Genomic DNA, 144,179 nt, shown 5'->3' with positions numbered 1-144,179 from the left:
AAGGATAACAGGAAAATGAAGAGAGAAAAAATGCTCCTACAAAAATGCTCCCGCACTGCTGAGTGTGCCTGGAGGAAATCCCGCTCTGAACATGATTTCATGCACTATAAGTTAATTTTCTACTCTTAAACCTCTGCCCTTCGCTTAGCTAAGCAAACCTACTTCTCCTCTCTTATATCCACTCACTCCTCAAACCCTAAAAGACTCTTCTCTATTTTCAACTCTCTCCTCTACCCACCTGCACCACCCCCCTCATCTGCATTCAGTGCTCAAGACCTCGCTGACTATTTTCTCAATAAAACACTTGCAATCCGAGGAAACATCCCAACACAAACCTACAATCTCCCAACTCCGCTCCCAGTCACCCCCTCTGCCACTCTCTGCACCCTCCTCCCAACCACTGAGAGTGAAGTGGCTTCCCGTTTGTCTTCCTCACACCTCACTACCTGCCCACTTGACCCTATTCCTTCACATCTAATCCCTCCTCTGTCTACCACACTCACTCCGGCTCTTACTCACATATTTAACCTATCCCTTTCTACCGGCTCATTCCCTGCCTCCTTCAAACATGCGAAGGTCACCCCCATCCTCAAAAAAACCTCCCTCGAGCCTAACTCCCCTGCAAACTACCGCCCCATATCACTGCTCCCACTAGCTTCAAAACTCCTTGAAAAACTAGTTTTCAATCGCCTAACCCACTTCCTGTCCTCTAACTCATTGCTTGACCCCCTGCAATCTGGCTTCCGTCCCCAACACTCAACTGAAACTGCCCTCACCAAGGTTACTAACAATCTCCTTTCTGCTAAAAACAAAGGCTACTACTCTATACTCATCTTACTTGACCTATATGCTGCCTTTGACACTGTTGACCATCCCCTTCTCCTACAGTCTCTCAGTTCTCTTGGTCTCTGTGACACTGCCCTCTCCTGGATTCACTCTTATCTCTCTAACAGATCCTTCTCAGTCTCTTTTGCTGGTGACTCCTCCTCTCTATTGCCCCTGTCTGTTGGAGTACCTCAAGGCTCTGTCCTGGGTCCTCTACTCTTCTCTATTTACACTTCTTCACTGGGTAAACTTGTCAACAGCTATGACTTCAGCTATCACCTCTATGCTGATGATACCCAGATCTACCTTTCCACCCCTGCACTCTCTCCTTCTGTCAACTCTAACATCAGCGACTGCTTATCTGGCATTTCCTCCTGGATGGCCTCTCACCACCTAAAAATAAATATGTCCAAGACCGAAACTGCTTCTAATTCCCCCCTCTAGCTCCACTCCAGTCTCTAATTTTTCTATCACTGTTGGCGGCACCACTATCTCCCCATCACCCCAAGTCCGCTGCCTCGGAGTCACGCTTGACTCAAATCTGTCCTTCATTCCCCACATCCAACTGCTCTCTTCATCCTGCCGCAACCACCTACGCAATATCTCCAAAATTCGCCCGTTTCTGAGTGCTGAAACTACCAAACAGCTCATCCACTCCCTGGTAATTTCCCGACTTGACTACTGTAACAACTTACTAACTGGCCTCCCTCTCTCCCGCCTCTCTCCCCTCCAATCCGTCCTAAATGCATCTGCCAGACTAATCCACCTCTCTCGACGCTCTGTTTCTACTGCGCCTCTCTGTGAGTCCCTTCACTGGCTCCCCATTCACAACAGAGTTAAATTCAAAATTCTCACCCTGACCTACAAAGCCCTCACCAATGCTGCCCCACCCTACCTGTCCTCACTCATCAACAAATATACTCCTGCCCGTCCCCTAAGATCCAACAACGACCTGCTTCTTGCATCCTCTACCATCACCTCCTCTCATTCTAGACTACAGGACTTCTCTCGTGCGGCACCAACCCTCTGGAACGCACTTCCTCGAGATGTCAGACTTGCCCCTAACCTCTCCTTTAAACGTTCCCTAAAGACCTTTCTGTTCAGGGAAGCTTATCAACCGACTTATTAACAAACTAACCAATTAACTAACAGTTGCCCTCTATCTCCTCACTAATATCATTCTCACCTCTGCAGTCCCCACCTCCTGTTTCCAATCCTCCTACCCATCTAGATTGTAAGTTCCCACGGGAACAGGGCCCTCAATTCCCCCTGTATTTGTCTGTAAAATTTTGTGTCTTATCGTATTGTTTCTCCACTGTACTGTTATCCTTGTACCCATGGGCAGCGCTGCGGAATCTGTTGGCGCTTTATAAATAAAGAATAATAATAATAATAATAGATAACAGAAGTATATTGGAAAGTTGTTTAAAATTGTTTGTTTTATCTGAACCATGCAATAATTGTTTTGGGATTTATGTCCCTTGAATGATTGCACAAAACCATTGTCCAGCAAATGATTACACTCCAGTACTGTAGTCTGTCCCTTTCCCAGTACTGCAGTCTGTCCCTTTCCCAGTAAAGCTTTGCAGTTATAATATGAGAAAATCAGCTGCTCTGTGTTTCATATTAGAAGCGTGTTCTGTTGAAAGCAGCAGCTGTTGCAGCATTAAATTAACAGATGTTTAGTTATTAGGTTCTAAGCACTGCAAGGTTATTAATATGCCGTATGGGCTCCACTGCTGTACATAGTTTGCCTTACTATAGCCTCTTTGGGGCAGATTAGCTTCCCGCCCTGGGATCACAATAAATTAATTTGAATGTCTGAGTTACTGATCCACTGATTGCAGTTACAGGGGATTTCTAACACTTAGGCTTCCTCTAGAATAGATTGAGATAGAGAGAGCTTATTGGTCGCTTCCTGATGGCCGTGTCAGCACTTAACAGAGGTTATTAACCCTTTTATTTCTAGATACAAACACATGCAAACCTTTGTGTGTACTAGTACTGTGTTTAATAAAAAAACCCTGTAATAATAGATTACAAAAACAAATAAAATAGATACATTTGTATCATTGCATTAAGTACTGGCAACAATATTCGAAACTAACTTGCATGATTCAGATAGAGCATGTAATTTTAAGACACTTTTAAATTCACTTCTATTTTCAAATGTGTTTTGTTCTCTGGGTATCCCTTGTTGAAAAATAAAACTCACATATCCTACAATAGTGGGAGCTAGCTGCTGATTGGTGCATTCATTTGTCTCTTGTGATTGGCTTACTAGATGTGTTCAGCTAGCGGTCAGTAGTGCAAAGCTGCTCCTTCAGCAAAGGATAACAAGTTAATGAAGCAAATCTGATAATAGAAGTAAATTGGAAAGTTTTTTAAAATTGTTTGTTCTATACAAGTCTTGAAAGAAAATGTTAGGGTTTTCTGTAATTTTAAAGGGAAAGTAAAATCAGCATTAAACTTTCACATTTCAGATAGAGCATGCAATTTACTTCTATGATCTAATTTGCTTTATTCTCTTGGTGTCCTTTTTTTGAAAAACAGACGGTAGGCTCAGCCGCCACACTGCTACTAGGAGCCAGCTACTGATTGGTGGCTGCATATACTGTATATGCCTTTTGTTTGCATTCTCAGAGAACCAGGTATTGCAAAAAATAGGAGCAGACACAGGGTACAGATGCATATGCACATAGCCTATGGCATGCAGATATTCTAACTGTGATCACTGTTTAGCAGAAACATTTTACAAATAAGCAATGCTGTGTATTTTAAATGACTTCTGTGTCCCTTTAATTGCTTTATTAGAATTAGCATGTATTCACTATATCCCTGCAATAATGTAATCAATGATCTTTAAGGTTTTATTAGAGATATATCTTATTTTCCATCACTACTTAAAGGGACAGTAAACACATTGTAATTACAAAAGATTTCTGATGTGTTGCTATAGAATAACAGATCAGCCAAGTCGTAATGTTTTCAAAACAAACTAACACAATTTTGTCTGCAATTATTCTTCGGTAGCCCACCATTTGCCTTATTTGTAGGAACCAATCTGGGCTTTAGTCTGCAGACAACAAGGTTAGTCACTGTCATAAAGTTATTATAAAGTGCCTTTATTTAGGCACCAATATATAACAGTGTTTGCCTTGAGAAGTCAGCAGGGAGATGTTCATTAGAAATTGCTTGATTTTCAGAGCTAAATTACATGAAACGGGGGCAAAACAAACAGTAAAAATATATTGCAAAGTTTTTTCGTTACTCAACTAAACATTTTATATAAAAATCTCAAGGTGTTTACTGTCCCTTTAAGTATTATGTAGATTTCTACACATTTAAAAATGTTGCCCTCAAATATCACAGGGAATATACGTATAAAATCTGACTGATCAGTCTATTTCCAGCTTGATATTCTGTTTGCTAGAGAAGTAAATTATATTTACTTAAAGGGACTTTGTACTGTAAAATGTTTTTTTCTTTTAATGTTTCCAAGCAATCTGTTTTACCTGTTAGAGTGTAATTGCTTACAAATATTACCTTTACCTTTATTTTCTTATTTAAAACAGCTGAGTATGCCTGGAAATAATAGAAAGGCTATGTAAACAGGATGCAGCAAAGACATAGAGAGACCAGTTCATTTGAAAGGGTGGTCCTGCATCAACTTTGAGTACAAATAACTCTTATCATCTTGCCTGAGTACAATAACCCTTTAAATCACACCATGGTAAAATTAGTTCAGAAACTATGGGCTAGATCAGGGTTCTTCAAACCACGGGTCAGGACCCATTACTTGGTCGCATTCGCAACACCATGTTTACTGGGTCACGACTTGTGTGTGTGTGTTGTAGGAGAGTGTGTGTTGTGCGTGTGTGTTATATGAGAGAGTGTGTGTGTGTTATATGAGAGTGTGTTGTGTGTGTGTGTCTTATATGAGAGTGTGTGTGTGTTGTAGGAGAGTGTGTGTGGTATGTGTGTTATATGAGAGTGTGTTGTAGGAGAGTGTGTGTTGTGTGTGTGTTATATGAGAGTGTGTTGTGTGTGTTATATAAGAGTGTGTTTTGTGTGTTGTAGGAGAGTGTGTTTGTATGTGTGTGTGTAGTAGGAGAGTGTGTTTTATATGAGTGTGTGTGTGGTGTGTGTTATATGAGAGTGTGTGTGGTGTGTGTTATATGAGAGTGTGTGGTGTGTGTGTGTTATATGAGAGTGTGTGTGGTGTGCATGTTGCATTGTATGTGAGTAAGTGTTGTGTGTTGTATGAGAGTGTGTGTGTTATATGAGAGTGTGTGTGGTGTGCGTGTTGCATTGTATGTGAGTAAGTGTTGTGTGTTGTATGAGAGTCGTGTGTTGTATGAGAGTGTATGTGGTGTGTGTTGTATGAAAATGTGTGTGTAGTGTGTGTGGTGTGTGTTGTATGAGAGTTTGTGTGGTGTGTGTGTGGTGTGTGTTGTATGAGAGTTTGTGTGGTGTGTGTGTGTGTTGTATGAGAGTGTGTGTGGTGTGTGTGTTGTATGAGAGTGTGTGGTGTGTGTGGCATGTGTGTGTGTTGTATGAGAGAGTGTGGTGTGTGTGTTTTATGAAAGTGTGTGTGGCATGTGTGTGTGTGGTGTGTGTTGTATGTGTAATGCTCTTGGGATATCTCTCTATCAAACCAAACTTGGCTAGTAGTCTTCTTATCCCGGCATCAAGTGGAATGATAGGAAATATCCCAGAGCAGAGTTAGTTAGTGAAATGAGGTAAGCAGTACTCACGATAGACAGGGTAGTCATTCAGGGCAATAAGAAGAAGACAGAGAATGGTCAAAACAGGCTGAGCCCGGCAACAGGAAGGCAATCCAGCAGTAAAGCAGTTCAGAGGGGAACCAATAGAAAGTGCAGGAACAGGCGGGTATCAGCATCAAAGGAAATCAAGCAGTGTAACAGTTCAGGGATAAACCAATAGAATAGTCAGACAGGCAGAGTTCGGCAACAATATAGCAATCCAGTAAATCAGGGGTTAAGCAAGCAGAGTGGTCTGACAGGCAGAGTTCAATATCAGTATGGCAATCCAGCAGTTTAGGAGTTAAGCAAGCAGAGTGGTCAGACAGGCAGAGTTAAATATCAGTATGGCAATCCAGCAATTCAGGGGTTAAGCAAGCAGAGTGGTCAGACAGGCAGAGTTCAATAACAGAATAGCAATCCAGCATACAGTAACACAGCACCCAGGAGCACATGAAGCAACACTTATACTTGGGCAGTGTATGTAAACACTGCAGGTACTTACATAGGCACGGCATCCCTGGCAACAGCCAGAGTAGCAACCGCCGCATCCCTGGCAACAGCCAGGGCGGCGAAGGAAGCAGCGTGACATACAGTAGCCCCTCCAGCTCAAGGGTTCCCTCTGGGGACCAGAGTCGGCTTCAAAGGATGAGCAGCATGTAATCTGGAGACCAAAGATGGAGCATGCACGTCACGGGCAGGAACCCAGGAATGATCTGCCACAGAGTAACCCTTCCAATGCACGAGGTATTGTAGTTGCCTGTGCCTATATCTGGAGTCCAGGATCTTAGCAACCTCATACTCAGGGTCACCATGAATCAATAGCGGAGGAGGAGGTAATCGGAGCTGAGTATATATCTGTTCTTGATGCAGGGCTTGAGTAGTGAGATGTGGAAGACTGGGTGTATGGGCAGGGTACTGGGCAAGGCCACTTTGTAGCAACAGGAGACAGTCTTTTAAGGACCTTGTAAGGGCCGATAAACCTAGGCCCTAATTTGTGACTGGGTTGACATAGATAAATATGTTGAGTATAGATCCAAACACGTTCACCTACTGAAAAGGCACGAACAGAAGCTCTATGATGATCAGCAATCCTCTTGTATCTGGAGACAGCTGATCGTAACTGAGGTTGAATACGTTGCCAATGAGTAGTGAGGTTAGTAACGTGTCGGTCTGCAGCAGGAACCCCTGTGTACTGAGCGGAAAGAGGAAAGACACGAGGTTGGTAGCCTGCTGCAGCTTGAAATGGAGAACATCGTAGAGAAGAGTGCCAATTAGTGTTCTTTGCCAGCTCAACTAGGGGCAACAATTCAGACCAATTGGAATGAAGAGAATTAACAAAAGCTCTGAGATAGGCTTTGAGATCTTGATTCCCTCTCTCTGTCAGCCCATTAGTCTGGGGATGGTAGTCAGAAGACAAGGAAACAGTGGTTCCAATCAATTTGCAAAAGGCTTTCCAAAAGGTAGAGATGAATTGAGGACCTCTGTCGGAAACAATATTCATGGGAATGCCATGAAGTCATACCACATGTAACAGAAAAAGAGATGATAATTCTTGGGCATATGGTAGTTTCTTTAAGGGTATAAAAGGATCAAGTCTGGAGAATCGATCCATCACAACCCAGATGGCTGTATGATTGTATAAAGGAGGGAGGTCTACAATTAAATCCATTGTTATGTGTGTCAAAGGTTGTTTGGGAATGGACAATGGTTGGAGTAAACCAGGAGGCAAGGATCAGGGAGTCTTACTGGCAGCACAAGTCATGCAGGCTTTTACATAATCCTGAGCATCAGACTTCATGGTAGACCACCATACATGTTGGGAAAGAAGCTTAAAAGTTCTTGTCTAACCAGGATGTCCAGGATAGCACAGGGGTGCATAGGTTCAGAGGTAGAAAGAAGATATCAGGAGCCGTGGGGGCTTCAGGAGGCTTTCTAGACTGGGCACATTGCAGTCTTTGAAGTAGAGAGGTTTTAAGTTGAGCAACCACAAAGGAAGGGGGTATGATGTGTTTAGTAGGAGCTTCAGAAGAGTCAGTAGACTGAGGGCGTCAGCCTTTTTATTTTTGGTCCCAGGAAGATAAGAGACCACAAAGTTAAAACAGGAAAAAAATAAGGCCCATCTGGCCTCTCGAGGATTGAGTCGATGAGCAGACTCTAGGTACTTCAGATTCTTGTGGTCAGTGAGAATCTTAATAGGATTGGCGGTACCCTCTAGTCAATGACGCCATTCAGTCAGGGCCATCTTAATTTCTAAGAGTTCACGATTACCCACATTGTAATTCCTCTCAGCAGGAGTAAAGCGTTTGGAGAAAAAGGCTACAGGGTGCAACTTGGAGGTTAAAGAATCTCTTTGGGTAAAGACTGCTCCAGCTCCTATCTCGGATGCGTTAACCTCTAAAGTGATGGCGAAGCACAGGAGCAGAACAAAAGGCTTCTTTCAGATGAGAGAAGGTGTCCAACGGCTTCAGGAGGCCAATTTTTGCAGTCTCTGTTCCTTTTATTCAACTCAGTGAGTGAAGCAACTATTTGGGAAGGATCCATAGCATGGGGGGCCTCCCTTTTTTTTTTGTACATATATATATATTCAATCAATAATTTGAAATGACTAAGTTAAAGATTATTTCCTGGAATGTAGGAGGGATTACGAGTCCGATGAAAAGGAAGCAGATTTTAGAACAGCTAAAAAAAGTAAGGCAGATATAGCTCTTTTACAGGAGATTTATCTGACAGAAGATGAACATTGAAAGCTTAAAACAAACTGGGTAGGGGAAGTTATTTATACCCCTTGTTCTTCGCGCAAATGGGGAGTAGCAGTCCTCTTTAAACGAGGATTAGAATATCAAATTACATTTCAGGAGTTAGACTCGAAGGAACGTTTTATAATTATAAAAATAAATTTTGGAAAATGTCTAATCACTTTATGTAATATATATGGACCGAATAATATTGATGAGAATTTTTGGGACAATTGAAGAAAAAAATGTTCGAACACGCTAACTAAAACCTAATTGTCGTAGGTTACTTCAATATGGTGTTCAATAACATTGATAGATTGCAAACAACAAATAATCATGGGGTAAGAATCTGTAAAAAATAAAGCTGTTAGACTTCTTAAAACTTTTTGTAGTACACTTAAGATTAAAGACGTATGGCGATTTTATAACCCTAATAACCGTGCCTTTACTTACGAATCTAAACAATTTAAATCTTTCTCCCATATTGACTTTTTTCTAGCCTCAGACAAAGTGTTTGGCCTTAATATAAAAGCACAGATTGGGGATTTCACTATATCAGATCATGCACCTATTTCATTGGATTTGATGTGGGGAGATTCGAGCTTTGAGCCTTCCAGAAGTTATAACTTTCCTTGCTTCCTATTTAATAATGTTGATTTTAAAAAAGGCTTGTAGCTATATAGCACGAATATGCCTTACAAAATATCTCTTTTTTTATGGCAGTAAGAGATATTTTGGGAAATGGCCAAAGCTGTTATTAGAGGGGAAATAAGAAAATATACTATTTGACTGAGGAAAAATATATGCCAAGTAAGTTGAATTTTTCAAACTATCTCAAAAATAAATATAATGCGTACCTAACCTCGCCTAATCAGGCAAACTGGAATTGCTATATTAAGGCTAAGCAGGAATGGGAAATCATTAACATGCAGAAAATATCAATTCAGGAGCTTAGATCCAGAGCTAAATTCTATAGGTACAATAATAAGATAGGGAAACTTCTAGCTAACTGTGTTATAACTCAGGAGCCCTATAAATATATAAAGGCAATCAATAAAGAAGGAATTAGGTTAACTAATATTGAATCAATTAACTTGGAATTCTTTAAATATTTCAAACATCTGTATTCTGCCCCAGAAATAAATGATCATAATAAAAGTAAGTTTTGGCAGAAAATTCCGCTGCCTAAATTGTCCATGGAAGCGATAGATATTCTAAATGCACCCATTAAGGAGCGAGAAATCCATCAGGCAATAGATAGACTTAAATTAGACAAAGCACCGGGCCCAGATCTTCTGCCTGGAGAGCTATATCAAATTCTGAAAATCAAAGTAACTCCTACCCTGCTGAACCTTTTTAACGACTATTTTTGTAATGGTAAGATCCCATATTCTTACTTTTCTGCCTCTAAAATTATGTTAACACCCAAAATGGGCAAAGATTTGAAGCATATGTTCTCATACTGTCCAATTTACTTGTTAAACTCGGATTATAAATTAATGACAGCTATTTTAGAGCATAGACTTAAATCAACTCTTGGCTCTCTGATACATATGGACCAGGTCGGCTTCATGACGCATAGAAATTCCTCTGCTAATATTTGTAAAATGTTTCTTTTATTGGATTTCTTTGCAACTCCTAATACTAAATCTACCCATAATATTGCTATACTCTCTGTTGATGCTCAAAAAGCGTTTGATTCAATTACGTGTGACCATTTATTCTTTTTCTATGAGGCAATTTGGGTTCAAAGATCAATTTCTAAATTGTATTAGGTCTATATGCAAAAGCTTCTTCAACTTTATTCATAAATGGCTCCGTTACAGACTCTTTCCCTATGGCTAAGGGAACGTGCCAAGGCTGCCCAATCTCTCTACTTCTTTTCAACTTAGCCATTGAACCTTTCGCCATAATTCTTAGGAAAGTATTAAAGGGGATCTCCCTTGGAAATAAGCGTCTTAAGCTATTATTATATGCAGATGATTTGCTGTTATTCCTCAACAATACACAAATAGAGATACCTATGATTTTAGAGTTAGTTTCAAAATTTGGATCTTTCTCTGAGTATATTAATGTCTCTAAATCGGAAATACTTTGGATTAAGAGACTAATACGGGACAGTTATTCTTTCCCCTTTAAAATTGCTAAAGAATATATTACATATCTTGGAATAAAAATTGGTACAAATCCTCTGAGTTGGTACAAGTTAAATTATTCCCCTCTGTTTGCGAAAATTAAACTAGATCTGATGAAGTGGGCTAATTTACCTCTCTCAATTACTGCAAAAGTCAATTTAATTAAGATGATTGTATTACCCAAGCTCTTGTATTTAATGCAAAATATTCCCACGCTTATAACTAAAAAAGATGCTAAGCTTTTTGATAACTGTATTAGGTTATTTATTTGGGGGCCCGGTAGAAGCTGTATAGCTCTGAGAAAAATAGCCCAACTAATGCAATTTGGGGGACTGGCACTCCCCATAATATCTATCTATAATAATATCTGTTTAGCTAAAGTAGCTATGGACTGGCTTACTGGAGGGGACTATGTTGCATATCTGGAAGCAGATCAAAATTGGTTTACCCTTTTTCTTTGAGTGCTTTACTATACTGCCCCATTAAGTTTATTCCTAATAAAATTAAGAAAGACATACCATATATTATATTATTAAAGCATGACAGACTATTAGAACCACTCTAAATTGTAATCCCTATATTTCGGATCTAGTACCTATTGTGGGGAATCCGCGATTTATTGGTGGTCTGAATAATAAGCTATTTAATAAATGGGCTAATATCGGGTTGATATATTTATGGCAATTTAATGAAAGTGATACACCCAAACTATATACCTTTGAGACTCTTAAAGACCGCTACAGTCTTAGGAACACAGATTTCTATGCATATCTTCAAGTACGTCACTGTTTTTTTGAAATAACCAAAGATTTTAATATGGTATGATCACATCCAGGTATAAAAATGGGCCTATCTCTTTTTAAAATGGGCAAGCACTCTATTAGCTATTGGTATAAAATAATATTAACCAATATTGGTGAGCTCAATGCTATTGATATCTGCATAAAATGGCATCCTGTTTTCCCGGCAATAGACGTAGACAAGGTAAAGTGCAGTATTGTGAGCGTGGAGAATGCTACGCTATCTGCAATATGGCGAGAATCTCACTTTAAATTAATAAATAGGGCATATATAGCCCCTTCTCGATTAAATAAATGGTACCCTCTTTCACAAAATGTTTGTCCCCGTTGTAGTTCATCTGAGGCTGACCTGGTCCATATGTTTTGGAGTCACCCGAAAATACAACAATTTGGGCAACGTATTCAATTTGGGTTGAGGAAAGTGACAAGAACTAATATCCCTCTGGAGATAAAGTATATATTTTTTCTGCTAGCTAAAAGGGATGAGTTAGATAATATTGATTTTATTAATACAACTATTTTAGGAGGAAGATACCTTATCCTTAGGAATTGGAAGAATAAAAGGTAATGGATAAGAAGGCTAGGGCCCCAGATGGTCCCTAAAATTCCCTCATGTTGGTTTAAGGAAGGGTCCTCCCCTGTTTTCTCCCCCCCCTTTTTCCCCCTTCTTTGCCCCCCTCCTTTTCTTCACTCACCAGGATTCAACTTTACTCTACTTTATAGTAGAAGGTAGAGCCACTACGTATTTTTTGTATAAAGATGTTATTTTGCTTTTTTTTTTTTTTTTTTGTCTGTTCTTTTCTATAAAAAGGTTGTAACATTTCTTAGTCCTTACATGTGCTCTTACAAATAGAACAAAGTATTTTGTGTGGGTATAAGACTAATGATTTATGTCAAATGGTACAGGTGTATGTAATGATATTACCTATATGTCTGTTTTAGGGGAAAAAAACAGTATATATATATATTTAGTTTTTGTGTCAGGGCATAATCTTGTATGTTTATTTAAATTTATGCACAGGAATGTGATAATTTCAATTATAATATTGTTCTAATGAAAAGACGATGTTATATGAATATGTATTATTGTACCTTATTTTTGTATTTATGTTTATAATCAATGACCTTAATAAAAATTTATATTTAAAAAAGAAGGATCCATGGCAAGTTCCAGCTGCCCCTAAATCAATGAAGGCTTGAGTGTGGACAGAATTCTGAAGGAAGGTAAGGGTAACAGGTACCAGGATCCGAGAGGAGTGAGGGGATTTAGTAGAGACCCCAGATTTATCCTCTAAACATTGGCTTTTCCTGGCAGAATATTACAGTTCTTAGTGTAGTTAGTGTAAGTTAGAACCACAGTAGAAACACAGTCTCAATCTCTTTCTTCTCTGTCTCTGTCAGTGGGCTTGAGGGAGGAGAGATCCATGGGTTCCCCTACAGAGGTAACTGTAGGTGCTAAATGGGAAGAGGATAATCTAGAGACCAGAAGAGTAGGATGATGAGAGGGAAGGGTTCTACAAGTTCCGTCTTTCTCAGCTTGTCTTTCCTGAAAGTGGGAATCTAGACTGATACAAAGTGTTATGAATTCATCCAGGGAAGAAGGAACATCACGTTAAGTAAGCTCATCCTTGATGCGCTCATTCAAACCTCTCCTAAAGGTCACCTTGAGAGCACTGCCATCCCAACTGGTCTCAAGTGCCAAGGTGCGAAACTCGATGGCGTATTGTGCCACAGATCTATTGCTCTGGCGGAGATCCAAGAGAGAGTACTCTGCAGCAGAAGCGTGGCCGGAGGTCCCAAACACAGAAGATAAAGCAAAAATGAAGGCATCAACATTCTTCAGGAGTTAAGCGCTCTGTTCCAAAAGGGGAGAGACCCAGGCTAGGGTCTTGTCTTTCAATAAAAAAATTATAAAAGTGACCTTTGACTGATGAGACTGGAAGGTGTGAGTATCATTGCAAAAGTGCAGCCTGCACTGGTTGAGAAAACCACTACAGACAATAGTACCATCATACTTGTCATGTAATGATATCCGGGATATACTTTCAGAAGCAGGGGAAGAAGCTGGAGCACTAGCAGCAGGGACTGGCTGTGTAACAACAGGAGCAGCGTTATTCTCTGCAACCAGTGAGGAGAGCATAGCGGTTATAGACTCTAGTTTAGAATCCACATTCTGCAAGTGTATGGTATAAGTTCCCAGCATCTGTCCTTGAAGAGCGACTGCTCTTGCTACCTAATTTGGGTCCATGGCCCAAGTATAATGTAATGCTCGTGGGATATCTCTCTATCAGACCAAACTTGGTCAGTAGTCTTCTTATCCCGGTGTCAAGTGGAATGATAGGAAATATTCCAGAGCAGAGTAAGTTAGTGAAATGAGGTAAGCAGTACTCATGGTAGACAGGGTAGTCCTTCTGGGCAATAAGAAGAAGACAGAGAATGGTCAAGACAGGCTGAGTCCGGCAACAGGAAGGCAATCCAGCAGTAAAGCAGTTCAGGGGTAAACCAATGGAAAGAGCAGGAACAGGCGGGTATCAGTTTCAAAGGAAATCCAGCAGTGTAACAGTTCAGGGGTAAACCAATAGAATGGTCAGACAGGCAGAGTTCTGCAACAATATGGCAATCCAGTAGTTCAGGGGTTAAGCAAGCAGAGTGGTCAGACAGGCAGAGTTTAATATCAGTATAGTAATCCAGCAATTCAGGGGTTAAGCAAGCAGATTGGTTAGACAGGCAAAGTTCAATAACATAATAGCAATCCAGCATACAGTAACACAGAACCCAGGAGCACACAAAGCAACACCTATACTTTTGCAGTGTATGTAAACACTGCAGGAACTTACATATGCGCTGATTCGAGCCAAGCAGCTCAAAGGATCCGGCTTCAGAGGAAGAGACGTGCGGCGATGACGTCATCGCCGCTGCTCACAGGAACTGCTGCATCCCTGGCAACAGCCAGCGTAGCAATCACTGCATCCCTGGCAACAGCCTGGGCAGTGCAGGAAGCGGTGTGACAGTATGAGAGTGTGTGTGGTGTGTGTGTGTAGTGTGTGTTGTATGAGAGTGTGTGTGGTATGTGTGTGTTGTATGAGGGTGTGTGGTGTGAGATTTGTATGTGTGTGGTGTGGGTGTGTTGTTTAAGAGTGTGTGTTGTATGAGAGTGTGCATTGTGTAAGTTGTTTGAATGTGTGTGTGTTATTACCTTTTACAATATTTTCAAGTTTGACTACAATCAGGAATAAAGTATTCACACATATCAGTCACTTTGCAAAAAATTGCAGCTATCTTGTTGTATATTACTTCAGAAATTTTCAGACTAAGCATAAAAATAGGGTCGTGAAGGTATGTGGTATCATGGCACTGGGTCTTGGGAAAAAACATTTAATGAGCCCTGGGCTAGATAACAAGTTGTTAGCGCAAGTCATCCTGTGTCCGGAAACCATCCACTCCTAACCAGCTCTTACTGTTTTGATGGAGGGTTCCATCTATCTACGGTCCTGCCGAGGTAGTCATCAGTTACTGCTGACAGAGGGTTCAACCTATACACGTTTTGTTTATATAACGAGTAAACTTTCTCAAGATAATATCCGTTTTTCCATACACCTGTCCCTTATATACACACCATGATCAACTTTAAACCCACGCATGTAGCGGCCAGAATGTCTAAATCCCACCTTCTAATGTAATGTCAACAAATAGTAAGAAGCACCTATTTAAGTTACACCTTTCCTGACGTGCATCGCTTCAGAAATGAAACGCGTAGAGTTTGAACCCTCTGTCAACAGTAACCGGTGACATCCTCGGCAGGACTATAGGGAAACGGAACGCTCCACCAAAAACAGTGAGAGCTGGTTAGGAGTGGATGGATTCCGGACACACAGGTTTCATAGCTGATCCTGAGGGGTTTATATGCCTTTCATATTATTTTAGCTAGTGAGAAGTTACTTATTGTGCGCTCACATTTTTTAACTAAATAAATTTCACTTGAGTCGAAGCTCCGGTTCTCCCTTAATGGTTTTTCTGCAGTTAAGTTTGGCTGCATTGGACTCAAGAGACGGTTCATATTGAATTTTACTAAAATCTAATATTAAAAAAATAAAAAATCTAAAATTACAGAAAAAAATAAACGAAATTATCCAAAATAAAAAATAAAAATACCCCTATAAAAACAAAAAAGCCACCCCAAAAATAAAAACACCCCCTAATCTAAACACTAAACTACCAATAGCCCTTAAAAGGGCATTTTGTAGGGCATTGCCCTGAAGCAATCAGCTCTTTATCCTAAAAAAAACCAGTAAAAACGCCCACCCACCCAAACCCCCAAAATTAAAAAAAAAACTTATTCTAAAAAAAATTTAATCTACCCATTGCCCCTAAAGGGGCATTTGTATGGACATTGCCCTTAAAAGGGCAATCAGCTCTTTTGCAGCCCATTAAAAAATAAAAAAGCTCTAATCTAAAAAAAAAACATCCAACCCCCCCAAAAAAAAGCTAACACTAACCCAAAAAAATTTACTCACCGTTCCTGAAGTCCGGACATCCATTTTCTTCCAGGTGCTGAAAACTCTTAATCTAGGCGACTCCATCTTCATCCATCGCGGGACCATCTTCTTTCTTCTTGCCGGTGGTGCGGAGCGGTCTTCACCAATGTGCGGATCCGGAGTGCTGGTCCTCCTCAGCGGCGGCAGTCTTCAGCGATGTGGAGGTAATCCTTTTATTATTGGGGTAACTTGCATTCCTATTGGCTAAATTTTTCAAATCAGCCAATAGGATGAGAGCTACTGAGATCATAAACTGCCGTAAGTCACTGGTGACTCCAGGAATGTCTATTTCCGCACATTTCTGAACATCGCCAGTTTATCCGACCGACGGCAGTATATGATCTACCGCTGCTGTATATGTGATTCACTCGATGTGCGAGGTGAACTGAACTTATGGGCGGCATGGGTTTCAGCAGTTGCGCTGAAACCTCTGCCGTATATATGTAATCTCACCAAATAATGGTATATACTGTACATATAATAATGATATATACATACAATAACAACAAATATATTCACCCATAGGAGTCAATGGAGCAAAAAAAGTGGGAAAAGCTAACAACCTACTTGCTCAAAAACCCAATTACACATTCTCAAGTGCGCTAACCTGACATAAAAATAATATTTTACATTCCAATGTTCTTTACATAGCAGAATATGTTCTATTTACTCATATAGACCAGGGCCAGCAATCACTCGGGGGGTCGAGAGACGCCATTTAGCGGCACTCTGTGACTGGGATTCCTCTCTCAGTGGACACCTCTGGGGCATACGCTAGTGCTATGTTTTTACAGGCCTGTTTTTAACAACATTATAGTTAGTGTGTTTTATTGCGCATTTGAATGTTGTTAATAAACTTCACTTGATTCGCTCTTGCGCTCTGTTTTATCTTTTTGTCTCTATATGTCTGTATATCGCTGATAGGAGGAACTCAGTGTAAATGAGAGCAGCATGCCTGCAAATAAAGACTTAATTGGAAGAAATATATCTCACTTCAGGGAGGCTATACTGCCCTGCTGACGATTAGACCAAGGTGCACTTTTTGCTGTTACTCAGAGGTACTCTGTTCCGTGTTCACTGTGATTTTCCCAGGTATTCCTTTTACTTTTTGGAGTTTTTTACTGTTGTTGGAACTGTCACATCAGGACAAAATCTAAGTCTTTTGCTATAATTGCAAATTTCAATATACAAGTGGTAATATATATTTATAAACCTTGTGATTTCTATTGCTCATAAGTGCAATTCTAACTTCTGTGATTCAAACAAATTTTAGCGCAAAATATTTTTTTTGTTTTGTTTTGTTGCTATTTAGTCATAAATACATATTTCTACATAAATCTGATAGTATTTTGGTACAATATATATCTATACCTATACATATATATAGATGATTATATATAGTTATAGATATATATGGATACATATAGGAATATCTAATTATAAATACATATAACATATTTTGCTATGTGCAGAACATTGGAATGTGAAATTTTTACAGCAAATACATTGTATTACACTTTATTAAATATCAATATAGCATAAATATGTTTTTAAATGTTGTCATCTACTTGACTACAATGGACTCAAATGCACTTATATATACAGTATATATGTCTATATATGTATACATTTTTATTGATGTGTTTATATGTGTATACATGTCTGTAAATACATATATACACATTTAAATACTTATATACATTTGTACACACACACACACACACACATATATATATATAACAGACTATTCAGACCAAGTGTGATATTAAATTAAAACAGTTACACTACAATTAGAATTAGTCCAAAAAGCCAAGGTGTGAATATAGTTATATGATAAGATATCATTTAGGGTGCTTGAAACAGCATATATAGGTACAAGAAAGAGGCTTCTACTCATAAATAAAAAGCTACCCCACTATATATCGCCACTCATAATCTGGCCCTGTATATACATATAATACGCCTCTACACTATTAACCCCTTACGCACCCTCACCCCAGCGCAACCTATCTCCGCTACACTATTAACTCATAATCTGTCATAATACCCATCACTATTAACCCCTATACACTATTAACCCTCTAACCAACACTCCCCCATCGCAAACTACCCCACTATGCTATTAACCCCTAATATGCCAAATCCCCCATCACAAACTATCCCCTAACCTGCTAACTGCCACAACACCCCATCGCAAACTAGCCCTGCACTACTTAACCCCGTAACAGCTAACCCCCAAGACCCCTAACCTAAGACCCACTACGCTACAAAAATAAAAAAAACACTACCATTAAAAAAAAAACATTACCAAAAATAAAAAAAACATAATTTATGTAAGAACTTACCTGATAAATTCATTTCTTTCATATTAGCAAGAGTCCATGAGCTAGTGACGTATGGGATATACATTCCTACCAGGAGGGGCAAAGTTTCCCAAACCTTAAAATGCCTATAAATACACCCCTCAACACACCCACAAATCAGTTTAACGAATAGCCAAGAAGTGGGGTGATAAGAAAAAAGTGCGAAAGCATATAAAATAAGGAATTGGAATAATTGTGCTTTATACAAAAAAATCATAACCACCACAAAAAGGGTGGGCCTCATGGACTCTTGCTAATATGAAAGAAATTAATTTATCAGGTAAGTTCTTACATAAATTATGTTTTCTTTCATGTAATTAGCAAGAGTCCATGAGCTAGTGACGTATGGGATAATGACTACCCAAGATGTGGATCTTTCCACGCAAGAGTCACTAGAGAGGGAGGGATAAAATAAAGACAGCCAATTCCTGCTGAAAATAATCCACACCCAAAATAAAGTTTAATGAAAACATAAGCAGAAGATTCAAACTGAAACCGCTGCCTGAAGTACTTTTCTACCAAAAACTGCTTCAGAAGAAGAAAACACATCAAAATGGTAGAATTTAGTAAAAGTATGCAAAGAGGACCAAGTTGCTGCTTTGCAAATCTGATCAACCGAAGCTTCATTCCTAAACGCCCAGGAAGTAGAAACTGACCTAGTAGAATGAGCTGTAATCCTTTGAGGCGGAGTTTTACCCGACTCGACATAGGCATGATGAATTAAAGATTTCAACCAAGATGCCAAAGAAATGGCAGTAGCTTTCTGGCTTTTCCTAGAACCAGAAAAGATGACAAATAGACTAGAAGTCTTTCGGAAAGACTTAGTAGCTTCAACATAATATTACAAAGCTCTAACAACATCCAAAGAATGCAATGATTTCTCCTAGAATTCTTAGGATTAGGACATAATGAAGGAACCACAATTTCTCTACTAATGTTGTTAGAATACACAACCTTAGGAAAAAAATCAAAAGAAGTTCACAACACCGCTGTATCCTGATGAAAAATCAGAAAAGGAGACTCACAAGAAGGAGCAGATAATTCAGAGACTCTTCTGGCAGAAGAGATGGCCAAAAGAAACAAAACTTTCCAAGAAAGAAGTTTAATGTCCAAATGAATGCATGGGTTCAAAAGGAGGAGCTAGAAGAGCCCCCAGAACCAAATTCAAACTCCAAGGAGGACAAATTGACTGAATGACAGGTTTTATACGAACCAAGTCTTGTACAAAACAATGAATATCAGGAAGATTCGCAATCTTTCTGTGAAAAAGAACAGAAAGGGCAGAGATTTGTCCTGTCAAGGAACTTGCGGACAAACCTTTATCTAAACCATCCTGAAGAAACTGTAAAAAATTCTCGGAATTCTAAAAGAATGCCAGGAAAAATGATGAGAAGACACTAAGAAATATAAGTCTTCCAGACTCTATAATATATCTCTCTAGATACAGATTTACGAGCCTGTAACATAGTATTAATCACAGAGTCAGAGAAACCTCTTTGACCAAGAATCAAGTGTTCAATCTCCATACCCTTAAATTTAAAGATTTGAGATCCTGATGGAAAAAAGGACCTTGCGACAGAAGGTCTGGTCTTAACGGAAGAGCCCACGGTTAGCAAGAGGCCATCCGAAAAAGAATCCGTCCATGCTGGAGCTACCAGCAGAACAAACGAGCATTCCTTCAGAATCTTGGAAATTACTCTTGGAAGAAGAACTAGAGGCGGAGAGATATAGGCAGGATGATACTTCCAAGGAAGTGATAATGCATTCACTGCCTCCGCCTGAGGATCCCGGGATCTGAACAGATACCTGGGAAGTTTCTTGTTTAGATGAGAAACCATCAGATCTATTTCTGGAAGTTCCCACATTTGAACAATGTGAAGAAATACCTCTGGGTGAAGAGACCATTCGCCCGGATACAACGTTTGATGACTGAGATAATCCGCTTCCCAATTGTCTATACCTGGGAAATGAACCGCAGAGATTAGACAGGAGCTGGATTCCGCCCAAACCAGAATTTGAGATACTTCTTTCATAGCCAGAGGACTGTGAGTCCCTCCTTGATGATTGATGTATGCCACAGTTGTGACATTGTCTGTCTGAAAACAAATGAACGACTCTCTCTTCAGAAGAGGCCAAGACTGAAGAGCTCTGAAAATTGCACGGAGTTCCAAAATATTGATCGGTAATCTCACCTCCTGAGATTCCCAAACCCCTTGTGCCGTCAGAGACCCCCACACAGCTCCCCAACCTGTAAGACTTGTATCTGTTGAAATTACAGTCCAGGTCGGAAGAACAAAAGAAGCCCCCTGAACTAAACGATGGTGATCTGTCCACCACGTCAGAGAGTGTCGTACAATCGGTTTTAAAGATATTAATTGCGATATCTTTGTGTAATCCCTGCACCATTGGTTCAGCATACAGAGCTGAAGAGGTCGCATGTGAAAATGAGCAAAGGAGATCGCGTCCGATGCAGCAGACATAAGACCTAAAATTTCCATGCATAAGGCTACCAAAGGGAATGATTGTGACTGAAGGTTTTGACAAGCTGATATCAATGTTAGACTTCTCTTGTCTGACAAAGACAGAGTCATAGACACTGATTCTACCTGGAAACCTAAAAAGGTTACCCTTGTCTGAGGAATCAATGAACTATTTGGTAAATTGATCCTCCAACCATGATCTTGAAGAAACAACACAAGTCGATTCGTATGAGATTCTGTTAAATGTGAAGACTGAGCAAGTACCAAGATATCGTCCAAATAAGGAAATACCAATACCCTGTTCTCTGAATACAGACAGAAGGGCACCGAGAACCTTTGTAAAAATTCTTGGAGCTGATGCTAAGCCAAACGGTAGAGCCACAAAACTGGTAATGCTTGTCTAAAAAAGAGAATCTCAGAAACTAAAAGTGATCTGGATGAATCAGAATATGCAGATATGCATCCTGTAAATCTATTGTAGACATATAATGCCCTTGCTGAACAAAAGGCAGGATAGTCCTTACAGCTACCATCTTGAATGTTGGTATCCTTACATAACAATTCAATATTGATAGATCCGGAACTGGTCTGAAGGAATTGACCTTCTTTGGTACAATGAAGAGATAGAATAAAACCCCAGCCCCTGTTCCAGAACTGGAACTGGCATAATTACTCCAGCCAACTCTAGATCTGAAACACATTTCAGAAATGCTTGAGCCTTTGCTGGGTTTACTGGGACATGGGAAAGAAAAAAATCTCTTTGCAGGAGGCCTTAACTTGAAGCCAATTCTGTACCCTTCTGAAACAATGTTCTGAAACCAGAGATTGTGAACGGAATTGATCCAAATTTCTTTGAAATGAGGGCCGCACCTTCATGGGGACTTAGGAGCTGGCTTTGGGTTTCTATAAGGCTTGGATATATTCCAAAGTGAAGAAGGTTTCCAAACTGATACCGCTCCTGAGGATGAAGGATCAGGCTTTTGTTCCTTGTTGTGATGAAAGGAACGAAAACAATTATTAGACCTAAATTTACCTCAGATTTTTTATCCTGTGGTAAAAAAGTTCCCTTCCTTCCAGTAACAGTTCAGATAAAAGAATCCAACTGAGAACCGAATAATTTATTACCCTGGAAAGAAAGGGATAGCAAAGTTGACTTATAAGACATATCAGCATTCCAAGTTTTAAGCCATAAAGCTCTTCTAGCTAAAATAGTTAGAGACATATACCTGACATCAATTCTAATGATATCAAAGATGGCATCACAAATAAAATAATTAGCATGTTATAGAATAATAATGCTATGAGAATTATGATCTGTTACTTGTTGCGCTAAAGCTTCTAACCAAAAAGTTGAAGCTGCAGCAACATCCGCTAAAAATATAGCAGGAGTAGAGACAGCCCCATTAACTTTAGGGATTTTGTCCCAAACTCTAATCTGTCAGATGGCACAGGATATAATTGCTTAAAACGTTTAGAAGGAGTAAATGAATTACCCAAATTATTCCATTCCCTGGAAATTACTTCAGAAATAGCATCAGGGACAGGAAACACTTCTGGAATAACTACAGGAGATTTAAAAACCTTATTTAAACGTTTAGTTTTAGTATCAAGAGGACCAGAATTCTCTATTTCTAATGCAATTAATACTTCTTTAAATAAAGAACGAATAAATTCCATCTTGAACAAATACAAAGATTTATCAGCATCAACCTCTGAGACAGAAACCTCTGAACCAGAAGAACCATTATCAGTATCAGAATGATGATGTTCATTTAAAAATTAATCTGAAAAAAGAGAAGTTTTAAAAGACTTTTATGTATACTAGAAGGAGAAATAACAGACATAGCCTTCTTAATGGATTTAGAAACAAACAGTACCAGTACTAAAGGAAATTTTATCTGCATTAACAAGTTTGTCATAACATTTAATACAAACAACAGCTGAAGGAACAGATACCAAAAGTGATACACTTAGCTTTGGTAGCTCCAGCACCGGCCACTGAAGTATCTTCTTACTCAGTTGCAACGTGGAACATCTTGCGATATGTAATAGAAAAAACAACATATAAAGCAAAATTGATCAAATTCCTTAAATGACAGTTTCAGGAATGGGAAAAAAATGCCAGTGAACAAGCTTCTAGCAACCAGAAGCAATAAATAATGAGACTTAAATAATGTGGAGACAAAAGTGACGCCCATATTTTTTTTTTTTTTTTTAATTTTTATTCAAGGTTCATTAAAAGGCATACAACATCGTAAAAGTAAATTCACATGAGTCAAGATATCAATTGTACAAACAGTGTGAACAGTAAGACTAAGGGATAAAGAGCACAAAGCTAATAGGATGTGCACCATGTGTACATTATATACATAAAAATGCCTGTTACATAGGAACCTTCTAGGTGACGCAATAGGCCACTCATGGGCCACCAACAGATAAAAAGAAGTATATAAGTAAAAGAAGGGTATTTCACACTAAGGAGACCTCTTGTGGATCTCAAATGACAAACCTCATTTTTGTAATGTTTTATACTAGGCATAACAAACTCTTAGGGATTATAACAGGAGAAAAACATGCAAACATGACTAGAGTTAATCCCTTGTAACTGTTATTAAAGACAATTTAACTCAATTTGTAAGTAGTAGTGATAGTTGTAGAAGCGGCATAGGCGAGAGAAGCCGCACATTTAACCCTCCTAAGCTAGAAGGTATATTATGAAAGGAGGGGAGGAGGTTGTAAGTAACTATGGAAGATAGCATCTACAGGAAAAGTGAAGGCCAAACCTGCATCGGGTATATATCACAGAGCGGGGCGTACACACCAATAAGTTGCAGGTATAACAACAGATTGAGAGATGCAATTCAACTACAGTACGATAACAATATCAATGAACAAGGTATATCAGAGGGTCGGACATTTCTATAAAATGTAAAATAAGCTGCTACATCTTGGCTCAAGGTAAACAATCTATAATAAAACAGAATGTAAGCTGAGACTGCTTAGTATAGGAAACTCAAAGGCTTTAAGGCGATACAAAGGATAGGGGTCTATACACCTCCATTTTGATGGTATAGGCAGAGGGACTGTATATTGAAGTGCCAAAGCAGGTCCAGCCTGCATTAAGCTAGTAGTGCCGCTTAAGTTGTTGGTCACGTAAAAGCGCAAAGATAATCTCTGGGTGCGCACATCTATAATGGACTGCTCTGCTTCTAGCAATGGCCACATGGAGGTCTCTAGGGGACTCTGGTTGTAATCAGACAAGTAGGGTTGGATATAAAGCTAGTAGTGGAGGGAATACATATAGTAAAGCCTCAGAGTATAGATATATCACAACTGGGTATAAACTAGTCGGCATTTAGCCCTGGGCATGTAGTCTGCAAGACGGAGCAATGTTATGTAGGTATTGAAACAAATGCTAAATTGCCACAGAAGCATGGGCCCTATGCCCCGTAGCAAAAGTTTAGAATCTGATGTGACCAACATATGTATAGAGTGTTAATCAAATGGGCTCAAAGCAGTGTCTTAATCTATCTGAATATCACAAAAGGCTACCGCTTTAATACTACCACCCCTGAGTATAGTAGTTGACTTATTAACCAATACTTTAGTAACAACAATTGGGGAACCTATAGTAATGTACAGAGCAGAATCTAATAGAGCCCCCACTATGCATCTATTGAACTTGCAGATATATTCCAACCGAACAGCTCAGTGTAGGCCCTCTATAAAATATATTCCTTTCCAATGTGCATTAAATAAACCTGGAGATATGTTCTTCCCATGCAGCTCGGCTAAATACATTTATAAAATACAATATTAATACTAGCATGTACCTTAGAAGCTGTGTGATTATACTATTTGAGCAAACTAAAAAACTAAACTTTAAGTAAAAAAAAGAAAAGAGGAGACATTTCACCCAATTCAAGAAATATAATTTTAAGGTTAGAGTTCTCCCATTATAAGCTCCTTAATCTATGAAGATGTGATGGCAAGCACTTAATTGAACCCACTCATGTCCTGTTAAAAGAGCTAGTGTCCGCACAGGGTCTTTCCTGAGTGGGCATAAAGGGTATTGCTGCATTATCCGATTCCTCTCCAGAGGTCATTGGAAACATATTGAGCTTGTTTTATAGGTCCCCAAAAAAAAAACTGCCCTGTTACTGCAGTAGTTAAGTTCTGGCGGACACAGCACAGTTGTACCTCATAGGTTGTAGGTTTATCTATCCTGAGGTTATCGTCCAGGGGCAGCCTACGAGACTCAGAGGAGCTCCGGTAAGAGAGCTGGCAGTCAGGAGTCGAGCGCGGTCTCCGCGTCCCTACCTCCTCTTCAGTGCGTTGAAGTGTGTCGGTCTGTCTTGTTGCTCCCGCGTCGTGATAATCGGCTCCTATCATCAGGCTCCAACCGGTGCCCAGGATATTAATCCTCACAGTCTCCGCTGTGTCGCACTGCAACAGAGTATGTCCCAATCTCGTCGGCAAAGATGGCGGCAAAGATGGCGGCTGCTGGAGATCCGTTGTGCCGTCTGTGATGTCACACTCCTTCTCGTAGGCATGTGGGGCAAATGGAGAGGCAGCATAACTAGTGAGAGAGGTAAAAGTCTCATCGACAGCATCTAAAAGAACATCGTTATGATGTTTTAGTAAGTCCATCATCTGCTTCAATAAAACCGCAGCCATATTTTTCATACCAGCACCTTAAGTTTGTGAAAGCTGGAAAGCACGGGTTACCAAAAAAAAAAAAAGGAAAGCATCGAGCATTACAAAGTTCCCTGTAGGGAATACAAAGCCAGATCTCTTCGTAGGTCCCCAAAATAAGGTTCACGCCCATATTTTTTTAGCGCCAAATAAGACGCCCACATTATTTGGCGCCTAAATGCTTTTTGGCGCCAAAAATGACGCCACATCCGGAACGCCGACACTTTTGACGCAAAAGAACGTCAAAAAATGACGCAACTTCCGGCGACACGTATGATGCCGGAAACAGAAAAAAATTTTGCGCCAAAAAAAGTCTGCGCCAAGAATGACGCAATAAAATGAAGCATTTTCAGCCCCCGCGAGCCTAACAGCCCACAGGGAAAAAGTCAAATTTTTTAAGGTAAGAAAAAATGATTGAATCAAATGCATTATCCCAAATATGAAACTGACTGTCTGAAATAAAGGAATGTTGAACATCCTGAGTCAAGGCAAATAAATGTTTGAATACATATATTTAGAACTTTATAAAAAAGTGCCCAACCATAGCTTAGAGCAGAGCTTTCCAAACTTTTCATGTTGGCGACACACTTTTTAGACCTACATAATTTCGCGACACAGTAATTTAGTTGTACTGGCAAACAGGATTTTAAACTAACTTGTTTTAAGAGATAAGGACACATACATAAATGGTATAATAATGAAATGTATTTACAAGTAACAGTATGTAAGTATGTGCAAGAATTAAAAAAAAATTCTACTTACTATTTTAATGGGATGTATGAGGTTGATTGGATGAACACAATTTCTGAATATTTGGTGGAATATTAGATAAAGACACTCGCATTTCATCATCAAGCACTTTTAAGCTTCCCTTTCCTATCCATATATGAAGAGCAGGAGCAGCAATGCACTACTGGGAGCTAGTTGCAAAAAAAAAAACCCACTGACTTCAGCTCAGCATTTAAGTTGCCGCCCTCAGATCTCGGTGAGTCCGATTGACTACTGCCCACGCTGCAAACACACTGTTGTCCCACTCACTGACAACACATGCAGTCACAAACCAATTAAGGAGACTACACATGCAGTCACGAGTTGATTGAGGAGACTACATGTGCAGTCAGTAGCCAATGTGCCGCCAAAGCCGCCAATGGGAATAGTTTCAGTTCCCACTGAGCTGCGCCAATAGGTTAAGATGATCTGTGACCCACTAGGTATCAATCACATCAACCATGTGATATGCATAGCAGGCAGGCGGAAAGTCAGAAACCAAAAAAAAAATAAAAAAAATTTGTGCTGAAGCAGGGACACACCTACACACTGCTGCCGCCACACCAGTGTGTCCCGACACACAGTTTGGAAAGCACTGGCTTAGAGTGTCACAGAAAATAAGACTTACTTACCCCAGGACACTCATCTACATGTTTGTAGAAAGCCAAACCAGTACTGAAACGAAAATCAGCAGAGGTAATGGTATATATAAGAGTATATCATCGATCTGAAAAGGGAGGTAAGAGATGAATCTCTACGACCGATAACAGAGAACCTATGAAATAGACCCCGTAGAAGGAGATCATTGCATTCAAATAGGCAATACTCTCCTCACATCCCTCTGACATTCACTGCACGCTGAGAGGAAAACCGGGCTCCAACCTGCTGCGGAGCGCATATCAACGTAGAATCTAGCACAAACTTACTTCACCACCTCCATAGGAGGCAAAGTTTGTAAAACTGATTTGTGGGTGTGGTGAGGGGTGTATTTATAGGCATTTTAAGGTTTGGGAAACTTTGCCCCTCCTGGTAGGAATGTATATCCCATACGTCACTAGCTCATGGACTCTTGCTAATTACATGAAAGAAAAACTACCAGTGTATATGTTTATATCAAATCAGTGTTTATTGCTGTACACTTGATACTTATCAATGTAAATTAAAACAGATAAAATTGAGTTGTATATTTAGACAATGTAAAAAAGAATTAGAAACAAAATTATATAAAATACATTGATAAGTATCAAGTGTACAGCAATAAACACTGATTTGATATAAACATATACACATTTGTGTTTTTAAGGTTTTAAATCATCATCATATATACTACCTGGTACCTATATATATGTTATATGAACACACCCTATTTGGATTACGTATTTATTTTTATTAGTTATACTTAGGAACAGCAGTTTTTTGCGCCACCTATCATGTATATATTATCTTAAACTTTTTGGGGGAAATTTGTTTTAAGGTGTGCTAGTTTCCTATTTCTGATTTTTGACAGTTATATAAATCCTTTACCCGATTAAAAAAAACTACCAGTAAAAGCCCTTCCACAAACAAAAGTACTCTTAAAAATAGCCCCACCTTAAAAAACTCTATACGAAAACACATTTTTACATTTAGTGCAATCACTACTTTCTGAGAGGAAAATGGGAAATCACAACAGTCTTGTGATCTACTGGATAGCAGTTAAGAGATCTACTGGTATATACTATATATATCTATACACGTTTAAAATTATTTTTAACTGCTCTATGGAAAGTCTAGTGTGCGGCGCATGCTAGCATCTGCATGTGGGAAAGTGCTAACCCGAGGGTGCGCTAAGCTGAAGGTGTGCTAAACTGAGGGTGCACTAAGCTGAGGGTGTATTAACACGAAGGTGTATGCTAAACAGAGGGTGTGCTAACACGAGCGTGTGTGCTAAACTGAGGGTGTGATAACACGAGCGTGTGTGCTAAACTGAGGGTGTGATAACACGAGCGTGTGTGCTAAACTGAGGGTGTGATAACACGAGCGTGTGTGCTAAACTGAGGGTGTGCTAACACGAGCGTGTGTGCTAAACTGAGGGTGTGATAACACGAGCGTGTGTGCTAAACTGAGGGTGTGATAACACGAGCGTGTGTGCTAAACTGAGGGTGTGCTAACACGAGCGTGTGTGCTAAACTGAGGGTGTGCTAACACGAGCGTGTGTGCTAAACTGAGGGTGTGATAACACGAGCGTGTGTGCTAAACTGAGGGTGTGCTAAACTGAGGGTGTGCTAAACTGAGGGTGTGCTAAACTGAGGGTGTATTAACACGAAGGTGTGTGCTAAACTGAGGGTGTGCTAACACGAGAGTGTGTGCTAAACTAAGGGTGTGCTAAACTGAGGGTGCACTAAACTGAGGGTATGCTCACACTAGGGGATGTGCTAAAGTGAGGGTGCTCTAAGATGAGGGTGTGCTAAACTGAGGGTGTGCTAAATTGAGGGTGTTCTAAACTAAGGGTGTGTTTATATGAGGGTGTGCTAAACTGAGGGTGTGCTAAATTAAGGGTGTTATAAACTAAGGGTGTGTTTATATGAGGGTGTGCTAAATTGAGGATATGCTAAAATGAGAGGGTGCTAAAAAGAGGGTGCGTTAAAATGAGGTGCACTAAAATGAGGTTGTGCTAAGATGAGGGTGCTCTAAGCTGAGGGTGTGCTAACCTGAGGCTGTGCTAAGCTGAGGCTGTGCTAAACTGAAGATGTACGCTAACTATATAACATTGGTATAAACATTGTTGCAAATACTATGGGGAGGGAGGAAGTAAGAGACAGCTATGGGGAGGGAGGGAGGGAGGGAGGGAGGAAGAAAGAGACAGCTATGGGGAAGGAGGGGGAAAGAGACAGCTATGGGGAGGGAGAGACAGTAATGGGGAGGGAGAGACAGTTATGGGGAGGGAGGAAGAAAGACAGCTATGGGGAGGGAGGAAGACACAGCTATGGGAAGGAAGGATGAAAGAGACAGCTATGGGGAGGGAGACACAGTTATGGGGAGGGAGGAAGAAAGACAGCTATGGGGAGGGAGAAAGAAAGAGACAGCTATGGGGAGGAAGAAAGACAGCTATGGGGAGGAGGGAGGAAGAAAGAGACAGCTATGGGGAGGGAGGAAGAAAGACATCTATGGGGAGGAGGGAGGAAGAAAGAGACAGCTATGGGGAGGGAGGAAGAAAGACAGCTATGGGGAGGAGGGAGGAAGAAAGAGACAGCTATGGGGAGGGAGGAAGAAAGACATCTATGGGGAGGAGGGGAAAGACATCTATGGGGAGGAGGGAGGAAGAAAGAGACAGCTATGGGGAGGGAGGAAGAAAGACAGCTATGGGGAGGGATGAAGAAAGACATCTATGGGGAGGAGGGGAAAGACATCTATGGGGAGGAGGGAGGAAGAAAGAGACAGCTATGGGGAGGGAGGAAGAAAGACAGCTATGGGGAGGGAGGAAGAAAGACAGCTATGGGGAGGGAGGAAGAAAAAGACAGCTATGGGGAGGGAGGAAGAAAGACATCTATGGGGAGGAGGGGAAAGACATCTATGGGGAGGAGGGAGGAAGAAAGAGACAGCTATGGGGAGGGAGGAAGAAAGACAGCTATGGGGAGGAAGAAAGACAGCTATGGGGAGGGAGGAAGAAAGACAGCTATGGGGTGGGAGGAAGAAAGACAGCTATGGGGAGGAGGGAGGAAGAAAGACAGCTATGGGGAGGAGGGAGGAAGAAAGACAGCTATGGGGAGGAGGGAGGAAGAAAGACAGCTATGGGGAGGAGGGAGGAAGAAAGACAGTTATGGAGAGGAGGGAGGAAGAAAGACAGCTATGGGGAGGAGGGAGGAAGAAAGACAGCTATGGGGAGGAGGGAGGAAGAAAGACAGTTATGGAGAGGAGGGAGGAAGAAATACAGCTATGGGGAGGAGGGAGGAAGAAAGACAGCTATGGGGAGGAGGGAGGAAGAAAGAAAGCTATGGGAAGGGAGGAAGAAAGACAGCTATGGGGAGGAGGGAGGAAGAAAGACAGCTATGGGGAGGAGGGAGGAATACACTGCTATGGGGAGAAAGGAGGAAAGACAGCTATGGGGAGGAGGGAGGAAGAAAGACAGCTATGGGGAGGGAGGAAGAAAGAGACAGCTATGGGGAGGAGGGAGGAAGACACTGCTATGAGGAAGGAGGAAGAAAGAGACAGCTATGAGGAGGGAGGAAGAAAGACATCTATGGGGAGGAGGGAGGAAGAAAGACAGCTATGGGGAGGAGGGAGGAAGAAAGACAGCTATGGGGAGGAGGGAGGAAGAAAGACAGCTATGGGGAGGAAGGAGGAAGAAAGACATCTATGGGGAGGAGGGAGGAAGAAAGACAGCTATGGGGAGGAGGGAGGAAGAAAGACAGCTATGGGGAGGGAGGAAGAAAGAGACAGCTATGGGGAGGAGGGAGGAAGACACTGCTATGAGGAGGGAGGAAGAAAGAGACAGCTATGAGGAGGGAGGAAGAAAGACAGCTATGGGGAGGAAGGAGGAAGAAAGACATCTATGGGGAGGAGGGAGGAAGAAAGATAGCTATGGGGAGGAGGGAGGAAGAAAGACAGCTATGGGGAGGAGGGAGGAAGAAAGACAGCTATGGAGAGGAGGGAGGAAGAAAGACAGCTATGGGGAGGGAGGAAGAAAGACAGCTATGGGGAGGAAGGAGGAAGAAAGACAGCTATGGGGAGGAGGGAGGAAGAAAGACATCTATGGGGAGGAAGGAGGAAGAAAGACAGCTATGGGGAGGAAGGAGGAAGAAAGACAGCTATGGGGAGGAGGGAGGAAGAAAGACAGCTATGGGGAGGAGGGAGGAAGAAAGACAGCTATAGGGAGGAGGGAGGAAGAAAGACAGCTATGGGGAGGAGGGAGGAAGAAAGACAGCTATGGGGAGGAAGGAAGAAAGACAGCTATGGGGAGGAAGGAGGAAGAAAGACAGCTATGGGGAGGAGGGAGGAAGAAAGACAGCTATGGGGAGGAAGGAGGAAGAAAGACATCTATGGGGAGGGAGGAAGAAAGACAGCTATGGGGAGGAGGGAGGAAGAAAGACAGCTATGGGGAGGAGGGAGGAAGAAAGACAGCTATGGGGAGGAAGGAGGAAGAAAGACAGCTATGGGGAGGAGGGAGGAAAAAAGACAGCTATGGGGAGGAAGGAAGAAAGACAGCTATGGGGAGGAAGGAGGAAGAAAGACAGCTATGGGGAGGAGGGAGGAAGAAAGACAGCTATGGGGAGGAAGGAGGAAGAAAGACATCTATGGGGAGGGAGGAGGAAGAAAGACAGCTATGGGGAGGAAGGAGGAAGAAAGACAGCTATGGGGAGGAGGGAGGAAGAAAGACAGCTATGGGGAGGAGGGAGGAAGAAAGACAGCTATAGGGAGGAGGGAGGAAGAAAGACAGCTATGGGGAGGGAGGAAGAAAGACAGCTATGGGGAGGAGGGAGGAAGAAAGACAGCTATGGTGAGGAAGGAGGAAGAAAGACAGCTATGGGGAGGAGGGAGGAAGAAAGACATCTATGGGGAGGGAGGAAGAAAGACAGCTATGGGGAGGAGGGAGAAAGAAAGACATCTATGGGGAGGGAGGAAGAAAGACAGCTATGGGGAGGAGGGAGGAAGAAAGACAGCTATGGGGAGGAGGGAGGAAGAAAGACATCTATGGGGAGGGAGGAAGAAAGACAGCTATGGGGAGGAGGGAGGAAGAAAGACAGCTATGGGGAGGAGGGAGGAAGAAAGACAGCTATGGGGAGTAAGGAGGAAGAAAGACAGCTATGTGGAGGAGGGAGGAAGAAAGACAGCTATGGGGAGGAGGGAGGAAGAAAGACAGCTATGGAGAGGAGGGAGGAAGAAAGACAGCTATGGGGAGGAGGGAGGAAGAAAGACAGCTATAGGGAGGAGGGAGGAAGAAAGACAGCTATGGAGAGGAGGGAGGAAGAAAGACAGCTATGGGGAGGAGGGAGGAAGAAAGACAGCTATGAAGAGGAGGGAGGAAGAAAGACAGCTATGGGGAGGAGGGAGGAAGAAAGACAGCTATGGAGAGGAGGGAGGAAGAAAGACAGCTATGGAGAGGAGGGAGGAAGAAAGACAGCTATGGGGAGGAAGGAGGAAGAAAGACAGCTATGGAGAGGAGGGAGGAAGAAAGACAGCTATGGGGAGGAAGGAGGAAGAAAGACAGCTATGGAGAGGAGGGAGGAAGAAAGACAGCTATGGGGAGGAGGGAGGAAGAAAGACAGCTATGGAGAGGAGGGAGGAAGAAAGACAGCTATGGGGAGGAGGGAGGAAGAAAGACAGCTATGGGGAGGAAGGAGGAAGAAAGACAGCTATGGGGAGGAGGGAGGAAGAAAGACATCTATGGGGAGGAAGGAGGAAGAAAGACAGCTATGGGGAGGAAGGAGGAAGAAAGACAGCTATGGGGAGGAGGGAGGAAGAAAGACAGCTATGGGGAGGAGGGAGGAAGAAAGACAGCTATAGGGAGGAGGGAGGAAGAAAGACAGCTATGGGGAGGAGGGAGGAAGAAAGACAGCTATGGGGAGGAAGGAAGAAAGACAGCTATGGGGAGGAAGGAGGAAGAAAGACAGCTATGGGGAGGAGGGAGGAAGAAAGACAGCTATGGGGAGGAAGGAGGAAGAAAGACATCTATGGGGAGGGAGGAAGAAAGACAGCTATGGGGAGGAGGGAGGAAGAAAGACAGCTATGGGGAGGAGGGAGGAAGAAAGACAGCTATGGGGAGGAAGGAGGAAGAAAGACAGCTATGGGGAGGAGGGAGGAAAAAAGACAGCTATGGGGAGGAAGGAAGAAAGACAGCTATGGGGAGGAAGGAGGAAGAAAGACAGCTATGGGGAGGAGGGAGGAAGAAAGACAGCTATGGGGAGGAGGGAGGAAGAAAGACATCTATGGGGAGGGAGGAAGAAAGACAGCTATGGGGAGGAAGGAGGAAGAAAGACAGCTATGGGGAGGAGGGAGGAAGAAAGACAGCTATGGGGAGGAGGGAGGAAGAAAGACAGCTATAGGGAGGAGGGAGGAAGAAAGACAGCTATGGGGAGGAGGGAGGAAGAAAGACAGCTATGGGGAGGAGGGAGGAAGAAAGACAGCTATGGGGAGGAAGGAGGAAGAAAGACAGCTATGGGGAGGAGGGAGGAAGAAAGACATCTATGGGGAGGGAGGAAGAAAGACAGCTATGGGGAGGAGGGAGAAAGAAAGACATCTATGGGGAGGGAGGAAGAAAGACAGCTATGGGGAGGAGGGAGGAAGAAAGACAGCTATGGGGAGGAGGGAGGAAGAAAGACATCTATGGGGAGGGAGGAAGAAAGACAGCTATGGGGAGGAGGGAGGAAGAAAGACAGCTATGGGGAGGAGGGAGGAAGAAAGACAGCTATGGGGAGTAAGGAGGAAGAAAGACAGCTATGTGGAGGAGGGAGGAAGAAAGACAGCTATGGGGAGGAGGGAGGAAGAAAGACAGCTATGGAGAGGAGGGAGGAAGAAAGACAGCTATGGGGAGGAGGGAGGAAGAAAGACAGCTATAGGGAGGAGGGAGGAAGAAAGACAGCTATGGAGAGGAGGGAGGAAGAAAGACAGCTATGGGGAGGAGGGAGGAAGAAAGACAGCTATGAAGAGGAGGGAGGAAGAAAGACAGCTATGGGGAGGAGGGAGGAAGAAAGACAGCTATGGAGAGGAGGGAGGAAGAAAGACAGCTATGGAGAGGAGGGAGGAAGAAAGACAGCTATGGGGAGGAAGGAGGAAGAAAGACAGCTATGGAGAGGAGGGAGGAAGAAAGACAGCTATGGGGAGGAAGGAGGAAGAAAGACAGCTATGGAGAGGAGGGAGGAAGAAAGACAGCTATGGGGAGGAGGGAGGAAGAAAGACAGCTATGGAGAGGAGGGAGGAAGAAAGACAGCTATGGAGAGGAGGGAGGAAGAAAGACAGTTATGGGGAGGAGGGAGGAAGAAAGACAGCTATGGGGAGGAAGGAGGAAGAAAGACAGCTATGGGGAGGAAGGAGGAAGAAAGACAGCTATGGGGAGGAAGGAGGAAGAAAGACAGCTATGGGGAGGAAGGAGGAAGAAAGACAGCTATGGGGAGGAAGGAGGAAGAAAGACAGCTATGGGGAGGAGGAGGAAGAAAGACAGCTATGGAGAGGAGGAAGGAAGAAAGACAGCTATGGGGAGGAAGGAGGAAGAAAGACAGCTATGGGGAGGAAGGAGGAAGAAAGACAGCTATGGGGAGGAAGGAGGAAGAAAGACAGCTATGGGGAGGAAGGAGGAAGAAAGACAGCTATGGGGAGGAAGGAGGAAGAAAGACAGCTATGGAGAGGAGGAAGGAAGAAAGACAGCTATGTGGAGGAGGGAGGAAGAAAGACAGCTATGGGGAGGAAGGAGGAAGAAAGACAGCTATGGAGAGGAGGGAGGAAGAAAGACAGCTATGGGGAGGAGGGAGGAAGAAAGACAGCTATGGGGAGGAAGGAGGAAGAAAGACAGCTATGGGGAGGAAGGAGGAAGAAAGACAGCTATGGAGAGGAGGGAGGAAGAAAGACAGCTATGGGGAGGAGGGAGGAAGAAAGACAGCTATGGGGAGGAAGGAGGAAGAAAGACAGCTATGGGGAGGAGGGAGGAAGAAAGACAGCTATGGGGAGGGAGGAAGAAGAAAGACAGCTATAGTGGGGAGGGAGGAAGAAAGACAGCTATGGGGAGGAGGGAGGAAGAAAGACAGCTATGGGGAGGGAGGAGGAAGAAAGACAGCTATGGGGAGGAGGGAGGAAGAAAGACAGCTATGGGGAGGGAGGAGGAAGAAAGACAGCTATGGGGAGGGAGGAAGAAAGACAGCTATGGGGAGGGAGGAGGAAGAAAGACAGCTATGGGGAGGGAGGAAGAAAGACAGCTATGGGGAGGGAGGAGGAAGAAAGACAGCTATGGGGAGGGAGGAGGAAGAAAGACAGCTATGGGGAGGAGGGAGGGAGAAAGACAGCTATGGGGAGGAGGGAGGGAGAAAGACAGCTATGGGGAGGGAGGAAGAAGAAAGACAGCTATAGTGGGGAGGGAGGAAGAAAGACAGCTATGGGGAGGAGGGAGGAAGAAAGACAGCTATGGGGAGGGAGGAGGAAGAAAGACAGCTATGGGGAGGAGGGAGGAAGAAAGACAGCTATGGGGAGGGAGGAGGAAGAAAGACAGCTATGGGGAGGGAGGAAGAAAGACAGCTATGGGGAGGGAGGAGGAAGAAAGACAGCTATGGGGAGGGAGGAAGAAAGACAGCTATGGGGAGGAGGGAGGAAGAAAGACAGCTATGGGGAGGGAGGAAGAAAGACAGCTATGGGGAGGGAGGAGGAAGAAAGACAGCTATGGGGAGGGAGGAGGAAGAAAGACAGCTATGGGGAGGGAGGAGGAAGAAAGACAGCTATGGGGAGGGAGGAGGAAGAAAGACAGCTATGGGGAGGGAGGAGGAAGAAAGACAGCTATGGGGAGGAGGGAGGGAGAAAGACAGCTATGGGGAGGAGGGAGGAAGAAAGACAGCTATGGGGAGGAGGGAGGGAGAAAGACAGCTATGGAGAGGAGGGAGGAAGAAGAAGGTATTGGTGCATCCCTACATTTAAAGGGTTATAAAAAAACATATTTTGTGATTCAGACAGAACAAACCAATTTAAAAAAAGTTTCCAATTTACTTCTATTATCAACTTTGCTTTATCCCCATGATATTCTGTGTTGATGAGATACCTAGGTAGACATCTGGAGCACTACATGGCAGGGAATAGAGCTGCCCTCTAGTGCTATTGCAAATAGATACAATTATTGCAAAACTGCTGCTATATAAATCTCCAGAAATGGGTCAGCTCCTAAGCTTACATCCCTGCTTTTCAACAAAAGATACCACGAGAATGAAGAAAAAATGATAATAGAAGTAAATTAGAAAAGGTGTTTAAAATCACATGCTCTATCTGAATCATGAAATAAAAATTTAGGGTTTCATATCCCTTTCATTTTAATATGGACTTTACTGTTACTCTATATCAGTGTACTTCTGCAATTAGTTAATGGGACACTGTACCCAATTTTTTTCTTTTGTAATTCAGAAAGAGCATGCAATTTTAAGCAACTTTTTAATTTACTCCTATTATCAATTTTTCTTCATTCTCTTGCTATCATTATTTGAAAAAGAAGGCATCTAAGCTTTTTTTTGGTTTCAGTACTCTGGACAGCACTTTTTTTATTGGTGGATGAATTTATCCACCAATCAGCAAGGACAACCCAGGTTGTTCACCAAAAATGGGCCGGTATCTAAACTTACATTCTTGCATTTCAAATAAAGATACCAAGAGAATGAAGAAAATTTGATAATAGGAGTAAACTAGAAAGTTGCTCAGTCTGAATCATGAAAGAAAAATTTTGGGTACAGTGTCCCTTTAATCACAGTACAGTGAAAAAAATAAAAAAAATGTTGTTTTCCCAGAACAGATTTGTCTGTTTAACTGGAAATATCAGAAGCTGCCAATTGTAATCACGGTCTCTAATCCAAAATTAATTCAGTGCAAATGAGCTGTCAAGAGAAGATTGATTTATTTGACTAATTTGCCTTGAAACCGGTTGCTATGTGACAGGAGGAAGGGGCAGGGGTAAGGGGCTGGGTAGGCATAAGTGAGCCTAAGGCTGGGTTCCAGGAGGAGTGAGGCCCAGCTATTCAGGGTCTCATCTGTCAAGCTCAGGGCTCAGTAAGGTACAGTCATTTCCCATGCAAAGCCTTTACGTCTGCAGCGGCAGCAGGTCTGTCAAGCTAGAAAGACAACCGTATTTCCAACAATTAGCGAGCAATTCATATGAATGTAAATTATTTGCACTATTGTTCTCCACTAAAGAGAAGATTGACATATTAGTGTAATCAATCAACATAAATCAATGTGAGCATCATTTCATAAAGTATGATCATTATACATTCACCATTCATTAAATATGTTTTAATAAAAATGCTAAATATTACAATTTGTTGCGCAGTGGGATGTTGCATGTAGCCATTGGATAGCGATAAGGGACTGACATGCTGGAGTAATGTAGAAGTGGTGTATATGTGTGTTTGAGAGCTGGAGAGATCTTTAGCTTACCTGGTTTCTAAAACCAGCTCAGTAATAAGGATTTAAATCAGCCATCTAACATGTACAATATGATTATTTTAATATATTTTAGCTTAAAGGGACAGGAAACCCTAAAATTGTATTTCATGATTTGGATAGAAAAATACAATGTTAAACAACTTTACAATTTACTTCTATTATCAAATTTGCTTCATTCTCTTGTTATCCTTTGCCGAGGGAGCAGCAGTGCACTACTGGCAGGTAGCTGAACACAACTAGTTAGCCAATCACAGGAGACAAATGTGTGCAGGCACCAATCAGAAGCTAGCTCCCACTAGTGTTGTATATGTTCGTATTCTTTTTCAACAAGGGATACCAAGAGATCGAAGCACATTTGAATATAGAAGTTAATTTATACGTGTCTTAAAATGACATGCTCTATCTGAATCATGCAAGTTAACTTTTGACTTTCTTATCCCTTTAAAGGGGTATTTCACTCAGAACCGAATCCCATAAAGGGCTAGATTACGAGTGGAGTGCAAAATTGCATTTTCGCAAGTGCAATATATGTGCGCTGTTATTACAAGTTAAATTGCCTTGAAGATTTGCGCCCACGATAGTGCGCTTCCATAGGCTCCAATGGGAGCCTCGTTTTTATGCCATGAGACACACCAAAGAACCTAGTGCAGCGTGAGGTTAAGTTGTGCAGCGTTGGGAAGCAAATTCAAAATATATATTATTTAAATATATACATATATATTTATGTGTTTATATGTGTAAATACAAATTATCTTAAAAGAGGAAGGGGTGCAGTCTCCGAAGGGATGGGATCATGCGTCATGAAACGTCCCATAAAAACGTGGGTGCTTTAAATCCTGAGAGTGCAAGTATTTTTGAAGATTGTTAAAATGTTTAGTTTTTGATTGCACCCTAGTCTCTTTACACTTGTGAGTAAGAGTGCGCTGTTCACAGACTGTTGCATATACACATATTAACACATAAATATATACAGAATCTCACAAAAGTAAGTACACCCCTCACATTTTTGTAAATATTTTATTATCTTTTCATGTGACTACACTTAAGAAATGACACTTTGCTACAATGTAAAGTAGTGAGTGTACAGCCTGTATAACAGTGTAAATTTGCTGTCCCCTTAAAATAACAGGTGTGAATGGGGAGCAGGTGTGTTAAATTTGGTGTTATCACTCTCACACTCTCTCATACTGGTCACTGGAAGTTCTACATGGCACCTCATGGCAAAGAACTCTGAGGATCTGAAAAAAAGAATTGTTGCTCTACATAAAGATGGCCTAGGCTATAAGAAGATTGCCAAGACCCTGAAACTGAGCTGCAGCATGGTGGGCAAGACCATACACCGGTTTCACAGGACAGGTTCCGCTCAGAACAGGCCTCACCATGGTCGACCAAAGAAGTTGAGTGCACATGCTCAGCGTCATATCCAGACGATGTCTTTGGGAAATAGACGTATGAGTGCTGCCAGCATTGCTGCAGAGGTTGAAGGGGTGGGGGGTCAGCCTGTCAGTGCTCAGACCATATGACGTACACTGCATCAAATTGGTCTGCATGGCTGTCGTCCCAGAAGGAAGACTCTTCTAAAGATGATGCACAAGAAAGCCCACCAACAGTTTGCTGAAGACAAGCAGACTAAGAACATGGATTACTGGAACCATGTCCTGTGGTCCGATGAGACTAAGATAAACTTATTTGGTTCAGATGGTGTCAAGCATGTGTGGTGGCAACCAGGTTAGGAGTACAAAGACAAGTGTGTCTTGCCTACAGTCAAGCATGGTGGTGGGAGTGTCATGGTCTGGGTCTGCATGAGTGCTGCCGGCACTGGGGAGCTACAGTTCATTGAGTCAACCATGAATGCCAACATGTACTGTGACATACTGAAGCAGAGCATGATCCGCTCCCTTCGGAGACTGGGCCGCAGGGCAATATTCCAATATGATAACGACCCCAAACACACCTCCAAGACGACCACTGTTTTGCTAAAGAAGCTGAGGGTAAAGGTGATGGACTGGCCAAGCATGTCTTTATACCTAAACCCTATTGAGCATCTGTGGGGCATCCTCAAATTGAAAGTGGGGGAGCGCAAGGTCTCTAACATCCACCAGCTCCGTGATGTCCTCATGGAGGAATGGAAGAGGACTCCAGTGGCAACCTGTGAAGCCCTGGTGAACTCTGTGCCCAAGAGGTTTAAGGCAGTGCTGGAAAATAATGGTGGCCACTTAAAATATTGACACTTTGAGCCCAATTTGGACATTTACAGGGGTGTACTCACTTTTGTTGCCAACGGTTTAGACATTAATGGCTGTGTGTTAAGTTATTTTGAGGGGACAGCAAAGTTACAGTTATACAGGCTGTACACTCACTAACCCCTATTCTGCCGCTCCCCAACATCGCCGCCACTATACTAAAGTTATTAATCCCTAATCCCCCACACCCCAACATCGCCCACACTATCATAAAGATATTAACCCCTATTCCGCTGCTCCCCAACACCGCCGCCACTATAATAAACCTATTAACCCCTAAAGTGCATGCCCCCCACAACAAAATATTCTAAATTAAACTATTAACCCCTAAATCGGAAGCCTTCCACAACAAAATATACTAAATTAAACTATTAAGCCCTAAACTGAAAACCCCCACATCGCAATAAACTAATTTAAACTAGTAACCCCAAAACCTAACCCCCCCCCCAACTTTATATTAAAATTACAATTTTCCTATCCTAAATTAAAACTTACCTGTCAAATTAAAAAACTAACGGCTAGATTTAGAGTTTGGCGTTAGCCGTCAAAACCAGCGTTAGAGGCTCCTAACTCTGGTTTTGGGCTACCGCTGGTATTTAGAGTCTTGTAGGTAAGGGTCTAACGTTCACTTTGCAGCCGCGACTTTTCCATACCGCAGATCCCCCTACGCCATTTGCGTATCCTATCTTTTCAATGGGATCTTTCTAACGCCGGTATTTAGAGTCTTGGCTGAACGACAAAACTCCAGCCGCAGAAAAAAGCCAGGAGTTAAGAGCTTTCTGGGCTAACGCCGGTTTATAAAGCTCTTAACTACTGTGCTCTAAAGTACACTATCACCCATAAACTACCTATGTACCCCTAAACCGAGGCCCCCCACATCGCCGCCACTCTATTAATTTTTTTAACCCCTAATCTGCCGACCGCACACCGCCGCAACCTACGTTATCCCTATGTACCCCTAATATGCTGCCCCTAACACCGCCGACACCTACATTATATTTATTACCCCCTAATCTGCTGCCCCCAACGTCGCCTCCACCTACCTACAATTATTAACCCCTAATCTGCCTACCGGGCCTCACCGCTACTATAATAAATGTATTAACCCCTAATCCGCCTCACTCCCACCTCAATAACCCTATAATAAATAGTATTAACCCCTAATCTGCCCTCCCTAGCATCGCCGACACCTAACTTCAAGTATTAACCCCTAATCTGCCGACCGGACCTCACCGCTACTATAATAAATGTATTAACCCCTAAAGCTAAGTCTAACTCTAACACTAACACCCCCCTAAGTTAAATATAATTATAAAAAGAGAGAACACAGAGGCGCCAAACATGGCCTAGTACAGCCAAAAAACAAATAATGTATCCACACAAGTAACAATTGAGTACTCACAAAGGAGACGCACCCATTGGTGCTATTGGGGCAGACTGGAGCCTCTCAGTGGTCCAGCTCACTGGTGCACATCAGGAGTCAATTGTAGTCCTTGGTAGTAGTAGTTAAAAGATTCCTGAGTGAACACAAAATATGCAAACCATAGCCCAGTAACGTTTTGACAAGTAATTGGTGAACTGAGCAATCTTACTTACAAGATCCAGAGCACCTGCAGGTGCCTAAACAGCAGACTGGAACCAAACAGTCGTCCAGTAGACTGATACCTCCAGGTGAGAGCAGGATAACTCTTAGGTGCCAATATAGGTGTTAGCAGCATTCAAAAGGTAATAAAGAACTCCATTGAGGACAGCAAGTGTACATCTTAAAAATCTTTATTTAAAATGCGAAGCGTTTCTCAGCTATACCTAGCTGTTTCATCAGGCTAAAAAATATTATAAAATTATCACCGCTACTATAATAAATGTATTAACCCCTAATCCGCCTCACTCCTGCCTCAATAACCCTATAATAAATAGTATTAACCCCTAATCTGCCCTCCCTAGCTTCGCCGACACCTAACTTCAAGTATTAACCCCTAATCTGCCGACCGGACCTCACCGCTACTATAATAAATGTATTAACCCCTAAAGCTAAGTCTAACTCTAACACTAACACCCCCCTAAGTTAAATATAATTTTTATCTAACAAAATAAATTATTTCTTATTAAATAAATTAATCCTATTTAAAGCTAAATACTTACCTGTAAAATAAACCCTAATATAGCTACAATATAAATTATAATTATATTATAGCTATTTTAGGATTTATATTTATTTTACAGGCAACTTTGTATTTATTTTAACCAGGTACAATAGTTATTAAATAGTTAAGAACTATTTAATAGCCACCTAGTTAAAATAATTACAAAATTACCTGTAAAATAAATCCTAACCTAAGTTACAATTAAACCTAACACTACACTATCAATAAATTAATTAAATAAAATACCTACAATTAAATCTAACACTACACTATCAATAAATTAATTAAATAAAATACCTACAATTATCTACAATTAAACCTAACACTACATTATCAATAAATTAATTACATAAAATACCTACAAATAAATACAATTAAATAAACTAACTAAAGTACAAAAAATAAAAAAGCTAAGTTACAAAAAATAAAAAAATTAATTACAAACATAATAAAAATATTATAACAATTTTAAGCTAATTACACCTACTCTAAGCCCCCTAATAAAATAACAAAGCCCCCCAAAATAAAAAAATGCCCTACCCTATTCTAAAATTAAAATAGAAAAGCTCTTTTACCTTACCAGCGGGGCATGCCCCAAATAATTCAGCTCTTTTGCCTGTAAAAATAAACACAATACCCCCCCAACATTACAACCCACCACCCACATAGCCCTAATCTAACCCAAACCCCCCTTAAATAAACCTAACACTAAGCCCCTGAAGATCTTCCTACCTTGTCTTCACCACACCGGGTATCAGCGATCCGTCCAGGCTCCGAAATCTTCATCCAAGCCCAAGCGGGGGCTGGAGATCCATCATCCGGCTGAAGTCTTCTATCAAGCGGCAAGAAGAAGTCCAGAAGAGGCTCCAAAGTCTTCATCCTATCCGGGCATAAGAGGAGATCCGGACCGGCAACCATCTTCATCCAAGCGGCATCTTCTATCTTCATCCGATGACGAGCGGCTCCATCTTGAAGACCTCCGGCGCGGATCCATCCTCTTCTTCCGAAGTCCTAAGTCCGAATGAAGGTTTCTTTAAATGACATCATCCAAGATGGCGTCCCTCGAATTCCGATTGGCTGATAGGATTCTATCAGCCAATCGGAATTAAGGTAGGGAAAATCTGATTGGCTGATTGAATCAGCCAATCAGATTGAGCTCGCATTCTATTGGCTGTTCCGATCAGCCAATAGAATGCGAGCGCAATCTGATTGGCTGATTGGATCAGCCAATCGGATTGAACTTGAATCTGATTGGCTGATTCCATCAGCCAATCAGATTTTTCCTACCTTAATTCCGATTGGCTGATAGAATCCTATCAGCCAATCGGAATTCGAGGGACGCCATCTTGCATGACGTCATTTAAAGGAACCTTCATTCGGACTTAGGACGTCGGATGAAGAGGATGGATCCGCGCCGGAGGTCTTCAAGATGGAGCCGCTCATCATCGGATGAAGATAGAAGATGCCGCTTGGATGAAGATGGTTGCCGGTCCGGATCTCCTCTTCTGCCCGGATAGGATGAAGACTTTGGAGCCTCTTCTGGACTTCTTCTTGCCGCTTGATAGAAGACTTCAGCCGGATGATGGATCTCCAGCCCCCACTTGGGCTTGGATGAAGATTTCGGAGCCTGGACGGATCGCTGTGGTGAAGACAAGGTAGAAAGATCTTCAGGGGCTTAGTGTTAGGTTTATTTAAGGGGGTTTGGGTTAGATTAGGGGTATGTGGGTGGTGGGTTGTAATGTGGGGGGGGGTATTGTGTTTATTTTTACAGGCAAAAGAGCTGAATTCTTTGGGGCATGCCCTGCAAAAGGCCCTTTTAAGGGCTGGTAAGGTAAAAGAGCTTTTCTATTTTAATTTTAGAATAGGGTAGGGCATTTTTTTATTTTGGGGGGCTTTGTTATTTTATTAGGAGGCTTAGAGTAGGTGTAATTAGCTTAAAATTGTAATATTTTTATTATGTTTGTAATTAATTTTTTTATTTTTTGTAACTTAGCTTTTTTATTTTTTGTACTTTAGTTAGTTTATTTATTTGTATTTATTTGTAGGTATTTTATGTAATTAATTTATTGATAGTGTAGTGTTAGATTAAATTGTAGGTATTTTATTTAATTAATTTATTGATAGTGTAGTGTTAGGTTTAATTGTAACTTAGGTTAGGATTTATTTTACAGGTAATTTTGTAATTATTTTAACTAGGTAGCTATTAAATAGTTATTAACTATTTAATAGCTATTGTACCTGTTTAAAATAATTACAAAGTTGCCTGTAAAATAAATATTCTTCCTAAAATAGCTACAATATAATTATAATTTATATTGTAGCTATATTAGGGTTTATTTTACAGGTAAGTATTTAGCTTTAAATAGGAATATTTTATTTAATAAGAGTTAATTTTTTTCGTTAGATTTAAATTATATTTAATTTAGGGGGTGTTAGTGCTAGGGTTAGACTTAGCTTTAGGGGTTAATACATTTATTAGAGTAGCGGTGAGGTCCGGTCGGCAGATTAGGGGTTAATACTTGAAGTTAGGTGTCAGCGATGTTAGGGAGGGCAGATTAGGGGTTAATACTATTTATTATAGGGTTAGTGAGGCGGATTAGGGGTTAATACATTTATTATAGTAGCGGTGAGGTCCGGTCGGCAGATTAGGGGTTAATTATTGTAGGTAGCTGGCGGCGACATTGTGGAGGGCAGATTAGGGGTTAATAAATATAATATAGGGGTCGGCGGTGTTAGGGGCAGCAGATTAGGGGTACATAGGGATAACGTAGTTGGCGGCGGTGTATGGAGCGGCAGATTAGGGGTTAAAAATAATATGCAGATTTGGAGAAGAATTTGCATCCCTAAAAGACACATGTGTCAAGGCTAAGGGAGAGAAGCAGCCTTCACTAGAGCTCCCCACCAAACCTCCTCCATACCCGATCCAAACACCTGCATCTAAGCCAGTAGAAGAGTTTCTCCTAACACCAGAAACTTACCCGAGCACAGTCATGATGGCTGCAACTGCGAGTGACCCATCGGGCAAACGGATGAAGCAGCCGGCTAGCCTGGAGCGGAGAGTCGCGCCGCCGGGTTGCGCAGAATGTAGTGAGGTGGATTCGATTGGACTTGGGCCAAATAGCAGCGCTCCGGTCATGGGCAAATTGAATTCAGCTAATCGCAGGAGGAGCCCTAAAGTGGAGGATCTGGCCATAGCAATGGGACTTGCAGCTGCACACCACCGTATTCCTCCGGTAAGAATGGGGCTGAGAGGCAGACCATCAGTGTGGGACATTTATCAGGACACTTGCTACCAGCCCGCGGTTTATGCGGACACACTACAGTACTGCAGGCCCTTTGACCCCGGAGGCTACTCTCCTGACCCTGGCGAACAGGGAAGTTTCCGCCATGGCAGACCGCTACCTCACTCCTGGTTCCACAAGATCTGCGCAATTAGCGCATATAACGATCCCCACTTTTTGGAAGCGGCCCTTTCTCAACTTGAGGACTCATGCCCATAGTGCTTCCCTAGATGTGAGACACGGAGTAGGGTAAATTATAATTATGCACCAAGAACTGCTTTTGGGATGCATGCTGAGACCGGGAGTTCAGTGGGGTATTATTATTGCAGATCAGGGTTTGTTTGTTTCTTATGTTTTGGTGTGCATGTGTGAGTCCTGTTTTGGGTTAATTAGCTAGTAGGTTTGGGAGGATTGTACCATTCAAGAATCTTGCTACTAGCTTTAATCCGTTATTTACTAGCCCTCATGCATGTATATCCCCTAAGTTGCCTAATAGTAATTGTGTTGAGAGCCCTGAGAAACCCCCATAAGCCCTGTCTAAACTGTCCCTTTTCAGACTAATGGTTCTCCTCCATGTTTAACCTCAGACTGAATGTATTATTTAACAACTGTTTTGATCCACTGTACAACTGTGCTATATTGATATGCTATCTTTAGGACCTCATCACATCGTTAACTGTCCTGGCTCAGTTGCTCCCTACAAGATCAGTATTCCCTAATCTTAACCTATAGTTAACCTATTGGTTAGGCTCATACTGTTTGTTTCTTTTATGTTGAAGTTATTGTGAATATCAGTTACCCTCTATCATCCTGACCCTTTACAATATATGCATTTTATATCTAATAGTCCCTATAGGTCCCTGGATAAAAATGTACCATAATCAATAATCCTGACTAACTTATTGAGCATTTATTGATAGTTCCCTTTTATATTTATTTTTATTATTACCTCTCATTTTCATTTTACTCATCAATGTTAGAAATTGGGTCCAAAAGTGGCCCTCCCAACCTTATACCTTAGTAGTCCCCTTTCCAACAGTACACTGTCATTAGCGGTCCAAGAGTGGCCACTCTTTTCCAACTGGGGGAAATCATTTTAATCCATAATGTAGGTACTTTTAAAAATGAGGTTCCTGTAAAGCAAAGTCAGCCCCTTGATACGGGTACACATGTAATATGATATGGTTAATGTTTCACACTGCATTGTACTATTTTTTTATTTTTATTTTTGCTTGCTTACTTCCTTGTACACTACTTTTAAAACCTCAATAAAATATTAAAAAAAAAAAATAATAATAATATGCAGGGGTCAGCGATAGTGGGGGTAGCAGATTAGGGGTTAATAAGTGTAAGGTTAGGGGTGTTTAGACTCGGGGTGCATGTTAGGGTGTTAGGTGCAGACTTAGAAACTGTTTCCCCATAGGAAACAATGGGGCTGCGTTAAGAGCTGAACGCTGCTTTTTTGCAGGTGTTAGGTTTTTTTTCAGCTCAAACTGCCCCATTGTTTCCTATAGGGGAATCGTGCACGAGCACGTTTTTGAGGCTGGCCGCGTCCGTAAGCACAGCTGGTATTGAGAGTTGCAGTGGCGGTAAATTATGCTATACACTCCCTTTTTGGAGCCTAACGCAGCCCTTCAGAGAACTCTCAATACCAGCTGTCTTTAAAAGGTGCGGGGGGAAAAAAGCCAGCGTTAGCTACGTGGGTCGTTACCGACAAAACTCTAAATCTAGCCGTAAGTTTCCGCTAACAATTAAACTAATATAACTATTAAACTAAAAATAAACTAACTATCAATTAAAGAAAACTAAAATACACATTAAAAATATCCTAAAACTACTATAAAAATTACAAAATCTCTAAATACAAAAAATAAAAAATACTAAATTACAAAAAATAACAAACACTAAATTACGAAAAATAACAAACGAAATTATCAAAAATAAAAAAGAATTACACCTAATCTAATAGCCGTATAAAAATAAAAAAGCCCACCCAAAATAAAAAGCCTAGCCTACAATAAACTACCAATAGCCCTTAAAAGGGCCTTTTGTAAGGCATTGCCCTAAGTTAAACAGCTCTTTTACCTGTAAAAAAAAAGACAAAGACCCCCACAGTAAAACTCACCACCCAACCAACCTCCCAAAATAAAAAAACCTAACTCTAACAAAAACCTAAGCTACCCATTGCCCTGAAAAGGGCATTTTATGGGCATTGTCCTTAAAAGGCCATTTAGCTCTTTTAAGAAAAGCCCAAACCCTAAACTAAAAAAAAACCCCACCCAGAACAGTTTAAAAAAAACACTAACCCCTGAAGATCCACTTACAGTTCCTGAAGTCTTGACATCCAGGCGGCGAGAGGTCTGCATCCAGGTGGCTCTATCTTCATCCATCGCAGGACCAGCATCTTCTCCATCCCTACTGAGAACTGGAAACTCTGTGACAGTGTGTCACAGATAACCTATAGGAGGCGCTTATTTAACAGATGGTGTGGGTGACCCTAGTGTAAATATTTATAAAAAAAACCCATAAAAAGTTATGGTGAGAGCAAAACTTAAATACAGAATTAATAAATAAATTATTAAAATAAAATGCAAACTTCATTAAAAGAGTTATTATGATTAATATTAAAAAATGTATATATGTGTATATACACACGTTGCACTGGATGGTGTCTAGTATAGGTGGTGCAAATGTACAGTCCCAAAATAAGTCCGTATGAGAAAGGAATAAATGAAGAAGGCAGCTCTCGGTCTTCACTTCACAAGTGATGTAATTTCTTAGATGGACAACTGTAAAAAACAGAAACAGAGGCGCCACATGTGTAGATCAATGGATACCACAAACACCAAACTGGACAAGATACAGGGTACTCACAAACATGAAGGCACTCTCGTGTGCCTATTAGAGGCAGGCTGGTATTCTAAACAGCAAACCAGCTGGCTGTGTGAACGAATCCCCGTCGTGGTGTCCTGAAGCAGTGGATATCCTGAAAGGCAGCCCTTGCCTAGATCGTTTCCTATAGGTTGGAACAGGGGAGAAAGGCTAAACAGCCTTTGGGTTACTTGAAAGGGAGATTGATAAACACACCAGACTTAGTGAATCATAAAACTAGCATTTATTATACAGAATAAAATAGCCAGTAATGTAGTACATTACAGCTGGTGTGTTAAAATCAAATCTCCTATAACATATTGAGAAGTACAGCGACGCGTTTCTCGGGGGTAACCCCGTTTCCTCAGGCTTGTATACTCTACCTATGTCTTAATCACCCTTAAATAGGGCTCAGTAACCACATGTTTACAATGAACACTCCCCTTCCTTCCTTCACTTGAACCAATGAGAACCTTCCTTTCCCCCTACTCCCACTTGTTGCAGTAATTAGTTAATATTTGCAGGTTAAATTTATAATTAGGAATATGCTACTGATTTCCTAAGATTCGTGTTATATATACAGGTGATCTTGCGTTTTTTTTCAAAAAGATAACTTTTACGATCGTATAGAAAATTGCAACTGAACCTATGTAAACAAATCGTGTGGTGTATATCTAACCAACCAATGATGACAAGGAACCATGAGGCTTGTCTCAAAACATGAATCCGATTGGTGAGAGTCTGGTTATCCATGGACTACATGTCCCATGATTCCTGTAGATTCGATTTGTGGGTGTGGACCGCACCGATTCTGTATTCACCGCCGTCAGCTAAGCGTCAGCATGACGAATAAAAATGTCATTGCTCAATGCAGACACACACCCACGAATCCAATAGGTTGATGTGATGTAAACAATCTGTCGTCTAGTTGACCAGCAATGTCAATTCACGAAAATAATATATGTTGAACTCACAAATATGCGTAATGAAAAAATAGGTGACCAATAACAATGGTTATATGCATGGGTTATGAATATAGTATGTGAGATTCATTTATGACGATATCTTATTGGTCTATGACAAGTGTAATATATGTATCGCTAATGGTGATGATATATATGTATATATATATATGATTAGTATACAATAAAAGCTAATATGAAAAGAACACCAGTGTTAATAAAACTATATTCTAAAGGACAGATGTCCACTCCTATCTGTCCCTCAAAAAATATCCTTTCTTGTGTGGTTGATACCCAGTGCTGTGTTTGTGACCATATCTCTATATTTAGTATGTGCACTAATATGCCAGACACATTGCATATATTGCTGTGACTAATGTCTGTGTATATTTATACCCTATAAGTATCCAAAATAACAATCTCTGGACATGGTGATGATAAAATGAAAAAGGAAAAAACTTATAATCTATATTTTTCAAATATGTGTAATGATATTGTGTGTGTATGTGAATACGTATCGTTTGGACAATATATTTAGTGAATGTCTACGTGATTCAATTAAAGGGAAAATTAAAAAAATATTTCGTGCTGCTAGGGAATATCTATAAAACTACGCGTACATGCGTGCTAATATAATTAATGTTATAAAGGGATGTGGTGAAATTGTGATAATCAATGGGATCAGTGATGCTAGTATTGGTATATATTTAAAATATGAGAGTGACAGATAATTAAATATTGATTAGTTCATCAATATGAAAGGAGCTAAGAGTGAAACCTAAAAATGCGAATAAGAGTAACAATGGGACCTGATACCTGTACTGAATCTAATCACTAAATGTAATAAAATTGTGATGATTGTTCTGATATGTGTTGTTAGTACTAATATATATGCATTTCAGATACTCACTATTATATAAGATTAAGCAACAAGTGGGGGGTGAGAGTCCAGTGTACAAAATCACTAAATGACCAAATATATCTCTGTATGTTACCCTTCAACCACATTAAACAAAATTGCTGTAAATAATAAACAAAGATCAAAACACATAAAATCTATACTGTTGATAATCACATTGGAATTCATCCCAAGATTTAAAAAACAATAACATATGTTATGTGAATACAACTGAATCTATAACCTCGTTTAGGCCTGTGGGAAACAAACTGTTGAATTTAAAAATCCAATAGGTTTCCCTCTGTCTGAGTTTGGTGAACCTATTATATACATTACTTTTCGGAATGTTTTCTATTGGGGTGATTTTAAATGGACATTTTCCAGATATGTAATGTTGACAGGTATGTCTAGACACACTATGTTTAGGTGATTTTGCTTTTATGTTCCTCAGATGCTCGCTCCATCTAATACGAACCTTCCTACATGTCCTGCCTATGTATTGTATGCCACATTTGCAGGATAGCGCATATATGACATAGCTGGAATCACAGTTCATTTTACTTTTAATAGTAAATTTTTTCCCATTGCTATATGACTCTATGCTAGTTGTTCCATGGGAAATATGTTTACACATATAGCACAGTCTCTTTCCACATTTGTATACTCCCTTTTTACTTAAAATGTGGTTTCCTATCTTCTCTCCTAATTTTGGTATATTGGCTACCTTTCTTTTTGTCATCACCACCTTACTTGGGGCTAGTTTTTGTTTGTAGGAGGGTGCTCTTTTAAAAACCAATTTTGGTTGTGAAGGGAGTGTTTTATTCAAAATCGGATCTTTTAATAAGATCGGCCAGTGTTTTTTTAAAACTTTATTGATGTTTTTGTGATTGGAGTTATATTGTGTAATAAAGAGTGTTTGTTTGTTAAAATTACACTTTTCTTTATTGTCATGTTGGTCTGTGTTGGGAACTGAAGTTAGTAATTGTTCTCTATTTAAATCCCTGGCTCTCTGGGAACCCTTGTTAATGAGTTCAATAGGATATCCCTTCTCTATAAATCTTGATGTTAGAATGGGCGCTTGCTGGTCATACTGTTCTACCGTGCTACAATTCCTACGTAATCGACAAAACTGACTGTATGGAATATTAGTCTTCCATTTTGTTAAATGGTTGCTGGAGAAGTGTAAGAAATTGTTGCAGTCTACCTTTTTGAAGAAGGTAGAGGTAGATATATTGCCCCAAGGGTCCCAGGCAAGTATGATGTCCAAAAATTCTATCTGATCCTTTTGTAAATTATGTGAAAAACTTATACCCATATTATTATGATTCAAATGTGAAACAAATTCCAATGCTTCTGCTTCTGAACCATCAAAAATAAAAATCAAATCGTCTATGTAACGGCCATAGAACACCAGATTGCCCCTCCATTGTGAGTTGTAAATGTATAGGTCCTCAAATTGACCCATAAAAAGATTTGCAAAACTAGGGGAAATCTGGTGCCCATGGCCGTTCGCTTGATCTGTAAATAAAAAGTGTCTAAAAACTGGAAATAATTATGTTTCAAAATAAAATTTATAAGAGAAATCAGATATTCTTTTTGTATCCCAGGCATGTAAAGGTCTCTATTCAAATATAACTGTGTTGATCGTATCCCTAAATCATGGGATATATTTGAATAAAGAGATCCAACATCACATGAGAGCCAGAAGTAATTGCCACTATTAACTTTAATGCCAGATAATCTATTGAGTAGGTCTCTAGTATCTTTAATATAGGATGGTAGGTTAATTACGTGCTGCTGAAGATAGATATCTATATACTCAGACAGTTTGTCGGTGATACTGTTGATACCCGCTATTATGGGCCTACCAGGGGGGACCTTATCATCTTTGTGCAGTTTGGGGAGATGATAATAATACGGAGTACTAGGGTGATCAGGTGTAAGGTATCTCTTTTCTTTTTTTGTAAGAATATCATATATTTATTAAAAGATCCGATTTTGAATAAAACACTCCCTTCACAACCAAAATTGGTTTTTAAAAGAGCACCCTCCTACAAACAAAAACTAGCCCCAAGTAAGGTGGTGATGACAAAAAGAAAGGTAGCCAATATACCAAAATTAGGAGAGAAGATAGGAAACCACATTTTAAGTAAAAAGGGAGTATACAAATGTGGAAAGAGACTGTGCTATATGTGTAAACATATTTCCCATGGAACAACTAGCATAGAGTCATATAGCAATGGAAAAAATTTACTATTAAAAGTAAAATGACCTGTGATTCCAGCTATGTCATATATGCGCTATCCTGCAAACGTGGCATACAATACATAGGCAGGACATGTAGGAAGGTTCATATTAGATGGAGCGAGCATCTGAGGAACATAAAAGCAAAATCACCTAAACATAGTGTGTCTAGACATACCTGTCAACATTACATATCTGGAAAATGTCCATTTAAAATCACCCCAATAGAAAACATTCCGAAAAGTAATGTATATAATAGGTTCACCAAACTCAGACAGAGGGAAACCTATTGGATTTTTAAATTCAACAGTTTGTTTCCCACAGGCCTAAACGAGGTTATAGATTCAGTTGTATTCACATAACATATGTTATTGTTTTTTAAATCTTGGGATGAATTCCAATGTGATTATCAACAGTATAGATTTTATGTGTTTTGATCTTTGTTTATTATTTACAGCAATTTTGTTTAATGTGGTTGAAGGGTAACATACAGAGATATATTTGGTCATTTAGTGATTTTGTACACTGGACTCTCACCCCCCACTTGTTGCTTAATCTTATATAATAGTGAGTATCTGAAATGCATATATATTAGTACTAACAACACATATCAGAACAATCATCACAATTTTATTACATTTAGTGATTAGATTCAGTACAGGTATCAGGTCCCATTGTTACTCTTATTCGCATTTTTAGGTTTCACTCTTAGCTCCTTTCATATTGATGAACTAATCAATATTTAATTATCTGTCACTCTCATATTTTAAATATATACCAATACTAGCATCACTGATCCCATTGATTATCACAATTTCACCACATCCCTTTATAACATTAATTATATTAGCACGCATGTACGCGTAGTTTTATAGATATTCCCTAGCAGCACGAAATATTTTTTTAATTTTCCCTTTAATTGAATCACGTAGACATTCACTAAATATATTGTCCAAACGATACGTATTCACATACACACACAATATCATTACACATATTTGGAAAATATAGATTATAAGTTTTTTCCTTTTTCATTTTATCATCACCATGTCCAGAGATTGTTATTTTGGATACTTATAGGGTATAAATATACACAGACATTAGTCACAGCAATATATGCAATGTGTCTGGCATATTAGTGCACATACTAAATATAGAGATATGGTCACAAACACAGCACTGGGTATCAACCACACAAGAAAGGATATTTTTTGAGGGACAGATAGGAGTGGACATCTGTCCTTTAGAATATAGTTTTATTAACACTGGTGTTCTTTTCATATTAGCTTTTATTGTATACTAATCTCATATATATATACATATATATCATCACCATTAGCGATACATATATTACACTTGTCATAGACCAATAAGATATCGCCATAAATTAATCTCACATACTATATTCATAACCCATGCATATAACCATTGTTATTGGTCACCTATTTTTTCATTACGCATATTTGTGAGTTCAACATATATTATTTTTGTGAATTGACATTGCTGGTCAACTAGACGACAGATTGTTTACATCACATCAACCTATTGGATTTGTGGGTGTGTGTCTGCATTGAGCAATGAAATTTTTATTCGTCACGCTGACGCTTAGCTGACGGCGGTGAATACAGAATCGGTGCGGTCCACACCCACAAATCGAATCTACAGGAATCATGGGACATGTAGTCCATGGATAACCAGACTCTCACCAATCAGATTCATGTTTTGAGACAAGCCTCATGGTTCCTTTTCATCATTGGTTGGTTAGATATACACCACACGATTTGTTTACATAGGTTCAGTTGCAATTTTCTATACGATCGTAAAAGTTATCTTTTTGAAAAAAAACGCAAGATCACCTGTATATATAACACGAATCTTAGGAAATCAGTAGCATATTCCTAATTATAAATTTAACCTGCAAATATTAACTAATTACTGCAACAAGTGGGAGTGGGGGGAAAGGAAGGTTCTCATTGGTTCAAGTGAAGGAAGGAAGGGGAGTGTTCATTGTAAACATGTGGTTACTGAGCCCTATTTAAGGGTGATTAAGACATAGGTAGAGTATACAAGCCTGAGGAAACGGGGTTACCCCCGAGAAACGCGTCGCTGTACTTCTCTATATGTTATAGGAGATTTGATTTTAACACACCAGCTGTAATGTGCTACATTACTGGCTATTTTATTCTGTATAATAAATGCTAGTTTTATGATTCACTAAGTCTGGTGTGTTTATCAATCTCCCTTTCAAGTAACCTAAAGGCTGTTTAGCCTTTCTCCCCTGTTCCAACCTATAGGAAACGATCTAGGCAAGGGCTGCCTTTCAGGATATCCACTGCTTCAGGACACCACGACAGGGATTCGTTCACACAGCCAGCTGGTTTGCTGTTTAGAATACCAGCCTGCCTCTAATAGGCACACGAGAGTGCCTTCATGTTTGTGAGTACCCTGTATCTTGTCCAGTTTGGTGTTTGTGGTATCCATTGATCTACACATGTGGCGCCTCTGTTTCTGTTTTTTACAGTTGTCCATCTTCTCCATCTCTGCGGAGGTGGAGCGGTTGATGTGGGGAGGCGGAGGTCCAGGCAAAGGTCCAATGTGGAGGTCCAGGCGAAGGTCCAAGGTGGAGGTTCAGGCGGAGGTCCAAGGTGGAGGTCCAGGCAGAGGTCCAAGGCGGAGGTCCATCAATCCGATGTGGAGGTCCTCTTCATGTGATCATCCGCCGCACACTGAGGATTGAAATGCAAGGTACCCATTTTATACTGGGGGGTACCATTGCATTCCTATTGGCTGAAAAATTTAAATCAGCCAATAGGAATTAGGGCTGCTAAAATCCTATTGTCTGTTCAAATCAGGGTAGATTAGGTTTTTTAGATAGTTTTTTTTATTTTGTGGGTTGAGGGGGGTGAGGGTTTGTAATGTTAGTGGGTCTTCGTATTTTTTTTTCAGAAAAAGAGCTGATATCTTTAGTGCAATGCCCTACAAAAGTCCCTTTTAAGGGCTATTGGTAGTTTATTATAGATTAGGTTTCTTTTATTTTGGGGTGTTTTTTTTAAAAAAAAATGAGTATTAGAATATGAATAAACTTAGGTTTTATTTAACAGGTAAGTTTGTATTTATTTTAACTAGGTAGTTAGTAAATAGTCAATGCAAGGGGAGAAAAGCAGCACGGCTCTAGGAGCACATCCTGAGATCAGCTGGGGAATCCTTTCACAGTCAGAGTGCAGACCGCACTACCGGTATGACTTGAAGTCGAAGTTGAAGTCTTTAGGTACCAACCAGGGGGAAAGGGGTCTGAGCATGTCCCAAAAACTTTCACAGGAACAGAGAGGCAGCACACCAGGAATCTGTATAAAAAGCAGAGCTTTATTCCATTTCTATTCAAATGGAATAAAGCTATAAAGCTCTGCTTTTTATACGGATTCCTGGTGTGCTGCCTCTCTGTTCTTGTGCAAGTAAATAGTTAATAACTATTTACTAAATAGTCTACCTAGTTAAAATAAATACAAACTTACCTGTGAAATAAAAATAAAACCTTAGCTAAATACAATGTAACTATTAGTTATATTGTAGCTAGCTTAGATTTTATTTTACAGGTAAGTATGTATTTAGTTTTAAATAGGAATTGTTTAGTTAATAATTGTAACTTTAATTTAGCTCTATTTTAATTATGTTAAAGTTAGGGGGTGTTAGGTTTAGGGTTAGGGTTACGGTTAGGTTTAGGGGTTCATAGTTTAATTTAGGTTGTTGCAATGTGGGGGGCTGGGGGTTTAGGGGTTAATAGGTTTATTTAGTGGGAGGCCAGAGGTTTTGGGGTTAATAGCTTTTTTTTAGTTGCGGCGATGTCTGGGAGCGGCGGAATAGGCTTGATGTCTATGGGGAAAGCGTGCACGAGCATGTGAAAACAGCGCTTGTATTTTGTTCGGATGAAGCTCAACGCAACCATATTGCACGCACAAGCCGGCTGTTTCAAAACTTGTAATGGCTGTGCTATAGAGGGTGAAATAACGCAACTTTTGTTGCGTTTGTTAAATTCCCTATAGCGCGCATAACTCGTAATCTACCTGTTGCTTAGAAGTTCCTAGTTTAGCACTGTTGATTAGGTTAGGCTGGGGCATCCACTCAAAGGGGCTGGGAAAGCAGGAAGATCAGACACTCCCCCCTCCCCTGCATATGAAAAAATCAATTGCACAAACAGGAGCAAGCAGAGGAATCTGTAGACATCAGTATACATCTAAATCTTTGGGGCTTGGTTAGGAGTCTTAAAATCAGCACAATGTTATTAAAAATAAGCAAAACTATAAATTTTTACAAAACACTCCCAGAAAATAAAAAGCGGAAAGTTCCGCTTTTTATTGTCTGAAGAAACGACCAGTGTTTTGGTTGAGAAACGCGTTACAATAAAGCGTTTTTAATTTTTAAATATTGGAAGGGCTATTTGTAATTTAGTGTAGGGTAGGGCTTTTTTATTTTGGAGGGGGCTTTTTTTATTTTGTTAGGGCGATTAGATTAGGTGTAATTAGTTTAAAAATCTTGTAATTTCTTTATTATTTTCTGCAATTTAGTGTTTTGTTTTTTTGTACTTTAAATAATTTTATTTAATTGTAATTAATTGTATTTAATTTAGGTAATTAATTTAATTATAGTGTAGTGTTAGGTGTAATTGTAACTTAGGTTAGGTTTTATTTTACAGGTAAATTTTTCTTTATTCTAAGTAGTTATTAAATAGTTAATAACTATTTAATAACTATTCTACCTAGTTAAAATAAATACAAAGATGCCTTTAAAATAAAAATAATCCCTAAGCTAGCTACAATGTAGCTATATATTGTAGCTATTTTAGGGTTTATTTTACAGGTAAGTATTTAGTTTTAAATAGGAATAATTTAGTTAATTATAGTAATTTTATTTACATTTATTTAAATTATATTTAAGTTAGGGGGTGTTAGGGTTAGACTTAGGTTTAGGGGTTAATATCTTTATTATAGTGGCGGCGACGTTGGGGGTGGCATATTAGGGGTTAATAAATGTAGGTAGGTGGTGGCGATGTTAGGGCTGGCAGATTAGGGGTTAATAATATTTAAATAGTGTTTGCGATGCGGGAGTGCGGCGGTTTAGGGGTTAATATATTTATTAAAGTGGCGGCGATGTCCGGTTCAGCAGATTAGGGGTTAAAATATTTATTTTAGTGTTTGCGATGTGGGAGGGCCTCAGTTTAGGGGTTAATAGGTAGATTATGGGTGTTAGTGTACTTTTTAGCACTTTAGTTAAGAGTTTTATGCTACTGCGTTGTAGTGTAAAACTCATAACTACTGACTTTAAAATGCGGTACCAGTCTTGACAGGAGAGGGTTTACCGCTCACTTTTGGTCAGACTCGTAATACCGGCGCTATGCAAGTTTCATTGAAAATATAGGATACGCAATTGACGTAAGTGGATTTGCGGTATTTCCGAGTCTGGCCAAAAAAGTGAGTGGTATACATGTACCTGCAAGACTCGTAATACCAGCGGGCGTTAAAAAGCAGCATTGGGACCAGCCAACGCTGCTTTTTATGCTTAACGCAAGACGTAATCTAGCCGTTTGTGTGGGAGGTTAGTTTTTTTGTTCTTTGAAGTGGCATATATTGGCTGTTTGCTTAGCTTTTTTTTCTTTCTTTTTTTTAATATTCTTTTATTGAGGTTTTTAGCATGAGCAAAATATAAATGTATGCAATTACAATAGATATCATAAAGTGTTGTATACAAGAGTAAAAAAATAAAATAAAAAAGAGCAAAATATATGTTAACCCACATGTAATTTAAAAGTATGCACAATTTAACAGCCCAGAACAAAAGGCGTACAGATGGTAATGTAGGATTCTAGGTTGCAAACAGAACGCAGTAAATCAGTAAGTAGCATAATGATTTACATTGAAAATAATCAGACATATAGTGAGTCAAAAGTTATAATAAAACCTGGCTACTATACATGAAACCTCATTTTATTTTTATATTTAGGTAATATTCCTCTCAGCATCTAGAAGGACACTCTTGGTCCTAGTTACTTTGGTCTGATAAGGGCGAGGAAGGCTGGCATTTGTGGTGGCCACTCTTAGACCATAGAGCATTTAGGGAATAGCTATGTGTAAATAGAAATATGAGAACTAAATATGATAATAGTATATTGGTATAAACAAAAATATGAAAATATCAGTGTACATCAGCAATATTAAGTATAGCCTACCAGAAGACTATACATTAGCAAGATGACTTATATAGATTGTTGCTAGGTGGTAGGAGCAAGACTGGTAATATGTGGATGAAGATGTTTGAAATACTCTTATTAGGACTACAGCTCAATATTGTAGTGTTGGATGCCATGGCATATATACATATCAATCATGCTTCACTCAATGTGTAATGAAAAAACACATTAAATTAAATTAGGGTGTAACCCCAGCAGTTTGTGTGGGAGGAAAACACAGGGATCCCATAGAAAGGGTTTGGTCAGCTGTTATTCTAGGAATATCCTTCTCTTAGAGATGCACTTTTAACACAGCAGTCCCCTTATCTTATTAAAGTATGTTCAGATAAGCTGTTGCTGACTCTCATTAGTGGGAACCTATAGAACTACTCTGGAGGATTAATATAAAACTGTCTCTAGGTGTAAGCTTGAGTTAGGCACAGAATAAGGATGAATATATCTATGATCAAATAAGTGAGCCATAAGGAGGAGACCAGTGGTTTTATGACTTTTATAGAGGTTAGTCCAAGGATGGTACCTAGTATATGTATCCAATTTGTGGGTAGATACTATGAGCATCTAATTAGTGTGCACATGCAATATGGGCTAAATAAAAGATGGATAAAATGGATCCATTGACCAGAAACATCTTATGAGTATGGTGTGTGTAAACGGCTACATGACGTTAAAGTTGCTGACCATGTAGCGTGCTATAGGCATGGCTTTGCTTACAGTAAGCTATTTATGTCTATTCAGGACTGCATATGAAGATCAGACTCAGAGGTCGCCATTAATACTTGCACAACGAGCATGTTATATATGTACGGTCCCTTCTCATAGAGTCCTGTAAAGTGACGACTGTAGTATCATCCTATCCCCAATCGGATGGCCATGAGCACTAAGTAATGTGGAGGAGTGTGCCATTGAGGAAAACGTTTTAGTCCCATCGAGCTAGTCAGTACTTGAGAGCAGTGGTGGTTGTGAGATCTCAAGATTACCCCCAACGAAACTTCTGAGCGCACACAGAAGAGTGCTCCAACCTTCTCGTCAGGACCGCATCAGAGCATTGGTTCTTCTTTCTTCTCGGGTGGTCGGCCGCATCCGCCCAGTCTAGTAAAGATCTTTCCTCTGGATCAGTCTCATGTTCTGTTTGCGTGAGCGTGAATGTAGTACTGGGGTACTTCAAAGTCTGATAAACTCCTTGTAGCTTTGTGAGAGGTATCCCCGTAGATAGTATGTGACTTTGAGCACGCTCTATCTTCGCGTGGGCTTGTTGTAGGTTATTGCACTGCACATGTTGTTCAGCTATAGTCTCCATTTTGGGATCTCTGACTTCTCCCTCTCTATATCGGGCCCCCACTAAATCAATTAGTTGAGCAAATTTACTGTCCATCTTTTTAGCCAGGATGGCCAATAGGTCTTTAATATTTGTATGGAGCATCTCATCCATCTTGATATGAAACCTACCATCTTTAGACAGTAGTTTAGTATATCTGCTTAAGCTGGAGTACCGGGGGGGGGGGTAAGGAAGATGGCATAGGGCCGCCGCCCTACCTAGCAAACTGTCCGGATTATAGGTCCTACAGACGCAACCTCTATAAAAGTTTTGTCGATTGATGCAGTAATGTTTCACGCTGTAGATTTTGTTAGAGTTCTAAATTTTTAAAAGTTATTTAGATAATCAGCGGAATCTTTTTGAGTATCTGGTGCTTCTAATTTCGCGTCTGATGATGGCCGCTGTCTGGACACGTCCCCAGGTTAGTTTTTTTTTTGTTATATGTTTTTAATTTTTTTTCTTGCGGGCGGTTACATGTTTTTTAGTTATTTTGTGCAGTCAGTTGCATGTTTTTTTCATTTAAGGCTTCAGTTTTGCCTACGCTGCATCCAGGTGGATTCCAAAAATGCCAGAGTGGTGAAAGAATCGGTGGATTCTTTCACCACCCTGCCATTTTCAGAATCCACCTGAATGCAGCTTTGCTGCATCCAGGTGGATTATTTTGGCTGCCTCGCGCCACCAACATTACTTTGAGGATGCGTGTGCAACTGGCGATGGCAATGGATGTGTTACAAACGCGATTATAGTATAGATGTGGGATGTTGGCGATTTAAGAGTTAATAGGTTATATAGGTTTTTTGCAATGTGTGTTTTTTGCGGTTTAGGGGTTAATAGGTAAATTATGTTTATTGCGATGTGGGTGGTTGGCGGTTAAGGGGTTAATATTTTAATTATGTTATTTGCGGATTAGGGGTTAATTACTTTATTGTTTTGCGATGTGAGGGTTAACGGTTTAGGTGTTTGTTAATACTTCGTGCGGGAGGTTAGGGTTTTTTACAATACTTCATGCGGGCGGTTACGTGTTTTTATTTTTATTTCTTGCGGGCTGTTATGTGTTTTTAAGTTATTTCGTACGGTCGGTTGCGTGTTTTTTTTTTTTTAAGGCTTCGGGTTTGCCTACACTGCATCCAGGTGGATTCTTTTGGTTGCATGTGCAGCCAACATTCCTTTGAGGATGCGTGTGCAACTGGCGACGAACGAGTTACAAACATGATTATAGTATATATATATATGATAATGTTATTGTAAAATATATATCTACTGTATACCTATATATCTATATGACTATATACAGGTATAGATATATACAGATATATAAATAGGAATATCTATTTAAAAATACAAAGAACATTTTCCCCTATATAAAGAACATTGGAATGTTAATTTTTTACAGTAAATACACAGTAAAACAAATTAATGCGAGCGTGATATTGCTATATCTCTTCTCGTTATTGCTTTATCTCTTGCGCGATAAATTTAGTGAGCCACTTGTAATCTAGCCCACTATCTCAAAGAGAGCGTATGTGTCAGAGGTATTGTTATGGGACATAGGGGGCTAAGCCCCTAATTTGGCCTCAACAAGCCAAGAAACAGATGTATATCTCTCATCTGTGCAGGCAATGACTGTGCATAAGTATGAAGTGAAAAAGACAAGTACATGCCTGTGAGTGTGAGTGAATTGTGTCTGTGTGTAGATATAGATATTTATGAGTTTGTGTGTACATTGGAGGGTAATATTAATAATTAGATTTTTTAACAGGGCTTAAGCCCCAGATGTTTTGTAATATTCATACAAATGTTTTGCGCATCAATTTCAAACACAATACATTTATGTGTGCTGTGTTACTGCCTGATACAGTGCAGACTTCTACTGCTTTCAAAATTCAGGACTTATTATTTCCAGTACTTCAGTATTTAGCTGTTGTATGTTGGCACTGTAGGACTGATACGTTTTCTATCAATGAATCAGTTGAGTTGCATTTCCAGCCTTTCCAGCAGTGCTGGGGTTAATAGCGAGCACACACAGAGCCTTTTTAATCTTTCCCTGCATGCACTTGGACCTTGGATTTTACATTTTCTGATATCTGAGTTTCACAATCCTGGCAGCTTCTAAAGGGGTTTGTCTATGGAAGGATCCTTTAGAAAAACAGCTTATAGTTTAAGATGAAGGAAACGTAGGCAGCTAAAGTGAAGATTTAGGACTTTTCTGGAGCCTAAGCCCTGCTTGCTTGAGCAGTCTGAGGGTCCTTTCGCAGCCTAAGAAGGATTAGGATCCCCTTAAACAGCAGGCCTATGCACACATTGGAAAATTTACTAGGCCCCCGTTAATCGCTTCGCTCACTAATCCACAATCATTTTCTTGCGAATTATCATTTCTATCACAGCCCAATAAGCACATTCTTTATGCTTTCTGCAAGAATGGAACGTTTCAGGAAGGCTTTCGTGCATAAGAAATGCAGACTTTTATAGCAAACTTTTATTAAATCTGCCAAAAGACTTCATAGCATGTGGTAAACAAATGCAAAAACAGCATTTGCATGTGATGTTTGAGAAGCGTTTTAACTCTTTTATGGTCAGAATGAGAGCTGGCAAAGTATATAAGTGTCTAGGAACAGGCAGCATGTTTAATCAGTCTCTATGGGAAGGGGATCATAAAATGTGATGTAAAACTGATCATCTGATGTATTTAGCTTTTTGCTTTTAAATCCTTGACCCAGTTTTATTGTGTGACTATATCAAATATTGTTTCAACACCTTGAAGAGATATTGAAATCAATTTTCTCTTTAGTATCAAAAAATAAGTGATATAATGTATTACAGTTTTATGTTTTATTTTATACATAATCCTGGGCTGAAAACAATTTAAAAAAATGTGGAAATGTCAAGCCCTGTGTGTGTGTATCTGTAGAGATAGATAGATACTGTAGATAGATAGATAGATAGATAGATAGATAGATAGATAGATAGATAGACAGACAGACACATAGATATACAAACAGACACGCACACATACAATATGCACTTATACTTGCATTTAATGTCCCTTTAAGCAAAGAATAAAAAAATAGCGCAAGGCTAAATTCTCAGGGCTGGGCAGGTTACAGACAAAATCACCTTTTTCCATTTGTTTTATTCTTCTTTTTAAGCTGGGATAACTTTCTTTTTATACTATTAGAAATCACAAAGGCCTGCATTTATCATTCCATGGGCAGAAAAATGTTCCCAGCTAAGGAGCCTGTTTGCCTTTCATTGCGGTGTATTTATTATTGCATGTGCAACTGCTTGCCAAAGAGGTTAATAAGCAGTATTTCATCTCTAACTTGCCTCTGCTGCTTAAAGGGACAGTTTACTAAAAAAAAAAAAAATCCCCTGTAATTTGTTCCCAATTAGTGATGTCGCGAACATAAAGATTTGGGTTCGCAAACGGCGAACGCGAACTTCCGCAAATGTTTGCGAACCGGCGAACCGGGCGAACCGCCATAGACTTCAATAGGCAGGCGAATTTTAAAACCCACAGGGACTCTTTCTGGCCACAATAGTGATGGAAAAGTTGTTTAAAGGGGACTAACACCTGGACTGTGGCATGCGGAGGGGGATCCATGGCAAAACTCCCATGGAAAATTACATAGTTGATGCAGAGTCTGGTTTTAATCCATAAAGGGCATAAATCACCTAACATTCCTAAATTGTTTGGAATAACGTGCTTTAAAACATCAGGTATGTATCGATCAGGTAGTGTAAGGGTTACGCCCGCTTCACAGTGCGCAGTGTAGGTGATATACCTGCCCTGACCATGCTTTGCAGACCAGGTATCAGCGGTCAGATGGACCCTTGCCCCAACACTGTGTGCCAGACATGCCATTATAGCAGACTTATATGGCTTTAGCGTTGCTTTTTGGTAATTAGAAGGCTGCTAAATGCCACTGCGCACCACACTTGTTTTATGCCCAGCAGTGAAGGGGTTAATTAGGGAGCATGTAGGGAGCTTGTAGGCTTAATTTTAGCTTAAGTGTAGTGTAGTAGACAACCCAAAGTATTGATCTAGGCCAGTGACGTGCAGTGAGGTCAGAGGCTGGTGAGGCACTAGATATGATACGCCGGAATAACACATGTACAGAGGGCCGCAAGTACACACAACAGGGCAGGTTTAAATGATAGCTGAACCAGTGCACAGGTGACATAATCAGGTGATGGGTGAGAGCAAGTTAGTAACCACTGAGTTACTGACCAGCTGATTACTTCACCTATGCACTGATTCAGCTATAATGAAAACCTGACCTGTTGGGGGTACTTGAGGACCATTGTTGAGAAACACTGCACTAAAGCACCAGCTCATCGGAAATGTATTGATTACCTGGAGAATAAAGCACACATACTCTGCTCACTGACACCCACACACACTCTGGTCACATACACACTCACACAATTCTGTGGCACAGTGCCAGTTACTAAGCAAATAGAATGATACACAATCTATTCTCTACTCACTACTGTATTGTAAAAATATAAATAATTTACCATACAAGTTTTACACAAAGGACAAGTTATCAATACTGCCAACACAGCTGCTGCAATATGGTGTTCAAGAAATGCATGTGCACATCCCACTTAGGTATGCTCTTCAATAAAGGACACCAAAGGATACCAAAAGAATGAAGTACATAATAATAAAAGTAAAATAGAAACGTTATTTATTTATTTTTTGTGTGCAATTTCTATCTGAATGATGGAAATGTAATTATGACTTTCATGTTCCTTTCAAAAACTAATTTGATTTGCTGACATGGGGCCAGTAACAGTTGATGCTAATTCTCAAAATATAAATAACTAGAAAAGTCTATTAAAATAGCAGGCTCTACCTCATTCATGAAAGTTTAATTTTAAATGTCTCCCTTTGATTATGTGTTTAACCATTTACTTTACAGTGGCATTATTTCTAAAAACATTTAACTGCAATAATTACATATATTTTTTAAATGACTCATCTCCTTTTTCATTAATATAAACTTGTATAAAAGCAGCACATATTAAAAACACAATGCAAAAGCTTTCGATTGATTTGTGAATTACAAGTTAACAGCAGTCTTTAAATACATGGAGACACAGAGAAAAATAAAAATAAATACTGCATCCACTGACTGAACAGACATCACATATATGGGGTTTGTACCTAATTAAATCAAATAACCATGAAAAAGGGAGGCTTAGCAATATTCAATGTCAAAAACTTTAGTTTAAATAATGTGGACACTACACACTTAACTTCAAACTCTGGGTTTTAAATTATGGATTTAAATTTGAATTGACCCTTTGACTTCCTGTCAGTATTGAGTTATGCTCACTTACTGTCCCCCCCTGTTAATGAGCTGTATCTGAACACAATTTGTGAATCACAAGAGATGTAGAATACTACTTTACTCTTCTGCTTGGTGTCATCTGTTCTTAGGTTACCTCAGCTTCCAGTTGTGTCACATGACCCTGCTCACTGCATCCTCCTTCTGATTAATCTATATATCCTTCAATTGCTAGGAGGCATCAAGAGGGGTGCCTCCTATTGGTCCCAATTTTTTGCTGCTAATATATTGACAGAACACAGGTGGCGCTGCAGCACAGCTTTTCCTTTGACCCATGTACTGAAAATATTTTTTTTTTTACTTTTTTTTTGTTTTAATTAAAATTTAATTAAGCTTTGGCCACATATGGCAGGGTAGGCACTGCCTCCCCTGCCTCCTATGAGTGCACGTCCCTGATCTAGGCCCATTTGGTATATTTAATGCCACCATTTCACCGCCAAATGCGATCAAATAAAAAAAAAATTGTTCACTTTTTCAAAAACTTTAGGTTTCTCACAGAAATTATTTACAAACAACGTATGCAATTATGGCATAAATAGTTGTAAATGCTTCTCTGGGATCCCCTTTGTTCAGAAATAGCAGACATATGGCTTTGGTGTTGCTTTTTTGGTAATTAGAAGGCTGCTAATTGCCACTGCGCACCACACGTGTTTTATGCCCAGCAGTGAAGGGGTTAATTAGGGAGCATGTAGGCAGCTTGTAGAGTTAATTTTAGCTTAAGTGTAGTGTAGTAGACAACCCAAAGTATTGATCTAGGCCCATTTTGGTATATTTAATGCCACCATTTCACCGCCAAATGCGATCAAATAAAAAAAATTGTTCACTTTTTCACAAACTTTAGGTTTCTCACAGAAATTATTTACAAACAACTTATGCAATTATGGCATAAATGGTTGTAAATGCTTTTCTGGGATCCCCTTTGTTCAGAAATAGCAGATTTATATGGCTTTGGCGTTGCTTTTTGGTAATTAGAAGGCTGCTAAATGCCACTGCGCACCACACGTGTTTTATGTCCAGCAGTAAAGGGGTTAATTAGGGAGCATGTAGGGAGCTTGTAGAGTTAATTTTAGCTTAAGTGTAGTGTAAAAAAAAAAATGTAATTTCAAATAGCTTAGTGTTGGTCAGGACTGGACTGGAACCAAATATAGGCCCAGGCAATAAAAGGCGGAGCAGCCCACATCAGCTAGGAAGCCATAATACACCAGATCTCTTGTCCTGCAGCTCGTCTGCTTAACAGCCAGACAGAAAATGTACTTTCTGCTTTACACAATATGCAGATTGTAACAGCTTTCCAATTGTTACCCATATTAAAGGACCAGTCAACACAGTAGATTTGCATAATCAACAAATGCAAGATAACAAGACAATGCAATAGCAGTTAGTCTGAACTTTAAATGAGTAATAGATTTTTTTTCTGACAATTTTAAAAGCTATGTCTTTTTCCACTCCTCCTGTACCATGTGACAGCCAACAGCCAATCACAAATGCATACACGTACCATGTGACAGCAATCAGCCATTCACAAATGCATACACGTTTATTCTGTGAATTCTTGCACATGCTCAGTAGGAGCTGGTGACTCAAAACGTTTAAATATAAAAAGAATGTGCACATTTTGTTAATGGAAGTAAATTAGAAAGTTGTTTAAAATGGCATGCTCTATCTGAATCATGAAAGTTTAATTTTGATTGAGTGTCCCTTTAAGAGAGAGTGGTATATAGCAGCCAAGCCCACATAAGAGTCTGGCCCACCAACATTTGCCCTGTATGCTCTATGTCTAGTCCGGGCCTTGTGTGGGCTACATTGGAAGGTTTCCATAGTTAGCATTTAAATGGAAATTAAACTCAACATTTAATCTCCTTTAAAAGTGTTTAATTATAGAAAATAAAACATGCAGTATACATAATTATTTATTTTGTCTGCTTTTGCTATAAATTACCTCTGAAAATTATTCAAGTTACTCTCTCCCCATCATGCTTAAGTATAGTGAAATTTATTTGACCCTGCAACTTTTTATATAGAGATTGGATAGATCCCAGAACATGCTTATTAAATATCTGCCCTTACTTGGTCACACCAAGGGAGACAAATACTGTATATTTCACCTGTCTTTTCAAGGGGTATATCCGTGATCTGTGCTTGATTTTCAAAACCTTGTAAATTGTGCTAACAAAATAATAGTGTTCAATTATTTTAAAACATTCTTTTTCCACTACATCTCTTAATTTTTGAAATGTGGTATGAATTTAATTGCCAGTTAACCCCTTTGTTGCCAGCACAGAGTTACATGTAAGGTATATTGGCAGCAGTGAGATCTACTAATTGTTTTTTCTTAAGTATCGGGGTCAGATAACGATAACTGCTCCTAGATATGGAGCTATAGTGTAATTGTATACTTAAACCTGTTGACGAGTGTAACAATCATAGTCCCTACATTTATAACATTATGCACTGTGCTAATATGGGCTAAAAATATAACATATGGTAAATGTGCAGACATTGCCATCTATGGCTGATTAATGTCTGAGGCTGGATGGTAAATTTAAGGCTAAGTGCAGACCCTGAATATTTTGTGATACTCACAATATAAGTCACAATGGTGTTTTTACTTCCCTGTATGTACAATTTGCTAGATTTAGAGGCTTTTCATATCAGTTCTTCTAATCACATAATTTGCTGTGGACTTATTCGGCTGATCCAATGTAGATCAGATTATGTTTGTATTTATTGGGATTTCTGGATAAATTGATGCCTCAGAGCTTTTGCAGATGGCTAATTTATCAATTACAGCTGTACGGGAAAAATCAGCGCCATTCTTCACTCAGTGATCTCGCGTAGAGAATACTAACCAGGGAAAAGAGGACTTTGCTTCCTCAGAGAACTTTGCTGGAATGGTTTGGCATGTGTGTTCCTTATACGATTTATATAAACCTGGAATTTGCTCCTGTCAAGCTGTTAACAGATATATTTAACCTTGATAAATGTTTAATAAAAATATGTTAAATCTTAGTTACAGCAACCGTTTAGACAAAATGTTTTAGCTTGATTTATCTGGGGTTATCGAACCTACATGAAGAGTAACAAAGCGTCTCCATAGTGTCTATGTTTTTTAACTTGTGTTTACTTTCCATGCCAATTCTACTCCCCTTTATTTTTCCATTTTCAACACACAACATATGTCTCTTCTCTATACCTGGCTAATTTTTGGTCTCTTTTTGTAGACCTGATGATGTTTTTTCTTAGTCTGTATTAATTATATGTAGATTTGTCACAATTATATTGATAATATAGTGCATCATTTTGTTTTGACACATATAATAAAAAGGGAATACAGTGTGGCCCTCCTTTGAGAAGGTTGGACATCATTGATTTATACAATATCCTTGTCCCCAGAAAAATGTAAAATCTTCTGTTATCATGGATCAAGTTGCCTTCCTAGTTGGTGATTTGTTGCATACAAATCAGAGGTCTAGATTACAAGTGGAGTGGGATTTTGTGTGGGACTTCTTGCGCTTGGGTGAAATTCATATCTTGATTTTCTCAAAAGCCTCTGTGCTAAAGCATAAATATCACTTGCGCACGTTATCACGGTAGAAAGTAGACCATGATTTTTATTGTGAAGGCACCAGAAACCTACCAGTTTCATGTTGTACAAATGCGAATCGCTAATATAATGGCCATTTAGAAGGTTTATTGATAACAATACAAGTGTTTGTATCAATACCATTGTACAATGTGAAATGACAATAACAATTTACATGAGTAAAAATTAACCGTTTGCTTCCAAAGGAATAACAAAACTTTTAAATGAATTATTTATACATTTGAGCTGGGGCATTATGGGTGTACAATTCATGTGTGTGTGATATGTAATTTATATGCATTATAATGTAAAAAAAAATATCCTTTTTTATTAACTTTGTTTATTGTAAAAAAAACAAAAAAAACACGTTTTTTAATTCTGGAAGTTTTTAGTCTAGAAACAGATTAACAGTATGGGATATTAATATCTCACATAAAAAATGGTTGCAACTTTTCGCGGTTACAATATTGTGCTTTTAAACATTTTTCACACTGTAAAATATGTTTTGTAAAAAGGCGCCATTTCTACCATTGAAAATAACAAACCGCTTCATTCTTTCAAAATGGTAAATTCTCACTGTACTGATCAGGATCCTACAATCCCATTCTGTACAGTGAGCGCTTACACTTTTGTGAGCTTGCAGTGTATTTTTTTTAAACCCGACTTGGGGCTCTTTTCCCTTGAGCCGCAATTAGGTTTTCGCAAGGTCCTTAAACGAAAAAACTGCTGTTGGAAACCATTATGCTTATCGACAGTTTCCGATGACGCGTTTCCAAAATTATAATAAGTCTCATAAAAAATTATAGAAGCCGCTAGGTGCAAAAAAGGAAAAATACGATTTTTGAGGCGTCTTTTTCCATTGAGATATTAAAGTTTTCAAACAACAAAAGTGTTTCACTGTATAAATGTATTATTATTTGTAATATTTATTGCTGGTCCAGGTCTAGGTCTAGTTGGAGCTATGATCCTATTTAAATATCAATTTGTATTTACATATAAAAATATAATCAAGCACATATCTCAAAAAATTCCAACTAGGCCTATGCCTATGGCAGCGCTAAATATTACATATATAAATACATTTTAAAATGTAATAAAACCAAAATAAATGTTTTTTTCATTAAAGGGACAGCCAATGCAAAAAAATGTTATTGTTTAAAAAGATAATCCCTTTATTACCCATTCCCCAGTTTTGCATAGAAAACACGGTTATATTAATATACTTTTTACATTTGTGATTGCCTTGTATCTGAGCATCTTCTGACGGCCCCTTGATCACATGACTTTATCTATTGACTTGCATTTAAGCCAATTAGTGCTGTGCTAGAAGAATCCTCGGGAGTTAGCTCAATGTTATCTATATGGATCACATGAACTAGTACTTCCCTGTTGTGAAAAGCTAATACAAAGCATGTGATCAGGGGGCTGACTTTAGGGTGCTAGAAACAGACAGAAATTTAGAGGCTTAAAGGTTATAAAGTATGTTAATATAACCATGTTTTTTGTGCAAAGCCTAATGAATGGGTAGTAAAGGCATTATCTATCTTTTTAAACAATAACAATTTTTGTGTTGACTGTCCCTTTAAATAGAACATTTGTAATTTTATTTTATTATTGAATGAATTCAATGTATCGTTGCTTTTGTTTCTCTCTAGAGGAGACCACAGGTAATGAACGCAGAGGTTAAATGTAAATTTTATAGTGTAAGGTCGAGTTACCATAGGAACAAACGATTTTGGAGAAACCTGATGTTGGATGGAAGCGTTAACACAACGTTAACTTACACATACACGAAAAAAGCAACGGCATGCATTGTGCAAAATATTTGAATGAAAATCTGGTACTGAAATAGAGCCATAAACTACTTTTAGCTGGCGGCAACTTCCGTAGCATACGGCTCCCTTTTTATCAACTCAATGAAAACAAGCCCTTGTAATATCTCTACCTCGTGAATGAGTTTGTTCTATTCGCAACAAATGCGCTCCACTTTTAAGTAGTAAGTAATTAAGAATTCTGCATGCTGAGCTGTGGAGTAGGTGGAAAAATGTCTAACTACGCCATAATGCCCACAGCCATCCTCTGGAGACATCTTTCTTTCAATTCGGTGAGACTATTTTATCATAACAAAACAGACGTTAATATTTTACAAATGCAAAGTTTTTCATAAACCTTTTTGACAGTGTGTTTCGTAAGTGTTGCAGTTGTACTTTACTAGCGGTTTCCAATATGATGGGCGAGATATCCCATGTTGGGCACCTACTTCAGCTATAGCAGTTAATGGCACTGGCAGAGAGTGCCCATTAAAAAAGATGTTAAAAAGTCAGGTGATGCAATGTTCAGACTAATGTTTCCTTTACAAAAAGAACCCTTAGCAACCCCACAAGCAACTAGAAATCTAGGCCAGTGTTTTGCTTCACTGACGGCTAGATTACGAGTTGTGCGTTAGGCTGAAACAGCAGCGTTAACAGGTCCACTCCTAACGCTGCTTTTTCACTACCGCTGCTATTACAAGTCTTGCAGGTTTAGGGGCACCGCACACTTCTTTGGCCTTACCCCAAAACGACTTACATAAACTTTGCAAAGTCTTTTTTCTATGGGACTTCCATAGCGCTGGTATTACGAGTCTGTCCTGGGAGGCCAAAAAGTGAGCGGTACACCCTCTACCTCCAAGATCCCTAACGCATTTTAAAGTCAGTAGTTAAGAGTTTTATGGTACAACGCTGTAACATAAAACTCATAACTAAAGTGCTAAAAGTTACACTAACACCAATAAACTACCTATTAACCCCTAAACCGAGGCCCTCCCACATCGCAAACACTAAAATAAAATTATTAACCCCTAATCTGCCGCTCCGGACATCGCCGCCACCTACATTATACTTAAAAACCCCTAATCTGCTGCCTCCAACATCGCCAACACCTACATTATTTTTTATTAACCCCTAATCTGCCGCCCCCAATGTTGCCGCAACCTACCTACATTTATTAAACCCTAATCTGCTGCCCCCAACGTCGCTGCCACTATTCTAAATTTATTAACCCCCTAAACCTAAGTTTAACCCTAACCCTAACACCCCCTAACTTAAATATTATTTAAATAAATCTAAATAAAATTACTATCATTACCTAACTAATTCCTATTTAAAACTAAATACTTACCTATAAAATAAACCCTAAGCTAGCTACAAAATAACTAATAGTTACATTGTAGCTAGCTTAGGGTTTATTTTTATTTTACAGGCAAGTTTGTATTTATTTTAACTAGGTAGAATAGTTACTAAATAGTTATTAACTATTTAATAACTACCTAGCTAAAATAAATACAAAAGTACCTGTAAAATTAAACCTAACCTAAGTTACAATAACACCTAACACTACACTACAATTAAATAAATTAACTAAATTAAAAACAATTAAATAAATTAAATTAGCTAAAATACAAAAAACACAAACACTCAGCCATTAGGATTGAGCTCGCATTCTATTGGCTGATTGGAACAGCCAATAGAATTGAGCCCAATCCTATTGGCTGATTGGATCAGCCAATAGGATTGAACTTCAATCCTATTGGCTGATTGCATCAGCCAATAGGATTTTCTCTACCTTAATTCTGATTGGCTGATCGGAATCTAAGGGACGCCATCTTGGATGACGTCACTTAAAGGAACCTTCATTTGTCGGGTAGTCGTCGTAAGAAGAGGATGCTCCGCGTTGGCTGTCTTGAAGATGGAGCCGCTCTGCGTCGGATGGATGAAGATAGAAGATACCGTTTGGATGAAGACTTCTGCCCGTCTGGAGGACAACTTTGCCCGGCTTGGAAGAAGACTTCTCCCGGCTTCGTTGAGGACTTCGGCCCGGTTGGATGAAGACTTCTGCTGCTTCCTTGAGGATGGATGTCCGGTCTTCAGAACAGTAAGTCGATCTTCAGGGGGTTAGTGTTAGGTTTTTTAAGGGTGTATTGGGTGGGTTTTATTTTTAGGTTAGGGTTTGGGCCTGCAATAGAGCTAACTGCCCTTTTAAGGGCAATGCCCATCCAAATGCCCTTTTCAGGGCAATGGGGAGCTTAGGTTTTTTTTAGTTAGTATTTTATTTGGGGGGTTGGTTGTGTGGGTGGTGGGTTTTACTATTGGGGGGTTGTTTGTATTTTTTTTTAACAGGTAAAAGAGCTGATTACTTTGGGGCAATGCCCCGCAAAAGGCCCTTTTAAGGGCTATTGATAGTTTAGTTTAGGCTAGGCTTTTTTTATTTTGGGATAGCTTTTTATTTTGATAGGGGTATTAGATTAGGTGTAATTAGTTTAAATATCTTGTAATTTGTTTATTATTTTCTGTAATTCAGTGTTTGTTTTATTTGTACTTTAGCTAATTTAATTTCATTTATTTAATTGTTTTTAATTTAGTAAATTTATTTAATTATAGTGTAGTGTTTGGTGTTATTGTAACTTAGGTTAGGTTTTATTTTAAAGGTACTTTTGTATTTATTTTAGCTAGGTAGTTATTAAATAGTTAGCTATTTAATAACTATTGAACCTAGTTAAAATAAATACAAACTTGCCGGTAAAATAAAAATAAACCCTAAGATAGCTACAATGTAACTATTAGTTATATTGTAGCTAGCTTAGGGTTTATTTTATAGGTAAGTATTTAGTTTTAAATAGGAATTATTTAGGTAATAATATTAATTTTTATTTAGATTTATTGTAATTCAAGTTAGGGGGTGTTAGGGTTAGGTTTAGACTTAGTTTAGGGGTTAATACATTTAGTATAGTGGCGGCAACGTTGGGGTGGCAGATTAGGGGTTAATACATATAATGTAGGTGGCGGCGGTGTCCGGAGTGGCAGATTAGGGGTTAATAAATATAATGTAGGTGTCGGCGATGTTGGGGGCGGCAGATTAGGGCTCAATAAGTGTAAGATTAGGGGTGTTTAGACTCGGGGTTCATGTTAGGGTGTTAGGTGTAAACATAAATTTTCTTTCCCCATAGGAATCAATGGGGCTGCATTACTGAGTTTTACGCTGCTTTTTTGCAGGTGTTAGACTTTTTCTCAGCCGACTCTCCCCATTGGTTCCTATGGGGAAATCGTGCACGAGCACGTACGACCAGCTCACCGCTGACTTAAGCAGCGCTGGTATTGAAGTGCGGTATGGAGCACAATTTTGCTCAACGCTCACTTCTTGCCTTTTAATACCGGGTTTGTAAAAACCTGTAATATCAGCGCTGCAGGTAAGTGAGTGGTGAGAGAAAACTGTGCGTTAGCACTGCATAGCCTCTAACGCAAAACTCGTAATCTGGCTGAAAATGTTTGCAACTTCCATAAATATATTAATTTCCTGATAATGGGATAATAAAATAGTACTGCAAACCACAGGTGCATTGACAAATATCCATCAATCTAAAGCTGCAATGTCCAAAATTTCCTTTTTCTATTTATAATAAATACAACATATTTTTACCATTTTATTAGCATAAAGGATACGTCTATGATTTCTATTAAACTTTGTTTCCTATACTGTATTCAATATTAGTTTTTATTGAAGATTTTTATTGAACATTGATTCTAATTGAGCTTAGCTAGTGTTGCATTTGCGACCTGTTTTAAAAGTGCAGTATTAACTGTTAGTGACATTTCCTTATCTCCAAAAAGTTCCTTATCTAAGTTATCTCCCGTATGCTCTTTATACTAATCTGCTTTAAATTCCTACAAATCCCAGATTGAGATAACAAATGAGAATCTGTTAGTCAGTGCAGAGAAGTGCTGTTTTCTTGCGGGATTAAGCAATTTCTCATTTCAGATGTTATATGAGAGATTTAAGCTTTATGTATCATCTATCTCTCTGTCTGTACATCTGTCTATCTATCTATCATCTATCTATCTATCTATCTATCTATCTAGCTAGCTAGCTATCATCTATCTATCTCTGTGTACATCTATCTATCTGTACATCAATCTATCTATCTGTACATCTATCTATCTATCTATCTATCTGTACATCTATCTATCTATCTATCTATCTATCATCTATCTATCTGTACATCTATCTTTCTGTACATCTATCTCTCTATCTATCTATTTATCTATCTCTCTGTACATCTATCTCTCTGTACATCTATCTATCTATCTATCTATCTATCTATCTAGCTAGCTAGCTAGCTATCATCTATCTATCTCTGTGTACATCTATCTATCTGTACATCAATCTATCTATCTATATATCTATCTATCTGTACATCTATCTCTCTGTACATCTATCTCTCTATCTATCTATTTATCTATCTCTCTGTACATCTATCTCTCTGTACATCTATCTATCTATCTCTCTGTACATCTATCTATCTATCTATCTATCTATCTATCTATCTATCTATCTATCTATCTATCTATCTATCTATATCTATCTCTTTGTGCATCTATCTATCTATCTATCTATCTATCTATCTATCTATCTATCTCTCTGTATATCTATCTATCTATCTATCTATCATCTATCTATCATCTATCTATCTATCTCTCTGTACATCTATCTATCTATCTATCTATCTATCTATCTATCATCTATCTATCTCTCTGTACATCTATCTCTCCATACATCTACCTATCTATCTCTCTGAACATCTATCTATCTATCTATCTCTCTGTACATCTATCTATCTATCTATCTCTCTGTACATCTATTTATTTATCTATCTATCTATCAATCTATCTCTCTGTACATCTATCTATCTATCTATCTATCTATCTATCTATCTATCTATCTCTATGTACATCTATCTCTCATCTATCTATCTATCTATCTATCTATCTATCTATCTATGTATCCATTTATCTATCATCTATCTATCTCTCTGTACATCTATTATCTATCTATCTATCTATCTATCTATCTATCTATCTATCTATCTATCTATCTATCTATCTCTCTGCACATCTATCTATCTATCTATCTATATATCTATCTATCTATACATCTATCTATCTATCTATCTATCTATCTATCTATCTATCTCTATCTCTCTGTACATATATCTATCTCTCTATCTCTCTGTATGTCTATTTGTCTGTCTATCTGTCTTTCTCACTATCTTTCTATCTATCTATTATCTATCTTAACAATTTTCACCATTAAAAGAAATGCCCCAATTAAGGTGACACTGTGTTTTTCTACTGCATGCAGAGAATATTTAGTTAGTTTTGTGTGTGTGTGTGTGGGGGGGGGGGGTTGGTTTACGTAGTGGCTATAAAGTCATCAAAAGGAATCCTCCATTTTTAAAATGAAATATATTGATTTGCTTTAAAATATCTCTTATTGACACAAACAGAATCTCTCTAAACTGTAATGCTCGTGGGATATTTCCCTATCAGACCAATCCTGGCCAGTAGTCTTCTTATCGTCAAGTGGCAAGATAAGGAAATATCCCAGAACAAAGAAGAAATAATAAATGAGGATGCAATCCAATACTCACAGTAGAGATGAGAAAATGGGGAAGTGGTCCCAGACAGGGCGAGGAAGGCACCAGGAAGACAGTCCAATACTTCAGGGTACCAAAGGGTAATGCAGAGAGTAGTGAATAAAGCAAAGTCCCGCAACAGCAGGCAATCCAAGGAATCAGCAGTTCAAGGGTTAAAACAGGAGCGTGGTCAGAGACAAGCAAAGTTCAGCAACAGTAAAGCAATCAAGAGCATCAGCAGTTCAGGGGTTAATCAGTAGAGTGGCCAGAGACAAGCAGATATAAGCAACAGTAAGGCAATCCATCAGTTCAGGGGTTAATCAGTAGAGTGGTCACAAACAAGCAGAATTCAGCAACAGTAAGTCAATCCATCAGTTCAGGGGTTAATCAGAGTAATAAAAAGTAGCACCCAGGGAGCACAAGACAACCTATACTTGGGCAAGGAATGTAAGTAACTGAGGTACTTACATAGGCTCAGATTCGCGCCAAGGAGGACACACAGCTGCGATCCGGACCGGCATCAGAAGGACCTGGCGTGCGGCTATGACGTCATTGCCGTGCACCAGAAGGAACTGCAGCGTCCATGGCAACAGGAGATAGCCTCCAGCGTCTGTGGCAACGGCCACAAGAAGACAAAGCGGCATGACAAAAACACTATTTATGCATTTTACGGGGATCTAAGATTGACAACAAGTGTATTATGAATAGTGATGTCGCAAACTTAAAATTTTCCGTTTGCGAACGGTGAACGTGAACTTCTGCGAAAGTTCATGAACGGGCGAACCGGGCGAACCGCCATTGACTTCAATAGGCAGGCGAATTTTAAAAACAACAGGGACTCTTTCTAGCCACAATAGTGTTGGAAAAGTTGTTTCAAGGGTACTAACACCTAGACTGTGGCATGCCGGAGGGGGATCCATGGCAAAACTCCCACGGAAAATTACATAGTTGATGCAGAGTCTGGTTTTAATCCATAAAGGGCATAAATCACCTAACATTCCTAAATTGTTTGGAATAACGTGCTTTAAAACATCAGGTATGATGTTGTATCGATCAGGTAGTGTAAGGGTTACACCCGCTTCACAGTGACAGACCAAACTCCCCGTTTAACGTACCGCAAACAACCGCAAACAGTCCATTTGCACAACCGCAAACTCCCCGTTTGCACAAGGTAGGATACCAAGCTAGCCATGTACCGTTCCTTGTCCTCACTGATGTCATTGAAGGTCTCTTCCTCCACCCAGCCACGTACAACACCAAGGGTCCCCGAAAGGTGACAACAAGCCCCCTGGGACGCCTGCTGTGTTTGGTCTTCCACCTCCTCAAAGCCACCTTCCTCCTCTGACTCCTCTTCTTCAGACTCCTCTCTCTGCATTGCCTCTCTCTGCGTTATTATAAGGTGTGTTAAGTAGTACTATTCTTATCAGTTTAATCCCTGTTACGTCCCCTATCAGGGGACGTGTATATGGCATGGATTTTAGGAACCGGGAGATGGAAAAAGATGCTTGGTTGGTCCTCCTACTTCAAATTTGGGGCACTGCGCGTGCAATCGTGGCCGGACTTTTAGCCGATGGACATTTGGCAGATGGACATTTGGCTGACGGACATTTGGCCGAAACACAAGTGGCTGTCGGATAACAGTCCAGCCACGAGATAGATAGATTTGATAGATAGATACATAGATTAGATAGATAGATCAATAGATGCAATAGATACATTTGATAGATACGATAGATAGATAGATAGATAGATAGATACATTTGATAGATAAATAGATAGATTTGATAGATAATTTCCCAGACAGAGAATTACAAGATGTGCGGTCTGTGACCCATAGTAAGGTTCCCAGAGGCAGTTGCGGCGCCCGAGGCTCTGATTAGAACAGAGCACTCTGGAACGTATCTGCCCTCGGCTGAAATCGGAACATTCTTTAGCTTTCTGTCTGTCGGCCAAATGTCCGTCTGCCAAATGGCCGTCTGCCAAATGTCCGTCTGCATTTTGTCAGAGCACCGCATGCAATCTACTGTGCCACCAGATATGAGTGGTGTGTTAAGTAGTACTATTCTTATCAGTTTAATCCCTGTTACGTCCCCTATCAGGGGACGTGTATATGGCATGGATTTTTTGGAACGGGGAGATGGAAAAAGATGCTTGGTCGGTCCTCCTACTTCAAATTTGGGGCACTGCGCGTGCAATCTACTGTGCCACCAGATATGAGTGGTGTGTTAAGTAGTATTATTCTTATCAGTTTAATCCCTGTTACATCCCTTATCAGGGGACGTGTATATGGCATGGATTTTAGGAACCGGGAGATGGAAAAAGATGCTTGGTCGGTCCTCCTACTTCAAATTTGGGGCACTGCGCATGCAATCTAATGTGCCACCAGATAGGAGTGGTGTGTTAAGTAGTACTATTCCTATCAGTTTAATCCCTGTTACATGCCTTTTTTTTTTGGTTTGGTTTTTGAAGCCACAGTGCAGCACCAGAGGCCAGAAAAATTTGGGATGTACACATGCCTGAAAAATTAGGTATTGTTGCAGCCGCTGCTGTAGCAGCGGCCAGAAAAATTGATGTTTGTTTCACAGGCAGAAAGTGCCCTAAAACATTGCGGCTTGAGCCCTAGTTGGTGGTGGATAAGTAACGCAAGTCATCCGGCATTCGAAGATAAAATACAGCAGCGTGTGGACCATTTGTAGCCCAAGGCAGCTCATCTCATCAGGCCTTTTTTACTCAAATGTATCGCCCAATGTCAGTCCCTTCGGGATCCATCCCTCATTCATCTTAATAAAGGTGAGGTAATCTAGACTTTTTTGACCTAGGCGACTTCTCTTCTCAGTGACAATACCTTCTGCTGCACTGAAGGTCCTTTCTGACAGGACACTTGAAGCGGGGCAGGCCAGAAGTTCTATTGCAAATTGGGATAGCTCAGGCCACAGGTCAAGCCTGTACACCCAATAGTCAAGGGGTTCATCGCTCCTTAGAGTGTCGAGATCTGCAGTTAAGGCGAGGTAGTCTGCTACCTGTCGGTCGAGTCGTTCTCTGAGGGTGGACCCCGAAGGGCTGTGGCGATGCATAGGACTTAAAAAGCTCTGCATGTCCTCCATCAACAACACGTCTGTAAAGCGTCCTGTCCTTGCCGGCGTGGTCGTGGGAGGAGGAGGATTACTTTGACCTCTTCCCCTGTTAGATTCCCGTTGTGCTGTGACATCACCCTTATACGCTGTGTAAAGCATACTTTTTAATTTATTTTGGAACTGCTGCATCCTTTCCGACTTGCGGTAATTTGGTAACATTTCAGGCACTTTATGCTTATACCGGGGGTCTAGTAGCGTGGACACCCAGTACAGGTCGTTCTCCTTCAGCTTTTTTATACGAGGGTCCCTCAACAGGCACGACAGCATGAAAGACCCCATTTGCACAAGGTTGGATGCCAATCTACTCATGTTCCGTTCCTCGTCCCCAGTGATCTCACTGAAGGTATCTTCTTCCCCCCAGCCACGTACAACACCACGGGTACCAGATAGGTGACAACGAGCACCCTGGGATGCCTGTTTTGGTTGGCTTTCCTCCTCCTCAAAGCCACATTCCTCCTCTGACTCCTCTTCCTCACAATCCTCTTTCAGCGTTGCCGCTGGTCCAGCAAGCGATGCTGAAAAGGCTGTTTCTGGTGGTGATGGTGACCACAACTCTTCCTCTTCACGCTCATCTACGGCCTCATCCAGCACTCTTTGCAGGGCACGCTCCAGGAAGAAAACAAATGGTATGATGTCGCTGATGGTGCCTTCGGTGCGACTGACTAGGTTTGTCACCTCCTCAAAAGGACGCATGAGCCTACAGGCCTTGCGCATGAGCGTCCAGTAACATGGCAAAAAAAATCCCAGCTCCGCAGAGGCTGTCCTAGCACCCTGGTCATACAAATACGGCTTTTTCTTGTTGGAGCTGGACGGTCGAACATTAGGAGTGTTGAATTCCAATGTGTCGGGCTGTCACAAATCAAGCGCCTCACTGGCATGTTGTTTCGCCGCTGGATATCTGAAAAGTGCGCCATGGCCATGTAGGAATGCCTGAAATGGCCACACACCTTTCTGGCCTGCTTCAGGACATCCTGTAAGCCTGGGTACTTATGCACAAAGCGTTGTACGATCAGATTACACACATGTGCCATGCACGGCACATGTGTCAACTTGCCCAATTTCAATGCCGCCACCAAATTACTTCCATTTTCAGAAACCACTTTGCCGATCTCCAGTTGGTGCGGAGTCAGCCACTGATCCACCTGTGCGTTCAGGGTGGACAGGAGTGCTGGTCCGGTGTGACTCTCTGCTTTCAGGCAAGCCAACCCCAAGACAGCGTGACACTGCCGTATCCGGGATGTGGAATAGTACCTGGGGAGCTGGGGAGGTGCCGTTGATGTGGAGCAAGACGCAACAGCAGAAGAGGACTCAGCCGAGGAGGTTATGGAAGAGGATGGAGTAGGAGGAGTAGAGGAGGTGGCAGCAGGCCTGCCTGCAAGTCGTGGTGGTGTCACCAACTCCTCTGCAGAGCCACGCATTCCATGCTTGGCAGCCGTCAGCAGGTGTACCCAATGCACAGTGTAGGTGATATACCTGCCCTGACCATGCTTTGCAGACCAGCTATCAGTGGTCAGATGGACCCTTGCCCCAACAGAGAGAGACAGAGTGGCAGATGGTTGTGAGAGGGCAAGGAAGACAGCAGTGGTTGACGTGGCTGAAGATGCTGGACCAGGAGGAGGATGGTGGCTTTGAGTTTGTGTGCTGCTTGTACTCATGTGTTGATCCCATAGGCGTTTGTGATGTACGATCATGTGCCTTTACAAAGCAGTTGTACCTAAGTGGGTGTTGGACTTCCCACGACTCAGTTTCTTTTGGCACAGGTTGCAAATGGCATCGCTGTTGTCAGAGGCAGACACACAAAAAAAATGCCACACTGCTGAGCTCTGCAATGACGACATTCTGGTGGTGGCAACAGCATGCGTTGATTGGCGTGCTGTCTGGCTGACCCCGGGTGCCGATGCATGCTGTCTGACTGTGCCACTAGCTCCTTGCGACGACCTCCCCCTGCTTCCAACTTGTCTCCTCCTCCTCTCTGTCTCCCCATCTGAACTTTCCCCCTGTTCTTCTTCTCTTCTAGCAGGCACCCATGTGACATCCATAGACGCATCGTCATCAACCGCTTCACTTGTATCTGACAAATCAACAAAGGAAGCAGCAGCGGGTACAACATCATCATCATCTCACCGTACGTCCATGTCTGTAATGCTACCTGACTGAGACATATCACTGTTATCTACATCCTCTGACAATGATGGTTGCGCATCACTCATTTCTTCCAACTGATGTGTAAATAACTCCTCTGACAGATCAAGTGAAGCGGCTGTGGTGCTAGTGTTGGTGGTGGCGGCAGGCGGGCGAGTGGTAACTTGAGAGGTGCTGCCTGAAGATAAGCTGGAGGAGGATGGTGCGTCAAGGTTCGGAGCGGAAGCTATAGAAGAAGATTCGGTGTCCTGTGTTAAAAAGTCAACTATGTCCTCAGAACTTTTCGAGTTCATGGTACGTGGCCTCTGAACATTGGGCATTATTCTAGGGCCAAAGGGAATTACAGCACCACAACGTCACCTGTGGGGTGGCCTGCCTCTGCCTGTCATTTTTTTTTAATGTACACTTACACTACTATTAAACAAGATATGAGTGGTGCCACTGGGCAAGTGGGCACAGTATACACTGTGAGCCTGACACAAAAAAGCAGACTGATGTTTCACAGTCCAAAAAGTTTTTTTTTTTAAATGTACACTTACACTACTATTAAACAAGATATGAGGGGTGGCACTGGGCAAGTGGGCACAGTATACGCTGGGAGCCTGACGCAAAAAAGCAGACTGATGTTTCACAGTCCAAAAAGTTTTTTTTTTATAAATGTACACTTACACTACTATTAAACAAGATATGAGTGGTGGCACTGGGCAAGTGGGCACAGTATACGCTGTGAGCCTGACACAAAAAAGCAGACTGATGTTTCACAGTCCAAAATTTTTATTTTTTATTTTTAAATGTACACTTACACTACTATTAAACAAGATATGAGTGGTGGCACTGGGCAAGTGGGCACAGTATACGCTGTGAGCCTGACACAAAAAAGCAGACTGATTGTTTCACAGTCCAAAAAGTTGTTTTTTTTAAATGTACACTACTGTTAGACCAGATATGAGTGGTGACACTGGGCAAGTGGGCCTGGCACACATGCTAGCAGGCAGGCAACTGCAATTAGATTACACAAGCAGACTGGAAAAACAACAATTAGTACGTCTAGTGACATCGACGTCACTAGGGTACTACTAAGAGGCACCTAGGTTAGATATAATACAATTTAAACAATTATTACCATAAATCCTGTGGATGGTAAGGTATTGTGCAAAGATAAATATAGCAACAATATTGAGAAACAATATTATAATCCTAAATCCTAAAAGATAAATGCAAAATAAGAAAAGACAAGAGGATGATGAATTATATCAATATATATAAACTATGTAGTCCAGTATAAATTATCTTTTACCAGATCCAGCAAAGTCCAATTAGTATTACCCAAAGGTTATATATAGTAGGCAGTATATCCAGGAAAGGTAGGCTGCTCCTCCAGAGTGTTATGCCAAAAACACAGATGAAAAATCTAGGAGAAAATAGATAGAGGGCACCACATAGTGCAGATCATATGAGATAAATACAAAGCAGCAATACGATTAAAAGAATCCTACTCACAAATTGTGGAGCACATAAAAGTGCAATATTCGCAAATCGGAAACAAACGTTGTCCGGTAGACCACAGTGGATAGATGTCGCCAGTGGCGGTCCTCGTCTCGCCAGGGAGAGTCCATGGATAATCAGGATGATGTAGTGGATGTGGATCAATGCACCGAAAATCCAGCTGGGGGTCCAATAGTACTTGGAGGGGTACCAATGGGTAAATTTGGCCAAAGCCAAAATAAAAAAGTATAGTCGGCAGCAGATAGAGAGTTCAAAATATATTAAAAATGTATTAACAAGAAAAACAACAGCAACGCGTTACTCAGTGTAACTGATAGCCTGATGAAACAGTGTGTTACACTGAGAAACGCGTTGCTGTTGTTTTTATTGTTATTAAATTTTTAATATATTTTGAACTCTCTATCTGCTGCCGACTATACTTTTTTATTTTGGCATTGGCCAAATTTACCCATTGGTACCCCTCCAAGTACTATTGGACCCCCAGCTGGATTTTCAGTGCATTGATCCACATCCACTACATCATCCTGATTATCCGTGGACTCTCCCTGGCAAGACGAGGACCGCCACTGGCGACATCTATCCACTGTGGTCTACCGGACGATGTGTGGTTCCGGATTGCGAATATTGCACTTTTATGTGCTCCACAATTTGTGAGTAGGATTCTTTTGTTCGTATTGCTGCTTTGTATTTATCTCATATGATCTGCACTATGTGGCGCCCTCTATCTATTTCCTCCTACACAAGCAGACTGATGTTTTACAGTCAAAAAAGTTGTTTTTTTTAAATTTACACTACTGTTACACCAGATATGAGTGGTGGCACTGGGCAAGTGGGCCTGGCACACACGCTGGCAGGCAGGCAACTGCAATTAGATTACACAAGCAGACTGATGTTTCACAGTCAAAAAAGTTTTTTTTTTAAATTTACACTACTGTTACACCAGATATGAGTGGTGGCACTGGGCAAGTGGGCACAGTATACACTGTGAGCCTGGCACACACGCTGGCAGGCAGGCAGGCAGGCAACTGCAATTAGATTACACTAGCAGACTGATGTTTCACAGTCAAAAAAGTTTTTTTTTTTAAATTTACACTACTGTTACACCAGATATGAGTGGTGGCACTGGGCAAGTGGGCCTGGCACACACGCTGGCAGGCAGGCAACTGCAATTAGATTACACTAGCACTACAAACTGGAAACTCTGTGACTGGGTGTCACAGATAACCTATAGGAGGCGCTTACTTAACAGGTGGTGTGGGTGGCCCTAGTGTGAATGTGTAATAATAAACACATATGTAAATAAAAACATAACTAAAGTACAAAATTACTATAGAATATAAATTGTTAAAATCATATATAAACTTAATTGGAAAATTAATATGATATGTAAATCAAAAAATATAATAATCAAATAAAAATGCAAATGTATATATAAAAATACACACGTTGTACTGGAAGATGTCCAATATAAACGGTGCAAATAAAAAGTCCCAAATAAAAAGTCCCAAATAAAGTCCGTCTGAGAAAGGGAAAAGTGGAGAAGGCAGCTCTCAGTCTTCACTTCACAAGTGATGTAATTTTCTTATATGGACAACTGTAAAAAACAGAAACAGAGGCGCCACATGTGTAGATCAATAGATACCAAGATGTATATCTGGACAAGACACAGGATACTCACAAACGTGAAGGCACTCTCTTGTGCCTGTTAGAGGCAGGCTGGTATTCTAAACAGCAAACCAGCTGGCTGTGTATACGAATCCCCGTCGTGATGTCCTGGAGAGATGGATGTCCTGCAAGGCAGTCCTTGCCTGGATAGTGTCCTAGAGGTTGGAACAAGGGAGAAAGGCTGGACAGCCTTTAGGTTACTTGGAAGAGATTGATGCACACACCAGACTTAGTGAATCATAAAACTAGCATTTATTATACAGAATAAAATCGCCAGTAATGTAGCACATTACAGCTGGTGTGTTAAAATCAAATCTCTTATGGTATATAGAGAAGTAAAGTGACGCGTTTCTCGGGAGTGACCCCGTTTCCTCAGGCTTGTATGCTCTATCTATGTCTTAATCACCCTTAAATAGGTCCAAGTAACCACATGTTCACAATAAACACTCCCCTTCCTTCCTTTACTTAAACCAATCAGAACCTTCCTTTCCCCCCACTCCCACTTGTTGCAGTAATTAGTTATTGTTTACTAGATAAATTTGTCATTGACAATATACTGTTTATTCCCTCTTATTCTTGTTATACATACAGGTGATCTTGAGATTTATTAACAAACTTGTTTTTGCGATCGTGTAGAAAGTTACAACCGGGATTATATAAACAAATCATGTCATGTGATGTGTGTCTAACCCACCAATGATAACGAAGAACTATGGGGCTTGTCTTAAAATCTGAATCCGATTGATGGGAGTCTATTTAATCATAAACTACATTTCCCATGATTCCTGTGAACTCATTTTGTGTGATCATATAGAGAGTTACAACCGGGATTATATAAACATGTGATATTTACCACCAATAATAACGAAGAACTATGGGGCTTGTCTTAAAATCTGAATCCGGTTGGTGGGAGTCTATTTGTTGATGAACTACATTTCCCATGATTCCTGTGAACTCCTTTTGTGGGTGTGGACCGCACCGGTTTTGTATCCACCGCCATCAGCATCACAGATAATGATTTTCATTGCTCAATACAGGTACACACCCAAAAATCTGATAGGTTGGTATGGCGTAAACACACTAACGTCAAGTTAACCAACCATGTTCAATATACGATCAATAGTGGACTCTATATTATGCCCAAATAAGTTTAAATGTCCAATAATTATGGCTATATGCGTGATAACAAATATGTATATAAAAAACAATGTGCAATAAAAATTAATGTGTACGGAACATCGGTGTTATAAAACTATATTTTAGAGACCAGGGACTCATTCCTAAATGTCCCTCTTCGCTTATGTGGTGAAGTGACTATATCTCTATGTTTGGTAATGTGCACTGGTGTACCAAGCATATTACATAAATTAACGTGACTATATCTGTGTGTATTTTTAAATACCCTATACATAACCGAGATGGTGATCTCTGGACGTGGTGGCAATATTTTTATAAAATGAGTTAAATATAATATATGTGAGTGCATATCGTGTTAACGATATGTATGGTGAATGTCAGCGGGATTCATTTATTAGAAATATTATGTGATTGTTTAGTGCTGCTAATTGATGTCTATAAGGCTAAGTGCATACGTGTTAATGATATAAAATAAAATAATGAAAAATGTATATGGTAAACAATGAGATCAGTGATAACGGTGTTGATATTTGTTAGAAGTGGCATACAATATAATATTGATTGGTTACTCCATAAAGATGGGGCTAATGGAGGACCATGAATGAAAAGGGAATATAAATGGAACCTCATAATCTTCCTGCTTATAATTACTAAATATCATATGGTTACAATGATCGTTCTAATATATGTTATTGGTACTGATATATATGCGCATTTGAGGTACTCACTATCATAAGCAACAAGTGGGGGGTGAAAGTCCAGTGTACAAAATCACTATAAACACATATATATATATATATATATATACACACATACACATACACATATACACACATATATACATATATATATATATACACATATACATATATATATATATACATATATACATACATATCTCTGTATGTTGCTCTTCAACCGCATAAAAAATAAAAATACTGTAAATGGTATACCCAAAGCAGATAAAATCTATAATATTGATATTCATATTGTAATTTGTCTCCAGAATTACCAAACAATAACATTGACATATGCTATGTGAGTACATCTAAATCTATAGCCTCATTTGTACCTATATTATTGATATTCATATTGCAATTCATCTCAAGATCTATAAAATAGTGACTTGTGTTATGTAAATACAGCTGAATCTATAACTTCGTTTAAGCCTGTGGGAAACAAGCTATTGAATTTGAAAATCCAATAGGTTTCCCTCTGTCTGAGTTTGGTGAACCTATTATATGTATTGCTTTTCGGAATATTTTCTAAGGGGGTTATTATAAATGGACATTTTCCAGATAAATAATGTTGACAGGTGTGTCTAGACACACTATGTTTGGGTGATTTTGCTTTTATGTTCCTCAGATGTTCACTCCATCTGATGCGAACCTTCCTACAGGTCCTGCCTATGTATTGTATGCCACACTTGCAGGATAGCGCATATATGACGTAGCTGGAGTCACAGGTCATTTTGCTTTTGATGGTAAATTTTTTCTTATTGCTGTGTGACTCTATACTAGTTGTTCCATGGGAAATATATTTACACATGTGGCACAGTCTCTTTCCACATTTATATGTTCCCTTTTTACTAAAAATATGGTTTCCTGTCTTCTCTCCAAATTTTGATGTATTCGTTACCTTTCTTTTTGTCATCACCACCTTACTTGGGGCTAGTTTTTGTTTGTAGGAGGGTGCTCTTCTAAAAACTACTTTAGGTTGTAACGGAAGTGTTTTGTTCAAAATCGGATCTTTTAATAAAATCGGCCAATGTTTTTTTAAAACTTTGTTAATGTTTTTGTGATTAGAGTTATATTGTGTAATAAATAGTGGTTGTTTATTAAAATTACACTTTTCTTGATTGTCATGTTGCTCTGTGGGAATTGAAGTTAATAGTTGTTCTCTATTTAGATCCCTGGCTCTCTGGGAACCCTTGTCAATAAGTTCAATAGGATATCCTTTCTCTATGAATCTTGATGTTAAAATGGGCGCTTGTAGGTCATACTGTTCTACCGTGCTACAATTCCTACGTAATCGACAGAACTGACTGTATGGAATATTAGTCTTCCATTTTGTTAAATGGTTGCTTGAAAAGTGTAAGAAATTGTTGCAGTCTACCTTTTTGAAGTAGGTAGAGGTGGATATATTGCCCCAAGGGTCCCAGGCAAGTATAATATCTAAAAATTCTATTTGATCCTTTTGTAAATTGTGAGAAAAACTTATACCCATATTATTGTGATTCAGATATGAAACAAATTCTAATGCTTCTGTTTATGAACCATCAAAAATAAAAATCAAATCATCTATGTAACGGCCATAGAGCACCAGATTGCCCCTCCATTGTGAGTTGTAAATGTATAGGTCTTCAAATTGACCCATAAAAAGATTTGCAAAACTTGGGGCAAATCTGGTGCCCATGGCCGTTCCCTTAATCTGTAAATAAAAAGTGTCTAAAAACTGAAAATAATTGTGTTTTAAAATAAAATTTATAAGAGAAATCAAATATTCTTTTTGTATCCCAGGCATGTAGGGATCTCTATTCAAATATAACTGTGTTGCTCGTATCCCTAAATCATGGGATATATTTGAATATAGAGATCCAACATCACATGAAAGCCAAAAATAATTACCACTATTAACTTTGATACTGGATAATCTATTGAGTAGGTCCCTGGTATCTTTGATATAAGATGGTAGGTTGATTACATGCTTTTGAAGATAGATGTCTATATACTCGGACAGTTTGTCAGTAATACTATTGATGCCCGCTATTATGGGCCTACCAGGGGGGACCTTATCATCTTTGTGCAGTTTGGGGAGGTGATAGTAATATGGGGTACTGGGGTGGTCGGGTGTGAGGTATCTCTTTTCTTTTTTTGTAAGAATGTCATCTCTGAGCCCTTGCTCTAATAGAAGATTAAGTTTCCTAGTGAAATCGATGGTAGGATCATGAGATAGTTTAATGTAGTATTCTCTATTATCCAAGATACGATGTGCTTCTTTGGTATAGTCTATATAATTTTGTAGGACTATGCCCCCACCTTTATCCGCCTGACGGATGACCAAATTCTTGTCACCCGTCAGGCTTTTGAGGGCTCTGGCTTCATTGGGCCAGGTTTGTTTTTTCCCCATAATTCTTTTGGGCATAGATTCCAAGTCTTCTAAAACTAATTCCTGATATAGGTCGATGTAAGATACCTCTTCTTTCGGTGGATGGAAAGTGGACGGGGGTGCTAATGAGGTATGGATTATTCCCTCAAACAATTCTTCTGTTAGTTGGCTGGGGTCATACATTATTACCGATGGGGGGTTTCTAGTTTGTTGGGAATTTAACAAAACCGGGGCCCCTTCAATGTTTTGTTTTCTTAGGGTCTTAATTGCAAAGTATCTCTGTAATGACAACTTGCGGGTATATTTGTTAAGGTCTACAAACAGTTCAAATATATTATGGGGATTGGGGGGACAATACGATAATCCTCTTCCCAACACCCTCACTTCATCATCGGTAAGATGGTGGGAAGATAGATTAAAGATACCTTTTTTCAATTTTTGAAGTTTGTTTTTTTGTTTGGTTTTCCCTCTCCCTCTCCTTCCCCGTTTGGGTAGGGCCTTTTCTTTTGGTTTGTCCCGGGATTGGGTCTCCTCCATAGAGGTGCCAGATTGGGGGTTCCTAAAAAAACCTCAGCTTGAGGGGTTGGAATGTTGTCCATTCTAGATGGCCCTGGCCTTTCATCTCTGGGATGTTCAAAGCCATTATCTTGAATTGAGTTCAGAGCTTGGAATCTGTTGGATATGGGAATATAATTGGGATTGTTGTGTTCCTGATAATCTGACATTCTTCTATAGTCTCTATCTGTGTATGAGGATCTATGTGAATTCCCATTATTGTTCTGATATTGGTTTCTATGGGGATAAGTTACATTCTGTTGTTGGTGATTGTTAGTATGATTAATATTTTGCATTGTATTCCTATCTGTATCAGCCGGGTGGTTGTGGTGGTAGTTATTTCTATTCATATTTCTATTTTGTCGTTTGTGGTTCTGGACTACCGTCCATTCACCCTTCTGAGTGTTTTTAGTTCTGTTGTAGGTATATACCTCCCCTTTACTGTAGTCATCCTCATCTCTTTTGAGTTTCAGATTTTTATTAGTTATAATTTCTTTCTGATACTCGTCAATTGATTTAATAGTCTGGTTATTTAGTTTCTGATACTCTACATGTTCTTTATGTACCTCCAATTCTTTCTGTACAGAATCTATCTCCAATCCCACCTCATCTACTAGCTGTTGCCTGTGAGAGATGAGTAAGTCTATGAGATTGAAAGAGCATTCATCTAATATACTGTACCATTTGGTCAACAATTCTGTGTTATTTTTAAAAGAACAATTTTTAAAAATACGTAGACCCCTAGGGATCTGTTTCTTTTCTTTATATTTTTTTAAAACATCTAAGTCCCACCAATGTCTGTTTTCAGTTTTTAACAGATCCTCCAATTTGGAGAATAGGCTTTCTACACTGGCATTGGTGGTGGGATCTGTAATAGATTGTATACTCCCATCATTGCTAGTGGACTTTTGTCTCCTCAATGCTCTTTCAGAGGAGGATAGCATGATGATCTAGCAGCACTCCTATCAAACCAATAAATGGATGGATAATAAATACTACAAACTGGAAACTCTGTGACTGGGTGTCACAGATAACCTATAGGAGGCGCTTACTTAACAGGTGGTGTGGGTGGCCCTAGTGTGAATGTGTAATAATAAACACATATGTAAATAAAAACATAACTAAAGTACAAAATTACTATAGAATATAAATTGTTAAAATCATATATAAACTTAATTGGAAAATTAATATGATATGTAAATCAAAAAATATAATAATCAAATAAAAATGCAAATGTATATATAAAAATACACACGTTGTACTGGAAGATGTCCAATATAAACGGTGCAAATAAAAAGTCCCAAATAAAAAGTCCCAAATAAAGTCCGTCTGAGAAAGGGAAAAGTGGAGAAGGCAGCTCTCAGTCTTCACTTCACAAGTGATGTAATTTTCTTATATGGACAACTGTAAAAAACAGAAACAGAGGCGCCACATGTGTAGATCAATAGATACCAAGATGTATATCTGGACAAGACACAGGATACTCACAAACGTGAAGGCACTCTCTTGTGCCTGTTAGAGGCAGGCTGGTATTCTAAACAGCAAACCAGCTGGCTGTGTATACGAATCCCCGTCGTGATGTCCTGGAGAGATGGATGTCCTGCAAGGCAGTCCTTGCCTGGATAGTGTCCTAGAGGTTGGAACAAGGGAGAAAGGCTGGACAGCCTTTAGGTTACTTGGAAGAGATTGATGCACACACCAGACTTAGTGAATCATAAAACTAGCATTTATTATACAGAATAAAATCGCCAGTAATGTAGCACATTACAGCTGGTGTGTTAAAATCAAATCTCTTATGGTATATAGAGAAGTAAAGCGACGCGTTTCTCGGGAGTGACCCCGTTTCCTCAGGCTTGTATGCTCTATCTATGTCTTAATCACCCTTAAATAGGTCCAAGTAACCACATGTTCACAATAAACACTCCCCTTCCTTCCTTTACTTAAACCAATCAGAACCTTCCTTTCCCCCCACTCCCACTTGTTGCAGTAATTAGTTATTGTTTACTAGATAAATTTGTCATTGACAATATACTGTTTATTCCCTCTTATTCTTGTTATACATACAGGTGATCTTGAGATTTATTAACAAACTTGTTTTTGCGATCGTGTAGAAAGTTACAACCGGGATTATATAAACAAATCATGTCATGTGATGTGTGTCTAACCCACCAATGATAACGAAGAACTATGGGGCTTGTCTTAAAATCTGAATCCGATTGATGGGAGTCTATTTAATCATAAACTACATTTCCCATGATTCCTGTGAACTTATTTTGTGTGATCATATAGAGAGTTACAACCGGGATTATATAAACATGTGATATTTACCACCAATAATAACGAAGAACTATGGGGCTTGTCTTAAAATCTGAATCCGGTTGGTGGGAGTCTATTTGTTGATGAACTACATTTCCCATGATTCCTGTGAACTCCTTTTGTGGGTGTGGACCGCACCGGTTTTGTATCCACCGCCATCAGCATCACAGATAATGATTTTCATTGCTCAATACAGGTACACACCCAAAAATCTGATAGGTTGGTATGGCGTAAACACACTAACGTCAAGTTAACCAACCATGTTCAATATACGATCAATAGTGGACTCTATATTATGCCCAAATAAGTTTAAATGTCCAATAATTATGGCTATATGCGTGATAACAAATATGTATATAAAAAACAATGTGCAATAAAAATTAATGTGTACGGAACATCGGTGTTATAAAACTATATTTTAGAGACCAGGGACTCATTCCTAAATGTCCCTCTTCGCTTATGTGGTGAAGTGACTATATCTCTATGTTTGGTAATGTGCACTGGTGTACCAAGCATATTACATAAATTAACGTGACTATATCTGTGTGTATTTTTAAATACCCTATACATAACCGAGATGGTGATCTCTGGACGTGGTGGCAATATTTTTATAAAATGAGTTAAATATAATATATGTGAGTGCATATCGTGTTAACGATATGTATGGTGAATGTCAGCGGGATTCATTTATTAGAAATATTATGTGATTGTTTAGTGCTGCTAATTGATGTCTATAAGGCTAAGTGCATACGTGTTAATGATATAAAATAAAATAATGAAAAATGTATATGGTAAACAATGAGATCAGTGATAACGGTGTTGATATTTGTTAGAAGTGGCATACAATATAATATTGATTGGTTACTCCATAAAGATGGGGCTAATGGAGGACCATGAATGAAAAGGGAATATAAATGGAACCTCATAATCTTCCTGCTTATAATTACTAAATATCATATGGTTACAATGATCGTTCTAATATATGTTATTGGTACTGATATATATGCGCATTTGAGGTACTCACTATCATAAGCAACAAGTGGGGGGTGAAAGTCCAGTGTACAAAATCACTATAAACACATATATATATATATATACACACATACACATACACATATACACACATATATACATATATATATATATACACATATACATATATATATATATACATATATACATACATATCTCTGTATGTTGCTCTTCAACCGCATAAAAAATAAAAATACTGTAAATGGTATACCCAAAGCAGATAAAATCTATAATATTGATATTCATATTGTAATTTGTCTCCAGAATTACCAAACAATAACATTGACATATGCTATGTGAGTACATCTAAATCTATAGCCTCATTTGTACCTATATTATTGATATTCATATTGCAATTCATCTCAAGATCTATAAAATAGTGACTTGTGTTATGTAAATACAGCTGAATCTATAACTTCGTTTAAGCCTGTGGGAAACAAGCTATTGAATTTGAAAATCCAATAGGTTTCCCTCTGTCTGAGTTTGGTGAACCTATTATATGTATTGCTTTTCGGAATATTTTCTAAGGGGGTTATTATAAATGGACATTTTCCAGATAAATAATGTTGACAGGTGTGTCTAGACACACTATGTTTGGGTGATTTTGCTTTTATGTTCCTCAGATGTTCACTCCATCTGATGCGAACCTTCCTACAGGTCCTGCCTATGTATTGTATGCCACACTTGCAGGATAGCGCATATATGACGTAGCTGGAGTCACAGGTCATTTTGCTTTTGATGGTAAATTTTTTCTTATTGCTGTGTGACTCTATACTAGTTGTTCCATGGGAAATATATTTACACATGTGGCACAGTCTCTTTCCACATTTATATGTTCCCTTTTTACTAAAAATATGGTTTCCTGTCTTCTCTCCAAATTTTGATGTATTCGTTACCTTTCTTTTTGTCATCACCACCTTACTTGGGGCTAGTTTTTGTTTGTAGGAGGGTGCTCTTCTAAAAACTACTTTAGGTTGTAACGGAAGTGTTTTGTTCAAAATCGGATCTTTTAATAAAATCGGCCAATGTTTTTTTAAAACTTTGTTAATGTTTTTGTGATTAGAGTTATATTGTGTAATAAATAGTGGTTGTTTATTAAAATTACACTTTTCTTGATTGTCATGTTGCTCTGTGGGAATTGAAGTTAATAGTTGTTCTCTATTTAGATCCCTGGCTCTCTGGGAACCCTTGTCAATAAGTTCAATAGGATATCCTTTCTCTATGAATCTTGATGTTAAAATGGGCGCTTGTAGGTCATACTGTTCTACCGTGCTACAATTCCTACGTAATCGACAGAACTGACTGTATGGAATATTAGTCTTCCATTTTGTTAAATGGTTGCTTGAAAAGTGTAAGAAATTGTTGCAGTCTACCTTTTTGAAGTAGGTAGAGGTGGATATATTGCCCCAAGGGTCCCAGGCAAGTATAATATCTAAAAATTCTATTTGATCCTTTTGTAAATTGTGAGAAAAACTTATACCCATATTATTGTGATTCAGATATGAAACAAATTCTAATGCTTCTGTTTCTGAACCATCAAAAATAAAAATCAAATCATCTATGTAACGGCCATAGAACACCAGATTGCCCCTCCATTGTGAGTTGTAAATGTATAGGTCTTCAAATTGACCCATAAAAAGATTTGCAAAACTTGGGGCAAATCTGGTGCCCATGGCCGTTCCCTTAATCTGTAAATAAAAAGTGTCTAAAAACTGAAAATAATTGTGTTTTAAAATAAAATTTATAAGAGAAATCAAATATTCTTTTTGTATCCCAGGCATGTAGGGATCTCTATTCAAATATAACTGTGTTGCTCGTATCCCTAAATCATGGGATATATTTGAATATAGAGATCCAACATCACATGAAAGCCAAAAATAATTACCACTATTAACTTTGATACTGGATAATCTATTGAGTAGGTCCCTGGTATCTTTGATATAAGATGGTAGGTTGATTACATGCTTTTGAAGATAGATGTCTATATACTCGGACAGTTTGTCAGTAATACTATTGATGCCCGCTATTATGGGCCTACCAGGGGGGACCTTATCATCTTTGTGCAGTTTGGGGAGGTGATAGTAATATGGGGTACTGGGGTGGTCGGGTGTGAGGTATCTCTTTTCTTTTTTTGTAAGAATGTCATCTCTGAGCCCTTGCTTTACTTCTCTATATACCATAAGAGATTTGATTTTAACACACCAGCTGTAATGTGCTACATTACTGGCGATTTTATTCTGTATAATAAATGCTAGTTTTATGATTCACTAAGTCTGGTGTGTGCATCAATCTCTTCCAAGTAACCTAAAGGCTGTCCAGCCTTTCTCCCTTGTTCCAACCTCTAGGACACTATCCAGGCAAGGACTGCCTTGCAGGACATCCATCTCTCCAGGACATCACGACGGGGATTCGTATACACAGCCAGCTGGTTTGCTGTTTAGAATACCAGCCTGCCTCTAACAGGCACAAGAGAGTGCCTTCACGTTTGTGAGTATCCTGTGTCTTGTCCAGATATACATCTTGGTATCTATTGATCTACACATGTGGCGCCTCTGTTTCTGTTTTTTACAGTTGTCCATATAAGAAAATTACATCACTTGTGAAGTGAAGACTGAGAGCTGCCTTCTCCACTTTTCCCTTTCTCAGACGGACTTTATTTGGGACTTTTTATTTGGGACTTTTTATTTGCACCGTTTATATTGGACATCTTCCAGTACAACGTGTGTATTTTTATATATACATTTGCATTTTTATTTGATTATTATATTTTTTGATTTACATATCATATTAATTTTCCAATTAAGTTTATATATGATTTTAACAATTTATATTCTATAGTAATTTTGTACTTTAGTTATGTTTTTATTTACATATGTGTTTATTATTACACATTCACACTAGGGCCACCCACACCACCTGTTAAGTAAGCGCCTCCTATAGGTTATCTGTGACACCCAGTCACAGAGTTTCCAGTTTGTAGTATTTATTATCCATCCATTTATTGGTTTGATAGGAGTGCTGCTAGACCATCATGCTATCCTCCTCTGAAAGAGCATTGAGGAGACAAAAGTCCACTAGCAATGATGGGAGTATACAATCTATTACAGATCCCACCACCAATGCCAGTGTAGAAAGCCTATTCTCCAAATTGAAGGATCTGTTAAAAACTGAAAACAGACATTGGTGGGACTTAGATGTTTTAAAAAAATATAAAGAAAAGAAACAGATCCCTAGGGGTCTACGTATTTTTAAAAATTGTTCTTTTAAAAATAACACAGAATTGTTGACCAAATGGTACAGTATATTAGATGAATGCTCTTTCAATCTCATAGACTTACTCATCTCTCACAGGCAACAGCTAGTAGATGAGGTGGGATTGGAGATAGATTCTGTACAGAAAGAATTGGAGGTACATAAAGAACATGTAGAGTATCAGAAACTAAATAACCAGACTATTAAATCAATTGACGAGTATCAGAAAGAAATTATAACTAATAAAAATCTGAAACTCAAAAGAGATGAGGAGGACTACAGTAAAGGGGAGGTATATACCTACAACAGAACTAAAAACACTCAGAAGGGTGAATGGACGGTAGTCCAGAACCACAAACGACAAAATAGAAATATGAATAGAAATAACTACCACCACAACCACCCGGCTGATACAGATAGGAATACAATGCAAAATATTAATCATACTAACAATCACCAACAACAGAATGTAACTTATCCCCATAGAAACCAATATCAGAACAATAATGGGAATTCACATAGATCCTCATACACAGATAGAGACTATAGAAGAATGTCAGATTATCAGGAACACAACAATCCCAATTATATTCCCATATCCAACAGATTCCAAGCTCTGAACTCAATTCAAGATAATGGCTTTGAACATCCCAGAGATGAAAGGCCAGGGCCATCTAGAATGGACAACATTCCAACCCCTCAAGCTGAGGTTTTTTTAGGAACCCCCAATCTGGCACCTCTATGGAGGAGACCCAATCCCGGGACAAACCAAAAGAAAAGGCCCTACCCAAACGGGGAAGGAGAGGGAGAGGGAAAACCAAACAAAAAAACAAACTTCAAAAATTGAAAAAAGGTATCTTTAATCTATCTTCCCACCATCTTACCGATGATGAAGTGAGGGTGTTGGGAAGAGGATTATCGTATTGTCCCCCCAATCCCCATAATATATTTGAACTGTTTGTAGACCTTAACAAATATACCCGCAAGTTGTCATTACAGAGATACTTTGCAATTAAGACCCTAAGAAAACAAAACATTGAAGGGGCCCCGGTTTTGTTAAATTCCCAACAAACTAGAAACCCCCCATCGGTAATAATGTATGACCCCAGCCAACTAACAGAAGAATTGTTTGAGGGAATAATCCATACCTCATTAGCACCCCCGTCCACTTTCCATCCACCGAAAGAAGAGGTATCTTACATCGACCTATATCAGGAATTAGTTTTAGAAGACTTGGAATCTATGCCCAAAAGAATTATGGGGAAAAAACAAACCTGGCCCAATGAAGCCAGAGCCCTCAAAAGCCTGACGGGTGACAAGAATTTGGTCATCCGTCAGGCGGATAAAGGTGGGGGCATAGTCCTACAAAATTATATAGACTATACCAAAGAAGCACATCGTATCTTGGATAATAGAGAATACTACATTAAACTATCTCATGATCCTACCATCGATTTCACTAGGAAACTTAATCTTCTATTAGAGCAAGGGCTCAGAGATGACATTCTTACAAAAAAAGAAAAGAGATACCTCACACCCGACCACCCCAGTACCCCATATTACTATCACCTCCCCAAACTGCACAAAGATGATAAGGTCCCCCCTGGTAGGCCCATAATAGCGGGCATCAATAGTATTACTGACAAACTGTCCGAGTATATAGACATCTATCTTCAAAAGCATGTAATCAACCTACCATCTTATATCAAAGATACCAGGGACCTACTCAATAGATTATCCAGTATCAAAGTTAATAGTGGTAATTATTTTTGGCTTTCATGTGATGTTGGATCTCTATATTCAAATATATCCCATGATTTAGGGATACGAGCAACACAGTTATATTTGAATAGAGATCCCTACATGCCTGGGATACAAAAAGAATATTTGATTTCTCTTATAAATTTTATTTTAAAACACAATTATTTTCAGTTTTTAGACACTTTTTATTTACAGATTAAGGGAACGGCCATGGGCACCAGATTTGCCCCAAGTTTTGCAAATCTTTTTATGGGTCAATTTGAAGACCTATACATTTACAACTCACAATGGAGGGGCAATCTGGTGTTCTATGGCCGTTACATAGATGATTTGATTTTTATTTTTGATGGTTCATAAACAGAAGCATTAGAATTTGTTTCATATCTGAATCACAATAATATGGGTATAAGTTTTTCTCACAATTTACAAAAGGATCAAATAGAATTTTTAGATATTATACTTGCCTGGGACCCTTGGGGCAATATATCCACCTCTACCTACTTCAAAAAGGTAGACTGCAACAATTTCTTATACTTTTCAAGCAAACATTTAACAAAATGGAAGACTAATATTCCATACAGTCAGTTCTGTCGATTACGTAGGAATTGTAGCACGGTAGAACAGTATGACCTACAAGCGCCCATTTTAACATCAAGATTCATAGAGAAAGGATATCCTATTGAACTTATTGACAAGGGTTCCCAGAGAGCCAGGGATCTAAATAGAGAACAACTATTAACTTCAATTCCCACAGAGCAACATGACAATCAAGAAAAGTGTAATTTTAATAAACAACCACTATTTATTACACAATATAACTCTAATCACAAAAACATTAACAAAGTTTTAAAAAAACATTGGCCGATTTTATTAAAAGATCCGATTTTGAACAAAACACTTCCGTTACAACCTAAAGTAGTTTTTAGAAGAGCACCCTCCTACAAACAAAAACTAGCCCCAAGTAAGGTGGTGATGACAAAAAGAAAGGTAACGAATACATCAAAATTTGGAGAGAAGACAGGAAACCATATTTTTAGTAAAAAAGGGAACATATAAATGTGGAAAGAGACTGTGCCACATGTGTAAATATATTTCCCATGGAACAACTAGTATAGAGTCACACAGCAATAAGAAAAAATTTACCATCAAAAGCAAAATGACCTGTGACTCCAGCTACGTCATATATGCGCTATCCTGCAAGTGTGGCATACAATACATAGGCAGGACCTGTAGGAAGGTTCGCATCAGATGGAGTGAACATCTGAGGAACATAAAAGCAAAATCACCCAAACATAGTGTGTCTAGACACACCTGTCAACATTATTTATCTGGAAAATGTCCATTTATAATAACCCCCTTAGAAAATATTCCGAAAAGCAATACATATAATAGGTTCACCAAACTCAGACAGAGGGAAACCTATTGGATTTTCAAATTCAATAGCTTGTTTCCCACAGGCTTAAACGAAGTTATAGATTCAGCTGTATTTACATAACACAAGTCACTATTTTATAGATCTTGAGATGAATTGCAATATGAATATCAATAATATAGGTACAAATGAGGCTATAGATTTAGATGTACTCACATAGCATATGTCAATGTTATTGTTTGGTAATTCTGGAGACAAATTACAATATGAATATCAATATTATAGATTTTATCTGCTTTGGGTATACCATTTACAGTATTTTTATTTTTTATGCGGTTGAAGAGCAACATACAGAGATATGTATGTATATATGTATATATATATATATGTATATGTGTATATATATATATATATATGTATATATGTGTGTATATGTGTATGTGTATGTGTGTATATATATATATATATGTGTTTATAGTGATTTTGTACACTGGACTTTCACCCCCCACTTGTTGCTTATGATAGTGAGTACCTCAAATGCGCATATATATCAGTACCAATAACATATATTAGAACGATCATTGTAACCATATGATATTTAGTAATTATAAGCAGGAAGATTATGAGGTTCCATTTATATTCCCTTTTCATTCATGGTCCTCCATTAGCCCCATCTTTATGGAGTAACCAATCAATATTATATTGTATGCCACTTCTAACAAATATCAACACCGTTATCACTGATCTCATTGTTTACCATATACATTTTTCATTATTTTATTTTATATCATTAACACGTATGCACTTAGCCTTATAGACATCAATTAGCAGCACTAAACAATCACATAATATTTCTAATAAATGAATCCCGCTGACATTCACCATACATATCGTTAACACGATATGCACTCACATATATTATATTTAACTCATTTTATAAAAATATTGCCACCACGTCCAGAGATCACCATCTCGGTTATGTATAGGGTATTTAAAAATACACACAGATATAGTCACGTTAATTTATGTAATATGCTTGGTACACCAGTGCACATTACCAAACATAGAGATATAGTCACTTCACCACATAAGCGAAGAGGGACATTTAGGAATGAGTCCCTGGTCTCTAAAATATAGTTTTATAACACCGATGTTCCGTACACATTAATTTTTATTGCACATTGTTTTTTATATACATATTTGTTATCACGCATATAGCCATAATTATTGGACATTTAAACTTATTTGGGCATAATATAGAGTCCACTATTGATCGTATATTGAACATGGTTGGTTAACTTGACGTTAGTGTGTTTACGCCATACCAACCTATCAGATTTTTGGGTGTGTACCTGTATTGAGCAATGAAAATCATTATCTGTGATGCTGATGGCGGTGGATACAAAACCGGTGCGGTCCACACCCACAAAAGGAGTTCACAGGAATCATGGGAAATGTAGTTCATCAACAAATAGACTCCCACCAACCGGATTCAGATTTTAAGACAAGCCCCATAGTTCTTCGTTATTATTGGTGGTAAATATCACATGTTTATATAATCCCGGTTGTAACTCTCTATATGATCACACAAAATGAGTTCACAGGAATCATGGGAAATGTAGTTTATGATTAAATAGACTCCCATCAATCGGATTCAGATTTTAAGACAAGCCCCATAGTTCTTCGTTATCATTGGTGGGTTAGACACACATCACATGACATGATTTGTTTATATAATCCCGGTTGTAACTTTCTACACGATCGCAAAAACAAGTTTGTTAATAAATCTCAAGATCACCTGTATGTATAACAAGAATAAGAGGGAATAAACAGTATATTGTCAATGACAAATTTATCTAGTAAACAATAACTAATTACTGCAACAAGTGGGAGTGGGGGGAAAGGAAGGTTCTGATTGGTTTAAGTAAAGGAAGGAAGGGGAGTGTTTATTGTGAACATGTGGTTACTTGGACCTATTTAAGGGTGATTAAGACATAGATAGAGCATACAAGCCTGAGGAAACGGGGTCACTCCCGAGAAACGCGTCGCTTTACTTCTCTATATACCATAAGAGATTTGATTTTAACACACCAGCTGTAATGTGCTACATTACTGGCGATTTTATTCTGTATAATAAATGCTAGTTTTATGATTCACTAAGTCTGGTGTGTGCATCAATCTCTTCCAAGTAACATAAAGGCTGTCCAGCCTTTCTCCCTTGTTCCAACCTCTAGGACACTATCCAGGCAAGGACTGCCTTGCAGGACATCCATCTCTCCAGGACATCACGACGGGGATTCGTATACACAGCCAGCTGGTTTGCTGTTTAGAATACCAGCCTGCCTCTAACAGGCACAAGAGAGTGCCTTCACGTTTGTGAGTATCCTGTGTCTTGTCCAGATATACATCTTGGTATCTATTGATCTACACATGTGGCGCCTCTGTTTCTGTTTTTTACAGTTGTCCATATAAGAAGATTACACTAGCAGACTGATGTTTCACAGTCAAAAAAGTTTTTTTTTTTTAATTTACACTACTGTTACACCAGATATGAGTGGTGGCACTGGGCAAGTGGGCCTGGCACACACACTGGCAAGCAGGTAACTGCAATTAGATTACACAAGCAGACTGATGTTTCACAGTCAAAAAAGTTTTTTTTTTAATTTACACTACTGTTACACCAGATATGAGTGGTGGCACTGGGCAAGTGGGCCTGGCACACACGCTGGCAGGCAGGCAACTGCAATTAGATTACACAAGCAGACTGATGTTTCACAGTCAAAAAAGTTTTTTTTTTTAATTTACACTACTGTTACACCAGATATGAGTGGTGGCACTGGGCAAGTGGGCCTGGCACACCCGCTGGCAGGCAGGCAACTGCAATTAGATTACACAAGCAGACTGATGTTTCACAGTCAAAAAAGTTGTTTTTTTTTAAATTGACACTACTGTTACACCAGATATGAGTGGTGGCACTGGGCAAGTGGGCCTGGCACACACGCTGGCAGGCAGGCAACTGCAATTAGATTACACAAGCAGACTGATGTTTCACAGTCAAAAAAGTTTTTTTTTTTTTATTTACAGTACTGTTACACCAGATATGAGTGGTGGCACTGGGCAAGTGGGCCTGGCACACACGCTGGCAGGCAGGCAACTGCAATTAGATTACACAAGCAGACTGATGTTTCACAGTCAAAAAAGTTTTTTTTTAAATTTACACTACTGTTACACCAGATATGAGTGGTGGCACTGGGCAAGTGGGCCTGGCACACACGCTGGCAGGCAGGCAACTGCAATTAGATTACACTAGCAGACTGATGTTTCACAGTCAAAAAGTTTTTTTTTTTAAATTTACACTACTGTTACACCAGATATGAGTGGTGGCACTGGGCAAGTGGGCCTGGCACACACGCTGGCAGGCAGGCAACTGCAATTAGATTACACTAGCAGACTGATGTTTCACAGTCAAAAAGGTTTTTTTTTTAAATTTACACTACTGTTACACCAGATATGAGTGGTGGCACTGGGCAAGTGGGCCTGGCACACATGCTGGCAGGCAGGCAACTGCAATTAGATTGCACTAGCAGACTGATGTTTCACAGTCAAAAAAGTTTTTTTTTTTTATAATTTACACTACTGTTACACCAGATATGAGTGGTGGCACTGGGCTAGTAGCTTGGCAGACAGGCAACTGCAATTAGATTACACAGGAAAAAAAAATAAAACAGACTGATGTTCTATCCCTAAAAGGGCTGTTTGGGGTGCTGTCCTTACAGCAGATATCAGATGAGTCCTTCAGGACTGTAGTGGACACTGAATACACTAGCCTAGCTATCAATTTCCCTATTAAATCAGCAGCAGCTACACCGTCCCTCCTCTCACTAAGAATGCAGCTTCCGAATGAATCTAAAATGGCTGCTGTCCAGGAGCTGGGAGGGTCTGGGAGGGAGGGTCTGCTGCTGATTGGCTGGAATGTGTCTGCAGATTGTGAGATACAGGATCAAAGTTTACTCAATGATGATGAATAGGGGCGGATCGAACATCGCATATGTTCGCCCGCTGTTGCGAACGAGAACAAGATATGTTCGCCGGGAACTATTCACAGGCGAACAATTCGCAACATCACTAATTATGAATCATAGCACTCAGTAGTTGGGCTCATTTCTACAAATAAGCAGCTTTCCCTTTAATGCAAAAACATTTTTTTTGGCTGTAGTTTCTGAGACACTTGGGACATTTGGTCTTATAATGTGAGTTTGGCTACGGAATGAAGGAGCAAAGCATAGAAAGGAAAGGGGAAGTCACACATTAGGTGATGGCCCCAGATACAAGAAGAGCAAAAGGTGATGAAGTAAGGCAAGAAGAATGATATGATTCATATAGTGACAGAGCTGTGCATAGCAAGGATGGGTAATGTGATGTATAAGGTGATGGAGCCAAGCATAGAAAGGATGGGTAATGTGATGCATAAGGTGATGGAGCCAGGCATAGAAAGGATGGGTAATGTGATACATAAGGTGATGGAGCCAGGCATAGAAAGGATGGTTAATGTGATACATAAGGTGATGGAGCCAGGCAAAGAAAGGATGGGTAATGTTATACATAAGATGATGGAGCCAGGCATAGAAAGGATGGATAATGTGATACATATGGTGATGGAGCCAGGCATAGAAAGGATGAGTAATGTGATGCATAAGGTGATGGAGCCAGGCATAGAAAGGATGGGTAATGTGATACATAAGGTGATGGAGCCAGGCATAGAAAGGATGCATAATGTGATGGATAAGGTGATGGAGCAGGCATAGAAAGGATGGGTAATGTGATGCATAAGGTGATGGAGCCAGGCATAGAAAGGATAGGTAATGTGATGTATAAGGTGATGGAGTCAGGCATAGAAAGGATGCATAATGTGATGAATAAGGTGATGAAGCAAGGCATAGAAATTATGGGTAATGTGATACATAAGATGATGGAGCCATGCATAGAAAGGATGGGTAATGTAAAGCATGATGGAGCCAGGCATAAGAAGGATGGGCAATGTGATGTATAAGGTGATGGAGCCAGGCATTGAAAGGATGGGTAATGTGATGTATAAGGTGATGGAGCCAGACATAGACACGACGGGTAATGTGATACAAAAGATGATGGAGCAGGCATAGAAAGGATGGGTAATATAAAGCATGATGGAACCAGGCATAGAAAGGATGGGTAATGTGATACATAATGTGATGGAGCCAGGCATAGAAAGGATGGGTAATATGATGCATAAGGTGATGGAGCTAAGTATAGAAAGGATGGGTAATGTAATGCATAAGGGGATGAAGTCAGGCATAGGAAGGATGGGTAATATGATACATAAGATAATAAAGCCAGACATGAGAAGGATGGGTAATGTGATACATAAGGTGATGGAGCCAGGCATAGAAAGGATGGGTAATGTGATGTATAAGGTGATGGAGCCAAGCATAGAAAGGATGGGTAATGTGATGTATAAGGTGATGGAGCCAAGCATAGAAAGGATGGGTAATGTGATGCATAAGGTAATGGAGCCAAGCATAAAAAGGATGGGTAATGTGATGTATAAGGTGATGGGGCCAAGCATAGAAAGGATGGGTAATGTGATTTATAAGGTGATGGAGCCAAGCATAGAAAGGATGGGTAATGTGATTTATAAGGTGATGGAGCCAAGCATAGAAAGGATGGGTAATGTGATGCATAAGGTGATGGAGCCAAGCATAGACATGATGGGTAATGTGATGTATAAGGTGATGGAGCCAAGCATAGAAAGGATGGGTAATGTGATGCATAAGGTGATGGAGCCAGGCATAGAAAGGTTGGATAATGTGATGCATAAGGTGATGGAGCCAGGCATAGAAAGGATGGGTAATGTGATGTATAAGGTGATGGAGCCAGGTATAGAAAGATGCATAATGTGATGCATAAGGTGATGGAGCCAGGCATAGGAAGGATGGGTAATGTGATACATAAGGTGATGGAGCCAGGCATAGAAAGGATGGGTAATGTGATGTATAAGGCGATGGAGCCAGGCATAGAATGGATGCATAATGTGATGCATAAGGTGATGAAGCCAGGCATATAAATTATGGGTAATGTGATACATAAGATGATGGAGCCAGGCATAGAAAGGATGGGTAATGTAAAGCATGATGGAGCCAGGCATAAGAAGGATGGGCAATGTGATGTATAAGGTGATGGAGCCAGGCATTGAAAGGATGGGTAATGTTATGTATAAGGTGATGGAGCCAGACATATACAGGACGGGTAATGTGATGCATATGGTGATGAAGCCAGGCATATAAATTATGGGTAATGTGATACATAAGGTGATGGAGCCAGGCATAGAAAGGATGGGTAATGTAAAGCATGATGGAGCCAGGCATAAGAAGGATGGGTAATGTAAAGCATGATGGAGCCAAGCATAGAAAGGATGGGTAATGTGATGTATAAGGTGATGGAGCCAAGCATAGAAAGGATGGGTAATGTGATGCATAAGGTGATGGAGCCAAGCATAGAAAGGATGGGTAATGTGATGTATAAGGGGATGGAGCCAAGCATAGAAAGGATGGGTAATGTGATGTATAAGGTGATGGAGCCAAGCATAGAAAGGATGGGTAATGTGATGTATAAGGTGATGGAGCCAAGCATAGAAAGGATGGGTAATGGGATGCATAAGGTGATGGAGCCAAGCATAGAAATTATGGGTAATGTGATGTATAAGGTGATGGAGCCAAGCATAGAAAGGATGGGTAATGTGATGTATAAGATGATGGAGCCAAGCATAGAAAGGATGGGTAATGTGATGTATAAGGTGATGGAGCCAAGCATAGACAGGATGGGTAATGTGATGTATAAGGTGATGGAGCCAAGCATAGAAAGGATGGGTAATGTGATGTATAAGGTGATGGAGCCAGGCAAGAAAGGATGGGTAATATGATGCATAAGGTGATGGAGCCAAGCATAGAAAGGATGGGTAATGTGATGTATAAGGTGATGGAGCCAGGCATAAGAATTATGTTGTAATGTGATACATAAGGTGATGGAGCCAAGTATTGAAAGGATGGATAATGTGATGTATAAGTTGATGGAGCCAAGCATAGAAAGGATGGGTAATGTGATGTATAAGGTGATGGAGCCAGGGCATAGAATGTATGGGTAATGTGATGTATAAGGTGATGGAGCCAGGCATAGGAAGTATGGGTAATGTGATGTATAAGGTGATGGAGCCAAGCATAGAAGGGATGGGTAATGTGATGTATAAGGTGATGGAGCCAGGCATAAGAAGGATGTTGTAATGTGATGCATAAGGTGATGGAGCCAGGCATAGAAAGGATGGATTATCTGATGCAAAAGGTGATAGAGCCAGGCATAGAAAGGATAGGTAATGTGATATATAAGGTGATGGAGCCAAGCATAGAAAGGATGGGTAATGTAATGCATAAGGGGATGGAGTCAAGCATAGGAAGGATGGTTAATGTGATGTATAAGGTGATGGAGCCAAGCATAGAAAGGATGGGTAATGTGATGTATAAGGTGATGGATCCAAGCATAGAAAGGATGGGTAATGTGATGCATAAGGTGATGGAGCCAAGCATAGAAAGGATGGGTAATGTGATGTACAAGGTGATGGAGCCATGCATAGAAAGGATGGGTAATGTGATGCATAAGGTGATGGAGCCAAGCATAGAAAGGATGGGTAATGAGATGTATAAGGTGATGGAGCCAAGCATAGAAAGGATTGGTAATGTGATGCATAAGGTGATTGAGCCAAGCATAGAAAGGATGGGTAATGTGATGTATAAGGTGATGGAGCCAAGCATAGAAAGGATGGGTAATGTGATGCATAAGGTGATGGAGCCAAGCATAGAAATGATGTGTAATCTGATGTATAAGGTGATGGAGCCAAGCATAGAAATGATGGGTAATGTGATGCATAAGGTGCCAAGCATTGAAAGGATGGGTAATGTTATGTATAAGGTGATGGAGCCAGGCATAAGAAGGATGGGTATTGTGATACATAGGGTGATGGAGCCAGGCATAAGAAGGATGGGTAATGTGATACATAGGGTGATGGAGCCAGGCATAAGAAGGATGGGTAATGTGATACATAGGGTGATGGAGCCAGGCATAAGAAGGATGGGTAATGTGATACATAGGGTGATGGAGCCAGGCATAAGAAGGATGGGTAATGTGATACATAGGGTGATGGATCCAGGCATAAGAAAGATGGGTATTGTGATACATAGGGTGATGGAACCAGGCATAAGAAGGATGGGTATTGTGATACATAGGGTGATGGAGCCAGGCATAAGAAGGATGGGTATTGTGATACATAAGGTGATGGAGCCAGGCATAAGAAGGATGGGTATTGTGATACATAGGGTGATGGAGCCAGGCATAAGAAGGATGGGTATTGTGATACATAGGGTGATGGAGCCAGGCATAAGAAGGATGGGTATTGTGATACATAGGGTGATGGAGCCAGGCATAAGAAGGATGGGTATTGTGATACATAGGGTGATGGAGCCAGGCATAAGAAGGATGTTGTAATGTGATACATAGGGTGATGGAGCCAGGCATAAGAAGGATGGGTATTGTGATACATAAGTTGATGGAGCCAGGCATAAGAAGGATGGGTATTGTGATACATAGGGTGTTGGAGCCAGGCATAAGAAGGACGGGTATTGTGATACATAGGGTGATGGAGCCAGGCATAAGAAGGATGGGTATTGTGATACATAGGGTGATGGAGCCAGGCATAAGAAGGATGGGTATTGTGATACATAGGGTGATGGAGCCAGGCATAAGAAGGATGTTGTAATGTGATACATAGGGTGATGGAGCCAGGCATAAGAAGTATGGGTAATGTGATGTATAAGGTGATAGAGCCAAGCATAGACAGGATGGGTAATGTGATGTATAAGGTGATGGAGCCAAGCATAGAAAGGATGGGTAATGTGATGCATAAGGTGATGGAGCCAAGCATAGAAAGGATGGGTAATGTGATGTATAAGGTGATGGAGCCAAGCATAGAAAGGATGGGTAATGTGATGCATAAGGTGTTGGAGCCAAGCATATAAATGATGGGTAATGGGATGTATAAGGTGATGGAGCCAAGCATAGAAAGGATGTGTAATGTGATGCATAAGGTGATGGAGCCAAGCATAGAAAGGATGGGTAATGTTATGTATAAGGTGATGGAGCCAGGCATAAGAAGGATGGGTAATGTGATACATAGGGTGATGGAGCCAGGCATAAGAAGGATGGGTAATGTGATACATATGGTGATGGAGCCAGGCATAAGAAGGATGGGTATTGTGATACATAGGGTGATGAAGCCAGGCATAAGAAGGATGGGTAATGTGATACATATGGTGATGGAGCCAGGCATAAGAAGGATGGGTATTGTGATACATAGGGTGATGGAGCCAGGCATAAGAAGGATGGGTAATTTGATAAATAGGGTGATGGAGCCAGGCATAAGAAGGATGGGTATTGTGATACATAGGGTGATGGAGCCAGGCATAAGAAGGATGGGTATTGTGATACATAGGGTGATGGAGCCAGGCATAAGAAGGATGGGTATTGTGATACATAAGGTGATGGAGCCAGGCATAGAAAGGATGGGTAACGTGATGGGAAATAATATGCTATCATTTGTTACAGCTTATTATTATTACTACACAAAATGCTCTGTGTTTAACCCCTACAAAGAAGTTAAACTGTCACTTGAGAGTCGCAATGCATTGCCATATTTGATCATGAAACAGCCGATTATCCAATCAGTAGGAGAATATACTTGTATCCACCAATCACTGCTGCTATTCCGCTGATGGCTTTTGCCCAGTGCATGGAATTGACTGATACCAGAGGACATTAAAAGGAAACCAGAACATTTTCATTCATGATTCAGATAGAACATACAATTTCAAACAACTTTCCATTTTACTTCTATTATTAAATTTGCTTCATTCTCTTGTTATTGTTTGCTGAAGGAACATCACTGCACTTCTGGCAGCTAGCTGAACACATCTAGTTAGCCAATCACAAGAACCAAAGGTGTACAGGCACCAATCAGCAGCTAGCTCCCATTAGTGTAGGATATGTGCATATTCTTTTTCAACAATGGATACCAAGAGGGAACAAAGCACATTTGAAAATTAAAGTGTTTTAAAATGACACTGAATAATTTGCTATTTTTATTATTTCATTAGAATATCATTTGATGAGTATTCACTTTATGATTAAACTAATGTTTGTGCTTAAATAATAATAATCTTTTAAGATTATTTTTTAAGAGCCAACTGAGGGTCTATTTAGTTCCTGAATGTCTCCAAATACAATGTCTTTTGGGGTCTATGGTCTTAATTCCTTTTCATCCTAATTAGCTGTTTTTAATCTTAAAAAAGAAGATCAGTTGTAGTTTTTGTTCTGGCAGCTGTTGCCCTGTATTTTACCACATTCCTGATTTATCCACCCGAGATGTAGAAGGAACTGAAGACCAGAGGAGAATACATTAGGAAGAAAAAAGAGTTTACTCAGAGCTGGATAATTACAATTCCTAATGAGGACTCATCAAGCTCTGGTAATTAGCAACATTGCTCTAAACTCATTGCCAGGACCTTAATGACCACAGGAGATTGCTCACCTCCTAAATAATGTAGCTTTGCCCTCTAATCAGTTTATTGACCATTATAAATTGTTAGAGGGTTAATAGCTTGTTAGTAAATGACACTGGGAGACAAAGAGAGAAGCCTCTTTTGTTTCAGTGTTTTTAGTTTGTTTAACTAATTAGTGTTAGTAGATAATCTGATGCAGATCTTTGTTCTGTTGACCAAGTCAAATCATGTGAAGGAATTCTTTTTTTTTTATTAAAAAATCAACACTTTTCTGAAATGGATATGAAAGGGAAATTCTGGTCAAAATTTAAATGTGCATAGATTAATTACATCTTTGAATATAAACATATTTGCAATATACATGTACTGGCAAAAATGCCCCTAGTAAAAGTTATCACTGTTTTAGTGTTAACATTTTTCTATGCACGTGCATGTGAAGTATAGCTGGATATTCTCTGTGCACTAGCATTTTAAATACTGCAGCTGCTCAGAGCACTAGTGGGGCTTGTATCATGTCAGCAACTAACAAATTGAGAATTAAAAAAAAATATCTATACCTATAAATATATATATATATATATATATATATATATATACAAACAGAAATTGAGAATTAAAAAGAATATATCTATACCTATATATATATATATATATATATATATATATATATATATATATATATATATATATATATACAAACACAAGAAGTATTAATTTGTAGTAAACTGGACCCCCGGTAAACCACAAAAACTGGGAGGCGCTGTTAACAATTAGATTGCAGCTTTAAGTTCAATAAAACATTATGGGAAGGACCCTCTTTCTTTCTAATAGTTACCGACAATACCCTAATGTAAGTGCAAACTACGTGCTAGAGAATCTTTCAAAATTCTCATACATAAACAGTATTCTACAAATAATAAAGTCCACAAGAAATATAATAGTGACTGTGGCCTGCAGATTCACAGAGGTGTCATGATAAACACGTATTATCCTATTTCTGATGATGATAAAAAAAACAACCTATAATAATAATGATAATGAGGTAATCCTATGAGGTAAGTTATTCACCTCCAGTGGAGTATGGATCACTTTTTCTCTCTGTAGGATCCAAGTTAGGCAGTGTTAAAGTTGTCTTCGTTAGTAGAAGCCAGACGTCATCCAAAAGACGCGCTGTCGTTCATCCAGCTGGGAGGAGATTTACCCTTGTTGGACCAGGTGTCTGATTGTTCTGTGCAGGCACGCCTCTCTCTTGTGACTCGGTCTCCGGTGTGTGTTAGTAGTGAGGTTGGAAATTTATACACAAAATAGAAACAGGAAAAAGCTCACAGTGTTACCTGTTTAATAAAATTCCTGCTCATATACACACAAATGCACACTTACATTTTTATTATTATTATTATTATTATTATTATTATTATCAAGTATTTATAAAGCGCCAGCAGATTAAGAAATAATGGAACATTACAGGGATACATCAAAAGCCCTCAAAAATATGATGTATTATTGTAGCGTAATTAGTTATTCATACAGCATAAAAATCTTCGGATTCCATAATTGTTCAGTAATTCATATAAAACAATAATATTTACTGGACTCTAAATACTTAAGTGTCTGTTAAAAAAACATATGCTTCACAGTAAAACTAATTCGCCAGGTACACAGCTCCAAACCTTACTTGTTAGATATGTGCATGGCGAAAAAATTCGGTTAGATTCGGAATTTTTTGAATTTCGGTTCGGATCAATTAGAATTCGGAAAATTTTGAATCGATTCGGTTCGGATTAGTTTCGGATTCGAAGAAATTCGGCTGGATTCGGTTCAATTCGGATATTCGGAATTTCGGTAAGTGTTAGGTGGGATTAGACTAGTATTATGTACTGTATATTAGGTGTAACCCATAGCAGAGTGATATAACCTAATATACTGTACAATACTAGTGTAATCCATGGCCATCCGAATTTACCGAATAAATCCAAACTAATTCAGATTTATTCTGTAAATTCTGTAGTATTTTAATTCGGAAATTCGGTTTGATCCGAATCTCCGAATTTGCCGAATTTTACGAATTTCCGAATCGATCAGAAACTAATTGCACATATCTATTACTCGTTTCGAAGTTATAAAACTTCTTCATCAGAGGTGAGTATGTACCTGCTCTTTGCTCCTTTTTAAAGGTATGAGAACTGTCCTGTATGATTGTAATGAGCGTGTACCTGGCATTTTTTCTGACATACTGATTGGTCATTCTAAGATTGGAGACTTAATTCCCTCCTTTGTTAATTTTAACCCCTATTTGTGTTTTGAGTTTCTAACCCCCTTTAGTGATTCTTTTTCTCATTTAATTTTCTGAGGAGTGTTATTTTATAACACCTTAGTTTATATTGTTGCATACATGCATATTTTCAATGTGATATTTGGAGGGCATTTTTAGTCTCCTTGATGTTTAAATCGCTACTGCCTATTTTTCATGTAACTTTATTTTATTAACTGTCTCACTGTACTTAAAGGGACCTAAAAGGATTCTTTTATTTAATATGTAACTTTTTTCTCCCTTCCTCCTGATTTTGCTCTTAGTTAAAGAATATAAAGACAGACGTTAAATTTAATTTCATATTATTAGCGTTAATTGCAAGAGAAAAATAAATATATATATATATATATATATATATATATATATATATATTTCCCCTACAAAAATGCCACGTCTATATCCTTGTTCAAACCTGCTGGAGCCATAGCATTCATAAAACGGATCCAGTAGGTTTCCCTCTGTCTCAGATTTTTCAATCTATAACCCCCTTCTTTTCCTGGGGGTATAAACTCTAAGATGGTCCCACTCAGACCAGCTGGCTTTTTGTTATGAAATATTTTGAAGTGATCTGATAAATTGTGTCCTGAATATCCTTGCTCTATATTTTTAATGTGTTCTAGAAGCCTTGTTTTGTACATATGTTTCAATCTCACTATTTAGTGCAAACTACAGCTGCACTCCAACATATATACAATGTATTCTGTTTTGCAGTTCGCTAACAATACATTTACAGTACATAGTTTCGAATTTGAGTGTGAACATTTTTTATGTATGGGCTTATTACCATTATATGCATGTGCACAGCCCACACAATTTTTTTAATTGCACCTAAAAAAACTTTTGTTATTATTCTCTAGCCAATTTTTGTTTATATTTTTATTTTTATTGTTTTTCAATTTGCTTGGTGCTAGAATTTTTTTTAGGTTTTTATTTATCCAAAAGGTTATTGTTGGTTTTTCACCAATTTTATTCTTTAAAAAATGATCTTGTTGCAAAATTGGCCAATATTTACACAGAATCGTTTTAATTTGGGGTACAGCCTCATTATACGTGGTCATGAAGCCTATATTGTAGTTTGAACTTGACATCTTAATTGTTTGTTTTTTACTATTGGTAGAATTACCTTCAAATTTCTTATCTAGTAGGATTGATCGATCCTGTCTTTCTGCTTTTGAGTAGGCTCCCTCTACTAGATTCTTAGGGTACTTTTAACTTAGAAGTTGTGATTTTAAAACTTTTGCTTCTCTATCAAAATCCTCCACTTTTAAACAGTTCCATTGCAGCCTTTGGAATTGTCCAAAAGGGATATTTTTGATCCAGGGTTTATTTTATTTATTTATAAAATATTTTACCAGGAAGGATACATTGAGATTTTTCTCGTTTTCAAGTATGTCCTGGGTCCACAAAACATTGCATTGATACAATAGGGTACAATAAAATTCAAAAACAATAATAATACACAATATATGCAAAACAGGTAGGAAATATATAATATATATGCATAAAACAGGTAGGAAATACTGTATATAATCAACCATGACAGGAGCATTCTGTTTTGAGATATGTAGAGAGGGATCTCTTAAAGGATATTAGGCTTAGAGAAGGTTTGAAAGTGTGCGGGAGGTCGTTCCATAACTGTGGTGCTCTGTAGGAAAAGGAGGATCGAGCTGCTTTCTTTTTGTATTGAGGCAAGCTAAATAATGTGCTGGTACTGGATCGGAGGTTATAGGAGGTGGAAATAGCAGGGTAGAGCATTCTGCTCAGGTAGGGTGGGAGCTTCCCAGAAAGGCTCTTAAAGACAAGGCAGGAAAGATGAGGGTGCATCTGGATTCCAGCGACAGCCAGTTTAGTTCTTTTAGCATGTCACAATGGTGGGTCCTGTAGTTACATTGTAGCACAAAGCGGCAGAACGACTTATACAATGTATTAAGTTTATTAAGGTGAGTTTGCGGTGCAGGTGCGTATACTACATCCCCGTAATCCATGATAGGCATCAGCGTTTGCTGTAAATCTTTTCCTTTACTGTAGGGCTGAGGCAGGATTTGTTTCTGTACAGGGCACCTAGCTTTGGATAAAGTTTAGAGGCAAGTTTTTCTATGTGGAGGCCAAATGATAGATTAGGGTCTAACAACATACCTAGGTATTTAAAAGAGTGGACTGTGGTCAGTGTGCAATTGGATTTTGTTTTGATGCGTAGATGGGAATTTTGTAATTTGTGTTAGGACCCGTTCCAAAGATCATTGTGACAGTTTTGTCAGTCTTTAGGAAGAGTTTGTTTTTTGAGATCCACTTTTCTACCTCTGTGAACTGGTCTTGGAGCACTGCCTCAAGCTGCGGCAGATCGGATTTGCTTGCATAGATTACCGTGTCGTCTGCGTACATGTGTACAGTTGAGGATTTGCAGACATTAGACAGATCATTGATAAATAATGTGAATAGTAGGGGACCGAGAATTTTACCTTGGGGAACACCACACGTGACTGGGAGAGGGAGGGAGTCACTGTTCGAAATGGAGACATATTGTGATCGATCTGATGATGACCATTGTTTGATGGGAGGTACCCATTGATATCCGTTTTTTCCTAAAGACATTTGTTAGTATTCTATTGTTTTCCTGAAACAAAATTAGGTCTAAAAATTCAATTTCATATCTATTGATTTTATGTGTGAAGTGGAGGTTCATATTGTTACCATTTACATATGTAATAAACTGCTCTATTGTTTCCTTTCCATATCAGGATAATATCGTCTATCAACCTCCCCAACCAAATAATTTGATTAGCAAATGGGTTATTATTATATATCTTAGATTCCTCCCAAAAACCTATATAAAGGTTTGCGTAGCAATGGATTCTAACAACCTACTGGAAATATGCAAAACACTGGAAGACATAAGGGATGAAGATCTACTTGTAACACTTGATGTAGCAAGTTTATACACTGCTATACCCCATCAACTAGGCCTGAGAGCGGTTAAAAATCATCTTACAAGATACCCCTATGTTGGACCTTCGACGGATGTACTACTGACGTTACATGAATACTGTCTGACTTACAACTACTTTAAGTTCGAAAAGTACATTTACCTTCAACTTGAGGAACAAGATACACAGTTATTCAAAGGCCCCAGGATTATAATTATTTAAAAGGTACATAGACGACCTGATACTTATATGGAGGGGCACTGAAGAAGAACTACTCGTGTGGCATCAGACACTAAACAGGATATGCCCAGCCTTGAAGTTCAAAATTAACTATAGTACAGAAACAGTAGACTTTCTAGATCTCAGGCTCTACAAAAAAGATGGAACCATACATTCCATGCTGTTTAGAAAAACTACAGACCGTAATTCTATCCTCCATTATACCAGCTGCCATCCACCAGCTCTTAAAAAAGCTCTACCTATCTCACAAATGAAAAGAGTCAAAAGGAATAACACAGAATATACAAACACCATTAAACAATTGAATGAGATGCAAAGCAGATTTGAAAATCTGCTTTGCATCTCGTGACCACGTACACACAGGACAAACAAGGGATATCAAAGATACTACAAAAAACTGGCAAATACTAACAACGGATAAACATCTCCCACTTACAAATATGCAAGTCCCTTGAGTGGGATTTAGAAGAGCAAGATCACTTAGAGATAGCCTGGTACAGACTGATCCAATCCATAGTTATCAGAAAACCAACTGGCTACAGGGTAAACCTGAATGCTACCGTTGTAGGGGATGTACAACCTGCAATGGTTTAACCACGGGTATCTACTTTACCCCCCTAACAGGACAAAAAGATACTATCATAAATACAGACTAACCTTTACCACACAATGGCCTAGATTTAGAGTTCGGCGGTAGCCGTCAAAACCAGCGTTAGAGGCTCCTAACGCTGGTTTTGGGCGCCCGCTGGTATTTGGAGTCAGTGATTAAAGGGTCTAACGCTCACTTTACAGCCGCGACTTTTCCATACCGCAGATCCCCCTACGCCATTTGCGTAGCCTATCTTTTCAATGGGATCTTCCTAACGCCGGTATTTAGAGTCGTTTCTGCAGTGAGCGTTAGAGCTCTAACGACAAGATTCCAGCCGCCTGAAAATAGCAGGAGTTAAGAGCTTTCTGGCTAACGCCGGTTTATAAAGCTCTTAACTACTGTACCCTAAAGTACACTAACACCCATAAACTACCTATGTACCCCTAAACCGAGGTCCCCCCACATCGCCGCCACTCGATTAAAAATTTTAACCCCTAATCTGCCGACCGCCACCTACGTTATACTTATGTACCCCTAATCTGCTGCCCCTAACACCGCCGACCCCTGTATTATATCTATTAACCCCTAACTTGCCCCCCACAACGTCGCCGCAAGCTACTTAAAATTATTAACCCCTAATCTTCCGACCGCAAATCGCCGCCACCTACGTTATCCCTATGTACCCCTAATCTGCTACCCCTAACATCGCCGACCCCTATGTTATATTTATTAACCCCTAATCTGCCCCCCACAACGTCGCCGACACCTACCTACACTTATTAACCCCTAATCTGCCGAGCGGACCTGAGCGCTACTATAATAAAGTTATTAACCCCTAATCCGCCTCACTAACCCTATCATAAATAGTATTAACCCCTAATCTGCCCTCCCTAACATCGCCGACACCTACCTTCAATTATTAACCCCTAATCTGCCGACCGGAGCTCACCGCTATTCTAATAAATGTATTAACCCCTAAAGCTAAGTCTAACCCTAACACTAACACCCCCCTAAGTTAAATATAATTTTTATCTAACGAAATAAATTAACTCTTATTAAATAAATAATTCCTATTTAAAGCTAAATACTTACCTGTAAAATAAATCCTAATATAGCTACAATATAATTTATAATTATATTATAGCTATTTTAGGATTAATATTTATTTTACAGGCAACTTTGTAATTATTTTAACCAGGTACAATAGCTATTAAATAGTTAAGAACTATTTAATAGTTACCTAGTTAAAATAATAACAAATTTACCTGTAAAATAAATCCTAACCTAAGATATAATTAAACCTAACACTACCCTATCAATAAAATAATTAAATAAACTACCTACAATTACCTACAATTAACCTAACACTACACTATCAATAAATTAATTAAACACAATTGCTACAAATAAATAAAATTAAATAAACTATCTAAAGTACAAAAAATAAAAAAGAACTAAGTTACAGAAAATAATAAAATATTTACAAAGATAAGAAAAATATTACAACAATTTTAAACTAATTACACCTACTCTAAGCCCCCTAATAAAATAACTAAGCCCCCCAAAATAAAAAATTCCCTACCCTATTCTAAAATACAAATATTACAAGCTCTTTTACCTTACCAGCCCTGAACAGGGCCCTTTGCGGGGCATGCCCCAAGAATTTCAGCTCGTTTGCCTGTAAAAAAAAACATACAATACCCCCCCCCAACATTACAACCCACCACCCACATACCCCTAATCTAACCCAAACCCCCCTTAAATAAACCTAACACTACCCCCCTGATGATCTTCCTACCTTGTCTTCACCATGCCAGGTTCACCGATCCGTCCTGGCTCCAAGATCTTCATCCAACCCAAGCGGGGGCTAGACATCCACTGAAGAAGTCCAGAAGAGGGTCCAAAGTCTTCCTCCTATCCGGCAAGAAGAGGACATCCGGACCGGCAAACATCTTCTCCAAGCGGCATCTTCTATCTTCTTCCATCCGATGACGACCGGCTCCATCTTGAAGACCTCCAGCGCGGATCCATCCTCTTCTTCCGACGACTAGACGACGAATGACGGTTCCTTTAAGGGACGTCATCCAAGATGGCGTCCCTCGAATTCCGATTGGCTGATAGGATTCTATCAGCCAATCGGAATTAAGGTAGGAATTTTCTGATTGGCTGATGGAATCAGCCAATCAGAATATAGTTCAATCCGATTGGCTGATCCAATCAGCCAATCAGATTGAGCTCGCATTCTATTGGCTGTTCCGATCAGCCAATAGAATGCGAGCTCAATCTGATTGGCTGATTGGATCAGCCAATCGGATTGAACTTGATTCTGATTGGCTGATTCCATCAGCCAATCAGAAAATTCCTACCTTAATTCCGATTGGCTGATAGAATCCTATCAGCCAATCGGAATTCGAGGGACGCCATCTTGGATGACGTCCCTTAAAGGAACCGTCATTCGTCGTCTAGTCGTCGGAAGAAGAGGATGGATCCGCGCTGGAGGTCTTCAAGATGGAGCCGGTCGTCATCGGATGGAAGAAGATAGAAGATGCCGCTTGGAGAAGATGTTTGCCGGTCCGGATGTCCTCTTCTTGCCGGATAGGAGGAAGACTTTGGACCCTCTTCTGGACTTCTTCAGTGGATGTCTAGCCCCCGCTTGGGTTGGATGAAGATCTTGGAGCCAGGACGGATCGGTGAACCTGGCATGGTGAAGACAAGGTAGGAAGATCATCAGGGGGGTAGTGTTAGGTTTATTTAAGGGGGGTTTGGGTTAGATTAGGGGTATGTGGGTGGTGGGTTGTAATGTTGGGGGGGGGGGTATTGTATGTTTTTTTTTACAGGCAAAAGAGCTGAAATTCTTGGGGCATGCCCCGCAAAGGGCCCTGTTCAGGGCTGGTAAGGTAAAAGAGCTTGTAATATTTGTATTTTAGAATAGGGTAGTGAATTTTTTATTTTGGGGGGCTTTGTTATTTTATTAGGGGGCTTAGAGTAGGTGTAATTAGTTTAAAATTGTTGTAATATTTTTCTTATGTTTGTAAATATTTTATTATTTTCTGTAACTTAGTTCTTTTTTATTTTTTGTACTTTAGATAGTTTATTTAATTTTATTTATTTGTAGCAATTGTGTTTAATTAATTTATTGATAGTGTAGTGTTAGGTTAATTGTAGGTAATTGTAGGTAGTTTATTTAATTATTTTATTGATAGGGTAGTGTTAGGTTTAATTATATCTTAGGTTAGGATTTATTTTACAGGTAAATTTGTTATTATTTTAACTAGGTAACTATTAAATAGTTCTTAACTATTTAATAGCTATTGTACCTGGTTAAAATAATTACAAAGTTGCCTGTAAAATAAATATTAATCCTAAAATAGCTATAATATAATTATAATTTATATTGTAGCTATATTAGGATTTATTTTACAGGTAAGTATTTAGCTTTAAATAGGAATCATTTATTTAATAAGAGTTAATTTATTTCGTTAGATAAAAATTATATTTAACTTAGGGGGGTGTTAGTGTTAGGGTTAGACTTAGCTTTAGGGGTTAATACATTTATTAGAATAGCGGTGAGCTCCGGTCGGCAGATTAGGGGTTAATAATTGAAGGTAGGTGTCGGCGATGTTAGGGAGGGCAGATTAGGGGTTAATACTATTTATGATAGGGTTAGTGAGGCGGATTAGGGGTTAATAACTTTATTATAGTAGCGCTCAGGTCCGCTCGGCAGATTAGGGGTTAATAAGTGTAGGCAGGTGTCGGCGACGTTGTGGGGGGCAGATTAGGGGTTAATAAATATAACATAGGGGTCGGCGATGTTAGGGCAGCAGATTAGGGGTACATAGGGATAACGTAGGTGGCGGCGGTTTACGGAGCGGCAGATTAGGGGTTAAAAGTGTAATGCAGGGGTCAGCGATAGCGGGGGCGGCAGATTAGGAGTTAATAAGTGTAAGGTTAGGGGTGTTTAGACTCGGGGTACATGTTAGGGTGTTAGGTGCAGACGTAGGAAGTGTTTCCCCATAGGAAACAATGGGGCTGCGTTAGGAGCTGAACGCTGCTTTTTTGCAGGTGTTAGGTTTTTTTTCAGCTCAAACAGCCCCATTGTTTCCTATGGGAGAATCGTGCACGAGCACGTTTTTGATGCCGGCCGCGTCCGTAAGCAACTCTGGTATCGAGAGTTGCATTTGCGGTAAAAATGCTCTACGCTCCTTTTTTGGAGCCTAACGCAGCATTTGTTTGAACTCTCGATACCAGAGTTAAATTTATGGTGCGGCCAGAAAAAAACCCGCGGAGCGTTAACAGCCCTTTTACCGCCGAACTCTAAATCTAGGCCAATATGTGGTCTATCTATTGCATTGTACTTGTGGCCTATTTTATGTAGGCAAAACAATAGACTATCTTCGCACGAGAATGGCAAACCACAGGTCAGCTATTAGGACGGCAATAGACAATAAACAATCGGACCAGCCGGTGGCCAGTCACTTCCTATCTAAAGGACATTCAGTTAAAGATCTAAAATATACACTAATTGACCATGTACCCCCACTGACAAAGGGAGGGGACAGAGGAAGTCTCCTCCTCCAATGAGAAGCCAGATGGACATATGAACTTGGCACCCTAGTTCCAAATGGGCTAAATACACAACTAGATTGGCTTTGTTACTTATAGTTGGCTTGCCTCTCTACTAATACTCTGCATAAAAATTCACATACAACTTGTATATACAGAATTTATACATAGATATATTATATGCAGAGATGATATAGCCTTTTCTACATCCAGTGCTAATTATTCCAGTACATAGTCTGTATTCTATACATGAAGGTGTACACACAAATAGCAAGTCTAGGCTTACCCTTTTTTCCATAATTAATAATGGATACATAATCTTTTTGTCCTATTCTTACAACCACTAGGAGTAATATACAGGTATTTATAGACAGTAATAGCTGATACATACATGTTATATTGATACATCCTATACAGTACTACGAATTTAAGACTAATATGTCTCTTTCCTCTTGACATAAGATTAGTCATAAAATAATTTTATCTTTAGGATTAGTTATAGATTATTTTTAGGGTCAGACACAATTCATAAATGTCAGTCCATCAGATATAACCTGGTTCTTATTTTTAACATGCACATTTATTGTAACACATTTATGACATACACAATAAGATCGTAACACACTAAGGTTACAACGGACTTCACATATTGCACTAAGGCATCACTCTATTGCCAAATGAGCTTAATATTGTACACCTGGTTAAAATAGCACACTTGTCCCAGTTGTAAAAAATAGTACACCTTTTACACTCAGCCGGATCTCAGCGTGATGACGTCAGCCGTCACTTCCGGTTCCGGCATGGCGTGCATGCGGGGGGAAGGAGGCCTGCAACCAGCTAACACATATAATCCCACAGAGTGGTGAGTACACTTGATTGTATTATTTGGAATTGTGTGAGGATGGGGTCACTCCCCGAAAACGTTCACAAGGAATAAAACACTTCTTGACACGATAACAACGGCGAGTGCTCTGTTTTTCCTTTTATACGTAAATTGAGTGGGATGCACCCCGGAGGCATTATGGCATAGTGAGTGCTGGACTTGTTGCACTTTTATATACATATATATATATATATATATATATATATATATATATATATATATATATATACACAGTATATATATATATAAAACACACAGAGAAAGTCCAGCACTCACTTACAAGCTCTCAGCTAAGATTTAAAAGCAAACATGGAAAGGTTAGTTACCGCATCTGGCCAAATGGGACAAGCCTAGGTACCACATCAAGGTCCTTTCCAATACCTGGGCCCTAAAACAGCCACAAAATGCAAGCTCTCAAATCCAAACAAACTGGGAACAAGGGAAGGGTGCACAGGCTTATGTAATCACCCTAGACATATACAACCTTTCCATTTTTGCTTTTAAATCTTAGATGAGAGCTTGTAAGTGAGTGTTGGACTTTCTCTGTGTGTTGTATTAATTTGTTTTGTAATTTTCCCTATGGATCTTGCATCCAGACCTGTCTGGGGTTAACTGTCTTTGACTCTGGGGACAGCACAGCTTCCTGTGAGTGCCCGTGAGCACCCAGGCCTGAGCATGTTGCAGGGTCATAGGATGTGTACCCGATCCGGTATGAGAGTGCAGTCCCCTTATGTGTTTTGTATGTATATATATATATATATATATATATATATATATATATATATATATTTAGACAATGACATCTATTTATATGTATCTTTATGTTAAAGCCCTTTTCCTGCCTTTTTTTCCTAACTCCTGAGACCTCATATCTGTAAACCCTTATAACTTGTGCAATTTATTTTGAATGATTATTATTAGATGGCATTATTATGTAATTATGAGAGTAACTGTATCTTTAAATGCTTTTTTAATTTGTTTTGAGACACTTTTTTGTTTCGCGTAAGAGTTAACCAGAGCTCTGAGGTCACAGTAATTATTCTAGCGTAAATCGCGACTGTGCTCACGCGTTTGCATTTACTTTCAACTTGTAATATGAGTGCTCCTTTCAACGTTTGCAAACAGCTGCAATAAACCCGATATTGCATGGATGAAACAGCGTGCTACCCAAAATCTGTCCCTAAAGGCTAAATTATATGTAGTAAAATAAATACATAATCTACTTTCATTTTTGTCCGTAAAGTATGTTGCTCACCCTCCCTTTTTCTTCAGGGATCACCTAGACTTGTGCACACCCCTGAGCCTACAACTAAGCTTTTCAACAAAAGATATCAAGAGAATGAAGAAAATTTGATAATAGAAGTAAATCAGAAAGTTGTTTAAAGTCCCATGCTCTATTTGAATCATGAAAGAAAAAATAAGAGTGCAGGGGGCAAATTTTGCAGTGTTGGGCAGCAATAAATATATAAAAATATATACATATATATTAATGTGTTTATATGTGTATGTACACATATTAACACATACATATATACAGTATGTATATAAGCATATACAGGTAGCCCTCAGTTTACGCCGGGGTTAGGTTCCAGAAGCAATGGTTGTAAATTGAAACCGTTGTAACTAAGTTAAATGAACAAAAACATTTGCTAAACAGCATTATAAACCTTATAAAATAATCACACAACACAGACTTCACTTGCATTTTTCTGCAAACAGTTCTTTCTATGCATTCCAATCTGGAATGATTTATAGACAGGGAGATCTTGTTCCTTTGCAAGCTGCTCTATAGCTCAGGTCTGGTTAAACTGATTAATTTCAGCTTGCTTGGCTTGCATATCTTTGCTGCAACGCAAGTGGATAGCTCCACCTACTGGCTATTTTAATCAATGCACTGCTTCTCAATGCTTTTCAATAGCAGTCACATGACTGAAAAAAAAAGGTTGTTATTCTGAAACGGTGCAAATTGAACCGTTGTAAACCGAGGGCCACCTGTACTGTGCATATATATTTATGCTAAAAACACAGTCCTCTGTTGACCTCAATGTAAAGGGACTTCAGGTGTCTTTTTTTCAAACACCCCACATCCCCACACTTTAACTTCTTATGTTTTTCTTTTTAACCAGAAGTCTGACCTCTATATTAATTGTGCTAAGCGCAAAGAGAAGCCACAAGCTACGGGAACATTTGCCCATTTATGGGGGCACGTTAAGATAGAGCTCCACTTGTAATCTAGCCCTTAATTGGATTTATTAGCCTCTGTTCATCACTAGTAATGGTTGGACACCGGTATCCTAAGAAGTGCAAATCATACCCAGGAGCAGCTAACATCTGCTGATCTGCAGTGACAGAGATCAAACTGAGTCCCATGATATAATGGATCAATTGTATCCACTTGGCAAATAAAGACCAGACTGAGTCACTAACTAAAAGGAATAAAATTGCAAACAACTAAGAAGATCTATATATTATACAAAAGAATAAACTGATCAATATTATAAATCTGGCAAGGAGCATTAAAAGGGTCCAGACATCTATGACACAGAGGATAACTTTGATCTATCTAAATAAATACATAAAGAGTCAGACTGACACCCAAACTAGAAGGAATCATATTGATCCATAAACTACAAAGTGCTAGGCTGATACGTGTAATACAAAGGACAAGCGTGAAGCACATATACAAATATATAGAATCATTCATTCATTGTGTAAAGGAGCATGCAGGTGACTGATCACTGTGATATGGGGGCCTATTTATCAAAGCGTCAACTATGTTGCATTCTCGGGCGTCAATACACTCTCCAAACATCGCCAAACATTGCGTCCACAGATCTGAATACGATCTCCTTATTTATAAAAAAAGCCGTCAAGACACGTGTGTCAAGCACGGTGCGAAGAGCATCAGACTGGTGTTAACTAACATTCATCAATGTCGTGGCTATACGGGTTTTTCCCAACTTTATTTATACCATTTAATAACTGTCCACGAACAAGCACATTTTTCTTTAGCACATTATTGTATATAGTGTAAATGTATTCTTTTTCTGAGCAGGACTAATTGCGAATATAGCAAGTAGCGACATATTTGGTGCAAAGTGGATAGTGAATTATTAAAATTATTTATAATATTGTACATACATATTTTAGTATGTATATACACACACATACTGTATATACTGTATATATATGTGTGTGTGTTGTTCCTTTTCTTGTTCTAAACAATGTGTGTCATATCTATGTGTTTATTTATACCACTATATGTATATATTGTAAATGTATTATTAGTCTGAGCAGGAATAATTGGGAATATAACATGTAATCAGAGTATCATATGTATTTATTTGCAATCAATGGATATTTTAAAGGGACAGGAAAGTGAAAATTTAAGTTGCACTAGTAGGAGCTAGCTGCTAATTGGTGCCTGCACACATTTGTCTCTTGTTATTGGCTAAATAGATGTGTTCAGCTAGCTGCCGGTAGTGCAATGTTGTTACTTCAGCAAAGGATAACAAGAGAATGAAGCAAATTTGATAATAGAAGTCAATTGGAAAATTGTATGTTCTATCCAAATCATGAAATGATATTTTAATGTTTCCTGTCCCTTTAGGAGCTGGGCCAGGTTTCTCTCTGCACCTGCCTTATCCCTCCTGATTGCAATCTATTTTTAAAAACCACCCCTACACAGGTGTTATAAAATGGGCTGGGCTGGCATATAAAATGACATTTCTTACTGAAAAAGAAATTCAAGAGAAGGAAAAAATACACTGAAAATAGCATGCAAGTAAAGAGGTGATTTTAATTGCTGCTGTATCTGATTAATGACAGTTTAAAGTTAGGTGGGCTATCCCTTTGAGCTATCAGTTTAAAATTATATTGAATCAAACATCAATTCGAATTTTAAAATCCTTGTCTAAAATATTACACTGTGTGTCATAATGTCAGCATCAATGTTTATCTTTAATACTAATTTCACATATACATACTTTCAAACTATAATGCACAAAGTAACAAATGGCACTTACAAGTTCTGATGAGTGATCAATGACACAAGTATCGAGCAATTTGATTTGTTAGTGATAGTTTATAATGTGTATTTGAATCAGATTGGCTGATGTCATAAATTATGTGATTATGCATATTCCAATCAAAATTGGTGGAAAAATTCACTAGTGTGTGAGTTATTTAGGAGTTTGCATCATAATTGGTGCGAAAAGTTTTGAGTCAAATATGGCGCAAAGTGGAGAGTGGCACTTATATTACATGGCTTAAACATGGTGCACATAGATTTTTAATAAAAATAAAAATGAAGTTAGCTATATTATGTTGTGTATTTATGTCATTTTTATCTCTATATCTATTAGTGCAACAAGTTTGGGGCAAAACTTTGCACCAAATATGTAGAAATAATATTTTCCCCTTGCTTTGTAATGAGAGACAAAGTTGTAGCATAATCCATAAGTAGTAATGTATTTTTCATTTTTATCCCTATATCTACTAGTGCACCAAATGCGGAGCAATAATATTGTTTGATTTAGAAAGGGTATACAATTAAAATTAAGTTTCTAATTTACTTGTATTATGTAATGTGCTTCATTCACTTGCAGCATTGAACATAAGCTTCCTGTGTTTTCAGACTCCCATTAACTTCTATGGCATCCGCGACCTCAAGAGTGGCAGATTCAAAACTAGGTACGCTGAGTCGGAAAAGACGCAAGCGTAAATGTTGAATGTTTGATAACTTCGTGAGAGCTTCAAATAGTGTCGAATAGGAGGGCGAATGAACACGATTCTGCTTGAATACCACTGTTTTTAACTCGCTGTGCGAGTTAAATCGATGTGCGTCGGATTGAGATTGCGGGATCATATTTTACATCACAAATTTCTTGCGACAATTACGACACAGAATTCCAGCTTATTTTCAGTTGACGCTTTGATAAATAGGCACCATGGAGTCAAATGGTTTACAAGATACAAGAACTAGACTGATGAACAAGGTACAATAGAATTATTTAATTCACAAGGTACATTGAACCAGATCAATCCACAAACTACAAGGAATTAGAGACATTACAGTCAAAATTTAAAATACACAGATAAATTACATCTTTGGCTAGAAACATAGTTGCAATATACAGTATTGGCAAAAATGCTTACAGTAAAAGATATCACTGTTTTAGTGCTAACAATTTTCTCTGCAAGTGCATGTGAAGCATAGCTGGATATTCTCAGTGCACCAGCATTTGAATTACTGCAGCTTCTCAGAAAGCAAGTGGGGCATGTATCATGTCAGCAATTAACTGATTGAGTCATTACCAGATGGTGCAGGCAGCTTAGGCTCTCTGAGCAAGTGCTGTGTTCAAAATGCTGGTGCACAGTGCATATTTGAATACACATTTGAAACAGCTATAGCTTTTATTAGAAGCATTTCTGCTAATACATGTATATTACAAACATGCTTCTATTCAAAGCTGAAATGTATCCTTGTGAATACCAATTTTGGCTGGAATGTCCCTTTAAGTTCCTCTGTAGGATACAAAATACCAATCTAGTCCTCATGACACAAGTAATAATATTATCACAAACTGAAAAACTGTCTGAGCTACATCATACAAGTGTATAATCTGATTCACATCATATAAAGTACAAGACCAAACTGTACTGTACTGAACCAAATGCTTTAATGGACTAGACAGGTGTCATTGGTTAAAGGGACATGAAACACAAGATTTTTCTTTCATGATTCAGATATAACATACAATTTTTACTTCCATTATACATTTTGCTTCATTCTCTTGGTATCCTTTATTGAATGAGCAGCAATGTACTACTGGGAGCTAGCTGAACACGTCAGTATGCCAATGACAACAGGAAAATACGTGCAGCCACCAATCCGCACCTAGCTCCAACCTCCTGAGCCTTCCTAGGTATGCTTTTCAACAAATGATAGAAATGAGATAAAATAAGTAAACTGGAAAGTTGTTTAATATTGCATGCTCTCTGAATCTAATCACAGCACAATCGGTCGCTCTGATGAGCTACATGTAGCACGCTAAAAGTAGTTCAACAGCGGAACCTGGTGCGCTTTAATTAGACGGCACGGCTGTAACTCACTATTGAAGATACCGGAAGAAGCTGGTGAGGAATGTAAGGTAAGTATGGGTTTGAGGGGTTAAATCTTTAAAATCCTTTTTTTTATCATGCAGCTGTCGCTAGGTTAATGCTATGTGCAGAATTATGTAACATTCATTTTAACGTTGACTGTCCCTTTAAGAATCACAAAAAAGTAGCATCCAGCTAATTGAGAATTGTTACTTTTTGCTGGTTTAAAAGCAGTTTTAATATAATTCTTATTATTCTCATGATTACCTTTACATTTTAACTAAATAAATGCTAGATAGAATGATGCGTTCAAATAAAAGATTAGCCTGATAATAAATAACATGTAGAGATATTTTTTTAACATTTCATTAGCTGTTTAAATAGTGACAAAATAAGTGTAAAGTTTTAGTGCCTATAAAACAGTGGGAGCTGCCATGTTGTAACTTAGGTTACCTTCTCTGCTGTGGCCAATTAGGAACAGTTATAAATAGGTCACTAGAGTGTGTGCAACCAATGGCTGTGTGGAATATAACAGTGTTCTGCACTTCCATTTCTAACAGGAACTGAAAATCTCACATTTTCAGAGTGGAATTAAAGAAAAAATGTAACAAAATAAATAATGAAAGTATGTTGCAAAGGTTTTTTTCATATATTTGATTTATGATTTTATATAACCATCTCAAAGTGTTTAATGTCCCTTTAAGGATTTGCAGAGATTTTTAGGAAGTGTTCTGCACTTCCATTTCTAACAGGAACTGAAAATCTCACATTTTCAGAGTGGAATTAAAGAAAAAATGTAACAAAATAAATAATGAAAGTATGTTGCAAAGGTTTTTTTCATATATTTGATTTATGATTTTATATAACCATCTCAAAGTGTTTAATGTCCCTTTAAGGATTTGCAGAGATTTTTAGGCCTCTATTTATCAAGGTCTGTCGACCTCGCTGAATACGGCGAGCAATACGCTCGTCATATTCAGCATTGCACCAGCAGCTCACAAGAGCTGCTGGTGCAACGCCGACCCCTGCAGACTTGCGGCCAATGGGCCGCCAGCAGGGAGGTGTCAATCAACCCGATCGTACTCGATCGGGTTGATTTTTGGCGATGTCTGTCCGCCTGCTCAGAGCGGACAGACAGACAGAATTTTTCGGTCATTGGTTTGTGCTATGTGTTTACCTTTTATCATAGCATGTGTTTAACATTTTGCCAAAACTTTAAAAACATGTGTTAAAATTTCTTACATGTGTAATACACATGTAATTTGCCCAGTAGATGGCAGTAGAAATTTCAATCAATGGTCAATCAATGTCTGGCCATCATGGAGTTAATATGTTTGTAATTAAGCTATCTGGCCTATTTAAAGCTGTGCTGCAGAGCAATCCATAGCATGATTAAGGGTCTGCGTTAGCCGAAACGTCGCTGTATGTTCATTATGTCATCTTAATAAAGGTTATTTCACTTTTTAAAAAACAGTGCTGGAGCCATCTACTTTTTTTCCTTTTGGATTTATACATTGGAGGTGAGCAGGACCCTCTGGCTACCGTGCACTGTGCTACCTATTCCTGAACTGTTGATTTGTGCAGGACCTATTGCTTCCTTTGTATATATATATATATATATATATATATATATACAGTATATATATAGGCCTCTATTTAACAAGGTCTGGCGGACCTGATCCGACAGTGTGGATCAAGTCCGCCAGACCTCGCTGAATACGGAGAGCAATACGCTCTCCGTATTCAGCATTGCACCAGCAGCTCACAAGAGCTGCTGGTGCAACGCCGCCCCCTGCAGACTCACAGCCAATGGGCCGCTAGCAGGGAGGTTGATTTCCGGCGATGTCTGTCCACCTGCTCAGAGCAGGCAGACAGGTTATGGAGCAGCGGTCTTTGTAACTCGCCAGAAACACGAGCCATCAAGCTCCTTTCGGCACTTGATAGATAGGCCCCCTTGACATTTTGGGGAATTACATTTTTAGTGTAATATCCATTTCCTGAAAGTGCAGATTTTTTTTTATTAAAAAAATTCCTTTACATGAGTTGGCATGATCAACTTTTAATATACGCGCAGATCTAGCCACGCTATTTTTTTACTTTAAGCGCAGTAAATGCAAAAGCGAAAAAAATAAATAGTGTACAACTTGTAATCTGGCCCAGATCATAGTGCAATCCAAAAGTTCAAAACTTTATAAACAATTTATCAAGTGAAAAAGGATTAGCATGGCATGCACAAATCCCACAAACTGTTTATTTAATTTTTTTTCTAGATGGAACTCTGCTTTAAATATTTAACAGACTAATCTTTCCATAATAAAGAAATTAAAGAAATTGCAGTTCAGTAATTTTACTAATAAGTCTTGTACTTTTTTTGGCATGTGATACTTACGTATAAATATAAACACAGAGCACAGCATTGAAAATATGCATTAATATAACTAGGGTCATCTGATTATCGGTGATATTATTCCTCTGCTAACTTTCTGCCAAACATGAAATGATAGAGAGGGGTCCACATGCAAAATTATAAAGTCAAGAGCACATTCATTTGTAACAAAGACACATCCCTCTATTACTGCTCCAAAAACTGCACTGAGAGTCAGTCTTTGCCATGCTAATGTCACACAATTACCTCTTAACTGCCAAAACAAATGTCACATATTGAAAAAGTGACACCAAATCAACACTGTCACAGGTGATCGATTTGTGTCATCTAAGCGCTGTGCCTGGCGAGCTGCGAGAGGGAGCTGTATCACACAATACTAATAGTATATTCCAGTCTTCATGTCGCTGAGTAGCAAGTGATGGATATATATGTCAGTTTGTGTGTCGTTCATTTTCGGGGCCTGGGCGGGCAAGCATGGAAAATGGAGTGTTTAGGATTAATGATATTGAAAATGATAGAGGGGAGATTGAAAATTCCTTCATTCCTGAACCATGCAGATTGGAACATACCTAGGAGCTATCTTTGTCTCACCCTCTCTCTGCCTCATCGTCACAAGGTCCTTTCATAACCTTACTGCTGCTCTCATTATTACTGTTTTGTTCTATTAGATTCCCAAAGTCATTTTTGTGATTGCATTTGATCAGTGACTAGGAAAACAGGAAGCTCAGATACTGGAGATGTTTTCTACTTGTGAGAAGTTTGCACCAAGTCTCCAACCAAACGCATTGTCATTTTAACCCTATCTTTTCTTCATAGCACACTGGTTTTTCTTGACTTTAAAAGGAAAAAGTTATCCATGAGTTGCAAGATGGGGTAAAGCTTTATATCTAAACATAAGTACCCACATAATACCAATGAGCCACTACTTGCAGCTCATGTATATAGGGTTTCCAGGTGTCCAGTATTCAACTGGACAGTCCAGTATTTCAGCAGGTCATCCAGTAAAATCTATACAAAAATGCTGGTCACTAAAACGTCCATTCTTTATTAGTCATCTGAATGTCAGCTAAAGTTTTAAGTAATTCTATGCATTACAAATATGGACCATATAGAAGCATACAAAATTACTATCTTTACTGGCAGTTATGAAAGGTATTAAAACACTGCAAAGGCCTATAGTTATGAAGCCGTCTACTTTCCTACATTCGCCGGCCCAATACGCTCGCCTAAGCTCGCCTACCATCGCTGCTGCGGACCTGAATACGTTCGCCAAAGTTATCAAAAAATTTGTCAAGAAGCCACGCAGCGATGAGCAACGGACTGTTGTTAACTAACAGTCATCGATCTCGCTGCACATCAGCTTCTTCGCAGCTTTCTTGTTAGCCTGTCACTAAGCACCCACACAAAACTACACTTTTTTACCCCCTAAACCGTCGCTCCCGGAGCCCCCCGCACCTAAATAAAGTTATTACCCCCTAAAACGCCGCTCTTGGACCCCGCCGCAACTATAATAAATGTATTAACCCCTAAACTGCAGCTCCCGGACCCCGCCACCACCTACATTATACCTTTTAACCCCTAATCTGCTGCCCACTACACCGCCGCCACCTATATTCAAGTTATTAACCCCTAACCTGTGGATCCCGGACCCCGCCGCAACTAAATACATTTTTTAACCCCTAAACTGCCACACCCGTAGCCCACCGCCACCTATATTAAAGTTATTAACCCCTATCCTGCCCCCCACTACACCCGCCGCCACCTACATTAAACTCATTAACCCCTAAACCGCCGCTCCTGGACCCGCCGCCACCTATATTAAACTTATTAACCCCTATCCTGACCCCCTATACCGCCGCCCCCTATATAAAACTTATTAACCCCTAAACCTAAGTCTAACACTAACACCCCCCCTAACTTTAATATTATTTTAATAAATCTAAATAAAACTTACTATTATTAACTAAATTAATCCTATTTAAAAATAAATACTTACCTATAAAATAAACCCTAAGATAGCTACAATATAACTAATAGTTATATTGTAGCTATTTTAGGATTTATTTTTATTTTACAGGCAACTTTGTATTTATTTTAACTAGGTACAATAGTTATTAAATAGTTAATAACTATTTAATAACTACCTAGCTAAAATACTTACAAAATTACCTGTAAAATAAATCCTAACCTAAGTTACAATTAAATCTAACACTACACTATCATTAAATTAATTAACTACAATTACCTAAAATTAAATTAAATTAAATAAACTAAACTATAGTACAAAAAAAAAGCAAACACTAAATTACAGAAAATAAAAAAGAATTACAAGAAGTTTAAACTAATTACACCTAATCTAAAATAATTACACCTAATTACACCTAATCTAATAAAATAATAAAGCCCCCCAAAATATAAAAATGCCCTACCCTATTCTAAATTACAAAGTAACCAGCTCTTTTACCAGCCCTTAAAAGGGCTTTTTGCGGGGCATTGCCGCAAAGTAATCAGCTCTTTTATCTGTAAAAAAAATACAACCCTCCCCCAACATTAAAATCCACCACCCACATACCCCTACTCTAACCCACCCAAACCCCCCTTAAAAAAACCTAACACTAACCCCCCGAAGATCACCCTACCTTGAGCTGTCTTCACCCAACTGGGCCAAAATCTTCATCCAAGGTGCGCAGAAGAGGTCCTCCATCCAGCAGAAGTCTTCATCCAGGCGGCGTCTTCAATCTTCATCCATCCGGAGCGGAACCATCTTCCAAGGAGCCGACACGGAGCCATCCTCTTCAACCGACGACTGAACGACGAATGAAGGTTCCTTTAAGGGACGTCATCCAAGATGGCGTCCCTTGAATTCCGATTGGCTGATAGGATTCTATCAGCCAATCGGAATTAAGGTAGGAAAATTCTGATTGGCTGATAGAATCAGCCAATCAGAATCAAGTTCAATCCGATTGGCTGATTGGATCAGCAGTGCTTCTCTATGTGTGTTTTACAGTAATAGGCTCTAGGCAAGCAGTGCTTCTCCATGTGTGTTTTACAGTATTAAACTCTAGGGAAGCAGTGTTTCTCTATGTGTGTTTTACAGTAATAAACTCTAGGCCAGCAGTGCTTCTCTATGTGTGTTTTACAGTAATAGACTCTAGGCAAGCAGTGCTTCTCTATGTGTGTTTTACAGTAACAGACTCTAGGCAAGCAGTGCTTCTCTATGTGTGTTTTACAGTAATAGACTCTAGGCAAGCAGTGTTTCTCTATGTGTGTTTTACAGTAACAGACTCTAGGCAAGCAGTGTTTCTCTATGTGTGTTTTACAGTAATAGGCTCTAGGCAAGCAGTGTTTCTCTATGTGTGTTTTACAGTAATAGACTCTAGGCAAGCAGTGCTTCTCTATGTGTGTTTTACAGTAACAGACTCTAGGCAAGCAGTGCTTCTCTATGTGTGTTTTACAGTAATAGACTCTAGGCAAGCAGTGTTTCTCTATGTGTGTTTTACAGTAATAGGCTCTAGGCAAGCAGTGCTTCTCCATGTGTGTTTTACAGTATTAAACTCTAGGCAAGCAGTGCTTCTCTATGTGTGTTTTACAGTAATAGACTCTAGGCAAGCAGTGCTTCTTTAAGTGTGTTTTACAGTAATAGACTCTAGGCCAGCAGTGCTTCTTTAAGTGTGTTTTACAGTAATAGACTCTAGGCAAGCAGTGTTTATCTATGTGTATTTTACAGTAATAGACTCTAGGCAAGCAGTGTTTATCTATGTGTATTTTACAGTAATAGACTCTAGGCAAGCAGTGTTTATCTATGTGTGTTTTACAGTAACAGACTCTAGGCAAGCAGTGTTTATCTATGTGTATTTTACAGTAATAGACTCTAGGCCAGCAGTGCTTCTTTATGTGTGTTTTACAGTAATAGACTCTAGGACAGCAGTGCTTCTTTATGTGTATTTTACAGTAATAGACTCTAGGCCAGCTGTGCTTCTTTATGTGTGTTTTACAGTAATAGACTCTAGGACAGCAGTGCTTCTTTATGTGTATTTTACAGTAATAGACTCTAGGCCAGCAGTGCTTCTTTATGTGTGTTTTACAGTAATAGACTCTAGGACAGCAGTGCTTCTTTATGTGTATTTTACAGTAATAGACTCTAGGCCAGCTGTGCTTCTTTATGTGTATTTTACAGTAATAGACTCTAGGCCAGCAGTGCTTCTTCATGTGTGTTTTACAGTAATAGACTCTAGGCCAGCAGTGCTTCTTTATGTGTGTTTTACAGTAATAGACTCTAGGCCAGCAGTGCTTCTTTATGTGTGTTTTACAGTAATAGACTCTAGGCAAGCAGTGCTTCTCTATGGGGCATATTTATGTGCAAGAATATCCAGCTCACCAGTAATCCTGAGCAGTTTATCATTTCAATCAATTTGCCACTACTTATTTGCTTCATTCAGGAACAAATATGCAACCTCAAGTCAGTTAACACTTAAAAGAGCATAATATTGCAATAATAATGTGTTTTAATGTGTTAGCTGCCCTTTTTTATTCCCCTCAGATATTCCAGCTGCATCCTAAGACCTTTCAGAATCACATCATATACATTTTGTTCATAATGCACATTTTAAACATTTCACTGTAAATTGTTAAATGTTACTGCTTCAGTAAGATTGGCGATTAGACCTGAGCCAGAGAGAAATGAATTCATAGCGGGACTTCTTTTATTCTAATGAGCTGTAATGACATGCAAATTAATAGCATCATATAGTAAACGAGTAACGTTCCTTTATGGAGTCCGTTAAGCGATGTGTTTCTGAATGGGATGCTTGAGTGAACAATACCTACAAAAATCCCTGCTGTGCATGTTAGCACAATTAGGCTGAGCTGTATTAAGATGTACACACAGAAATTGTATTTGGGCTGTGAATACCAACTAGAAACTCAATTAAATAAATGCTGGGGTTGCACGGCACAGCCAGGAGCCTGCAGTTAAACCATTTCTGCACCTATTAAAGATATGTTTTAGGGGCCGAATATCAAGCTCTGAATGGAGTTTGATGCCCCTGTTTCCGCGCGAGCCTTCAGGCTCGCCGGAAACAGTAGTTATGAAGCAGTGGTCTAAAGACCGCTGCTCCATAACTTGTCTGCTGCCTCTGAGACAGAGGTCATCATATGCTGTCGGCATTTATCGATGTGCGGCGGACATGATACGCTACATCGTATCATGTCCGCTCGCACTTTGTTAAATTGCTCCATAGACTTAGAACAGCATAGATAAATACATGCGGCTTAATTACAAGTTGTGCGTTAGGTTTAAAAAGCAGCGTTAAGAGGTCCTAACGCTGTGAGTCTTGTAGGTACAGGCTCACCGCTCACTTTTATGGCCAGACTTGGAAATACCGCAAATACACTTACGTAAATCGCGTAGCATCTTTTTTCAATGGGACTTGCATAGCGTCCGTATAACGAGTCTGACAAAAAGTGAGCGGTACACCCTCTCCTGTCAAGACTGGTACCGCATTTTAAAGTCAGTAGTTAAGAGTTTTACACTACAACGCCGTAGCATAAAACTCTTAACTAAAGTGCTAAAAAGTACACTAACACCCATAAACTACCTATTAACCCCTAAACTGAGGCCCTCCTGTATCGCAAACACTAAAATAAAATTTTGAACCCCTAGTCTGCCGAACCGGACATTGCCGCCACTATAATAAACATATTAACCCCTAAACCGTCACACTCCCGCCTCGCAAACATTAGTTAAATATTATTAACCCCTAATCTGCCGTCCCTAACATCGCCGACACCTACCTACATTTATTAACCCCTAATCTGCCGCCCCCAACGTCGCCGCCACTATACTAAAGTTATTAACCCCTAATTCTAAGTCTAACCCTAACACCCCGTAACTTAAATATAATTAAAATAAATCTAAATAAAAATTCCTATCATTAACTAAATAATTCCTATTTAAAACTAATACAGTAGTTACATTTTAGCTAGCTTAGGGTTTATTTTTATTTTACAGGCAACTTTGTATTTATTTTAACTAGGTAGAATAGTTATTAAATAATTATTAACTATTTAATAACTACATAGCTAAAATAAGTACAAAGTTACCTGTAAAATAAAACCTAACCTGTTACAATTACACATATGGGGAAATTGTGCACGAGCACGTTGCATCAGCTCACCGCTAACGTAAGCAGCGCTGGTATTGGAGTGCGGTAATGAGCAAAATTTTGCTAAATGCTCACTTCTTGTCTGGTTTGTAAAAACTCGTAATACCAGCGCTGTCTGTAAGTGAGCGGTGAGGGAAAATTGCTCGTTAGCACCGCACAGCAGTGCTTCTCTATGTGTGTTTTACAGTAACAGACTCTAGGCAAGCAGTGTTTATCTATGTGTATTTTACAGTAATAGACTCTAGGCCAGCAGTGCTTCTCTATGGGGCATATTTATCAAAGTGCGAGGGGACATGATACAATGTAGCGTATCATGTCCGCTGCACATCGATAAATGGAGACAGCATACGCTCTCTGCATTTATCATTGCACCAGCAGTTCACCAGAGATGGATACTTTGTGGCATTTGCGTAGTAATGGCTTTCTTATGGCGACTCAACCATGCAGCCCATCTTTCTTCAAGTGCCTCCTTATTGTGCATCTTGAAACAGCCACACCACATGTCCTGTACTTCACCTGAAGTTATTTGTGGGTTTGTCTTTGCATCCCGAACAAGTTTCCTGGCAGTTGTGGCTGAAATTTTAGTTGGTCTACCTGACCGTGGTTTGGTTTAAACAGAACCCCTCATTTTCCCCTTCTTTATTAGAGTTTGAACACTGCTGATTTGCATTCTCAATTCCTTGGATATCTTTTTATATCCCTTTCCTGTTTTATACAGTTCAACTATCTATTCCCGCAGATCCTTTGACAATTCTGTTGCTTTCCCCATGACTCTTGCGTGCATGTTATCAGGCCAAAATCACCAGCGTATGTAAACTTTTGATCAGGGTCATTTGGGTAGTTTTTGTTGTCATTATGATTTAAAGAGAGTAAACACAGTTGATTGATAATAAATGGCTTAAAGGGACACTGAACCCAATTTTTTTCTTTATTGATTCAGATAGAGCATGCAATTTTAAGCAACTTTCTAATTTACTCCTATTATCAAATTTTCTTTGTTCTCTTGCTATCTTTATTTGAAAAATAAGGCATATAAGCTTTTTTTTTTTGTTCAGAACTCTGGACAGGACTTTTTTATTGGTGGATGAATTTATCCACCAATCAGCAAGGACAACCCAGGTTGTTCACAAAAAATGGGCCGGCATCTAAACTTACATTCTTGCATTTCAAATAAAGATACCAAGAGAATGAAGAAAATTTGATAATAGGAGTAAATTAGAAAGTTGCTTAAAATTGCATGCTCTATCTGAATCACGAAAGAAAAAAATTGGGTACAGTGTCCCTTTAAGCCAAACACTAACCATGAGTGAAAGAAAAGTTTTTGTGTTATCAAAATGGCCAAGAAATCATAAATTCTGCCAGAGTTTGTAAACTTATGAGCACAACTGTATATGTGTATATATATATATATGTATATATATATATATATATATGCAGTGGTAGATTTATGAGTATTTTTGTTTGTTCATACATTTTTATTTTAAATAGGTGTACATGAATGAGTTTATATCCATTTCTTCAGCATTTTCATTTTTGTAGGTTTGTCATTTCTCCCACAGTTTTTTTTCTGATGCTTTAGGTATAATATTTGAATAGAATGGACAAATATTGTTGATAATTCAAGGCTGTGTGCATTATGATACTGATACATTTAAAAAGCATAAACTTCTTCTTTTGCCTCTTCCTCACCTCAGAGGTGACAAGATCAGCTTGCTTGTTCAGGGGGATTGACATCCCCTGCTCTTGTGCAATTGGTTTAGAGGGTAGGGGACAACATTGCACAAGAAAGCTCTTGTCAAATGTAAAATTTTGTCATGAAATGCAGCATCGCAATTGGCTATTACAGAAGGACAATTTCTCTGAACCTTTCTGCCTGCAATATTTCTGAACCTTTCTGCCTGCAATTATGATACATTTTGCCTATAGAATATCTATTTATATGAATATGATGTGCTGGACACAAGTGAGTTGTATTAAATTTATATGAAAAGCTTTAGAGCAGAGATTTAAGGGTAATTTGCCATGTCCAGAAATCCAACTTCCTCCCAAGTGCTATTGTTTGGTAGAAAGATATCATTACAACTTTTAAAGCTTTTTATGTAGTGTAAAAAGTCCTAAATTACTATCCAATGAACAGATTCCATCGTTGCAGGCATTGCAATTACTATGTGTTGCTTGTTAAGTGAATTTTATAACTGAACTAACCTATTATGAGGAGATGGACTTATTCCAATTAGTACAAAGCAAAGATACTGCCAACTGTTTGCTGTAGATGTGCCAAGTAAGAAATATGAGTTCTGTAGGTCTGTTCACACTATGAAGATAATGAGAGGAAACAAAAAACAACAGAGTTAAGTTAAAAAAAACAGCTAAATTATACTTAAAAAGTGTTTGGTAGGTTACGTAATGCTAAATATAACACATAGGCTTACTTTGATTAATTTTGAGATGATAGGGTGAGAATTAAAGGAACATTAAACGCTAAGTACATATTATAAGCATAGTATTGAGCAGGGGTGATTAACCTTGGCTCTCCAGAGGTTTTGGAACTACATTTCCCATAATTCTCAGCCAGCTTAAAGTGTCTCAACATCATGGGAAACATCTGGAGGGTCAAGGTTGAGCACCCCTGGTATTGAGTCTATTCCTTGCCTTCCTCTAGTTATTGGTGCTGCCATGTTGAAATCTGCCTTTTATTGCATTCCAGTGCTGACCTGTTTGCACGTGTGCAGTAACTCACCTACTTATACCTGCAGTGTCACCTAAGTTCTAAAATGGCAGCATCCATGATAAGAGGGAGGTGCATGAAATGTACTTTGTGTTTACCCCCTTCACCCAATCCAATGTGTATACAGGGAGTGCAGAATTATTAGGAAAATGAGTATTTTGACCACATCATCCTCTTTATGCATGTTGTCTTACTCCAAGCTGTATAGGCTCGAAAGCCTACTACCAATTAAGCATATTAGGTGATGTGCATCTCTGTAATGAGAAGGGGTGTGGTCTAATGACATCAACACCCTATATCAGGTGTGCATAATTATTAGGCAACTTCCTTTCCTTTGGCAAAATGGGTCAAAAGAAGGACTTGACAGTCTCAGAAAAGTCAAAAATAGTGAGATATCTTGCAGAGGGATGCAGCACTCTTAAAATTGCAAAGCTTCTGAAGCGTGATCATCGAACAATCAAGCGTTTCATTCAAAATAGTCAACAGGGTCGCAAGAAGCGTGTTGAAAAACCAAGGCGCAAAATAACTGCCCATGAACTGAGAAAAGTCAAGCGTGCAGCTGCCAAGATGCCACTTGCCACCAGTTTGGCCATATTTCAGAGCTGCAACATCACTGGAGTGCCCAAAAGCACAAGGTGTGCAATACTCAGAGACATGGCCAAGGTAAGAAAGGCTGAAAGACGACCACCACTGAACAAGACACACAAGCTGAAACGTCAAGACTGGGCCAAGAAATATCTCAAGACTGATTTTTCTAAGGTTTTATGGACTGATGAAATGAGAGTGAGTCTTGATGGGCCAGATGGATGGGCCCGTGGCTGGATTGGTAAAGGGCAGAGAGCTCCAGTCCGACTCAGACGCCAGCAAGGTGGAGGTGGAGTACTGGTTTGGGCTGGTATCATCAAAGATGAGCTTGTGGGGCCTTTTCGGGTTGAGGATGGAGTCAAGCTCAACTCCCAGTCCTACTGCCAGTTTCTGGAAGACACCTTCTTCAAGCAGTGGTACAGGAAGAAGTCTGCATCCTTCAAGAAAAAACATGATTTTCATGCAGGACAATGCTCCATCACACGCGTCCAAGTACTCCACAGCGTGGCTGGCAAGAAAGGGTATAAAAGAAGAAAATCTAATGACATGGCCTCCTTGTTCACCTGATCTGAACCCCATTGAGAACCTGTGGTCCATCATCAAATGTGAGATTTACAAGGAGGGAAAACAGTACACCTCTCTGAACAGTGTCTGGGAGGCTGTGGTTGCTGCTGCACGCAATGTTGATGGTGAACAGATCAAAACACTGACAGAATCCATGGATGGCAGGCTTTTGAGTGTCCTTGCAAAGAAAGGTGGCTATATTGGTCACTGATTTGTTTTTGTTTTGTTTTTGAATGTCAGAAATGTATATTTGTGAATGTTGAGATGTTATATTGGTTTCACTGGTAAAAATAAATCATTGAAATGGGTATATATTTGTTTTTTGTTAAGTTGCCTAATAATTATGCACAGTAATAGTCACCTGCACACACAGATATCCCCCTAAAATAGCTATAACTAAAAACAAACTAAAAACTACTTCGAAAACTATTCAGCTTTGATATTAATGAGTTTTTTGGGTTCATTGAGAACATGGTTGTTGTTCAATAATAAAATTAATCCTCAAAAATACAACTTGCCTAATAATTCTGCACTCCCTGTATATATACATCATGCGGTACTTTGGCTATCGTATCGTACCACGTATATATACATTGTTGCTTCAGGATGCTCCAGCACTCTCTGCTGTTACGTTACAGCCAAGATCTAGAGCTCCTGAAGCTTCAGGCATCTGCCACATATGGAGCCGGAGCGCAATTCGTGCTCCGCCTCCATATGAGGGCAGCATCCTGATTGTTACAGGCGGTGACACTGTGTGTGTCACGTCTGAAACGATCTGCTGAAGCCAGTGGGAGGTGTGGGCTGGAGTCGGGTGGTGGGTGGGCAGCCCAGCAGGGAAGGCAGGAGGGAGCAGGAGGAAGTGGGAGGGGCCCTACACTATGGAAAAGTTAAATTAAAGGGACAGGGAGGGATGAGGCAGCTATGCTACAGAAAAGGGGATCTGGGGGTGTGGGGGCCACCTAAATAAAGATCGCGGGTGGGGGGGAGGTGGGGGTTACACTACACTACAAAAGATATAAAAGAAAATATTTAAAAAAAAATATATTTTATAGGTACTAGCAGACAGCCAGTACCAACCTAAGATGGTGCCTAGCAGTTAGAGGGAGGGGGTTTAGAGAGCTGTTTGGGGGATCCTACACTGGAGAAATATATTTTAAAAAAAAGCCTGGGGGTTACCAGGTTGCCGTTGGGGTTGGGGGAGGGAAGAGAGCTGTTTGGGAGGGATCAGGTAGGGATCAGGGGGTGGGGAGTGTCAGGTAGGAGGCTAATCTCTACACTAAAGCTAACCTTGAAAGCTACCTAATTAACCCCTTCACTGCCGGGAATAATAGAAGTGTGATGCACAGCTGCAGTTAGCAGCCTTCTAATTACCAAAAAGCAATGTCTGCTATTTCTAAACAAAGGGAATCACAGAGAAGCTTTTACAAACATTTGTGCCATGATTGCACAAGCAGTATGTAAATAATTTCTGTAAGAAACCCAAAGTTTGTGAAAAAATACCAACTTTTTTAATTTAATGGCATTTGGCGGTGAAATGGTGGCATGAAATATACCAAAAGGAGCTTCGATCAATACCTTGGGTTGTCTACTTAATATATAAATGTATAGGTTTATAGGTAAATAAAAAAGGCTCTATTTCTGTTTAAGTGGAGTGATAGCAAAAATGCTAAAATTGCTCTGGTATTTTGGGCAAGTTTTTGTCTTTAAGTCCCTTAAGTGAAAGAGTTAATGTCCTTTTAAGATAGCATAATTTCAAACAGTGATTTTCTGCATTGTAATATGTCCAACACATTTTAAAATCATTTGACATATTAGGGAGCCATCTGCTGAAGACATTATAGAAAAATATAAATATTTACAAGTAATGTTATCTCTTTAACACAATGTCCTAGATTCAAGATAAAAGAACATATACAGCACAACTGTAAGGGGGTGCACGTGCAGACAGACACTGCTGAATGTCCAAATAATCTGAAAATCCAAAGGTTGTCCACAGCACTCCATAGATTACTTACAGTTGTGCTCATAAGTTTACATACCCTGGCAGAATTTATGACTTCTTGGCCATTTTTAGGGAGAATATGAATGATAACACAAAAACTTTTCTTTCACTCATAGTTAGTGTTTGGCTAAAGCCATTTATTATCAATCAACTGTGTTTACTCTTTTTAAATCATAATGACAACAGAAACTACCCAAATGACCCTGATAACATGCACACAAGTTGACACAAAGGGGTTTGAATGGCTATTAAAGGTAACCATCCTCACCTGTGATCTGTTTTCTTGTAATTAGTGTGTGTGTGTATAAAAGGTCAACAAGTTTTTGGACTCCTGACAGACCCTTGCATCTTTCATCCAGTGCTGCACTGACGATTCTGGATTCTGAGTCATGGGGAAAGCAAAAGAATTGTCAAAGGATCTGCGGGAAAAGGTAGTTGAACTGTATAAAACAGGAAAGGGATATAAAAATATATCCAAGGAATTGAGAATGCAAATCAGCAGTGTTCAAACTCTAATAAAGAGGTGGAAAATGAGGGGTTCTGTTGAAACCAAACCACAGTCAGGTAGACCAACTAAAATTTCAGCCACAACTGCCAGGAAAATTGTTCGGGATGCAAAGACAAACCCATAAATAACTCCAGGTGAAATACAGGACATGTGGTGTGGCTGTTTCAAGATGCACAATAAGGAGGCACTTGAAGAAAGATGGGCTGCATGGTCGAGTCGCCATAAGAAAGCCATTACTACGCAAATGCCACAAAGTATCCCGCTTACAATACGCCAAACAGCACAGAGACAAGGAACAAAATGAACTTTTTAAATGCACAAACAAAACATATGTGTGAAGCCGTGGCAGATATAAAGAGCTTCAATACAGATGATCAGTACTGGCAAACTTTTCCGCCCGTTAGCATAACATTCATAGTGAGGGTAAGACTAGAATAACTCTGAATAGCCCCAGGTATCAATCACCATAGCTCATAGCCACTTAATACTGCAGACTTTCCCCAGAAAATCGTGCCATGCACGATGCTTAAGTATACAATAACTTAAACGGCTGCAGGTATCAACTACTGACAGGCTACGATAATAATTTTAGAGCCAACCTTCCATTTGTCAATAGTGACCAGCTAGAGTTGCTTCACTCACCCTCACTAAGGACCACTGATGTCTGCGTCTCGAAATCACAGCCTTCCACATCCAATGCTGAAGCGGTAACTTCCTGTTACAGCGCTCTGGAATGAGACTTTAGAAAGTGCTGTGTTTCCTTGATCGATGATCCGTCATGTGACCAGGGGGCAACCAATCCGTGCAAGTGTCTTCTGCCAGACCGGCCATTAGGATTGTACGTAGGGTGGAAGCATAATGTGCTAGCACAGCAAACAAATGAGGTAATAAGCAGGACCTTTAAGTAGCGGATCCCTGTAATCCACAATAAGCAAAATAGAAAAAAAGAGGTAAAAAAGTCCAGCTCAAACCTTCATAGTAAAAAATGCATCACACTTTATTAGATATCCTTTAAAATGAAGTAGGCATGGGAAATGGATCCCCAATAAGGAGTCAAAGAAACGTTTGAAAATCCAGTAGGTTTCTTGCCTACACAGGGTGAACAATCTGTCTCCACCCCTTGGTTTCTTAGTAATTTGCTCAATGGCTTGCCACCTGAAACTTGTCACATCCTGGTTATGGGCCTCAAGAAAATGTCTTGATAGTGCAGAACAGGGCCTCTCACCTGATATGTAAGATAAATGTTCCCTTACTCTGACCCCCACCTTCCTAGTAGTTCTACCTACATAGGATTTTGAACACTGGGTACAGTTTATCAAGTAAATGACAAAAGTGCTCCTGCAATTGACACAGCCCTTGGTCTCAAAATAATCACCTGTGTCATAAGATTAAAATGTTCCACCGATCTTAATGTGGTCACAGGACGTACAAGTACATTTACCGCACCTGTATGTACCATTGTGATGTAGCCATGAACTCATTCGCTTGTCTTCAAGCATGCTAGGGGAGAGTATGTTACCTAAGGATATACCTCGTCTCGCTACAAACATACAACCTCCCTCCACCTTGTCTCTCAATTTAGTGTCACCCATAAGTATGGGAAATTTCTTCTTTACTATCTCACAAACCTCACTATATTGGTTAGAGTATGAAGTTATAAACTTCGGTTTCATGTGTTTCCCAGAGGTATCCTTCTTGTTATTCTTGCCCCTTAACAGGCTAGGCCTATCCATATACCTCACCCTCCTGTGAGCCTTTTCAACCAAACCTGCAGGGTACCCTCTTTCATTCAAGCACAGAGACAAGCCTCAAACCTTCTGGCACAAAGTAATTTGGAGTGATGAAAGGTACACTATTCCTACTGTAAAACACCGAGGTGGATCGCTGATGTTTTGGGGATGTGTGAGCTACAAAGGCACAGGAAATTTGGTCAGAATTGATGGCAAGATGAATACAGTATGTTATCAAACAGAACGACTCATTTTCCACTTCTTGATTAGAGTTTGAACACTGCTGATTTGCATTCTCAATTCCTTGGATATCTTTTTATATCCCTTTCCTGTTTTATACAGTTCAACTACCTTTTTCCCATAGATCCTTTGACAATTCTTTTTCTTTCCCCATGACTCAAAATCCAGAAACATCAGTGCAGCACTGGATGAAAGATGCAAGGGTCTGTCAGGAGTCCAGAAACTCATTGACCTTTTATACACACACACTAATTA

Source organism: Bombina bombina, chromosome 10 (assembly GCF_027579735.1).
Source record: "Bombina bombina isolate aBomBom1 chromosome 10, aBomBom1.pri, whole genome shotgun sequence".
Lineage (NCBI taxonomy): Eukaryota > Metazoa > Chordata > Amphibia > Anura > Bombinatoridae > Bombina > Bombina bombina.
The sequence above is the reverse complement of the archived record's forward strand: the minus strand, read 5'-3'. Positions refer to the sequence as shown.